Source organism: Agelaius tricolor, unplaced genomic scaffold, assembly GCF_023055355.1.
Source record: "Agelaius tricolor isolate 1412-34295 unplaced genomic scaffold, bAgeTri1.0.p SCAF_6, whole genome shotgun sequence".
NCBI classification, from domain to species: domain Eukaryota; kingdom Metazoa; phylum Chordata; class Aves; order Passeriformes; family Icteridae; genus Agelaius; species Agelaius tricolor.
Window position 1 is genome coordinate 12,870,376 of NW_027269266.1, and position 144,179 is coordinate 13,014,554.

At 40.5% G+C, this 144,179-nt stretch overlaps 1 protein-coding gene and 1 long non-coding RNA gene across 8 annotated transcripts; one reads left to right on the forward strand and one right to left on the reverse strand.

Moving 5' to 3' along the window:
• Positions 1–15,981: 15,981 nt before the first annotated feature.
• On the reverse strand, positions 15,982–117,854 carry SVIL (supervillin). Of its 7 annotated transcripts, XM_071428712.1 has the most exons (40): positions 117,423–117,854; positions 81,223–81,289; positions 76,083–76,174; positions 71,281–71,338; positions 71,005–71,156; positions 69,938–70,604; positions 64,816–64,899; positions 61,948–62,817; positions 61,454–61,618; positions 60,826–60,860; positions 59,682–59,743; positions 59,196–59,335; positions 58,341–58,436; positions 56,860–57,112; positions 53,856–54,327; positions 52,083–52,302; positions 46,623–46,752; positions 42,470–42,547; positions 41,825–41,893; positions 35,831–35,981; positions 33,052–33,135; positions 32,883–32,969; positions 31,234–31,411; positions 30,853–31,025; positions 29,461–29,616; positions 28,548–28,684; positions 27,884–28,031; positions 27,613–27,758; positions 26,614–26,789; positions 26,370–26,514; positions 25,632–25,908; positions 23,841–23,992; positions 22,561–22,666; positions 21,534–21,741; positions 20,587–20,720; positions 19,754–19,909; positions 19,205–19,348; positions 18,365–18,486; positions 17,392–17,547; positions 15,982–17,265 (listed from the first exon to the last, which is right to left on the reverse strand). In XM_071428712.1, the coding sequence occupies exons 1-40, from the start codon at positions 117,484–117,486 to the stop codon at positions 17,179–17,181; spliced, it is 6,897 nt and encodes a 2,298-aa protein (XP_071284813.1). In that variant the 5' UTR covers positions 117,487–117,854; the 3' UTR covers positions 15,982–17,178. The 7 variants fall into 7 exon arrangements, with proteins under 7 accessions (XP_071284813.1, XP_071284814.1, XP_071284815.1 ...); XM_071428713.1 differs by lacking the exon at positions 64,816–64,899 and having other exon boundaries at positions 117,423–117,852; XM_071428714.1 differs by lacking the exons at positions 61,948–62,817; positions 64,816–64,899 and having other exon boundaries at positions 117,423–117,839.
• On the forward strand, positions 36,762–82,267 carry LOC139590865 (uncharacterized). Its single transcript, XR_011679459.1, has 4 exons — positions 36,762–43,035; positions 80,316–80,526; positions 80,727–80,890; positions 81,243–82,267. It is a non-coding gene; the product is annotated as an uncharacterized lncRNA (long non-coding RNA).
• Positions 117,855–144,179: the final 26,325 nt, after the last annotated feature.

Below are 144,179 nucleotides of genomic sequence, written 5' to 3' on the forward strand. Positions count from 1 at the left end.
GAAGTCCGATTAAAAAAATTATAATAATATTGATGTTACTGGAGTGTATGTCATTTTTCATGTGTAACAGGAAACACAGCAGATCTTTCATGTCAACTTAGGCCAAATCCAGCAGACTGTGAAACTCTAGAGAAGAAAGGGTTTTAAAAATTACAGTTTTGTCTCCAGCCTCCTGTTTTCCTGCTGCTCTCAGATTTCCCCAGGTGTCTTCTCATTTTCATCAGCTTCCAGCCGCCAGGACCTTGACATCTAATATGTTTTTAGAGTGCATTGCATCCAAGTGACCAGCACTCAATGACCAAAACATGCCTGATCAAGACTGCCTTGCAGGGTCTTGTCTCTATGCCTGGTCCAATCCTGCAATATGTCCAGCACCCTCAGTTCCCCTCTCACTGGCACTCTGCTGCAGTGGCTGTAAGAATCACAGCACAGTTTGGGTTGGAAGGACCTTTGGAGATCAACTAGTCCAACCCTCCTGCCATGGGCAGGGACATCTTTCTCTAAACCAGGTTGCTCAAAGCCTCATCCAACCTGACCTTGTACACTCCCAGGGACAGGACATCCATAACTTCTGTGGACAACCTGTTCCACCCTCATCATAAAAAAATTTCATCTTGATGTCCAGCCTAAACCCTCCCTCACACTGTTCAAAACTGTTGTCCCTTGGGCTGTCCCTATAGGTCCCCCTTCTTTGTTTTTGGCTGCCACTCCACAATACTGGGAAAGGGAGCAGGATGGAACATAATGTCCAAAGGAGCATTAATTCCCTTCCCCTGGGCCTCTGGAGCACCCACCCATGAGGATGCACTCCTGCTCCCCCAATCAGTGATGCTCTGACAGACTGCTGGGGGAGAAGGTCTTTACAATTCCTACACCCATGGTTACACTTAACTCCTGGTGTCTCTAAAACCAGACTTGGTAGGGTGATGGGTTTGTTTGAATTTGTTTGGTTTCCTTGTGTTTTGGTTTTTTTCTTTAATGTGAGTCCTTTATGTCCCAGGTACAAATGTCTGCAGGGCAGCAGAAGCTGCAGGGCCACCATGCCTGTGTCTAGCTGATATCAGGTGAAGCAGATTCCTGCTTGCCCTCTGCTGCCTGCACAGGACACTGCTGCTTGGCCTTCAAGTAAAGGTGGCCCCAAAGAGAGAAATGAGTGGGTGTGTGCTGGGCCAGCTTCACACCAGGTGACAGCTAAGGGGCTGGAACTTAATCTGACTAGGGAGGCACTTTCCTTAGAATTTATTTTGTTAGGGTTTTGGGCCAATGGAACTGGAAGGGATTGTTACAGGAATAATGCCAGGAGAAGCTCTGGAAAGCACAGTCAGGTCCCATAGATTTAATGTCAACTTTCTCAAACTGTGTGAATTTGGCAAGTTGAGTTTCCAAGTTCATCTGGCTGGGATGCTGATGAATCAAAGAGAGAAATCTCCGTTTCACTTGGGTCCAGGTGGAGCAAGGGAACTTGTTCTGGCAGAATTCAGTGTCCCAGAAATCTGCAATGATGTATGCTGAAGTGTGTGCCCCCATCCTATGGGCAGAGTGCAGTATCTGCAATAAACTTGTATAGCCTAAACCATGCCCAGAACAAGACAGTGCTTTTCAGAAGAAGCTGGCAAGTTCTTACCATAGCCTTCAGCAGTTGCAGTTCAGCCAGCTGATTTAATATAGGTCTTCAATCTATGTTCTGCTTCCAAAAAACCAGATTTCCCTTTACTGTCCAAGAAGCAACAGTCAACTTAGGGGAATAAAAAAGTTTGCAAATATGAGTGTTTCCTTCAAACTGTGTGTTAGGCTGCTTTCCTGCTCAGCTGGCACTGCTTTGAAATGCACATGTGATTATTTAACATGCTAATTAAATGTCTTGTGTCACACATGCACTACCTCTTTTACCACTTACTTGACAGCTCTCTAAGGACTCTGTGCCCATGCCTGCACTGGAGCAGCACTGCTGCCCATGCCAGCCCCAACCTCAGATACGTCTGGTGCAGCAGAAAATGAGAAATGAAGTAGAAACATTACCACTTTGCTTTTCTTCTGGGAAAACACAGCTCCTCGGCAGTACCCTGGAAAAATAGTTCCTGTTTGGGATACAGAGAAATTCTGAGCAGCTCTTTCATACACAGTAAAATATTATAATGATTTATTACATGAAAAACCTTTTGGCTGTATTTCATGAGCCTCTTTTATATTGGCTTATTAGAAGAGAGACAGTCTCTATTATATTAAAATAATTTCCAGAATTAAACTAGAAACATTATTTGACATATTTGGGGCCATAAAAGCTTCATCTAGGGGCAAGGCATGTATTGTTTCAAATGTGAAAGAACAAAACTCCTTTTAAATGTGAGGAAGGTGACAGACCACAATAGTACAGTTTTCCAAATTGGGATTTAGCTCTTATCAAATCTTATTTTCAGGCTGTGCATTATTTCTGTGAGCAGTCTTACATATAAGAAAAATCTTAGATAAGGTTTGGAAGCATCTAGGTAAAAGACAACTGAGTTTGTAGTAGCTGCTTACTCAATTCTGCAGTCTGAAAATAAGGGAAGGAAGGATTTTATCCCGGAGAAACTGAGTGACAGCTTTGTTGTGCTTGGCTTTCAGATCACCTCAGGCTTCTCTCAGAACAATTTATTTTCCACTTTACAGTGTATTTATTAAATGGTTTGTGTGATGCATTATAAAACCTGGAAACACAGCAGCAAAATCCATTTTCCTCATGTTTTACCCATCATCAACAACACAAAAGCTTTGGCACAGCTCATCAGCAGAACACAGGTGAGCGTCAGACACGTTTTCTTCCCAAGTCACATAAGAAAACTTTCTGAAATGTTGTGTGCTTGTGTTAGACTGGACAGCCTGACAAGTCTGCTTAATGACACTAGAGGAGTTTAACATAATTTAAAGCTACTTTGATCACTAATCTCACCAAAAAGAAAGTTGTGGGCTTTTTCTACTTCCCCAACTCCCACCAATTTCATTGTCCATTGATGTCAATAGGAATGAGCATCCTGGGTGTGCAGTGGCAAGTCTGACATTTTAATGAGCCAAAATACAGGATCTGAACAGCACTGAATACCCTGGCCTCTATAGATTACGCAGTTTTAGAGGAAGAGAGAGACAGAGTGGGAAAAAAGGACCTTTTCTGCCTAGCTTTCTACTGACTGGAATGGAGAGAGCAATTGGCAGGTGATAGGATTGCATCCAAGTCCTGTTTTTTTTCCTTTAAAATGCCTGTACAAGCGAGAGCCTCCAAAGATTCTGAATAAACATGAGGTAAAAAATTATGCCTCGCTTCTACTTTGAAGAAAAATTAACTATAGAACAGGAGTGACCCTTCCCTGGTTTGATTTTCACTGCAATCCCAGGAAGTAATTACAGCTTGGCCACCAGATACCTGGCCAACAAACACTCCCAGTATGTTGTAGGTTAATTTCCACGAAGAATGTGGTGTGGGATGAAGTCACCTCAGCACTGCCAGTGTGCTGCCAGTGACATAGGTGATAGCTGAGTGCAGTTAACTATCCCTTTTTATGTCCTCTGGGCCATCCTCCACAAAACCCACACAAAGCAGGATGTCACACCTCCTTCGTTGTGCAAGCAAGGAAAGTTCCAGACTATGATGAGCAATGTTCTTCACCACTGCAGAAAAAGAGTCCTGATACCTGTTTTTGTACTCAGCTTGGTTCTGGTAGGGATTTTAAGCAATGTGATGAATATAAGTTTTTCTTTTCTACAGAACAACAAGCCTGACAACAAAAGAACCTGAAGGTAAAGGCTACCTTATCCACTTCTTCTTCGCTGAACTGTCCCAGCAGCATATGGCCTTGTTTCCTTTTCCTACCTAGAGCAGTTTTTGTACACCAATCAGAATTCTCCTTTGGGAAACCACCTTCTATTAATTTGTGCCTTTGTCCTTGCATAAAACACATTTAACCCTGCTCATACATTTATCCCACTACATCTAATCTTACCCCACATGAGCCTCGCTTGGTCTTTATAGCCTTCAAATACTTGCAGAGGGTTATTAGATCCTCCTCCTTTAGTCACTATTTAGAAAAGTTGTTTATGCCACATTCTTTCAGGCTTTCCTCATCCAGCTGTTCCTTCCCTCCCACCTTTCATCTGATGTGGTGCTCTCTGAAAGCCTTCAGCCTGTCTGCATCACCCCTGGTGTGGGGTGTACAGTAACGATGGCAGCATCCCTGCTGCAGCCCCAGCACACCCCACTCTACACCAAGATACCTCAGTGGGCAGCCCCAAATCACACAGACCATAGTGCAGCAGTGTCTGCTTATTGATCTTCCTGCCTTCCAGATTTCTGTCCTATTGAGCAGTAGAGTTTCAGACTATTTCCCCAAATATATCAGCCTTGGTTTTCCCAGGCACAGTCTAATTCGATTATTTCCTGCACATATTTCCAACATCTCCAGCTTCCCCCATATTATTGCTACATCCTCCCTCATTTGCTTTTCACTGCTTGGGCCAAATTACAGTGAAAGCAGATATGAGCCAGGATGTGTATCCAGGCTCTCTGCCAGCTATTTTGCAAAGAAATCACCCAGGCCACAAGTTCTCACCTCTCACAAGTCACAGTGACAAACCGTGAGTTAGCAAATAGCTTTGTTTTTTCCAGCTCACCTGCTTATGTGGGCAGCACCAGCAGCAGTCGCCAGCTGACCCATGCACTCACAGGGGCTTGAAGGTTTCCATCTCCTACAGTGACTTGCAAGGTGCCCTTAGGTCCTCAGGGGAGATCATCAGGTATTATTTCCAAGCAAGTATTTGCGGTTAGACACAAAAATGGATGTGTCCTGATTTTCAGATGCCAAGTGTTTATAGTTTCAATTAGGGGTTTTGGCCACTGTGCTACCTAAGGAATGAAGTTCTGGGCGTGATGTGACCAAGAGTGGAAAGGTTCACCACCTTTGAAATTGCTTTTGTGTTGGTGAATGAATCTTAGCAATTTGGGAACTGTTTGCATGTGTGAGTGCATGTGTATGTGTGTGTATTTTAGCTTTGGAAGCAGAGATCAGGCAGAGGAGCATTATTATTCCCAGAGAGCACTGGGCCTGAAAGAGTGGTGACAAGTCACTGAAAGTCTGTGGCCTTACTTGGGAGTGGGGTGGCCTGTGCTTTAGCCAGGAAGCTGTTGCATATTTTCCCTCTTCAGAAATAGCCTGAATCATCTCACACCTACATAAGCTGCTTTCCAGGAGGTGACCTGCTTTCCTGAATCCAACCATTTAATCAAATTGGGCTTTATTTCTGTTTTAGTTCTTTATGTAAAGTTACCCCTGGTTCATGAACACTTTCAGCAGCTGTTCACGGCCTTTTATCATTGCACTGCTCAAATTCCTTGGGACTTTTTCCCACTTCATGACTGAGGCATTGTGTCTGCTGGGGCAAAGTGAGTGTTCCTAACTTCACCACCCCAGCTTTTAGAAAAGGGGCTCTCTAGCAGGAAACTGCTTACATTTCACTAGATCACACATGACTCTGAAAATGAATATTTACTAAGTCAGACTCCATCCATGCAGCATTCCTGGTACCCAGCTGCCTGATACTGGGCAGGCAGGGTCAGCTCAATGGAGTGGCTGATGGCATGTGGCTCACAGACCCAGCACTGAAGTGCCTGGTAAGTGACAAAGGAGTCACCTGCCCAACTCCTCCTGCATGAGCCTGATTCCCTCCAGTGTCCCCCTGCACCAGCAGACTGACATCAAATGGTCAGGAAGATGACTGGAAGGTAACAACTCTGTAGCCTGTCAGTTCAGACATCACCCCCAAATCTCTCCTTAGCTGCAATAACAGTGTTAAAGGGCAAGGCTGCCTCCACCAGCCTAATCACAGCCAGGTCTGATGCTACTTGTGCTGAGGACATTAGTGGGGACCCCTGTGCCTTGGGGTCCCTCAGGGAGGGCAGGAAGACATCCTACACAGCTCTAGGCAGGAATCTGAGGAGTCCTGCTGCAATGGCAAGGGCTTAGGCTAGACATCCAGTGCAGAGCCCTGGGTTATTGAGAAAACTTAAACATCTGTGGATTCCAATGATGACATTCCTCTCTCCTCACTCTGAAGTGGAGCCATGGGCTCTTTTATTTAGTGGTGTAAGGGGAAAACCTTTTGGATACAATTCACCTGACAATATGCCTGCTGCCTTTTGGATGAGGTGACTCCAGCAGAGTTACTTCAGTAACTCTGAAACAAACAGAGTTAGTTCTGCTGACATTTCATGTGTGATCTGAGCAGAGGTGATTGATTTCCCAGACCTTCCCTTAGCTGCTGTGTGGAGCCATGAGATGGATCCAGGTGCAAGATGCCCTGCAAGTCTGATGGCTGAAAATGGATAAAAGGAAGAGTGGGCAGGCAGAGCACTGCAGTGGGCACAGTGACAAAGCCATTTATAGCTGCTCCCATGCCCTCCCTTAGCTTGCTCATTCCTGTCCATCTCCTCTTGAGATGGAGGCAGAAGCAAAAGCTGAAGAACAGCTGGGTCTTCAGCCTTAGTAAGTATTGCAAAAAGTAAGGAAGGGGGACTTTGAATGATGTAACTTTCTTGGCCCTTAAATTGTCTGTGCTTACCCAGCACCAGAATGAGGAAAAATAGCCCAGAGGCATCCCAGCTGGTGGGCTGGGAACCAGTGCAGGTCCCCTGATGTCAGTGCAGTGCTGTGCCCAAGCTAACAAACCCAAGGCTTATTAGCTCAGGTGCAATGCCAGGCAAATGTGTCAGTACTGCCATCAGACCCACTGCTAAGCCCGTGTGACACCACACTGCACCTTGTGTTGTTACCAACTCTCTGCACGTGGGCAGCCCTTGGCTGCTGCCTGGCTTGGGGTGTGCAGGGCTCATAACCACTACCTTGCTTCAGGCTAAATGTGCTGGACTCACCTCCCTCCCCAAGAAAAAGTCATAAAAGTGAAGGAGAGGAAAGTTCAAGCTTGTTTTGGTCATTCATTTGGATCTATGCTTTGGAAATGAGCAAGGAAATTGTCAACAATCATCTGTCACAAGTAGTTCACCCTTACTCCATTAGTTCCCATGCCTTGGCAAAATGTCCTTTTCTTCTCACTTGATATTAGAGACTGCCTGACTCCTCCTAGGTATCCAAACGTGTCTTACAGGTTGAAATTTTGTGGTCCCAAAATGCTTTCAAGAGACATGATGTATGCAGGTAACTACCACATGCTGTCACTGTGCAGTGGGGCAAGAAGTCTGCTCTTGGTTAGTCTGTTTAGCCCATCCTAACAGTGTTCCCATTGTAAGGTAAAAAACACTTGAGCATTCAGCACATAAAGTGAGTAAAAATAATAGGGTTTTTTTGTGACAGTGGTGGTGTGAGGATGGGAGAGGTGGTCCCTCTGCAAACTGCTGCACTGTGATCTGGCTGAATATTTCAGCAGCTGAAGAAAAGCCCCCCCTCCAACTCTTCTGCATCCAGGCACCCAAATAAGGGGTGTATGTATTCAGCACAAGCACAGCTCTAAACCCAAGCCCCAGACATGAGCAGGTGCTTTTGCCTCTCTTTTCATCATCTGAGCACAGCTGATGTCTCCTGCCAATTTCAAAGGCAAGTGAATACAATGGGGAAGGGCGTGAAGCAGCTGGGGGGTGGCAGGAAGGGGGCATGGGGGGGCTCTGCTTGGCAAGGTGAGTGGTGACTGCTGGGGTTGGTGGGCAGTCCTGCCAGCTCTCTTTGTGCAGCTCTGTGAGAAAAGGGGGGAAGGAAGAGGCGACAATAAGGGAGCAAGTTCAAAGTGAAGACACTGAGGCCAGCGAGTCATGGCTGATCTGTGCCAGCTGCAAGCTGCTGCTTCTCTAGTCTGTGCCAGCTATTTTGCTGGAGTAGGGAAGAACCACTAGGAGTGTGTGTGTTTGTGGTTGGTGGAGCTGGAGGAGGAGTGATGTGGATCTTCCTTATGGACACATAGCAATCAAAATTTCCCTAGCACCTGGGACTTGGGATGTGCCTCAGTGCACAGCCACAGCCTGGGTCCTCAGGGAGAAGGAAAGAGCAGCTATGTTTTTCACAATTACGCCAGAGCAAGGAATGCCACAAAACCCTGGGTGTGCCAGGAAGTCATTCCTGGAGCTGCCACATGAAACGGGACCTCAGCAATGGCTTGCTTAGACCAGCTACCAGATAATCAGCTGTCAGGAAAAATGCTTGTCCCTAAAACTGCCCCTGCTGAAGTGCTGGTGACAGCCAGGATTCAGGCCTCTTCCCTCTCCTTTGTGCCCTGTGCCGTGGTCCCCAAAGGGCCACTACAGTTCTCATGGCCAAAATACAGTTTTGCCTTTTCATGTACTTCTGGATGGAGCAACGTGGTTCATGCCAACCACAGCTCTCGTCCCCAGGCTGGGATACGCCTGCACAGGGAGAAGGTTTGGTCCGGGTAGGTCTGACACCCCGGGGGAATGTCAGAGGGACAAATGCGGCAGCTAAAGGCTTTTGGTGAGGGGCTCGTGCAGCCATTTCGCAGTGCAGTGCCAGGGTCACACGGCGGCCAAAGCCGGGCTGTGGCACTGCTCTGCCACCCCGCCGGCCTGGGGGCGAGCCAGGCACGGAGCCCAGGGCACGAAGCCGTGACCTGGTGCGGGAGAAGGACCCTTTGGGAAGGCAGGGGCAGCCGGCAGCCCCTGTTTGCGCCGCTCCCGCGAGCCCCTCCGCAGGGCAGAGCTGTGACCGGGGCTGTCACACCAAGCTCTGCCGGAGCCGTGTGGCGATGGCCGGGGCTGGTCACACCAAGCTCTGCCGGGGCCGTGTGGCGATGACCGGGGCTGGTCACACCAAGCTCTGCCGGAGCCGTGTGGCGATGGCCGGGACTGGTCACACCAAGCTCGGCCGGGGCCGTGTGGCGATGACCGGGGCTGGTCACACCAAGCTCGGCCGGAGCCGTGTGGCGATGGCCGGGACTGGTCACACCAAGCTCTGCCGGGGCCGTGTGGCGATGGCCGGCGCTGCCGGGCCCGCCGGGCCCCGCCGCGCACAGCGAGGGCAGCCCGGGCCCGCGGGTGGCGGCGCGGCGCCCCCTGCTGCCCGCGGGGCTACATGGCGGCGGCGCCCGGGAGGGAAGGAGGAAAGCGGGAGAAGGGGAGAGCCGCGGCCGGCGGGGCGGCCCGCGGGGCTTAACGCCGGCGCAGAAGTTGCTTCCAGGGCCTACAGGGCGGCATGAGGGGAAAGGGCAGCCGGTAGCGCCCAGCCCGAGCGATCGGCGCTGAGCCGTGCAACACGGACCCCTCGCTGCGGCGAGAGGCGCTCCGTCCGCCCGAGGGGCGGGCGGCTGCCCGCTCCCGTCCCAGCCTTGCACCGGCGCTTGGAAACCCTTGGCCAGATGGGGGGCAGCCGGTGCAGTGCCCCGCGGCAACACAACAACCTGCGTCCAGCTGAGGCTTGGCCGGAGAGGGGTGAGCCCCGCCGGGGATGATGCTCTCACGGCATCAGGCACCCGGCAGCCCCGACGGGCAGAGGTGGGAGCGGGGCAGAGCACAGCGCCCTGCCTGCCTCCCGCGTTACCTGTGCGGCACTGGAGGCACCGTGTGCGCGCTCGGGGCCGTGCAGCAGCCGCTCCTCCGCCCAGCCAGGCACCTGCTCTCGCAGGATGCCACGGCTGTGACTCATGTGATGATGCAGCATGAACACGGGTCAAGGGCAAGCTCCCATTAAATTCAAACAAGGCTGGCAGCCTTTAGCCACTTCGTAATATAAAATGAAACGACTTTTAATCACTCTGTTCTGGCACTTTTCCGATGGTTTTTCCTTGTCTCTTCCCTTCTAAGAAGGCTCAATCATTATCCCATCTACCAAGACAGTTTCCTCATTAGCATACATCCTCTTAGCAGCTTTTCCTGGACTCTGGCTGCTTTCCCACACATGGCTCAGTCCCTTCTTTGGAAAATGGTGCTTTAAAGGTTTTCTAACTCTTCTTGAAGAAGAATGAAAAAGATGAAGGCTTCAGAAAGAACAAACCTGTAAGAGATCCCTCCATGATGGAGTGGGAAGGCCACATGCACATGTGCTTCCAGAAGCTCCACTTCCACACTTGGTGGTGTTTGATGAGGACTATCTCATTCTAGAGACAGAACATGGAAACAAATCTGCTGCTACCAGGCTTTCACAGACCATTGCCTCTTCTGTGTCATCAGAAATGAGGTAGATGTGGTAAGGTCCTCTAAATACAAAACCACATATTCTTCTAGCACTTGCTCCTATGGTGAATGAACACTGACAAGTGAGGTGTGTTGGGACAGGTGGTATCTTGTTTGTCCAACCAGTATGGGCTGTTTATAAACCTCACCTTATGAAGTCTTTGCATATATTTTAAAGACAAACTGTAGATCTACAGTGACATCTGTCCAAACTGGTACCAGGACTGGCAGTGGTTCCAGAGGATCTCATCTTCACAGGTCATTCTTGAAGGGGTCCAGGTTGTCCCTCTATTGCTCAGACTCAGGATTTTCAAAGTTCATTCATGTTGCTGCCCTGTGTAATTTTAGTTGGATCTTCTACACTTCATGTCACTTCCAGCCTTCAGTCCTGCATCTGTTGCTGCAGAGACTGTCTTGGAAGTCTTTGCTCATCCAGCAACCGTGTCTTGGCAGAATGCATAGCTCTGTTGAAAACAAAAAGCATTGCAAAAGTTAAGTCTGTTTTGCTGGAAATTTTAGTAGTAAACCAGTGGCTTCTGGATGAAGTCAAAACTTCAAACTCTTTCTGGTAGTTTTCCTGTTGTGAAATGTTCAACCTTCCTTAGTATTTATTGCACTGGTGTGGTGCAGTATGGTTCTGCTTCTGGTTTGCAGGCAAATTTTGAAATCTTTTCTGAAATAGAGAATCATATTTCCGAGATCATTAATAAACCACTTGGAAAGAACTGGGGTGGTGGTGGTGGGATGGGGTGTAGGGGGAGATACACCCCCTACAACTATACAGCAACGTACCAGCAATCATATTCCTCAAACATGAAAGTTAGAATTGTTTAAAAAAACACCCACATATTTAAATTGTAAAACTTCAGTGAAATGAGGGTAACAGTCAGAGTTGGAAAAAGCAAGAGAACTAGCAGAGATTTTACTTGAAAATGACTTACATAAATGACTTGAGTTCAAAACCAGCTTTCAAAGTGGAATGATAAAATATTGCCTGGGCCCTGTAGATAAACCAAGCCAAGTCAATTACTTTTCTGTCTATAGGTCATGACCACTTTATGAAGTATAGAGTCAGCAAACAGAGGCACTAATAATAAAGTGTTACCATTTCAACAACATTATTATATACAGCATCTGATTTTGGGAGTAGGAAGCAGGTGCCTCTCTTCACAGGCAGTTGCCATGACCAAGGGTAGTGATTGTATTGAGGTTATATGTTTACTGGCTGCTTAAAGACAATTAATGGCCACATGTGCAAACAGTTAACAGTTTATAGAGCACATTTCTAAATTAAAGGAATTAAACATCAGTGTTCTGCTATGAAAAACAAGTGGCTCAGCACTTGCCACTGTAAAATGAATGTGCTGGTTAGCACAGCCTGGAACACACAGGCTGCAGAGGGAGATAGGGGAGTGTAAAATTGAAGGTGAGCAGGTATCAGTTAGTAAAATAGCAAATGGGGTCACTACAGATTGCTTCCTCCTGACTTCCCTTGCTCTTTCAGCAGTGCATGCATACACTCTAAGATTTTTCTCTGGTTCAGTAACTTGGCAATTCTGTGGGCAGGTACCTGCAGAGGAGAGAGCAGAACTTTGGGGTGGTTTAGGTAACATTTGCAGCTGTGGTGCAGGCAGCCCCTCAAGGCCTCATCCAGCTTGGCTGGCTTGGTAGAGCCAGAAGTGTAGAAATGCACAACTGCAAGGGTTTGCCAGCACAGGGCCTGGACTGTGAGTGCAGCAGATGGAGCAGAGCCAAGGACCTCAGGTGCACAATCACTACCTTTTACCATGAATCTCTACAACTGACTCTGTCTTCTGTTTGAATACATAAAGGAGAGTTTTATTCACATACTCCAGTTCCTTACTGCAATGAGAAAGCAGAAAATTAATGCTTCTTTTACATAAATATCGTATATTTTAGCAACAGAGTGTAAGAAATTTGCCCAGAGTCTGGTCCTTGCTGTGAAAATATATTCTGTGCTAGTCAAGAGGCTACACTGAGCAGGAGTGATTTACAAAGCTTTATAAAAGTGGCACTCTGTTGCCAAGAGGGAACTGTCAGTGACACAGGACTGCATGTGAACATGTTATGATAGTGGCCTGTAGAAACAGGATGGGGACATCTTTGCCCCTTGGGTTGTACATCCTTGTGAAGATCACAAGATTTGACATGAAAATGTGAAGATGCAGTCCCTGCTGCTGATCTCCTGTGCCTGCTGCCTGGGCACTTGGGCACACTGCACCAATTCTCCAAGGAATAAAGGACAGGGAGCACCCAAAGGCAAAGTACCAGCTGCAGAAAACATGGTGGTGTGTGGAGTGTATGGTACTCCCTCTTTTCCACCATTCCTCTGAAATATGCTGCACTTTAGGCAGAACACAAACAGAGATGATGATTTACTTAGCTTCAGCTCTAGAGCATGCAGCATTGTGGGCTGGTTGGGTTTGCTTTGTCAGTGACTTTCCAGCTCTTGGAATAGTCCCCACATGACTGGCTGCCAGCCCACACTGCTCTCAGTGACCCCAGAGCACAGAGCCACGTGGAAGAGGACTGTCCTACCCATGGGAAAGGGCTGCCAGGCGAATGGCTGGTGAAACCCTGCCATATAGCTGTGCATTTCCCACATCTACCCCTGAGTCTCACAAACTGGAAAATCCCACATGAAACATTCTTAATACAGAGCAGGGCTTGGGGCTGCTAAACAGAGTTTAACATGACCTGTGAGTCACAAAACAAGTGGCTGCATCCCTTTTCTGCTGGGATTGGTTGTACTTACCACTCTGTTATTTGGGGTGTGCCTTTGCCCATGGACAGATTTTGTGCTTGTTCACCTCCAAGATCAGAAATCAGTGCCCAGAAAAATATTGCTAGCAAGAGGCCAGTACAACATACACAGAGCTTAATGTGAAAGAAGAAATATTATTAAATATTTTATTATTATTATAGGACCAGTATCATTGAATTAAGATAGAGGAAAACTAACACTGTGACAGCACCATGCCACAGTCACAAGTTTCAAAAAAACTTCCCCACAGAGCCAGTATGAATGAAGAAACTGCACTGACTCTCTAGGCTGTTCTTTGGGCAGTTTTAGCTACTACCTCACTTTGATAGGAGCAGGAGTTACAATTAGCTGTTACTCTCAGATTAGCTGTTCTTCCAGGTTCTCCTCTTAGTCCACCAATCAACTTGCATGAAAACAACACAAATCAGCATTAATCTTACAGGGTATATACATATGAGAGCAGAGGAGAGAAAACAAACCTGGCATTCCAAGCACTGCACCCCAAATCCCTTCATCCCCATCAATTCACTAGTCCAATCTCAGGAAGAAAGCTAAAAGTGTTCATCTACCTGGGGCAGCATCTCAGGCTTGTGTGGTCAGTCCCATGCTGCTGCCCTGTGAGAAGGAAAATGTCCTCAGAGCCAGCACTGCCTGGCTGAGCACAGTCCTTCCTTACCCTGTGCCCAAAAGGGAATTCCCTGCAGCATCAGCTGTTGGCAACCAGCATCATACTGGGAGGGAACTGGAGCCTCAGTAGAAGGCAGGCACTTTGGAGAATATTATTGAGCTATTTCTCCTCATCTACTACTTGATCCAAAAGGGAAACATTGACTGGGAGTTAGAAGCAGAGACTGGTCAAACTGTTCTTCCCCACAGTGCAGCCAAGCAGGGTGGATGCTGAGAGGAGCCTGTCCCACCAGCCCAAACCTCTGTCCCGGCAGGGCTGTGCAAACAGTGGGACTCACAGCAGCAACCTGCCACTGCCCCTTTCCACAAAAGCACCACAGGCTTTCAGAGAAGCTCAGAATCAGTTTTCACCAGTTCTGCACATGGGTCCACAGCTCCTCCTGAGCTAAGTACCTGTTTGGGAAACTGGTGGGACAGTGGTAGGCAGAAGAAAGTTCTCCCAAATGACTGAAGATTAGTTTTGGTTTTTTCTTCTTTTACCTACCTCCCATTTTCTCTCCTCTTCTGGCTGCCACATACAGGTAGCAGATTTTTCAGACATAATGTTTTATTTGCTGTTTTGACATACTAACGTATTCACCTTTCCAGCCCATTTCACTGCTAACAAATCCTTATGTGAGCAGGAATAACTGTGTAATCAGAGAACAATACTTTTAAGAGCCAGGATGGGACAGTTTAAAACCATAGGAAATAAAATCATGACTCAATGCCTGAAAGCTATGGGATTGACAGAAAACACAGAATACCATGTTCAATGTATTACCTTTTTCATGTGCAGACTTCCTACACCAGAAACTTTGCCTAAACATGGAGTTCTTGGGTGTCTATTAGAAACAAGCAGAGAACACCAGGTAACTCAGGCAAGCAACCAAACTAACCCTGTCCCCCTAGCCATACAGGACATGTTTCAGCTCTATTTCCCATGCAGGGCTCTAAAACCACTTCAAGAATATTTTAGTGGCCCTTTGTAATTTCCAACCATAAATGGCATCCCTTATAGTGGAGAGGGAAGGTAGCAGAAACTTAAAGCATAATCTACACACCTGTCTAAGGCCTTACAGTGATTTGCTTTCTGTTGTCAGTTTCACATTTCAGAAAAGCATTTTGATAAGTAACAAGTATATAATGGATAATTAAGTATTTTCTGCAAAACCTTGAATTTTTCCTAAGCAATGTTATGAGCAAAGCACCCAGGTAGAAAGTTTGGTTCTGTGTCCTGGTTCATGGAACTGGGCCATTAGATACGAAATAGTGTAAAATTTACAGGAACTCTGAGATCTGACAACAGCAAATTGTTTCAGTACCTGCAGCCTCCTTGCTGGTTCTTCTTGTCTTTCAGCTGAGATTCTAAAGGCTTTAGAGGTGGGTGAATGTTGCCCTTCAGCAGCACTTGAAGGACTGACAATGTTTTCAAGAAACAAAAGCAAATGATACTACCCTGCCAGAGGGAAAAACAAGGTCAATCATGCTATGCAAATCAGCTCTCAGTTGGAGAGAAAAATCAAAACAGAGGAACCTGCTACCCTCATGGTACAGACTGAACATGAATAATCAAAACCTAATTCCTGCTTGATTTTATCACCAGGGAGGGTGAAAGAGGAAAATATATGGGTGCAGAAATGCTTAGATGAATACAGCAGTGACTTTAGAAACCTCTCAGTGCTTGAAAAATAAATTTGTCGCTGTAAAGCCCTGCATTTTCAAACTAACAGTGTATCACATGCAGCTGAGGACCTCTGAGGAACTGGCATCTAAACAGCTTTTTGCTGGCATGTATGTAAGAAGCATTCTGGCTCTGAATACTGCTCCTAACATTTTCTTGGGTTATTTCATTTCAGTTCTTGACAGAAACCCATACATGAACGGAAATACTCCACTGCTGAAAATTCACCTGTAATATCTCACATCAGGTGAATAGTACTTGCATATTTCTACATTTTTAATTCGTTTACTTAAAGGCTTGGTTACAACTCACCAGTCCATCTGTCAAAACAAGATTCACTTTAACAGTGAAGCAATTCTTATTGCAGATCTTGCAGAAATCCACACCTCACACATTCAGAAATCCCACTTCAAGTCTCTTGGCCTAGGAGAATGACAAGAGCAGCAACAGGCACCACCCCAAGAAAAGCTAAAACCTGAGATATCACCACGAGCAGCTCTAAATGGTTGCAGGGCAGAAGGAAAGCTATGCAGACAGTAATGAAAATGTGAACCCCACTAGGATACAGAGGAGAACCACACAGCTTATTATTGAAATGCCAATTCCTGAAAAACATTTCAAACCATAAGCAAATATTTACTCAAAGATTCTATTCAATGTCCTAATTAACTGAGTAAAGAATAGACACAACGCTCATTTTCAATTCAAATTTTACTCCCAATTGCACAAAGGTTGAAAAGATTTTTTCAAATTTTGAAAACCAGCATAATAATTTTGGTTTCATATATAAAACAGGAAAACCCAAAGAATACAGAATTGTGTGACTGACAGGTTCCAACATTCAGCATTAAAGTTTTGCCCAACTTTATCTCATACATTGATTATTTTCTACATTATCTGCTTCTCAAATTATAACTCTGTACAATACCCACAGACATCAAAGGTTAAAATATTTTGAGAAAATACTATGTTATGGGAGGTTCCAATGCTAGTACAGATTACAGTACAAATTAATGACAAGTCAGAGCATCGCTAAGAGTTTATTCAGAAGCTTTTACTTTCGGTTCTTATATCACAAAAGACATGTTTAATGTTTACAACAAGGATTAGAAATTGAGATGTTTTTATTTCTACTATTATAAAAGTAACATAGGAGACCATTCTAAGCCATCTTCAAAATGCAGACCAATCTTTTTTTTTTGTATATAAACTGTACACAAAAAACAAGGCACTATACATTTTTGGATAATAAAGTATAAAGGTTGATTCGCATAGTTTCTCAAGAAATCCATGCTATAAATACAAATGCTTTGTTCAGTTTAGCACCTGAAGCAGCACTGAGAACAATTCATTAACTATTGCAAAGAGAAACTTTTCAGAATGCAAAGGAGATACATATTGGTGGTATAGCTAATTCAGTACAAGCAACTGCCATCCAGCTACTTTTCTGGAGTTTTGACATGGAAGTCTTGAAAGTGAATACATATTGCATTGTTAAATACATACTTGTTCTATGTGTTTATATAAATATAAATTCTTTGTAATCCACAAACTAACAAAATAACACTTTACAAAGAGAACTTCTTTAAAAACAAAAATGGCAAGTATTGGATATAGCCAAAGGACACCTGCAGCAGTAGCTCAAGAAACTACTGTTTAAGTGCATAGGAGAACGGAGCTTAAAAACATTACCTTTAAGAGTCAAAATTGAATTCCATTTTCAAAGAGTTCTCTTGGCCTTTTATTATAATATTACACACCTCCAGATAGGTAGTCACTAATAACTTCAGATTATTTTTATTTGTTCTGTAAATGTAGGGTACAATTCTTCTAAAGGACATAGAAAGTGAGAGTGGACATCCCTTTAGTGCTCACTTCCATAAACCCAGCTCAGAAAAGTCCTTTTGCCTTCTTCAGGTTAACTTGCTTCCAAGATGGCAGTGCATTGTACTCCTCTCTTGTCATCTCTAATGCAACCTGCATTTAAAACGAAAGGATGTACTATTAGCAAAAACAACTGATGAGTAGCACAACCAGCAAATTACCTTCTTGCATGGTTAGGCATAGATGCACAGAGTAACAGTGCACCTATCCTCTCCTTACCTCAAAGTCCTTATCTGAAAGGTAAATTTCAAGCTTCAGTGGATCAACTCCCTCAGGCAGAGGCCTAGCTAAGAGATCTGCTAATGGATACACTGTTTTACACAGCTTGGCCAGCACGTCCTCTACGAGTATTATCTGATTAGAAACCTCAGCGTCCTGAAAGGAGAAAACAAAAAAACCAGGATCACAATGCTGAAAGCATCAGCTGTGCCCATGGCCATCTGCAGATAGCATGGGATAACCTGCCCTGCCTGAGCACAAAGCTGTATGTACAGGTGTGCACACAGGCCAACAGAGCTGCCCTACAAAAATTTCACAGCTAAAAACAGGTCTGCACTTAGCAGAAGGAAATCCTGTTCTCCCAGAATCTCAGTTTAAGGCTGAAATCTGTTTTTAGTCATGAAGCCAGCATTTTCTACTAAGGATGTCTGTAGAAAACTTACAAAACAGAAAATGTCATTTGTGTTGAGATGCCCTTTGACTGAAAGATTTAAAGCAGCCACATGTAATTTGGCTGTGACTCTGAATCCCAGGTGAGGAAGTTAGTAACAAAGCCTTTGGAGACAGCTGATCCTTTGAAAAGTGTTTTGTTCCTGTGCACTTCAAATCTGGGGAACAGACCAGAACTGCACATTGCTGCATGACTGAAGCAGCTATTCTGTTAAGCTCAAACTCCAGCACATCTCTTTCTAAGAGATGATTCAGGTAACACTTTCCTTCGGTTTTTAACAAAAAAAAACGAATATGAGAAGTTACATGAAAAATAAAAAAGCAATGCCTCTGATATACACATTCCCAGTCAGAATTTAGCTGTGGTGTTGGTTTTTTCTTTTCCTATGCAGACTCCTGAACTGTGCTTTCTAAGTTTCTCTTCTGGATCTTGGGGCTTGTGGGTGGAAGCAACCAATGTTACTGACAACACAAGGCACAATTACTAGCAATAGGAAACAGATTATGCAATGAAAATATTTACCATTTCTGTGATCTCTGCGATATCTTCCCTGTGCTCCCAACTTGGGAACATGTTAGTGAATGTCAGAGGCTCTAGGCCAGCATGAATTAAATAGGATTTGGGGGGCTTCTTCACATTTTTTCCTAAAGACAGTCAAAATACAAAAAAAAAAGGAGGGAGAAATTACAAGAGGTACAGTATTTTGCAATCTCACACACTATTCAGATTTACCTCCTAAGGGTATATAATTTTTCCTGAAAAGCTGAAGCAGCTTAAGGCAGAAAGAATAAATTTTCCAGAATTTCTTTTTAATTAATATGGGACCTTTTAACATGTTTTTCAGTATTTTTCACCTGTCTTTTACTGTATCTGACTGCAAAGATTAAAACATATATGCTGAAAATCCCAACAGCTACTTCTAACCAAATGCCTTTTTTATCTTACAAAAGCAGACTTAGAATAGAGTAAGCAGAGTGTGATGCTCTGAAATAAGCCAAATTCAGGTAAATGTAAATGTAACCTTCAGGTAAATGTAACCTTCTGGTATGCTCAGCAGAAGTGTCCTGCCAAGAACCAACTAAGCTTAAGCTTGGAGGCTTAAGTGAGAATGTTTAAACTGTTAACTTGTGATTCTGAGGTGTAACACAATAAATAAAGCCTTTCCACTGAGAGCAGAGTCAATAGAGTATCTTGGCAATTTGGGAACAATGCTGTTCCTAGACAAGTGGTTTGCTAAGAAAGAGTGGGGAATGTATCTTCAAAGAACTAGTGTTTATTGATAACATTGGGGGAGCACCTTTCAGCTCAGCACAGAAGGCATGGACAGGTGTGACACACAGAGCAGGCACAGCAGTCTGTTACCTTTGCAGTACCGCAGCACCGTCTCCATGGCGCATTTCCTGTCTGTAGCCCACCTGATTCGAGCTGATCCAGTGATTTTGTTCTCCACAGGCCACCAGCCTTGCCACAGGTACACTTCATGGTGATTGTCAACAAGGAAGAGTGCTACACAGTCAGAAAATAGCAAATCCATCATTAGCCACTTACTAGTTTTTGTAATCCCCTGAACAACCCCAGTCTTATGTGCTTGCCAGCATCACAACAGGATCATTTCACATCTTACCAATTCCTTTTTTTAATTATCCAGCTAAACTTCAGCTGGACTTTGATTTTCTGATATAAATAATGTATTTTTACAGCAAGCTTCTGGCATACATACATACACTTGATTATTTTTCAGCATCTTCATAATGGAAAAATTACTGTTGCTGCTTAGTACTGTATAAGCATCACATGCACACATTTTCCTGTGATATATCAAGTTAGAAGTGCTTACAATCACTAAGACACTGCCCAATGCAGGATACAGTCATCTGTTTTCTTGTTACCTAAGTATTTTAAAGCACATACCTGGCTGTGGGGCAGTGTAAAGATCCTCTTGCAAGAATGGCATGGAATTGATGACAGCAGGGTCTCTTGAAGGGTAAACATACTCAGTGGCTGAGAATTCTCCTGATGAACTACTGAGGCTGAACAGGCGGGGTGTGAAATTAAACTTTCCAGGATCTTTAAAGAACAAAAATTAAGAAGAGTCACAACAAAAAATGTTAAGACTTAATTATAAAAACTAACAATTCACTTTAAAAATGACTGTAAATTTCCTGGGTTTTGAATAATCAGGAAAGACAACCAGATGTCTTGAGGGACTAGCAACAGCTGTAAAGAAGTCGAGCTGAGGGGCTGGCTGCCATCAGTCTGAATCTGATCCTGGTTAGTTACTATCAGCCATTTCATAACCCGCTGTTCTGCAGCTTAAGTGAAGCAAGCCCATTGCAGAGTTAGCTGACAAATTTTCCACTTGGCAAATCAATTCCCCTGCTACCTTTGTTGGCAGTTTCAAAGCAAAGGCTGGACAGGAATGTGAGGAGAACTGCCTCTTAAATCCCTTCAGAAGAGAAGCAAAATATATTTGTAACAGTGTTAACTATTGCTCTGTGCTGCCTGAATACAGAGGGGCAGCAGAAGTGGGGGAGAACAAAATGGGGGGAGAACAAAATGAAACATTTGGTTTTTCCAGTACTTTCCTTCTAGAACAGTATTACTTAACTCAGTAAGATTTTTGGAAGCATTTCTCTGAAGAACTCAACTACTAAAAAATTCTTCAAAAACATTACATTATATCTGACAACACTGCAGACTAGTAGAGTAAAATATGAGTGCCAAATCCAGGAAGGCAGCTCTACCTTGCAACATGCAGTCATAGGCCTTCCGATCTCTCCTCCCCAAGGCGTCCCAGAATCCCAAGGGCTCTGACCCTTCATCACATTCATGAATCGTCACCTTGCTGCTGCTGTGCAGCCCTGCCTCCAGTGGACACCTATAAAACACAAAGAGAGAGTGGACTTATATTGCTCCTGCCCCAAACACAGCTAACACACAAACCTGCTGGCCACTTGCATTAGTGGACCCCAAAAGTACCTTACAGGCTTGTTGCACACTTCAGGCCAACACAAGCACTTTGAAAAAATTATCCAAAAACCAGACAGGGAGTTTCAACAGCTATTCTTGTAGCATTTGGATCCCATTCCCAGAGTGAAGGAGATGCTCACAGGACTTCTCAGTAGGGATTGTCACTGCCTGCTTTTGTAATGGCTGCTGTCCTCCTTGCATGCTTTCCCAAGTTAATTTCCCCATCCTTACTCACAAGGCTGGATTCTAATCCTCCTATTGAATGTGTTTTGATTTGCTTTTCAGTTGTTTAGCATCTCACTCCAAATGGAAAACGACTTTGTTTTAACTGTAATTAGTACAGTAGGAAGAATGTAGGTGCCCAATCCCTGGCAGGGTTCAAGGCCAGGTTGCATGGGGCTTTGAGCAATCTGGTCTAGTGGAAGGTATCTCTGCCCATGGCAGGGAGATTGGAGTTAGATGATCTTTAAGGTCCCTTCCAACCATTCTATGAGTTTATTAATAAATACATTTGACCTCCAGTGAAAGCAATTACAGGATATGAGTTTTCTCCACTCTACCAAACCAACCAGCCTTCACTCCTCCTCCTGACGAAGCATGCACATGCTGCATGTGTACTTAGAGGACAGCTTTATTTATTTCGAATTTTCTTTGAGTAAGACTGCTTCAAGTAAATCGGTAGTCAATATAATCATCTCCAAAATATAGATCAGACACTCACTGTTCTTTTATTTTATTGGCTGCTGTTCTTCCTACATCCTTGGTGTGAGCCTGTGCTTTGCAGCCATGCCACAGGTAGATGAGAGCTTTGTTGATATTGAGGACAATCATGGATGTCCTGGAACGCAGGCTGCTGCAGTGACATGCTACTTCAAGTAAGTTGCCTTCATTGGGAACTTCTCCTCGCACGCAATAAAGCCTCCAATCACCTGGAGCAGACAGGAACAGAGCAGCACTATTATAAAATCACATGGGACTGAAAATTACAAACCTCTGCTCTGGACCAGTTGTTCTCATACTGGATGAATTTCACCTACTGCATGCCTACATTGTGATAGAATGAACTAGCTAAGCACCGGGTTTGGCTAACGTTACTTCAGAAACCCTGTGCAGAAGAGATGCCTTCTAAAACCTTGCTACAAGAGCACAAATATTGAGAGCTGAAGAGCTTAACAGAGCAGAAGAGTCAAGTTCTGCTGTTTCATATGGTGAAGAAGGGAAACAAACACAGTATTCCTCCTATTCAGCTCCTTTTCCCCTCTGCACCTTAGGAACATAAGGTCACAGTCAAGTGAAAACTGGAGCATCTCCAAGCTACACTTCCATTGAAATTCTCCTACCTCAACTACTGCATTCAAGGAATATGTTACAAAAAGCAATGACTGGGTAATAAAAGCTTAGAGCTTTCTTTGGAGCAGAAGAACTGCTCATAAAAACACTCTTCTTCCCCAGACTGTGTAGGACATACTTCAAAGCAAATGGGCACTTGGCTTAAATAAAATCAAACTAAGAAAATTCTATGTCCATCAATACAATCAAGTCAACATGCTCTAGGGTGCCAAAATCCATTCTCTGCTCAAAGAAGAAAAAGGCTACCTTGAAACAAAGCATTGCAAAGCTGTCTCAAGAGTTTCATGGCATTAATTTTTCTTTTCTACAGAGTAGGGTAGTTGAGGCTGAATACAAAGCTCTCCACAACAGCTAAAAAAGGATTTTGGGGCAGAAACTCTTAACTAACAATAATTTACTTTGTGCATTTTCTTCTTCCTCTTCCCTTCTTCCAGCATGCACAATCATCCCTCCTTGGAAACACTGCAAGAAGCACGGTGGTTCTTTCCCTTGAAGGACTTGTACCTGGAAATTGAAAGCACCACTCTTCATTAAAAAAATAAAAGAAGTATACAGACTCAGGAAAACTGGTCTCTATGGATTATTAAAAATTATATAGTTATGGCCACCCACAAAGATGGCTTTCCTTCTACTTTACAACTGCTGACTATTGTTTAAATTACCATATATCAGCATGCAATGGGTTCCATATGTGGCCTGCATATTACAAGAAACTCTAGCTGGAATCCAACAATTGAGTTTCAGAGGATAATGGAATACCAAATGAACTTTAATTTAAATTGGTTTAAACTACGCATTTTTTGAATTTTATGAATATTTACAGAACCTGTACACCTTGACTGATGTTCACTGAAACCATTATGGAGATAACACAGGAATTGAAGTAGGTTCAAAATTTGCTATAAAACTGGTTTCTATGATAACATGCATGTTCTTTGCTCACTAAACATTGCATAAGGAGTATGAAACTGATATAGCCAATTCCTTAATCAGCTATGTTGCAGAGACTCTCACACTCTTGATCAAGGGCCCTTATATTTCTCCTCTATGAACTCCTGTCTTTCTGGTCATTTCTATGCTGCTGTTAAAAGTCTAATTAAAGCAGGACCAAGGCACAGAAAGTAACTTTAAACCATCCATCTTGTATGCTGGTAACACTGAAGCCACAGGAAAGCCCAAGTCTGCCTAAAGACAAAGCAAATTAGCCTGTCCTCTCAGCTTCACCTTCATTTCCTAAAATCTCTGCAAACAATTCAATTAATATGTAATTACAGAGTAAGCAAATTCAAAATTTCTAATGTATTTTTTTGCCTTGGCCTGCAAAAAGTGCTTCTCCTTAGCACTAGGAAGACAGTCCTGCTATCTGAACATGCACTTGAAAGGATGGCAACAATCTGTGCAACTGTGCTTCACCTATTCCCGCAGAGAAGGGAGAAAAGACCTTCTTCAGCCTTTTTCAGAAATATCCTTAGAAGCAGCATTTGGGAATGACAGTCCATAAAGGAGCTTACGTGTCTCTGGCAATTGGAATAATGTCAAAAGTAATTCTGAGGTCTGTATTTGTAATGGCAAGAACACGTTTACAGAAAGGGAGGAGGCAAAGAAGATAATTCCTGTTTACTGTTCCTGGCTATCCAGACAGGCAGATCTTACCAGGTCTGCCATCTAGGAAGCTCACCTGTGCTCCTCTCTCTTCATCAAGTTCCACTGTCATGAGAGCTGATGTTCCTTTCTCACTCACTGTGGAGTGCCTTCCTTGCCAAAAGAAATACACACATTTCTCTTTTCCAACAGCCCGTACTTGTTGCTCTCCTTTTTGTCTGCTTCCAACTGTGAAACAGAGAGCACATGCTGAAGAAAATATTCTGGCTATAGGTTTAAACAGCACATGGTTTCATCTCATTTGCCAGCTCAGCACTATCCCATCCAGAACAGGAAAGAAAAAAATGTGCAATTGGAGGAACATTAAGTCTCCAAGCCAGAGTGTCCCCATGCAGAGCTGGCATTGTCTCCTCAGGTGGATGTAAGCCCACAGGCAGAGATGCCTGTGTTGGCTGGAGAAAGAGATGTAGAAAGACCTGTTACTATCTGGAGAAAAATAACTGACAGCATTTGAGCCAATTTGCATGTGAAATGGCCTGTCCAGTAATGTTAGCAGAAGAGTGCATTATGGCTGATTTTCCACATTACACACTGTTCTTTGGCAGCAGGAGAGGAGCTGCTTTTTTTTTTCTCCTTAAGAGTCGGCATTTACTTGTTATGATAAGCAAATGATGTTTACAGCAAGAGAAATTCACAACACAACCACTTACAGAATATTGCAGTCTTTCCAGTGAATAGAGAATAAACAGTTAGAATGAAATCAAAGATTTTAAAAAACCCAAGAGTTTTAAAACAGATTTGAAAAAAAAATGTTAAAACATCTGCCTTGATTCCAGCAGTGCTGAGCAGCATCCAAGTGAAACACTTAAGAGAAAGCATCCTGTTTTTTTCAAGTTGAGAATACTCAAAACACTACTTACTTTAAAATTTATGGGTTTCATTCTTATCTGTACATTCAGCCCATAAAAGTACTGCCTCCTACATAAAAATTTATTCTGTTTTGGAGTGATGGAATATGTTTTCATCCATTTGGATTAGAAGTCTGTTTACAGTTCAGTACTAGTGTTACCCACTTCTCCCAAGACTTACAAGCTTTCGTATTTTTCTTGGATTTGCCAGTATCTGATCTCAATGACCCTGACTAAGACCTACCTACATTTTTTTGGCTAAAAGCCTGAAGCTGTATAACTGTTATGTGCTTTCAACTGACCTTAATAAACTCTATTTGGAACAATCAGTTTTAGACTATTTAACTTACCACAAAGACCACCTATTCTTAGTTTAGTGGGAGAGTTCCAGTGGGCTCATTGAACTGACTGGTTCTCAGGCTTTGCCTGCTGCTCTCAGGCTCTTTGTCAGAACACTGCTGAGCCTCAAATCCAGATCAAAGCATTTCCAGCAACAGCAGAAGGGATAGCAAGGGCAATGAGCTGGCAAGGGCTTTTCCTGTCATTGTTATTGATCTCCATAACCAGCAAAGGTTTTTCTTGTTGCTAAGCCTATCTCTTTTGTGAGACATTCAGACCACTGCCATTAGTCCAGCTGCCTAACTATTTTGGTGTTAAGCTGTGGGCTTAATGAACTGTCCTGTGAACATGTACACCACCAATGGTGGGTAAAAGCAGAGATGGAAGCATTACATCTGGTGTACCAAAAATAACTACAACTTCTTTATTATCTACTGTTTTCTTTTAAATAAAATACAAAACTTTACATTTTATCTACCTAGAAAGGTGAAATTAGCATCCCTAACCTTTCAAACTGTCTCACATCCATGGAAATCTAGGTCTGGATGTCACCACCACCAGCAGAGTTTTAGCTGCATTTCTGCATGTTTCAGCAGGATGAAATGGAATTGTTCACTAACCTGTAGTGCTCACCATGTACTTCCACTTCACCACGTATGTGTCTCCCTCATGGAACTGCCCTATGCTTTGCTTAGGCAGTCTACTATAATCGAATTCCAGGATATGCCAGACATCCACAGAGGCAGTGATAATTTCAAACTGCCTCCCATCTTCTCCTTCTACCAGTCCATAACCCCGGCCAATATTCATTCCATCCAAGACTGTGCCTACAGTTGTTTGAGGCACAGCTACCATTAGCATGACATCATATGGTTTAGAGTCAGATCTGGATTCTTCCTGTCAGAAAACACAGAGAAGGGATTTCTTTGAACACAGCATTTTTTTCTCCTTGCCCCACAGTTCCAGTCAAACATTTTGACTTCTGCGTATTTCAGTACTTTAGTATCTTGTCATCATTTGAAGCCCTGTTAGAGCCACCTCAGCAGTATTCATTGAGCTGCCTGGCTCATATATTAATATTAACATTAATATCAATATTAATATTAATAATAACAATAATAAATATATTATTATATATACTATATAAACAACACACAAGATATAGTTATATTGTAATCTATAAATAACAATAATATAAAACAACTCTGTGGGTTCACTGTAGGAGGTGATGTTCTGACCCCTAGGTCAAAGCCCACAAGACAAAAAATGTGCTCTTGATCCTTGAGCACAAGCTTCCCTGACTGCCATCCCAACTAAGTCATCTAGTTTGAAATACCTAGCATGCTTATTATATGCACCTTCTGGTGAAGGGATTCACTAGAATTCTTCTCATTGAGTTTCTTCAGTTCTGTCCAATCAAGAAATTTTTCTTTGAACAGTATCGTCTCGTTATGTTCTGTGAGTCTGCCAAACACAGCCCAGTCTGGGCGTCCTTGTCCCTTTCTGTGCAAGGGAAGAAAAGATATAGAATCAAATTAAACACTGTGAAAAGAGGGCAAGAAAACGATGTATCTGTAATGAGACTAATTTGAGTTACAATACCGGGGTATGAGGGGATTGCATTCTCCGGGGTCCAGAGGATTGATATCACAATTGGAGTAGTCAAAGGTGCCATTCCACAAGTGTTTTGCCAGCTGGAATGCCACTTTTCTTTGTGCTAAAGTAACTTCTTTTCCATGCCATACATATACTTCACTGCCAAAATCAAACACCAGCACCTAAAATCAAAACCAAACAACAAAAAAATCAACCTACTATTAGGTTAGGTGGTACCCTGATCCTACAGTTTCCTTGTGCTGAACAGAAACTCCTCCAAATATGAGTTTCTGCAGTGACAGTAACAAGGCGCCCTGCAATGCAAGTAAGGACAGGCCAGTGGTCTGCATTGTGATGTCCAGTTTTTGAGGATGACTGGAAGCAAGCAGGGGGAATGCTTTGAGGTGCTCTAGGTGGCTGAAGTCACTAGCAGATTAGAGAGCTCTTACTGCTAAAAATCTGGTTCTTTTGTATGACTGATAGCTGTCCAGTTTCAGCAGCTTTCTCTGACATTTAGACCTATGCCTTGTCCTACAGCCAGGGAAGGCTAACAGAACTTACAATATAGGCAAAAAGGCAGTGACTTCAATACTTTCAAGAAAATGCATCATGTCCTCATTTTAGAAACTTGCTCTCATTCTGACTTAGATGGGTGAAATGGTTGTTGGAAGAGGAAAAGTCAGCTAGGGATAGAAATAAAAGCAGGTTTTATTTTGTTTTGTTTTTCCAAAGTGCTACTTGTTTTGTGCTTCATGACTCTGGGATAAGCCACTGTTGACAAAAAAGATTTACACTTCCTAAAATGGTATTTTACTTTGAAGATAATATGAACTAATTTCTTGAGATCTTGCAGCACACTCTGGACAGCAAAGTGTGCAGAAGCCCTTCAGAAACACAGAGGATCCAGCTTTCAGTGATCCTCTCCATGGGCATTTGCAGTCACTACAAGTCATTACCAGTTGCATGTTCCTGCACTTACCACAGGAGCAGTTAGTGGCACAATACCTCTTTTGGTTGTAGCAGGGTACATTTTGGCACCTTTCCCCAGTAGTCATCCTCAGGAATGAGTTTATCCTCTACAAGGCGGTAAATGCAATTTGTTTCTATTATTGCGGCTTCGTACATTTCATCTTCTTCAGGACTTCCAGCGGCTTAAGGGAAAGATTGTCAAAAATAACAAAAAAAAAATTAACTCCAACTATCTTTACTAAAGAGAACCAACTCTACTATTTTATTGTGGTAGAGCATCAGATACTGTAACTATAACAATGCTTACACTGGTAATTTGTCTGTCCACCAAGGAGTTTCCAGAAGTCTTTGGCTGCGTGGGTATGGGTATTTATTCCTTCTTCTATAGTCTGTATATAAGAAGCTCTACAGCCAAGTTCCCTCTTTGTCTGAATTAAAGTTGCAAGTTCTGAAGCCTAAGAGATTAACAGTTATCTGAACAGGATTGCTTAAGTCTTTGGAATACTTGTGCAATATTCTTCCTCAGTGAGAAGGCAAATGAGATATAATACATCAAATAGCAGAAGAAATTGTTATTTATTGCACTAAATAAACAGACATTAGAAAAAATTTTACATAAATGCATTCATTCTTTCATTTGCCTTAAAGCAAGACTGATCTCAGTGGACATGGGAATGAAAAGGACATCCTGCAATTCAGACTAACTTTTTTTTTTAGTTTAGTCTGTATCCTGAGGATATCCTTTTTTCTCTTGCAGCTTCACAAACTACACACTAGTTCACAAATGCCAGCTTTCATTCAGTGCATGACCTAAAACATATTTTCAGGAATCCTGCATATCTCCCTGTCACAGACTATCAATTACATGCCACTTTTTGAGAGAATTGGCACTAAGGCTCAATTTTATCAGAGACATATACTGCAAATGTTCTAAAAATAAATAATAAATAAAACCTCACAACAGTACTGACCTTTGCTTTTTCTATGACATTTGCAAACTCTCCTACCCACAAGAAACATAAATGTGGAGTTAACAACAGGAAACAGTCTCCGCTGTTCAGTGATGAGGCTCTTGGTTCAACTAATCTTGTTTGAACATGTCTTCTTCCTAAAGAGAAAACAAAGCTAATTATATTCCTTCAACTACTACTATAAAATGCCACAATCTAATTTGTTTTGAATGAAACACAAACAATCCCAGCACGTTTAGCAAAATATGTGGAAACAGACTGTCTAAGAATAATGAAAAGACTACTACTGTGGAAAAAAAGTTTACTCACAGGAAACAAAATAAATGTTGTCTCCTATCAACTAATATTTCTATTATTTCCTGTTCTTGCTTTAACAACTCTGTGTCCTTCTGGAAAGAAATGAATTAAGTAAATGGCAGACAGCAGCAAAATTCCAGAACCTTTTACATTTGCTTAAGTGAAGTCATAGCACAATTTCTGTAGGCAGTTAGGCAGTAAAAAGTTTTAAGAATTTAGGATTTTAAGAATTTTTCTTTCCAAAACCTAGCTATTTGCAGAATCAGATATGTTACTATGCATTGTAAGGGGAAGTGGAGCAAGAACACTGTCACGTCATTTCCAAAGTATATTGAGCACTGGAAGAATAGGACAGTTAAAAATTTCCACAGGGGATAGCCAGAATTTATATTGAAATATTCTGAAATATTCTGTTTTTTCTTTGGGAAACACACACCAGTGGGCCAATGCAAACCTATTTGTAAGATTTAACTTTTTTTACACAATTACCAATTATTTTTTTCTGGTTTTGGGATCCTGAGGATTTAGAACAAGCTAAGCATCTAAATATGGTAGTGACTCCCACATGTTACATTCAGCCTATTATTTATGGAAAGTAAAAGCAGTTCCAGCATACCTTTAATTTGCAGGAGCATTAGCTTCTTGTATGGCACAGCACTGTTGTTAGAGTTTTGCTCTGTTAGATTAACACTCCGCAGGCTAATGTTGCTGAAGTTCTCTTTGCTTGCCAGGCCAGCAAGTGCTACTTCTGAGAAATTTGAATTTGTAGACACTTGTACATAAAAAGAAATTGGAGGAAAGACAGACAGATGAAAAATTAAAAAAAATATAATAAAAATTGGTTGTTGCATTAAGAAAATAATTTCTGCCCATTATTTCCAGTTTTTCTTCTTCTCCATAGCAACAGGAAAGGCAGATTAACCACTACCCCAAAAGATTTCTAGGTTTAGGATTATCTTAATTTCTAGATATGCAAGAGTACACTGTCAGTGTTGGAATTATGCTATTTGGCATGAATACCAGCTTTGCTAGAACCATCCTACTCAATGTTTTGTGAAGTACTGTGCAGATCTTCAATGCCTTTTAAGTAATTAATAATAAAAGACAGCACAGAGACAAGGTTAATTAACTGTAATTCCCTTAAAATTTGGCTGAGACTGTGTGATGCAACATCCATTTACATTTCAAAGTCTTAGCCACGTTTTACTGTAAACTTACAGTCCAGATTCTTGGCTACTTTTGTTTATTGCTCAACCAAAGACAAGACACTTTGAATTTATAACTCAGGGAAATCCTTCTCATGAGATAGCAACAAAGTATTACATATATAGTTAGTGTTTTCATCAATACAATCAATAGTTAAAGATGATCTTTCTTTACTCAAGTGCAGTAAGGAAAACTTGTACCCCAATATGTAAGAGTGGTTGGACAAATCTTTGAATAAATTTTACAATGATGTCTTTGCTGTCTGTCTGGTTGTCAGGAAAAAGCAAATTCACAAGTAAAACACCTTGTAAGCCCTGCCACGAAGCACTGATCCCTTATGGAAATTAATCAGAAGCAGTCAAGAAGACTAATTTCACTTTCTGAGAGAAAATTAGGACCCAAAATTGAGGCCAATGCCTCTGAACAAAAATTCATTTACTCTTGCCATCTCTCACCCCAGTACGATGAGGTTGGATCTGCTTTCCTTGATCTCCTGTCCTCACCCTGCACACCCTGCAGCCATTGTGGCTCTCTCTCTCTGCACAAGGTGATTGTGCTAAAAATAAATAATTAAATCTGTGTACAGGAGGTGGCTATAGGTAGCTTTCCGTGAGGGAATCACACATGCCCTTCTCTCCAGGTCTCCTATGCAGTCTACATTTCACCTTATACCTCAATCAATTTATTGCCACTCAGAGAATACATTCCATTCCTTCAGTTCCATTTTTTGCATTGAGATTTTTTTTCTTTTTTAATTACAAAAGCAAGATGGTGTCTTGTACAAATCATCCTGCTAGCTTACTTTTTTCTACTTTCATTCGTTTTGACTCCATAAAGGCAACATTCAGTCTTTGTTCAGTATATTCATGAAGGATATCTTGTCTTGCTGCAAGCATTTTCAGGGGGTTTCTTGAGGACTGGACTCTGCGTGTGGGCCTAACTGCACGTTTGTGCTCTGCTACAGAAGATGTCAACCTGAAAAACAAGTAGTGTTTATAATCATCAGGTAATTTTTCTAGTGAGAATCATCCAATGACAAGAAATCAGGATCAGTTCCTCAATTCAGGCAGGAGCATGATTTCAGAAGAAATGAACGTGCCCAACAAGGATGACTTAGAGCTGAACATTTTGAACACTGCCCTTGTGTCAGCATTCAAAACAATGGGGGAAAAGTAATTCTTACTTTGGTGCATAAGGATCAAAGATGGCATCGAAGTCCTCATCAAAGTCCAAAGGCACTGAGGAGGAAGGGAAATCCACATGGCGATAAAATTTGGAAAATGTTTCATCATCATCCAGCTTCATCACCTCTTTCACAGATCTTCCTGTAACTGTCAGCACTGTCTCTTGCATCCCAGCAACTGTAAGAAAAAACCACCTCACCCAGTAAATAACCATACTAGAGTTTCTAAGTCTAGAAAAGGTAAACATGGCTTGTTTGTTGTGACCGTGGTCACAGGGGTTCTTGGATGAGGGAAGAGATGAGAATGTTGACTCTATGTTCAGAAGGTTTGATTTATTATTTTATGATATATATATATATATATTACATTATAACTATACTAGAAAGAAAAAGAAGGGAAAAGTTTCTTCTGAAGCTAGCTAAGCTAAGAATAGAAAAGAAGAGAATGATGATATAGGCAGCTCTCTTGGACTCTGTCTGAAACAGCTCAGTCCTTGATTGGCCATTAATTATAAACATCCAAGATGGGCCAACCACAGGTGGAGCTGTTGCATTCCACAGCAGCAGATAACCATTGTTTACATTCTGTCTCTGAGGCCTCTTAGTTTCTCAGAAGGAAAAATCCTAAAGAAAGGATTTTTAGTGAAAAGATGTCTGTGACATTTGGTAGTTGCCTGGGTAATTTTTTTTTCAGTGTGGTGGTGGTATTTTGATTTTTTTGGGGGTTTTTGTGTGTTAGGTTCTTTAATTGATGGTAGAAAAGTGTGTTGATAAAGAATATTAAAACAGCAAACTGTAAGTCATATGCAATAACCATTATACAAAATGGTAGGGAAATAAGGCTAAATGAAAACTTGGACATTATAAATGAGTTGCTATAGTATGATGATGTAAGCATTTTAGGGTTTTGTATATTCCATCTTGCCTCCAACTGTGTAATTCCTGCCTTTGAAAAGATCTAGAATCACAAGGGGAAAAGTCACTACTTCAGACTAGTGAGTGTGGCACAGTCATTATTCTATGCTAGTGCCTCCTGTACTGAAATGTGAATACATTTGTTTATGGTATCTGTTACACTACAAATTACATAAAGATGTAATAAAGATTTTTGTCTTACAAATGGAGGACAGATGTATGAGATGGAAACACCAGACAACTCTAGAGAGCTTCATAAACAGCCAACAGGCTGTGCAGGGAAGCTGATGAGCTGCTACAGAGAGTCAATTTTCAAAAAAGCAGGAAAGTGAATGAATTGTGCTTGGGAGCAGCTTAGTATCCTATTTTGATTTTAATAGGACTCAACTACATTTAAAGATGTTTCACTGTATATGGCAATATGGTTCAGACTGGCTGTGTGCTCTTAGGAAATTCTGCCCTACAGGAGGATGTGTACATCCCTCTTTCCAGAGAATTAAGAAAGTTATTTAGGCATCTGTGATTTATTCTACTGCGCACTTGTAATACAATTGTGAAAGGCTTTTCTTAAAATTTAGCAAAGACTGAATCACAAAAATAAAATTTTCAGTAACTGCAGTCTGAGCAAAGAAATATTCAGTTTCTGCTACCAGATATTTTAACTAAGGGGCACTTTAATCAATTTACTAAAGTCAGAGAGTGGATATACTGCCACCCTTCGTAACTCTACCAACCTTTGTTATTCAGCCTTCCCAAGAATGACTCCAACTTGTCAAGCTTCATATCTGATTCCAACTGCATGTCAGGCCTGGCTTCAATTTCTAAGCAAACCAGAAAGTAAAACCTGTTAATTGACAGGAAGTAAATAAGCCTGAACATATTTCAGCCATTTTTATTCCTTACCTTCCAAGGGCTTTGTAACTGGAGTGGTAGACTTCTGCCGGAAAGGGGATGCTGCTGGTGTTAGTGCACTTGGAGAAGCCAGGCCTGCACAGGGACACAGAACAGAGGAAATGCAGCCATGAGTCAGCCTGTGCTTCCAACAGTGATGACAGAGAGGCTATTTGGGGAAAGCAGATGAGCCTGGCTGCTTCCTACAGGCCAGCACACTTCCCCAGCCATTGTATTAGAGATGGCAGAGGGCCCTGCCTGCTCCTTTAATCAACAGTAGCATCAGAAACCACCCCATTCACAAGAACAAAGCTTCATTTCTGAGTGTCTCTTAGCAAGCTAACACAAGATATAGGCTGTCTCTGGAATATATTAATTTTGCTCCTTTTCAAGGTAGCAGCAGTTTATTTGGTCTACATTTTGGGCTCCAGCTGTACCACAAGCTACATTTTAAAAATATGGAAGTGTTCTGAAAAAAAGGATAAGTTTAGCAGGGAAGTCACCATGATCTTGCTAGGCACCTTCACCTCTACCACCCTCTTACTCCCTTTTTTAAATTTAAGCACATCTCTATTAATACATGATTCATCTGACTTGTGAATGCTGTCCCTGGATTTCACAGTAATTCTTGGGCCCTGTTGGGTTTTTAAGTATACATGAAAATTGAATTAGAAATGGAAGTTAGAATCTCCACCATATCAAGCACTACCCTCTCCTTTTGTTGTACTCTCCTCCATCCTTTTCAGTAACTATCATAAAGCAATTCATTCTGGACCCAGTGGGTAAAATAAGGATGGATTTTTTAGTTTTAGTTTTCATGTGAATCTACACTACTCTAGTAAGAGAACTGCACTCTATAGGAGTTGTGGGTTTTATTAGGTAGAAAAGCATATTGAGGCAAACAATTGTACCTATTAACTTTTGCTCCCTAGACTTTCAGTAAATGGAGAAACAGACATTTACACTGTTCTCTATTATCTATTTTCCACTTAGCCATAGTTTACTAATTACTGAGCCATGTAAGCTTAAGCCTTTAGTTATTTTGATCAGATTAAACCAATATTGTGCTGGGAGAACATATACTAAACTTGTTTCCTCTATCTTTACGGCAAGTTGTAGTGCAATATAATTGTCATAATTGTTAAATTCAAGTTAAATTACTAGGTTATATTACTAGGTAGCTTTTCCAAAAGCAATTTTTTTTCTCTGTTACCTAAGAGACTCAACATTCCAGCAGGTTTTAAGTCAGTGGGTTAAGCCTTCCTCAAGACACACTCAAGAGGACATAGCTCTTAAGCAGCTCTACCAGTACATAATCCACAAGACCACACTGAGAACTGCTTAGGAAAGGATCACCTTCCAATTAGGACTGGATAATTTTCAGCCATAAGAAGCAATTAAAATACAGCATCTGTGCACATGCATATAACAAAGATGCTATTTTGCATTGCTTTCTCATAATCTCTTAAATTAAAAACTCATAATGATAATTTATTCTTTGAGGATATAAATCAGTACACATCTAACTAAAATCCCACTTGGGCTACTTTTATTGATTTCATTATCATTGCATTACCTTGCTTCTTCAAAAGAATCATCATAGCACCTAAAGAGATCCTTGCAAGATAATTTTTTTTTCTTATTAAGAAGAGCAAATGCTCTTCTTTCCCTTCTTTTCTTTTCCAAAGACCAATCTATTTGCAAAAAAACCCAAAAAAAAAACCAAAACCCAAAACGCAAAGAGCAGGTCTGTGGACAACTAAACAGATTTTTTTAGTGACCCTCCAAAAAGGTTTACTCTTTAAATAGTGACCAACTGTCATTTCTAGCAGCAAAACTATGTAAAATGTAAGCAGCAGCTAAAATATGTTACTATCAGAGGTAATTCCTGATACTGTTTGACTGTTTTTCTGCCAACAGATTGTGGCTTGGATTGCAAGCATTTACTCCTGTTGCAGTATTGCCCTTGCCCTACAGTGAACTTTATTCATGGTTGTAATTTAATTGAAGGTTCATTGTTGTTGTGTTTAATAACCAAGTCCTTGTAACAACCCAAAACCTAGTAGTCATTAAGCACAAAAGATCATTTTAGGTGCCTTCTTCCCAAAGCTATCATCTTCCCAGGCATGCTGTGTGAACAGCTGCATTCCTACCATGTACAGCCTTCAGAGACTCCTGTCCACTTCAGAAGAATGATTAGATCTGGAAACAGTGACTGAATTCAAGAGATCCCAAAAAAGTCAACATTGCTCCCTTGTCATTTCTACTCTGTGGTTTTATGCAGAACCAGGGAATCTTCAGCCAAACATAACACTTCAAGCTGTTGTCCAAGACAGCATCCATAAAGACAATACTTGTTTGCTAAATATTCCCAGTGATCCTAGGAGTGGGGAAATGCCAGCAACAGAAACAACTCGATTTCACAACTATTCTCAAGACAGTGCAGCTGGGTTTTCAAAGGAAGTAAAAAACAATAATCTAACTATGTCCTGTGGGTTGTATTAGAAGGAAAACCAAAACATATATCCCTGTTCAAGTGGTAGATTCCCACCAGCCAGACAGAACCCAGTGATAAGTGGATGGCAGTGCAACAGTGCAGAATAAAATGGATCAATACCACGCCCACAATGAACTAAAGTGAACAGCCTCATGACACAATTACTCAGTTGAAGATAAACAGTCTTCCTCTTGCTAAATACAGATGCTGTTTCTGCATTGCTTTAGTCTGACTTTATTTTGACTAGACAGATAAGAGGTGTCTTATTTATATTGGGATCATTTCATCACTGACCTTTTTTTACCATTCGGCCAGCCACAGTGAACTGTGTGGAGTCATTGGCTGCTCCTTTCCCCTTGGACTTCCAGGCTTCTTCTCGAGCTGTAATCAGGTGTTTCCTCTCCTCAATGGTCATCTGACTCTCCTGGTTATCTGCCATTCTTTGCTTTTTGAGGAAAAGAAAGAAAGAAGGAAAGAAGGAAAGAAGGAAAGAAGGAAAGAAGGAAAGAAGGAAAGAAGGAAAGAAAGAAAGAAAGAAAGAAAGAAAGAAAGAAAGAAAGAAAGAAAGAGAAAGAAAGAAAGAAAGAAAGAAAGAAAGAAAGAAAGAAAGAAAGAAAGAAAGAAAGAAAGAAAGAAAGAAAGAAAGAAAGAAAGAAAGAAAGAAAGAAAGAAAGAAAGAAAGAAAGGTAGGTTAAAAAAAACCTGCTAGAGACATAGCTAAAGACTGGTGGAACATTTCAGCTGCCAGATGCAGAGGAAGGGAGCAGGGAACAAGCTACTGCAGTGAAGTCACACGCACTTAGTGACCCTGCAGTGCTTCATTGTCTTGCTGCCCCATTACACTGTGAGTACAAGGTTTTGCTCTGTGCTCTTTGACCTCCTGAGACTACCAGCCAGGTCAGATGGCACTCCTCTACCCAAAGCCAAATATTCACTCTATGTAAGAAATAATTTTCCAGGCCTTGTTCTTTTGAACCATGACTTGCTACACAGGTGACATCACTACTGACTGTGAGCAGATGTTTCCAGGTGTGCAAATCTGCAGGTGGCACAGGGAAAAACAGAGAAGTGGTGTAACTTCAGTGGGTGATTCCTAATCAGTCTTTACAGTAACTCAGCTCCCCAGGCAGGATTAGCAGTGTCTCCAGAGGCTGCTCGTTTTAGTTCTTAAGTCAGCTTGCTCTACTAAATATTTTTCCAAGGACTGGTCATCTCTACCACTCCCTCTATTTTTTTTTTTTTCCCTAGGTCACCCTTAGCTTTCCTTTCCTGCTTTGGAGGTTTGCAGCCGACAGCTGGAGTGATTAGAAGCAGAAGGTGCCCTATCTCAGTGCTCTTCTCACACAGACAGATTGATGATGGTACTTCAGGTAGGGAAGAAACTGAATTTACATACTCTGCTGTAGCTAGGTCAGGCCAAAGGACTGTTACTTTAATATAGTTATCTTTAAAAACTATCAACATTTCAGGGATTACATTGCATAGAAGTCAAACATAGAAGTATTTTTAGTGCATGGGACTGTCAACTCTAGAATTACTTCCAAGTTGATACTATTCATCATTTTTCTTCACAACCTAGCTGCTAGAATTGAAAAAAACAAATTAAAATCTCAAGCTTTAATACCACTCTAGATCAGAGAACCACAGAAGGAAAATGCAAAAGTATGTACCAGCTTGTGAACATAAACATTCTTCTCCTTTCAAGATGCAAAGAAGATATTGTTATTTTTTATTTTCTTAAAAATCAATCAGACTAAATAAATAAGTCATTTTATATAAAAACTATTGTGACTGCAGGGGACACTCTAATATAGAGACTTTGTAGCTTTCAGCATTTACCAGGATCAGCAGACATCAGCCAGAAGAAAAAAGACAAGCCAAGAAAAATTTGTACAAGGACTAGGGCCATGAGAGCCCCCTACTACTTCCCTCTAGTTCCATCTATTTCTGCAGCCATCTGCAGTAACACTTCCTCTCCATTTATCAGGAAAAAGAGCTGGACAGCCAGACAACAGGACTGCAAGCCATGATAATCAAGATTAAATACTCTGATTTGTCCCTAGAACTCCAAAATAGTCAATAGAAATAACAACATACAAGTCTATTCAGTATCATTTCCTCATCTGTCAAAGCCTTTGAATGCTTTAAAGAAAAACACTGAAGAAGTTTCTTTCAGTTCTTCCAGTCTCTACCCATTGTCAGCACAGCCACCTCTGGGATGAAAAGTTGGTAGAAAATACCACAACAACATATTAAAGGAGACCTGGGCAGGAAATTAATAAATACCTAATGAAGCCACAAGTAAAATTTGATACACAAAACAAATATTACAAACTATATAAATTTGATACACAAAACAAATATATTACAAACTTAGTAAGGATGCTGACTTCCATTACAATGTGAGGGAAGTGAGGGAGGGGCAGAAAGAAATAAAGTAATGTGGATTTGGGTTTGGGTTTTTAGCCTTAGAGGAATCTTAATTTTGGATTTTGTCTCCAGCAAACACCTGGATCTTCAGAGTCTACAGAGCTACTGAAAATTCTGAAGATGCAGACCTAGAAAGTATGTGTGCTAATCACTACACACATGAATTGCCAGAAAGATTGTCAGTCATTCTGGAGCTGTGTCAAAGGATAAAAGAAAACAGCTGTCAGACAGGAAAAACAGACTTTTTTTCTTTCTTTCTTTTTTTTTTTTTTTTTTTTTTTTTAATGGAAGAATTCAAGCTGTTCCATTGGGCAAAACATCTTTAGAGTTCCTAACCAAAAAAAAAATAATATCAGACTGGGTACATATGTTACACAATTTGGAGAAATTCCATACTAGATCTCTTCCTAATGCATGAAGACTCCTACCTTAATCTATCAATGAACAAATGAACTTAAAAATATAAACTAAATAGACACCCAGAAATTCTCAATCAACTTAATTTGCCTTAAATGTTTGGCTGAAAACCAGAAGTATATGCCATAATTAAATGAATAATAATTTTATATAGCTAGAAAGCTAATATGAGCTTTGCAATATGCAACTGTCAAAGGAAATTTCAGAAAAACTCCACCTGCTAGTTGGGACAAGTTTAGAAAGCTTTCAGAATTGCCACATGGAGCATTTGTAGAGGAATTCACTGGTCAAAACTCATTCTAATTGGGAGAACATATGTTAAGAAAGCTAAAACTCAAGAAGCTTCTAAGTCCAAATTTTATTTCTAAGTTTAAAAACCCAAATTATGATATGAAAGAAGAACCTCAAATTTGCAACTGTAAAAAAGTAAAATCAAAAATTAGTATATCAAGAATAAATAAAAATAACATATAAAAACTTAGGAATAAAATAGCTCCAATGCAATTTTTTTTCATTAAAAAAGTGGTTACTTTCATGAAATATTCTAATTTATTGTGTAAAATAGATGGATGTGTTCATTGATACCTTAGACAAAAAAACTGGAAAAGGAGATGCCCCAAAACACAAGAACAAATTTAAAAAAAAAAAAGCCTTTGAAAATGGGAAAATAATTAGGATAAAAGCTCAGATATGGACAGTATTTAGAAGTAAAACTAAAGCATGTAGATCAGGTCACACAAGCTCTTGGTTCTTCCAGACACTCATGGAAAGGCTGCTGCAGAGACAATCAATGAAGAATCAAATCACCAGCATGTAATTAATGCCATTCCACATGGCATTATGGAAAACAGGTTTAATCAAAAGGGTAGGTTTGATGAGCTCAAGTGTGATTAAATGTATTAACACTGTTACCTCTGATTTCTTTAATATATTTGAGTTAATCACAGATGACATTCTGGGCCAGGTTTTTCTGAGCAATATAAAAATACCAGAGCAGCTTACAGGCTGTAAACTGTTAACTGACCAAACAGGGAAGAGCCATGCAGTAATCTGATTCATCCCAAATTTGATCAAAATGTTTTCATGAACATGGAAAACAAAGGATGCAGTCTCAACCCCTGAGAAGACCCTCATGATGATACCAACATAGAGAAGAATGATGAAGATAAAGAAGAGATAATCACATAGATGGTTGGAAAAAAAAGGATATTAGAAAAGTCTGGTAAACCGGGTTTTTAAGAGAAATGTTAATTAAAAAAAAAAAAAAAACAAACAAAAAACCCAACCCTGCCAATTAGGAAGACAGAAAAAGAAGAGAGACAGAAACTCTCATGGAAGTTTTTGTAACTCTTGCTGTGTTAAATGCAAGAATTTTTAACAATTTTCTCATGGAAAGTTTGGAACAGATAATCTGTACTGGAATAGCTCATCCATTTCCAGACTCCATGCTTCTACCCAGGGTGCTGACAATTTTGAAAGGTTTGAAATATTTTTTTGTAATTAACATTATATTATATCAGATAAGTATGTATTTTCACTGAAGAAAGGGTTAAGAGTTACATTTAACACAGCAAGAATAACAACATATGAAGAATTACTTATTATTGCCAAGAATTTTCTGTAGGCTGACAGTTTAGAATTAAGACTGCATGTTTTTCTAAAAGATCCTGTTTTTAGTCTGGGAAGGATTTACAGACTCAATGCAAGAACAGTTAGAAACAGGGATTACTTTCTCCCACAGCTTGGCTAGGTTGGATGATGATATTGGTCTTTTCTAGCACATTTCTTGAGGGTATGGCAGGCACTCCCTGTTTATGCTAAGGAAGGGGCCACATCTAGGCAATGCTACAATTTTGCAGTCCAAGCAAGGTCCCCTTTAGGTCACAAGAACTGAGAAAGAGTGGTCTGTTAGCATGCTGGTGTGCTGTTCAGTTTTGTTGTTTTTGTTGGTTGTTTTTTAATACAAGAAATAAGATAATTCATGTTTTTCTATGTAGAAGATCAAGACTGTCCCTACCTGGGGGAGTCCAGACCAAGAATGACCACAAAAAACCATCTGTTTTTCAAAAGGGGGTTCTATTAAAATAAATACTATAAAATACATAAAAGAAGGATTAGAAAAGTATCTATTTGTTTTTTAATACAAGTAACTTCTCTAGTGTAAGCTCCAAAGACAAAAAAGTATAAGGAGATTCCAACAGTTGTACAAGTATGGCAAAAAGTGTTGTTTTGCTCTGCAACTTTGTAAGGGCCTTCATGTAAGACAACATGGAGGGAAAACTCCAGTGCAAATTTATGCCTTTCTGTTCAGAACTCCTTTGAGGAAAACAGAACACACTCAACCCATGTTTGGTGCAAATAACAAAGTGATTAACTGTGCCAGAAAAAAAACCCCAAACAAATCTGCATGTACCTTGACACTGTGCTAGAATGAAGCAGCTTGCTGAGAGAGAAGGATGTAGCTCACCAGAGTCAATGGAAAGATGAACACTATTTTTGCTGTTTTCCTTTTAAGGCAGGTGGAATGAACAGCTCTTTAAAAGGCCTCCTGTCATTACTGGAGGGTTATTATTAAGTTAGAATATATTGTTCACTTCTAGATACATAAAGCTGGGGAACTCTGTCACAACCAAAGTAAATAAGCTATATTAAATCCACAGCTTATGGGAAGGAGGTAGCACTAACAAATTTCAAAATAGTCTAAAATTTAATGTTTAATTAAAAAAACTCACAGTAAAAGATCATATTCAAAACTGGCTATGAAACTGAATGTGGAAATGGTAAATATCAGTCGCCTAAATGTAATATATCCAGTAGCCTCTTCTGTATTCATCATCCCAGCCCAGCAGTAACTGCTCTTTAATTCACTGCCATAACCCATGCTGGTCAGAAAGCTCCCTGCATGCAGCACAGACTGTGGGAATGAAGAACCCAATGGATTCCTTGTAGCACAGGAACCACAAGCACAAGCTGGGAGCAAGGGAGAAGGAAGTCTAATATAGCAGAATATGATTTACACAGATCTATTGAGACCTTCCAGTGACCTCTCCTTTTTTTCTTGTGGTTTTTTGCAGCTTGTTTCTTTGCCCATTTCTGCTTTGCATTTTTTACCTCTGATCACATGAACCAGGTATATTTGCTCAGATCAAGGTCTAGTACTCTACTGCTCAAAGAGAACTTTGTTATGTTGCTCTGGGTGTAGGAAGTTTACATTTTCATTATCTATTAATTCTTCAAATTGTCTGTTATGGAATTGCAGAGATACAGACATGGTGTTGAAGAACACTTCACAAGGAAGCTTCTCTAATATTTACTGGAGGAGCAGCAGAACTCTGTTCCCAGGCAAACACAAATTAGGAATGTGCATCATCAATCCAAGTGTAATTTTCTGTCTCACTCCTCCCTCCAAAAATGAAACATAAATTTTATATAGCATTTCACCTTCCATCTCCAAGGGTGACGGTCATCAGAAATCAGAGAGCTTGATTCTTTCAAACTAGTACTACAGACCTTAAAGGAAGAAAGAGAGAGAAGCAGGAAGATGGGATAGTCAGAGAATAGAAGCAGGATGTGCCAAGACAAAAATCCTTTACACAGGGACTAGGGAAAAGCACTATGGGAAAGTCACCTCTCAACAAAACAGTTTTTTTACAGTCAGTAAGTTAGATGGTGTTATGTCTCACATTGGACATGCACATTACTTACAGGGAGATCAGGGTACACAGCAAAATTCTACAATAAATGCTGTGTAGTTCCATACTACTCCTTTTATACACCTTTTAGCAACTTACAAGTTTTCAGTATTATAATGAATGCAATAATGTTTTCTTCCTTTACTTTCTCACCAATACAGTCTTAAAACACATACAGAACTTTCAGAAAAGCAACCATAACAGAAATAGTAGCACAATGTATATTGGAGAAGAGTACACAGGATAGTGGCATAACATTATGTTCCTTTAAAGCTACATTTACTGAGCTGGTTAATCAGTTAAGAGGATTATTAATTTTGTATGTTAAAAAACACTGGTAAAATGTCCTTACTTGAAATTCTTGAGCATTTGAATTGTGCAGACTTTTGCTCACCTGATTAATAGGTAGAAAAGGATGAAATTTATGGAGAGCAGGTATAACAGGAGAGTAAGTAGAAGCATATACAGGTTCCTATGACAAGGACAGAAGCAGAGCAAAGGAATTAGAAAAGAACTGGACTACCAGAAATGGAAATGGGGGAGAAGTAATTCCTCTTTCCCTTATTTCTTACTAAGTTTTTGATCTAGAAATGTTTTCACTGTTGGAAAGCAGAGATCAAAAATGCTGTCATAATGCAACAGCATGCTTACCAAAGCCATTTCATGCAGGAATTATCCAAGTTAGTAACAATATCACTACAACCCAACACAGAACAAAACAGCACAGCTGGAAGACACACTTTTTGTATGCTGATAATTTTTATATGTCTCTGTTTTCATGCACCATTAAATTGATGAACCATGTCAACCACAATGTGAATAATTCTGCTGCAAGTTTAATCAGACCCTGCTAAACAGCAAATCATCTATTCTCTGGATGAAAGGAAAGCATTCTTGCTGAAACTGGGAGACTCAAAAGCCATCTGGAAGGATTTGCTAAGCCCAGGGTACTCAGTGAAGGTGAGTTCACCATTCCAAACACAGCCTACAAATAAACCCTGCCCCAGAGCTGGGCTTACCCAAAGCTGATTAGACATGGCTTTATCAGCTTTAATTCTTCTCCCTTTCTGTAGGTTAAAGCAAATGGGGAACATGGCACAGTGGATGGATAAATGCAGCTTATTAGAGTGGCTCAAAATGCAGCCCAATAATGAGTTTCAGCTTTGATGAGAATGTGATACAAGCACTTGGTGGATGCCATATATGAACTGGATAAAACTCTTACCACAGCAAAATACTAATATTTTAGTGTCTAAAAGTCACTTTTCAAGGGCTTACCCTCTCTAAGATTTTTACACACTTCATCTCTGAGTAATTTTGAAATGACTGCTCAGCCCTAGCCTTTAACACCAGTGCTGAGCTGCAATTTAAACATAATGTAAGAATTAAGTGTTTCAAATGTCAGTCACTGCTTAAATGCAACTGCAATGCAGCTGGTAATCAAATTAATCAGGGACTCTGTTAAAAATGGTTCACTATAAACCAGAAATTGTTATTCCAGTAAATCTTCCTATTTTGATATTATGGAAAGATTTTGAAATTAATTAATTTTTCTACTCATGAAGAAATCCAACAAACTGCAAGTGTTCCATCCAGCCTAAGATGATGAAAACAAAGATACTAAATCCAAAATATTTTTCCTAAATAAAAGAGATTTTTTTCCAGTAAGACATTCATCCAGCAAGACAGTTGTTTCCCTGATGTTAGAGCTATTCTTTGAATTGTCCAAATATGTTTTACCATATATGTAAATAATTTAAGAAGTCTCACAGCTTCCAAAAATTTTTCCTCCTGTGTGCAGCAATCAACAAAACAGATGCTGGACCTCCAAGTAAATCTCAGCTTCCCCCCTCATCTGTATCTGCTTGTGTCAATTCCTTAGTCTCTCTTTTTCTTTCCTGTTTAAGGTTGCTCTGTCAGCTTTTCCATGAATTTTATGGTGTTTTTCTACAGTTTAGTCTACGCACAAATGACTGTAACACATTTGGATAAATATTTCACCATGTAGACACCACAAAGAAGCATTCTGACTAGAAATGATTGAACAGCACTATTTAATGTAGCTATTTTGTTAAGAGTATGAATCTTTCCACTTTTGTTTGTATGAAATCTAAATGTACTCTAATAACTTCTAATTTCTGCAGCTATGCTTCAATAATCAAATCTCCAGAATAATTTAGGTAACCTTTTAAAAGAGAGACACACAAAAAACCCCCTAAAAAGGTGCCTGACTACATTAATAGGAGCACCATACTGCAACTGAAAACATCAGGCATTGTTTTGAAGCAGCAGGGCATGACAGAAGTTTACACACCCTTGCTGGTTATGCCATGGTGTTGATGACTGACATCTTGTTGATGACTGCCATGTGTGGAAATTGTCTAACTAGCTCAAAGTTCAGTTATCACTACAATTCCTGCATTTTTACTGTAATCCAGCAACAGAAAACACTTAAGATTCTCAAGTACAGCAGAGTCTCAAAATTCTACAAATAGACTTCAATAGCACAGTGCTTCATGGTCCTCAAAGGATAACAGCCACCACACTGATTGCTTATCAAAACCAGTACTTCTAGATTTAAGGGCAGCTGACATGGTGTCTTGTAAGTAGAGTACCCTCAGTAAGAGTTTACATATTTTTCATGTATCACATGAGAATCAGCATCCCAAACATCACTATAGTTCATGGAATTGTGTATCTTACACACCCAAGTTTTCATCCATAGGCAGACATGAAAATCCTTTGATTTAGGCTCTAAATAGCCAAGAGCTAACATGAACTATCAGAGTGGGTGACCCAGTGTCACAGAAACTTCCCCTGCTAGCACTATCACTTCAAAGCTTGTATCCCTCCAGCACTTCATGCTCCCTTACTTGCTTTAAAAGCCTGACTGTGCTTGCTGCACATGGTAACACAGCAGGGAGGGTATGGGTGCTGAGAGGTGAGGAGAGAGAACAAAGGGTTTGTCTCTGCCTAAATCTTGGCAGCTGTTTAAAGCTTTTTCTCAACCCCACTGTCTTTAGCTGGAGTACATTTGTTATCTGATCTCAACAGTTGTAATTTTGGAGACTAGCCTGTTAAAAATGTGACCACAATTTTGCTTTCCTCCCTGGAATTATTTTTGCTTTAGGACGTCTTTCAAACTAGCAGCTGGATTTTTGAACAAGTCCACAGGGCAAAACCAAAACAAACCCCATAAACCAAACTGCCAAAATCAGCTTTATTCTTTTCTGTCCAGTTAACATGACTGATGACTTACATGTTCAGGCACAGATTTATCCTCAATAATGATAAACTGTGTCCTTACTTGTAATGCACTGATGGAACAGGAGACTTTTTGTTACTGTTTGCTTATACTATTTAGTAGAAGTAAACAACTAAATAATTGGATCCAAAGATTACCATCCCCACTAGCAAATTTTGTAACACAAATTTTATTTTCACCTGTCCTCTGTGAAGTACTCCTACAGAAATTAAAGGCTTTTGAGACAGCCTATTTCATCTGACTGAGAAGGGAAACAAGTCTCCATTGGTCCTGTACTTTGAGCCAGGGGACAGTCCATTTTGAAGCAAATCTCCCAGTCATCCTCACTTTCTGCACTTTGGCTCACACTGCAGACTGCACCGACTTTTGCATGAAACCAAGCCCTGAAGTGCACTCCAAGATCCCCTTGTAGCACTACTGCTGCTAAAGACAGTCAGGACACATGTCCAACCTAAATTTAGTCTGAAACAAAATTTCACTGAACAAAAACAAGCAAGTATGGCACAGGTAGCACATCCTCAGAGGTAATTATTATTACCTCTGTATTGAGGTAATTTTATATATATATATATAGATATAAGATCTGCTCTTGCTAGGCAACCTAATTTACTCATGTATAGACATAATCAGAGTGTGCTAACAATATGGATCTCCCTTTCCTCCACACCTTTCTACCCATCTCCCTCTCCATTCACTACCTGTTGTAAGACAGATAAAATCTTGGTCCTGCCACTTCTGGCTATTCACAAAGATCATGCAAGATAACCAAAAGCCAAATGGCTCATGAATCTCTAGTACCTGCATTACCTCAGTAGCTCTAGGATCCAAAATTACCAGTTAAAAACCCAGTGTATGCACTGAGATAACACAGTGTTAAGAATGTGACATTTTTACAAACTCACTCATACATAAGAAAACATCAGAACTAAGTATTAAGGCAATTTCACTGTGGGGGCGTGGAAGGGGAGAGGGAAGAGGGGCAGGAGAAAGGGCTTAAATCATCATACCTGTACATGCTGCAGAAGCCTTACAGACCCACTTACTAGTTCATTGTCTTCTGATGTGAAGGCACTGTAAGCACTATTACACATCCCAGGACAGTGGAGACCTCCTCATCAAATAATCCCTCACACTGGGAGAATTGGTTTTTAAACAAGCCTGACAACAAGAGGAGCAGCAGGAGCTAGCAGCTAATATTAGGCATGCCTGTCTACTTGGATGCATCTTCAAAAAGCAGAAGCATTTCAAGCAAGATGTTTTTCCCAAATAGGGACAGAGTTACCTTCTTCAACAGCTGCTCAACCTCTTGCATCTGCGCACTGCGATCAGCGACGGCCACTTTTGCATACTCCTGCTTTTTGCTGAGCCTGCTCTTCCAATCTTCTTCACCACTCTTCTTCAGCAATGCCAACCTACAAGGAAAAGCATGCCAACAGGCAGCTTTAAACACTGTCCTTCCCATTATCCTCAAAAGATAACCTCATTGTTTCACTAATGCTGCAGTCAAGATAATCTGAAATTAGGTTTTCTAGTATTAACTAAGTTATTTACATTTTATACACATATACAAAGCTCACAAACAAACACCAAGCCTTATACTGTACATGTTGAATGGCAATCATCTGTCAAAACACAGACATCCAGACCTGACACAGAAACTCCAGTTAATTTATATCATCAGTGGAAATTGCCAATACAGTCCAGGGAGACCAAGGTACAACACAGATCCTCCTAAAGTAGGTGTATGAAAAGGTCAGATTAATAACTGCTATTTTCCCTCCACTCTGTCACTAAGGCACAGCAAGTGAGTAGCTTGGCTATGGATACTTATCCTGTAGATGTCCAAAGTTAAGAATACGTATCCTACCTTTGGTGTTCATTGTACTCATTAAAAAATACTCTTAAAATTATTTTCTTTAAACCCCAAGAAGAAAGAGGTCTGTTCAGCAGGCACACACCAATTAGGTCTCATCAGGTACATCAAAGGACAACTCTGCAGTTCCTGCTTTCACTCCAACTCCAGGGGCTGAGGTTACTTGTCAGACTCCCTGGGACCACTTTGTATTCCCTTGCTTAGCCCAGGCATTGCTGTGACACAAATCAGCAGCACCAATGCACTAATAACCTGGTGCTAACTACCCTGCAGCTGTGAAATCTATCAGCAACATTCAACTTGTTTAAAGGAGGTCTTATATTTAAAATGTGGATTACCATTGATCTCAGTAAGTGGGATCTTTTCACAGTGCTGTTTCCTAACCTTGAGCAAAATTCTGAATATAGTACAAAGTGCTGACTGGCTGCAGTGGGGACAACATGTAGATTAGTTTTGCTAGAATTCTATTTGTCCATACAAACCCTGAGGTTACTACTTTTGGGGACAGGGGAAGTCAGTAAGGAATATGAGGTCTATAGAGGCATGATGATCTTCAGTTTACCTTCCTCGGAAATCAACATTTATATGAGTCTTCTACCCTTCAGAAATCATTCTTAGTAATCCATAAAATGTGTATCTGCAGCACTTTTGCAAACAGTTGCATTGATCTACTAAATATTTTTTTAGTTTAATTAAGTCTTATGACATACTGCTCTCAAATCTACAGCATTTCAGTAAGAATTATACAAAAGCCTTAACCCTATTAATGTTTGAACAGGTTGAGTAGTTAAAACCTATTCTGACCACAAAGTATGAAAATTCTTTTTCAGAGATGTGATTACTGTTATCCTCACAGCAAATGTCTTCTGGAAACTCTGAGGAGAAGGAAAGGGTAGAACCAAAGAGGTCTAGAAGCCAGAAGTCAAGTTTCAGGCAGCTGCCTCCTGCAAAAATCCAGGGGGTTCAGCCATGCTACTGACCTATTTGGGGATGATCAATTGGGCCTAAGACAGTCACTTGAGAAAAACTAAGAATGCAGAAAACAGTAAATCTACGGAAAACAATGGCAGTAAGAATGTTAGTATTCAAGAAAGCAGTTATTTCCTCTCTTCCTGCCCAGGCAGGCAGTGCTGGCAGGCTTCACAGTGTCTGGTTGCTTCATACCTCACAGCACAGGATGAGTAGGGGTGAGAAGGACTCACAATAAGGAGCTGAGGTCATGGTCATGGTTTGCAGAAAGGACACAAGATTTCACTGCCCAGAACTAATCTTCTGGAGTGCATCCATGCATGTGTAAAACTGTGGAGGAGACCAAGATGGGACTGAATTGCCACCATGCAATGAGTTATCTTCAGTAGCTATGTTCTCTCAAGTCAGTTTTGCTTAGAAATGATCTGTGATAATTGAAGCTGGAAGGCATATTGGTCAGCTTTGGTCTAAGCTGGGTTTGTTTTTAAAAATGTTTTTAAAAATCTACTCAGCATAGCAGGCAGGGGAAAAAAAGTGGGTTTTTTTGTTTCTTGGTTTTTGGGCTTTTTTAAGCTAACATTATCACAGGGTATTTACTCTAGACCTTTGACCCAAGCAGCCTGCTTGATCAGGGAGAGAAAAAATCTGTAATTCTAAGAATACTTCTGTGTCTTCGGAGATTTTGTTTTCTTCTCTGCCATAAGGATGGTTTCATAGCAGCCCTCCATGCTTCAGTGGTATATGTAATGAAACAACTGACTCCTACAAGTGAGAACACACATTTGCCTGTTTTGAGCAATGAAATCACCACTTAGAAGAAACATGTATGCTCTGTATGCCAATAGAACCTTCACTGCTGTGTAAAACCTAAAGCCACGCATTTCTTTTGAACAATGGAAGTGGCAGTAAAGTCAGAGTGCCCTGACTCAGCAACAGCTGAATGGAGGACACCCTTTTGGATGAATAAAGATGCAAGAACTACTGAATTGGCTCCTAAAAGTAAGCCCACAAGCTCAGCAGTACAGAAAAGCTGATTCTTTGGAAAGTCTTAGAAAATAAAGCAAATATTAGGTCTAACCCTTAGATTTGTTTAAGGCCTGCTGCTTACTAGTTTCATTGAATACCTCTAGTTTTCCAGTTTTTATAAATAATGAATAATCATTAATTAGTCACTTTCACAGTGTAGACACACTACTTTTTCCTCCGAAAGTTCCTTTTCCAATATGAAGAAAATAAGTTCTACTCTTTTTTTGAAAGAAAAAGCTTTTAGTGTGTCTGCCCATCTTTGACAGCTTGCTCTGCATCCTTCTTTCACCTGCTACTGAGATAGACTGTGTGACATCAAGACAGAATGATCCTCATCCCAGAGGTGTCAGGGTGGCCTGAAGGCAAAAGCTTTCAGAGCTGAAGGCAAAATGCTGGATAGTGAATACTGAAGGAAAACAGAAATGAGATCTGAACAATGGTTTTGCCTAAACAAAGAGAGTTGCATGAAAGGCCTTGGCAAAAATCCTGGCAAAAAATGTCCAAAATGACACATCTTTCTTCTGTGGCAATATTTTAGTATCTTAGTTGCTAGTTGTCTCCTTGAGCTAGAATAAACTGGACATAGGCTTGGTTTTCACATCTTCTCCCTTGGCTGAACTTGACCAGCTCTTTTTGGATAAATCATAAATCCTGGAGAGCAATATGAGATATATAACTACAGAAAGGAAGTTGACTGTTAAAAGAGTGCATAAATTCAGTATAGTGGGAACCAGACTATGTAAGAAAGTATTGCTCAGGCTTCCATACATCAAAAAAGGTTGAAAACTAAGTTTAGGCTAGATTTTTCCTGAGAAAGTGAGAATGTTGGTAAGAGGTTCACCAGAAATTAATCAGATGTAGCTTTCTAAAATGGTGATCATGGCATGCAGCTGACTTCTAGAGTGGAGCTGACAGGATGGCCTTTAGTCTCAATAAATGCACAGAGACAGGAGAAGAGAGTATAGGTGTCTTTCCTCCTTAAAAAATAATGATTTTCATTCTTCTATATAATATAGGCAATTCTGAAAATGCCAGCCATACATTCACTCTAGGAGGATAGTATTAGTTTAGTGAAGCAAGTCTTTGTGGAAAATCACTTTCATCCAGACCAGCATTCATGCAGCCTGCCCAAATACTATTTCATGTGTGGAAAAGTTGTTCTTCCATAAGGTGAAAGAATGTCTGACACAGCCAGAAAAATACACTGGATGGGAAGATGAAGTTAGTGAATGTAAAAGGAAAAAGAAATCCAAGTGTAATAGTCAATCTTTAGCAGAAATGTTCTTTGATGTTTATGAATACTTGGCATGAACTGCAGCCAAGCAAAAGAAACTTAGTGGTTGTAGTCTTTTAATTCTGGGACAAGAAGTAGACTACTGTGGTATTTTGGAAGGCTGAAACATTTTGATAGGAGCTCAGTCATTTACAGATATTTGTGGAATCAGGGTATACAAACTCCTGACAAGACAGCAGGTATTTCCTTTTGGCAGCTCTGGGACCGAGTACACAGTCTTGGAGTCCTAACAAAAGTGGTTCCTGATTGTGTGACTGACAGGCTTCAGTTCCTCAAGAGATCAACTCAGCTGAGGCATTGAAGTTAGGACTGGAACAGCTACTAAAACTTGGATCTTCCCTCCAACCTCTTTCTCTCCACCAGGATCAGGGATGGTAGATCATTTACCACCTATAAACCAGAAGTTATTCATCTTAAACCTCATCTGCCAAGACAATTGACATATTTACACGAGGGGATAGGGAAGGGGGATGAAAGTTGCTTTAAACAAAACAACAGTAAACTGAAAATGTAAGTACAGCCTTCAGAAAGGGCACTAAGAGTGCACAGCTGCTATAGCTGCCTCTGCACCCCCTTGTGTAAAGGGGTTGACAGGGAGTGGGGATGCTTGTAAATGAAAATGACTCACATACCTCCTAGAAACACATGAATTTGAGAAACAAACTTTGGAATTACATTTAAAAGAAAAAAAAAAGGTTCAGAATGCCTAATATCACACTCCCCTCATTAAGTTGAGGGAATACTTTTACACAGTGAACGTTTAATCAGGCAGTTATTTTCATTAACTGGTTCTGCTTTCATGCAGAAAAACTGAGGCAAAGATAGGCTAAATAGTCATAATTCACTCACTGGGCTGCTACCAGTTTGTGACTGAGTTTATACTCCTAAAGTTTTAACTAAGTTAGGAAAACTTTTACAAGTACTACAGCAGCTATTGGCACTTCAATCCTGAACTCCCACTCTCTGCACAAGTGCTGGACTTCACATTTTGCTTCAGATCAGAATGAACTTGGGTTGGAAAAAGTATTTCTAGTACTCCTATAAACCTGTCCAACTTACTATCCTTTTAAAATCCCTACAGTAAGTTCCTAGAAGTCAAAATGGCTACCAGGTACTTCTGGAGTAGTGGGGCAATATCAGAGTCTATCTGTGATTCCCTCTAATCACCTTATTTAAGGGACTCCTGCAGACCAAGAAGAAATGGTTATTAAAATAAACCAGGATCACATTATACCTGTTGTATAACTGAAAGCAGAACCTGGAGAAGTATATTGAGTATATAAGTGTAATTAGAACATGTATATTTTACAAATTTAATTTTCTGAAATATTCATTGATTATTCAGGTGGCTCTTTCAAAATCAGGTTGTTATGTTCTCTTGAATGGTAATTCTCATTCACCATCATCTGCTTTATAAGCATGTCAGGCAGATTAGCTGCGTGTTTCTGCTGTTAGTAATAATAAAGCCTAGTAATCACTACTTAGCTTTTTTAGAAACAGTTTTAAAGCTTTCTATACCATCATCAATATAATAACTATATTTATAGGGATCATTAAAAAAGAAAGAGAAATTTAAGTACCTTTCCTTAATTGACATAGTTTTGCTGGCATTATCGAGGACATCCTCAGCTGTTTGTGCTTTGCTCTCTCCCATGGAAAACATCTCACAGGAATTCTTATAAAATTTGCCTTCCAATTGTTCAGAGAGCTCCTGCAGTCTACAGGATGCTGCAGCTGCTGTTTGTGAAACTGTCCTCATGGCTGATGTGCTGGTGAGTTCAGAAGAAGCTTCAGCGTGGTCTGCCCATTCAAAAGAGAAGAGCTGAATTAGTTCTATTTTTAAAGACACTTTACATTACTAACACTGAAGAAGCAAATCTGTATTTTAAACATTCACATCACATACTATTCTAACAGGGAGAAACTTCAGGCTGAGCCAGAGCACAAAGATTAATTGTGCAGCATTACTTGCTGCCATTTGTGACTGATGCTCACAAGAAGCCACAGAACATCCTGTGCAATACACAATTCTGAACTTCACATGGGTGAGGCACAAACTGCTGCTCCCCTCATCACACCAACAGGAAAAGGAACAGATGAAAGTGACAGGGAACAAAGAGCAGGGGAAGAGAAGCAGACAAAATTGAAACAAGAAAATTAACTATTTGGTAAAGCAGTTTAATGCTTGAGTAGCATACTAGGACATTTAATAGCTTAATAGAGGTATTATTTTCTAGGAGGGTGTTGGGGGCTCATTTGGGTCTGTTTTTTCAAGCAGCAATTAAACCATAGGAAAAAACTGCCTTGAAGAAAGATAAATGCACTATTACAGTTATCCTTAAAGAAATATAAGTGATCTTCATTTTTCTTTTTGAAATGTTACAAGCACAACACCCCTCTGATATATGGCTGCTCCTATTATATCCCAGCCTCCATCTCCCCTGCAGTCATCAAAGGCTAATTGGACAGAATGGATACTGCTTTAGAGGAATACAGGCAGAACTGTACCTTCCTCTCTATGCCTGTGTGAAGACCAGTAAATTCAAAATACATTAACTTCACAGGATGAACACAAAAATGCTTTTAGTGCTACAGGATAGTGTGATGCTGTCAACTATCACAATAAAACAGAAAAGGAACACAACATCCTTCTAAATTCAGCAGAATAGAAGGACTTATGAAATTACCAAATTCACAGTTTATTTCCTAAGTACTTTATTTAAAGATAGGCAAGTTTATTTTTTAAGTTTAAATTATGCTGTGCACATAAAAATGTAATTGCTCTGAGAATTTCCTGGTTTGTATTTCATCACCACATCAAAGAGAAAATAATACTAGTTTTGCAAAATTAATTATCTTAAAATTATCCACTCCTAGTTATGTATGCATTATGTAGGTAATTCATAACTCTATATGCACAATAAGGCAAAAATTAAGGGCAGATAATTAACTCAAAGCAGCAAGTTTAGTTTGTTCTGAATTTTGGAGGGCAGGAGAAAGTGCAAAACCAGAAAGAATCAATCTTAGCTTCAGCATATAATACCACTTCTTTCAAAGTAAATAAATCTGAATAAAACTGAGCCATCTTTAAAGACTGAAAAAAAGGAAAAAAAACCCAAAAACAAACCCCTCTATTTATAAAACTTAACACTTCACAGATATTTCTGTACTTCTAAGCAGTGTTAGAAAAGGAAACATAACCAGCCTTGATAAAGCTTGAAACACCATTTGCTGAATGAGACCACACCAACAGCAAGTAATTACCACACCTCTTTGCCAAGTCTTGCTTTTCATAACACTTTCCAAATCTACCTTTTCTTCAAAGGACTGGCCTTTTGTGTCTTCCCATTTACCTTGAATGCCAGTATCGATTTCCTTCTGTTCCAGAGGCTGAAAAAGTGCTTGTGAACCAAACAGTTCCAAGCTGCCCTTCCTCAGGAAGCTGTATGTTGTCTCTTTATGGTGGTCTCCTGTTTTTTCAGGAACAGGATGTGCGGTCTCATCCTCAAAGGAGCTGTACTTTTTAATTTCATTAGCTTCATGCGCTAGAAACCTCTTTCTTTCTTCTTCATGTTTCTTTGATGCTTTTCTGCTTTCTAGTGCTTCCATGGAGGGCTGCCACTGCTCTGACTTGTGTGTGTGCTTTCCTGATGAGTCCAAGTTTTCTGCTGCAGGGTGGAACCTGGTGGCAGCGCTCCCTCTGCCATCAGTGCCTGGCTTCCCAGGCAGGTCCCCAAACAAGGGAGCCAGGGCAGAGGCCATGGCTGAAATCGATGTTGCAACTGCAGATGACAGGGGAGCAATCTTTCCACTTTCACTCTGGACCTATGAAGGGAAAAAAAAAACAAACAAAAAAAATCCAAAAAAGCCAAATAGGACTTACAAGCTCTGAAATTATCAATTCCAAAAAGCAGCCTTATCACATCAGTTCATCCAAAGTATGTTTTCATGTAAATATTGTACTCTATCAGTACAGACTAGAACAGGTAAGGAAAGCAACAATGCCCCTGTAATTTGTCTGCAGATGGGTTATTCCACTCCAGGTGAAAACAACTTCATGTGAGCAGCAACATCTATAGTAACAAGGGGTGTGTGTGGAACATGCAACCTGACATTGTGTTGGGGCTCAGGACCTGCAGCAGTGCAGGAAGGAATTAGCTCAGGTTCCAGATGCCAGCTAACATGCCATGTGCCCAGGCTAATCACCTCTGCATCTCAGCAGGACTCATTAGCTTTGGCACAGCTCTGCTCTTACACAGCTCTGAAGCTCCCAGCTCTGGTGACCACTGAGTGCCAGGGAGGGACTGTTCCGTGCTGTCCTAACCCAGGGCAGACATTCCTGATGCTCCCTCCACATAAATCACCTTCATGCAGGACTTTTTCAAATATAAACATTGGCTGTCATGAGCAAAGTATTTGAGCCTAAGAAGCACATTAAAAACACTTCCAAACTTATTCTGCCAGCCCCCATGGTGGAACAACTATCTTTTCTACTCTTCTAACATAATAATTTTGTAAAATTTTCCTAGATGCAGTTAAGATGCATTTTTTTCCCCAACATGCAGAGCTTTATCTTCTCCAAAGGAGAAGCTATGAAAGCTATGAAAGAGAGTGACAAACATGCCTCATACACATCTGGAGGGGTTTTTTTTTGTTTTTTTCTTAAACTGCAGAGTTAGTGAATGGTATGCAAAAGGACAGACAAAATCACACCAGTAATAGAAATCAGCTCAGAACCTAAAAAGTGCATGCAGATTCCATAAAACACAGACAACAGTCATTCACTAAGAAAACTGGGAAGCAGAGCAAAGACTATGTTAGCTCAAAGATTCCAAAACAAGATTAAGAAAATAGTTACCAGTTTATTTTTTTTCCATTGCATCTATCAGAATTAGAAATTTAGAGGAGATCAGAAAATTGAATTCAGTATTAGTTACAAGACATTTACATTTTCAAATATGCACTTTGGGAATATAACCTCTAGTTATCTATTTTGAGAGCTCTCTTTTGCTTCTTCCTAGAAAAACCATACAGGCATCTCAAAACCCCCCAACACTCCAATGAACAGTTCACTGTAGAAAGTCTTTTTGAAAATACATTCCCATTGAGCTTGCTTCAGAGTCAACTCTGATTTCATTTGCTAGGTTCAGAAAGATGACACAACATGCTTCCTCTGATTTTCCTTGCTTGAAAAGCATGTTTGCTCTGTAAGGCTGACAAAGTGATGTGACTGTCACTTCTTCCCCATCTGCTTCAGCCCTGTTCCATTTACCACCGTCCTGGCCCCAAACAAGTTGGTGACACAACCATAAAAGAGGCCATGCTGTGACAGTAATTGGCATGTGGAGAGTGAATGGAAAAAGGACTATGTAAGGTATGGAAACCTTGCTTAAATAAATCTGTAAAGCATTTATTACTACTTCATGTGCAAGTGAAGTAGGCATAAAGTACAATTATAATCTGTACAGCCTTGCACCAATATGTTTAGAGAAATCCTGCTTTCTCACTATCCTGTTATTATAAAATATGGAAAATGTATCATCATGAATGAAGCATATAGAAAGAAAAGGGTAGGAACTTTCTAACACTCAGATTTATCCAAATACATAGAAATATGACAAGCACAGGAGTTGTGCTTGACTGTTAAAGTGATTTCTTTCAGAGCTGTAGTGCAAAGGGACTGCTGTTTCTGCTATTGTGAAGAGATCTAAGAGATCATTTCTGGGCCACCTTATGCTGAGGCTTTACTAAAAAGGCATTCCTTTGCAGTTCCAATTAGATGAAGTATTCCAGAACAGGAAGCCAAATTTCACTGCACATTAAATAATTTCTCTTTGACTTCCTGAATTTCAAAAGTATTCTGCTTTTAGGGAAAAAAATACAGATAAAAATCAATGCCTCCTCTCAGAGGAAAATGACAGACTATGTCCTTACTAATAACAGAAATATATTGTGCTTTCAGGAAAGAGCCTGAAAACTGCACATGACAAAGCTCCAAAATGCTCTGAAAATACAACTAAAGCAAAATGGTGTGTGTCTCAGTTTTTTACACCTTTGATCAAGAATTTACTTTTAGACAACATGTAATACTCTAGTGGAAGTGACACACACTGTGAAAGGTACAACTTGCACTAGGCAGGAAGTCGATATACTCTCAAATTACCTTAAAAAAGAAGAAAACCATACCAAAAAATTTGAACACTTCAGGGAATGTTCAATGTCAGAAGGCAGCTTCCTGACAAACTTTTTCCTCTGGGTGTAGTTCAGAGCAAAGGAAAGGCCAGCCTTTATGGTACCTTACACTGAAGCTGTTTTCTCCAATAAAAAGAAATGCAAAGGAGCTGTGATGGCACTTACCTGCTCAACCTCTCCCAGGGTGACTGGCTGAGTCTGGTAACGAGCATTCATCCTCCTGTGCCTCAGATCTCCCCGATTCCTTGTGGAGATGGCCCTGGATACTGGCTGAGACAGTTTGTTAAACAAAGCCATCTTTTCTGCCAAGCTTAAGGTGGAAGAATCTGGTTCTTCAGACTGATCTTGCCCCATCGCCTCTTTGGCTGCTCTTATCTCCTCTTTAGCTAAAATTTTTTGGTGTGCTGATGCCTGCAAGCTGAAGAAGCAGAACTGGAAATTAGTTTTGAAGAAGCCCTTGTGCAGCTTTAAAATCTCAACCTGATAGAAGCAGAAGATCTGCACGTGAAGCACAATAGCCAATGTAATGTAGCAGCCTAAGTGGGTATGCAGTGGTTCAACATTGGCATGATGAATTCTAATTCAACAGCTGAAGATTTTAAAAAAAGTTACATTTTCATTAATGAATTCATTTGATGAGGACACAACATTTTTTACGAGGGAACTCAAGATCGAAGGGAGATTTTCCAGACAATCTCTTTATACAGAGCACAGAGATATGGAGAGACATTTAAGATGCCTTGAAGGTCCTACAGTACAATTTATATAAAGTTCAATTTTATTGAAAGCAATTTGTGGACCATATATGATAAAAACATTTAAAAGACAGACTTAAACTCCAAGTTTGTGCTGCTTTTAAGTTAGAATAAATTGCAATGACTCTTCTAATCTGAAGTGCAACAGATTTCAGACTGTCTTTTGTTTTGAATTATCTGGGATAAATCAACAAGAAAAATTGGTTTTGAAACAGAGTCCTTTGATTTTGAAAATTGACCAATGCTGAAGGCAGACATATTGATTCATAAAAGCTGTAACTGCATTTGTCTCTACAATAATGTATTTTATTCATGTTTACTATAAAATATTTTATTGTTCAACTTCTTTCACATTTATGGAATTAGTAGTATTCTCTAACTATTTTTTTTCTGTCATGGTCTCTGCTAAAATTCTCTCATTCAGAACAGTATTCTGCAACTTTACCTATAGGTGGTGCAATTTCTTATATTTCCTTTAATTTTGCAAGCTAAAAAAATACATGTAGAGACAGACAAAGGACATGTACTGCCTGTGAAATCAAGCACTCAGCTGTGCTATTTTCATCTTAGGATGATATTACCATACAAAAAATTACAAAAGCAAAGAGGGTTCTGCTATGTTTGCTCACATGCAAATTAATTTCTTTCAGAAGAAGAATAAGCTTCTACAACAGGTTAAGTGTGGTTAGAAGGGTCCTGAAAACAGACGCTTGACAATAAAAAGCTGCATTGCTTTATCATGCAAACATAAATGGAGTTGACGAATGTTTTAAATATTCTTGAAACAAGTATTCACTTGACACATTGAAAAGGCATTCAAGACTTTAAAGATGCATCTGCTATTGAGGAATCTTGTGCTCCATGTAACATGCATGTTTACCCCCCCAGTACCTGGTAGGTTGTACAGTGCTCTTAACTACAGTGGGACTAGGTACTCTTGTCACTACTGTGTGGGTATTCACAGAACGTGAAGCAGGGGCAGTTTCACTTTAAAGAATTGCCAAGGAGGGAAAATTCACAGGGAGAGAGAAGAAAAAGCATTAAGAAAAGCAATACATTAAGTGTTAACTACAGAAAAGACCAAACCAAAACAAAACAGAAAAAAACCAAACAGCAATCATTTTTAATTAACTGAGTTATCTGCTGTGACATTTGCAAAGTAATTACAAGTATCTTGAAAGAACTAAAGACCTAGAGGAGCAAACAGGCTGTCTCTTGAAGTTATTCTTAACCCATGAAGTAAGTTAACATCTGACCATTAGGTGAACATCCATTCAATTCACCATTGTTTAATTTCCCCCCCAAAATGATTTTCCCTTTTTCAGGAAAATGTCATGATATACGAGTATAGTGCAAGAAAAGCATTTCCAAAAAGTACCTTTGAGATTTCAGGGTGTAAAAAGTTTTCCCCAATACATATACATTCCATAAGAAATTGTGCAGATTTCCCTCAGCACAAACTATCTTATTCATTTGGGTTATGAAACAATGCTATGATTAATCTCGTTTACCTAATCCACAGGTTCCTAAACTTCCTGCCAAATTACAGTTCATACAAGTTATGCTTTACTAGTCCCTCTACATTTAAAAAGGAATTTCAGTATAGTTTCCCCTGTGGCTCTCAAGACCCTTAGCAATATATCCATATAAATGTTTTCCTCGCTACAAAGTTATAAGCACCACAGATATGGAGCTTATTCCCAGGTTTGAAAGCAGGAGCTGGGGTAGAGCCAACAGCAGACTTACGTGGCTGCAATGACCACCTCCTCACTGGTGATGGGCTGGGTGTGAGACCTGTCCTGCAAGCGCCGCAGCCTCCGCTCCACTGCCGAGCTTCTGCTAGGTGGTTTGGGAATATTTTTCATTTCAAATGATTTTTCCATTTCCTAACAGGACGTATGTCATAATTAAAACCATGGAAGAAAAAGTTCTGAAACAATACTTTATCCTTAGGTTTCTTGCATGCACAGCAGTGAAGTTCCCAAATGCCCATCTCTGAATTAGAAGCAAGATGCAACCGCACAGTATGCACCATGGAGTTAAAACTAACTACACACTTCTCCCTAAATGACACTCTTAAAGCAGGCAACAGGTCTATGTAGGTAGGGAATGAAGTAAAAAACAAAAGTTATGTATCTTGAACTTGGTTAACTGCATTATACTTCATTCTAATGCACTTTGGGTTCCTTCAGCATCTTCTATTTGAAATGTTTAATTCAATGCAATACTCACTCTAAAAAGGAGTCTCTTTGCAGCTACACTTAATTTAGCTCGGTCATCCAATTTTTCTTCATCTACACAAAGAGAAAAAAAAGGAGGCTGAACATAATCAATCAATCTCATATTAAGAGCAATATTTTTAATATGAATAATTACAAACCAGCAAATAAGCTGGCTGTTTCTCACATTTAACAAAAAACTTATTGTGAACACAGCTGTGTAAACTTCACCTGTTTTTACATGTATTGCATCAAATGAGCAATACAGTCTGACATGTAGTCTAACATGATTTGCAAAAAAAAGACTTGTCTTCAGGACAGTTCAAGTCCTTTCAAACTATCTAAACAACATTTGATGAATAACCAAACTTATTGCATCAGCCTATGAAAACACATGGACAAAGAAAATAAAGACTGCCTTAAGGGTGAGTGAAGAGAACTGAACATCTATCTTCTACTAGCTGCCCATTCTGATTACCCCCTTGTGTCCACATTTCTCAGAGGCTAAATTGGTATCCTCAGGAGCTGAAATCAGCATCCTCCAGATCCAAGAGCCAGCATCTCAGAGCTGCAAGGAATATCAGCTTTCAAATAGCATAAGGCATTAAATCTAAATATAGCTACTCATGAGATTACCTACTTAATTTGTGCCAGACTTGCCAAGGGTGACAAGAGGGAAAGAGAGCAAGATGGCAGACTGAATTCTGTAATTTAATAACCTGCATTTTGCAACTTCCTTAGCCAAAAAACAAGTAAGCAACATAAGTTTCACAATATACTACAGGCTTTCTTTGAATTATAAGTCCTAGACCAGTAATTAAAACTGACCAATGATTAATTTTTTTTCCCAACTAGCTTATTTATTGTCTAAATTAGGATAAAATCCAACCCCAACTATATAGAAAAGTTTCAAGCCATTCTCTGCTTGACTTCCATTTGAAGTTTGGTATCCACAGACAGACTTTTGGACTGAAAATGAGATTGAAATCAAGTCTGTAGTAGATATGGCCCAAGGAAAAGGGGTATTTCAACTACATATCATAGGTAAAGATATTTTCTAGTGGATTTTGTTTTTATTATCAAACAGTTCTTTAGTTAAAACAAAGTAAAACACATCAAAGCCCATTTCTTCCTTGGAAAACAGTACAGCAACATACCGTCAGCAGTTGGTATTTCTGCATACAAAATTGACCTAGTGAAAAATTATCAAACAGAAAAAAGTTAGCTGGAAACAAGACATCAAAAATGAAATTCAAATTCAATCTGAAGTACCAGGAGAATTTATCTGTTTTTCAAGTTTCAGCAGTGTCCACTTGGGAACATCCTTTAATAAAGCATAAATGCAAGCAATTGCAGCCAAACGTAAATATAGTCAAGGAAAATTATTTCTAGTTCACCTTGCAGAAAATAAATGTCTATGATTTGCTATCAGCTTTTTAACATAAAAAGGTACCTTTGGTGGTTTACAAAGAGAGTAAATGATAGAGCAGAGTAGATGGAAAGGAAACCCTTTATGTGAAACCAAAAGCATTTAACATTCGAACCAAACACCTACTTTATGATGATTCACTGTTCACTATTTCAAATGGGAGGAATTTGCCACAAAATTGGTTTTGTTGGATGGAGGGGTTTAGATTTCATCTTGTAAGAAGCTACAATAAATTGTTTTTTAAAGACAAACAATAACCTTGAAAATGTTTATTCTAATACATGGACAAATCTTGTCCCAGCCTTGTTAATATCCACCTGCTCCAGAATGCTACACAGAGCTACGTACGTGCCTACCTATCTGTCTCCTTTCGTTCTGCTGATGTTATAGGTTGAGTTTTAAATCTCTCAGAAGTCTTTCTATTTTCACCAGGAGTAAAATAGCGCCTCGCCTTTCGTGGCCCACGGTCCCCATTGGCAGACACGGTACTACCTGCTGCCGACATCTCAAACCGAGACTCACTTTCAAATCGCACGACAGAGAGCGCATAGGAAAGAAAAGAGGAGAGAGAAGTAAAACATAGATGTAAGCATCTCAAAACTCCCCAGAGACCACTCTGCATGCTCCTCCGGGTCCATGCAGACGAACACATTCCAGCTACCCCATATCACAACTCGCACTAGCAAGCAGAAGCACAAAAGCAGGGTTCAAACCATCTCAGCCTCCAGTACACTCTGGTGAGAGCTAAGCTGTGTGCTTTAAGTGCTGAACAACAACTGCTGTTGAGTGGGTGTAATTTTGCCAAGGACGTGCAAGTTTCACACGAAAATACGAGTGAAATGTCACCTACAGTTCCGTTTTCTTGTTGGCATTAGCAGACTCCAGAAAGACATTACGGAGCTGGGCAACAGAGACTTTTGTGTCAACCATGCCAATCTCACCATTTGGTGGATTTGCTTCCATGCTCTCCTTACTTTTAAAAGGTTCTAGCTTAGTAGTCACAGTATAGTCAGACATGGAGCGAGTCAGGACCTTATGCTTTGTTGACACTTTCCAAACAGGAGCCTTTGCCTTGTCAGGCTGCAGTACAGATCCGCTCTGTATGTACATGACAGCTTCACTCCTTTCTACGTTCTCAGGGGTCTTATACTGCTGCTCTGGGGCCTGCCTCTTATTGCATTCCAACTCCCTCTGAACTTCTGAGTTAACTTTCGGCTTGCTTGCAAAGGAGGAGCTCCCTACAGGGGTCTCCAACTCTCCTCCGCCAAAGAGGCCTTCGTGGTTCTTCCCTTGCTTGCGAATCTCAGATGGCAGAATGGGTCTTCTGCCTTTGGAAGCCTGTTCCTCCTCCAAGGAATCTTCTCCAGCAGGTTTTGCTCCGTAACCGGGTGCTTCCTTCTTTTCGCTATCCGAGGCAGTGGCAGCTGAGGACTTTGTGTCTGAGGGGAGGAGGCTGCCAGCAGGGCTGTTTGCTGGTTCTTCTGCTGCCATCAGCTGAGCTGTGTGAGCAATGCCAGCAGGCTGGATATAGCCATGGATTGGCTGGCGGACGGAACTGACGGGCTGATTTTGAACCCTATCAAAGGCAGACGTTTCTGTCTGAAGAGGCATGTAGTGGGCTGGCACTGGATGGGATTTTCTCTGAGATACTGTGTCTGTGACAAGTTCAGGGCTTCCACGAGCACTTTCCTCTTTCACCAATTTCTCTCTAACTTTTACTCTTTAAGAAAGAAAAAGGATTAAAGCTGTGAACAGCAATACCCAATCTGGAAAGGAACACAGACACCTACTGTGGGTACAGACAGCAACATTGTAGTAAAATAAAAAACAATGCATTAAAATAAAGCAATCTTATGATGCAACCCCTTCCTTCCCCCAAGTCTTAGCAGTAATACTGCCCAAAAACAGTCAAGTGATTCAGGGGCCATGGCCATGCATGACTCCTGAGAAGGTAACTGTGCAAGCTCTGGGAACATACAGCATGTTCTCATGAGATCACAAGTGCATTTGCCAAACAGCACATACCCATAGTCTCAAACAAACAAGATGATCAAAACTGCTTTTTATATTATCAGTGTTGGGTTCAGCCTGAAATTGCAAATTCTACTGGCAGTTGTGTATGCAGTCAGATGTCTGAAGATGTCTAAACACTGGGAAGCTTGCATCACACCAAGACGTTGTTGCATTGGGGAAAGGGGTGAAAAAAACATGTTATCTCCACCTAGCCCTTCAGATATTTTGCCAGAGACTGGTTTACTTGTGTTTTTGTGTATCATTTAAGACATCTGAAAAATCACATGTAGTGTAACCTGTTTCAGTAAGTGAATAAAAACATTGAAAGGGCAAGTCCTAAACCCAAAAGCAAAACTATGGCATGGCTGTTGCTTTTCAGAGAGCTTGCAGGGAAAAAGGCATTTAAAAACTGAAACAGACATTCTGTTTTAAAATGTTTCATTACATTCTAACATGCAAAACTTGCAACAAAAACACTTGTTCCCAAAAGTTACCTTGCTTCAGTGTGTTTTCTAGAAACACCTCTGGACTTGTGCAACATCCATGCAAGCCAGAGTTTTATTTAACCTTTCTAAATGGAATACAGCAGCACAGTGGAAGGCAAGCACGTGCAGCCAGGGGCAGCCTTTGCTCTGGGGCTGCTGCTGCAGGTAAAGCTCTCCAGCACTTTCACAGCCTCACCAAGGCTCAGACACCTCACAGGGTGAGTGTCTGCAGATAAAACACGCAGTACGAAAAATGAAAGCCCTGTACTTCCTCCCCTCCCAAATGGGTATGAAAAAAATAATTTTAGTTTTCAGGAAAGAGAGAGAGTCAAGCTAGGAAACTACTGTTTGAAAGTAAGTAATCCAGCTCAAAGTAATGTGCAATTCCAGGCTTGCTACCAACAGACTTTTTGGAGTTTACATCATTAAGAAAAAAGAAAAAAGTAAGACTTAGGGGGGAAAAAAGGCAAATTATCTAAGAGAATAATTCAGGATATCCACATAAAGTTATTTGAAACACCACTCTTTCTAACATTTTGGTGCTTCTTACCTCTCAAGATTGATGCACTTGTCAGGGAAAGTTACTTAAGCACATAAAGTGTATTAAATCTGAAGAAGTATGCTTTGAACTACATGTACCAAGCATTCTCCAGAGCATCCACACCAATGTTAGTACTGGGTTATAGGTATTACTTTAACCAGGAACATAAAAACAGTCTTCCTGCAATGCTTTTCATGGTGGGCTTACTGTACATGTTACCAAACCAGGAGAAAGCAGCTGCCTGTAGCTTTGATCATGATTTTGTTTTACTTTTCCATGTAATTTTTTTCTTACTTCTCTTGTACCATCTCCTTTGGAATTTAAGGATTTACTTGTAGGGAATGCTAAGATGGAAGGGTGTACAGTAAAAAATATGCTGGTTTGCAGAGCACAAAATGAAATAAGAAGTTATAAAATCTAGTGGAAACCAGAATGATAGTAGCTGTGGAAGAAGCTTGGGGAATTTTTACTTCTTCACCAAAATACCAATTGGTTCTAAGTTAGAATAAAAGCAGATGCTTCAGAAAAGTTTCACAGGCTTTTTATTCACAAAAACCTCACTTTCTTACTTGCTGCTGTTAAAGGAAAATTAAGGGCAAGTGTTAAATGTAGATAGTAAAAGGAAAGAAGGGAGGGTTTGCAGTCTGATTGTTAGCCACACAGCTATGCTTTATGATACCTGGAGGGCCAGCTGATAAGTGAAGGTGTGTCCCCTTCCGAATCTTTCTGAAGAAACCATTCAGGTTTTGCTTTCCCTGCACTACTACAGAAAACAGAACTTCAGGTAATTTCTGAGATCTCAATACATGCTCCCATTATTTCTCCCCATCTCCCTTCCCCACTGCTTCTTAATTTTGATTATTCAGTTGCAGAGGACAGTTCTAGAAAACAAAAGCAATGCACACTAGTCCAATTCAAAGGTAATAAACTGGGAAAGAAATTATTATATAATCCCACAAACATATACAAAGTATGCTAAGTGGTAAAGATTCTGCAGAGGTAACTTTACCAAGTCCACATTGTCCAAAAATTGAGAAGTGAAAGCAACTACACAACCTTATATTTGCATTTGCCATTGTGGATCAGATTGTGTAAGGACATTTGTAAAAGCTGTTAAAACCATTCCTTTAATTTGTGATTTAAAGTGGTAAAGACTGCTGCAACCAAAACAAAGGAGCAATAGGAATTTAATGAAGTGAAAATTTCATAATGCTACATCATATTTCCTAAGAAATTCTCAGGAGTATCTGAAATCCCTCTGTCCTCTTGTAACCCTGTATCACAGAGCTTCAGAAATGCCCACCTGGTTAGCACAAGTCAAAGTCACTGTGCTACTGGGTGACTTGGCAAAGGAAAAACAAAGAAAAAAGTGACCCCTAATTTAATCTTGCCTTGACTTTACTCTGTTCACATTTTACAGTTGAAAGCATAAAAAGAAAGAAGAGCTTTTTAAAGCTCTGCAGCAGTGCAAGAAAGGCTGTTTGCAGGCTTCCTACATAAAGTTTCTCAAAAACTTTCCTAATGTTCACCTTCGCCTACAATCCCCCAGCAACAGTAGAACGCATCAAGTACTTTTAACCTTGCAAGCACAGCCTGTCCTGCCACATTAATGTTTACAAACTCACTCCCCAGAGGTGACAAGCATCCAGGATGCTTTCCACTACTTATGAAAGAACTTTTCCATTGGAGAAGAGCCATTTGGGATAACACCCCCAAATTAAGCTCCAGGTCATATACTTCAATTTTTCTTAACTACTCTTTTATGAAAAATAGTTGGAAAAGGTTAAATCAACAACTGTTCTGGAGATAACAGTGTATTTGATGCAAGTAAGTTTAAATTTGAGAACTCACCTACAGTTGTCATTGAATCCAAATCTATCTTAGAACAGCAAACACCAACTGTTGAAACACCTTCTGTTTTCCAATGTTTTTGAATCCCTAACGGAACTGACCAAAGAGGAGGGAAAACCTTTTCACAGAAGCTGACTAGAAGCAGCTAGCTGGAATTGTTTTGAAGCACAGGAACTTCCTTCTCTTTTAATGTGTACTTTGGCACAATTTTATAGTGGGCACGGCCCAAGCAGTAATTATTTGTACTTGATCATTCATCCTTTGAAGAGTGCAATCAGAAGAACGCAAGCCATATTTTGAATTTAATCAGCCATTTCAGGAGCCAAATGCAGACAATGTCAAATGATACCTTCTCATGATGGGTAACTGGATTAATTATTAAATCTTAGTACTGAAGGCACAAAAGCTTTCATATATATTCCAAAGTGAGCTGCATTTATTTTCCAATTTGAACTCAGGAAATTTAAATTTAACGAAACCGATTTTATAGCCTGTATATAACGTGGAACTGACTTCAGAACAGCAGTCACCTGAACAACTGGAGTGAGCCTTTTTTTCTGTTGTGCAAATAGCTTTATAGGGACCACCACAGAGTAACTTTAAATGGACTCCATGGACACAATGACTTTTTTACCACTCAGAATCAGGGACAAGAGTTTCAGAGAGGTTATTCTCACATCTCTGAATATCATACCAGGGAGTACACACTGGCACTGAAAGTGTCAGGGGTATTAAAGAATGGGCTCTTGGCAACATGGCCTTTAAAATACCAGCTACTGCCTACATGTGTATCCAAACAAGAGACCAAATCCCACATTTAAGCTCTTGGCTGCTTTAAGTACTACATCACATCTTGGTGGATGCAAATGGTTTCCTTCAAAGATAGACAGCAATTAGGGGAAATTTGTTTTATGCAAATACTACCCAAGCTTCATCCAGAAAAAAATCTGAAATTAGAGATAATGCAGTCAGCAATTTGTATTATATTATTACTCACAGAATAGTTTGAGTTGGATGGGACCTTTAAAGGTCATTTAGTCCAATCTCTCTGCAATGAGTAGGGACACTTCAACTAGACCAGGTTGCTCAGAGTCCCATTCAACATCACCCTGAATGCTTCCAGGGATGGGGCATCTACCTTCTCTCTGGACAACCTGTGCCAGTGTTTTACCATCCTTCTTGTAAAAAATGTCTTCCTTATATCTAGCATCAATCTACCCCTCTTTTAGTGCAAAACCATTGCTCCTTCTCCTATCAGAAAAGAGGAATGTCCATGTTAAAAAGTCTGTCCCAATCTTATAATCATCTCCTGCAGCACTGAAAGGCTGAAACCAGATCTCCCTGGAGCCTTTTCTTCTCCAAGCTAAACAACCCCAACTCCCTCAGCCTTTCCTCATAGGAAACGTACCCCATTGCTCTGATTATTTTTGTGGCTCTCTTCTGGACTTGGTCCAACACTCCATGTCTTTCCTGTGCTGAGGATTACAGATACAGTAATCCAGGTGAGATCTCAAGAGAGTGATGTGGGGGGGCAGAATCACCTCTCTCAACCTGCAGACCATGATCCTTTTGATGTGGCCCAGGACCCATGTAGCTTTCTGGGCTGCAGGTGCACATTGCCAGCTCGTGTGCAGCCCCTCACACACCAGTTCCCCGAAGTTCTTGGCAGAGCTGCTCTCAATCCCTTCAACCCCCAGCCTGTACTGGTACTACTGGGGCTTGCCCCAGCCCAGGTGCAGGACTTTGCACTTGGCCTTACCAAAGCCCTCAGGAGTCTCTGATGAGCCCACTTCTCAAGCTTGTCCATGTCCCTCTGGGTGATTGTCCCATCCTTCAGGAGTGTCAACCACACCACTTATCTTGGTGTCATCTGCAAAATTGCTGAGGGTGCACTCAACCCCCTTATATCATTGAGGAAGACATTAAATAACCCTGGTCCCCACTGAGACCCTTAAGGGACACCACTTGTCACTGATGTCCATCAGGACTCTGAATTGTTGAACACTACTCCCTGGATGCAGCTGTCCAACCAATTCCTCATCTACTGAACAATCCACAGCTCTTCAATTTAGAGAGAAGGATGCTGGCGGGGACTGTGTGCTCTTGCAGGAGCACAGACAGAGACATCTGTAGCCTTTCCCTTGTCCCCTAACGTAGTCACACAACCATAGAAGGCCACAAGATGGGTCAGGCAGGACTTGCCTTGAAGAAGCTGTGCTGGCTGTCTCAAATCACCTCCCTGTCCTCCATGTACCTTAGCATAGTTTCTGAGAGGATCTGTTCCATGATCTTCCCAGGCTCAGAGGTGAGGCTGACAGGGCAGCAGTTTCCAGTATCCTCCTTTCTACCCTTTTTAAAGATGCGTGCAATGTTTCCCTTTTTCCAGTCACTTGGGACTTCACCTGACTGCTCAGATATCATGGAGATATATCAGCCAATTCCCTCAAGACTCCAGGATAATTTAATTGGGTCCTGTAGCCTTATTATTGTTCAGTTTCCTCAGGCAGTCAGGAGCATGATTTTGTTCTTATAGTGGAAGAGACTTTGCTTCCCCAGTCACCACCCTGCTGTCCACCCACTCATGAGGTGTGGAAAGAGAGGTTCCTATTGAAGGCTGAGGCAAACAACTAGTTGAGCCTTCTCCTCATCATTGTTACCAGTTTTGCTTTCACCTTCCATATCCAGCTAACATACCTGTAGAAGTCCTTGCTATGCTTTGCATCCCTTGCCAAATTCAGTTCCAGCTTCACCTTGCCCCTCCTAACCTCATCTCTACACAACTGGGCAGTGCCCCTGTACTCTTCCCAAAACACCTGTCTCTGCCCACTACTGTGCATTCACTTCTTTAATCCATGTTGGTGTCTTTCCTTTTTTTTCCTGATTTCTCACAACTGGGAATGGAAAAGCTCTTGTGCTCTATGGAAAGCATAAATGGTTGAGCTACCTCAGTTTCTTAAAAATAGTCAACACTGTTCAGCATTATGCACATATGTATAAAGTTAAGTTCTCATTGACATCATTTTTAGTTGCAACATTTTAAGTTAAGGTTTTGCAGTTATTATTTTCTATCTATCCGCATACCAAGAAATTAAAGACTCACACTTAGAGAAAATCATACTTTAAAATAATTCTTAGTCACGCATTATTTTCAGTCAGCATAAGAATTTGACAGTATTTCTATACCATACTGAGAAACTGAAATGTAAAATTAGTGGAAACTAATTTTTTTTTCCTTCTGGAAGAATCTGGTTACCCTATTACCAGAGTAAATTTGTCAAGTCTAAAGCAATTCAGCATAGAATTTTAACTCTCCCCTCTGCCCCTTCATGCACATATAATGCCTGATATTATCTGAAAAATTGACTACCACAGTTCAAAAGTGTTTTTACACTTTCACATCAGGAAAACAAATCAACTATTATTTCAACTGACCCAAGACAACTCTTCAGCTTTTAAGTTTGCAAACTGTTTTATTTTGGCAGAAGTCATCATAAAGATAGTCAAATCTTCACTGAGAAGCAGCTTGCCTCTACTTGGAAGCTCCCAGCCAACAATTACAAGGTATAGAAGAAAGAAAGAAAGTTAAAGACTTGCTCTAACAGGTTATTAAAAAACCAAAAAGCAAAACCCAAGGGGATTTAGAACCATAACTCCTTCAATTTCTAGTTTATGTCCTCTCCACAAAGGGCCTAATTTTAGCAAAAATTCTATAAATATAAAGTGAAACCAAGGACACAGCTAATTAGAAAAATACATAGCCACTTCCTTGTATCAGACACACACTGTGATACAATAAACCCAACTAATCCAGCCTGAGACATCCAAAGCAAATAAATACATTCTTCAAGGGTAATAAATACATTCTCATTAATACTGTAGACACTGATGCAGAAGCTGATTAAGATAAAGGAATCTACAGAAAAAAAAACCAAAACAGAAATCATACCTACCTTTGTCTGCTGTTACTGTGCAAGGGCTGGTCATTCTGCAAGTGGGTGGGTGAGGCTGCCCGCTTGGGTGAGGAGAGGGACTCTCGGGGGCCTTGCTTTGGTGGCATTGGCACTTCATTATAGCAGGAAGAGTCTCGTCCAGAAAGGGAAAGGGAGACAGAGCTATCCAAGGTTGCTGAAGGCTCAGAAGCCTGTCTAATGGCACTGTCATCTGCTTTTCTAACACCCTTTTCATTTGAGAGGTCATCTTTATCTTCACGGCTGGAGTACTCTTTGGAATCAGAAATCACACTCTTTGATGACTTTGTCTCAGTCCTGGAAAAATAGAGGTTGCCATAGTCCTTGTTTTCATCATCTTGCCTTTCACTTTTCACTCCCTTTCTTTCCGCGCTGTCAGGATCTTTCCTTGCCCGTGTATATCTGGATGAGTAGTCAGAATCCAAATCAGACTCAAGGGCTAATCCATACTTTTCTGCCAGCTGGCGTCGCCTCTCTGCCTTGTACCTAGCTATTCTCTCTGCTTTTGACTCTAGTTCCTGGATATCCATGTTTGCTGTACTGTACAAGGGCTCTGTATTACCTCCCGTGGTTTCTGATCGGTATCTGGACGATCTGGGGTGTTTCTCTACTGAAGAATCTGAAGTTTCCTCCTCCTCATTTGATCTTCCTGTCAAAGTGCAACATATATGAGCAAGTCATTCCCAAAACTCCAGGTACCCTACCCACCAAACTGATTGAACTAAAAGCTTTCCATTTTCTTACAAATCAAAGTGACTGCACAGACACATTTTATTTTTGCACTTTTGTCTCCAAAAGGAGACACGAACAATTAAGAAATGTGTATTAGGAATAATTCTTTAATAAATAATAGTTCTCAATTCAAACAGTTATTTTAAAGCAATAAGAACAATCAACATTTTTCAAGTAAGACAACTGGAGATTTAAAAGGCAAATTAAAAACCCCAACCAACCTGACAGAGCTCTTCTGTAGAAGAGCTTCTAGGCTGATAGTGTAGCATACATGGAGTAATTCAGCATTGCAATATGGCCTGCCATGTGCTACTTACCTAGGTGGGGGCTGTATGGGTCAGTTGCTCGCATATATCTTGGTGTATCTTCCTCTAGCAAACGGTGTGTGACTGATCCTGGGCAGTTTTGTAGGAGCATAGGCTGTGTATCATTCTCAATTCCCTCTAAGCGCCTAGCTATTCTTTCTTTTCTGAAAAATATGTGAAAAATGTGAAAACAGGCATCTTGAAGATTCGAGGGCAGAGTTTCTACGAGGAGGTAACAAAACAAGCTGTGTGTTTTGTTTTATGGGCCAAACACTTTTTTTCCTTTACCTTTTCATTTCCAAAAAATCTTGGTTGTTTGGTTCAAAGAGTTTTCTTAATTCTGAAACTGAGACAACAAAACATTATGTAGCTTATAAAACAGTAAGTTTCAGAAACTTGCTAAAATGCTTTAGAATAAGAAGGAACAGTCAAAAAAAGTTCAGTGGTTTGAAATATCTTCTGTGAGGAAATGAGCATTTTCCACTTGTTTTCCTAGTTTATTAAGGTTGTGCTGTCAAAAGTGCATTAAGCACATAGGTGTGACCATCAAGTACTCCTCCCCTCCACATACTTCCAGGCTAATCCCAAATCTGCCATGCCCATCCCTGCAGGTTTCAAGATCTACTGGACAAGTTGTGTTTTGATTAGCTAAAGTCAAACTTATGTGTCCTAGTAACCCATTTCAAAACCAGGTATTATGGAAAGTCTGCTTACCCTGCCTATTCAAAGGTCAGGGACTGACCATATATAAAGAGAAACAGTAAGGACCTCTTCCTTACTTTCCTCCACACCCTTATATTGATCAAATCCCAAGAATCCCAGTGACTCATTGCTGAAGTGAAAATTACCATGCACCATCATGGTACTCTTGCATGGTTAATCACTTGCTACTTTGCTAACTTTCCCTTGTAGTTTTGACTGCACATACTTTCCTTCTCTTCCCCTGAACCCTTTGCTGGTGTTAAGTGCCAGCAGACAGCTGCCACAGTCCACAAAAGTGTAGTGAACCAAGGGGAGGCACGGTAGATGAAGTAATCCCTATATATACCCACATCTGTGCATGTGCAGACCACACTGCAGCAGTGAGTGCTACACAGATAAGTGCAGTGTGGCTTCTTACCACCAGGAAGAGAAACTGCCCAGGCTGTCCAGGGAAGCAGGGCACTGGGGTGGGGTGTGCCTAACACACAGCATGCACATCCACACATTGTGGCCTTGGCAAACATGGTGCTGAAAGCTGTGTGCACCTATTCTTGAGCCAATGCACATCTGGGGCTCTAACCCTGTTGACCCAGGGATCAAAAGTTAAAGCAAGTGAAAGTCTATGCCTGCTAAATTGGCAGAGATTGCCATCAGAAACACCTGATGAGTCAGGAGTGTCTAGATGACATTGTTCCACTGCAGAGGTAAAGCTATCAGCTTAATTTTCTTGCTACCAGATCTCATTGCTCTAGATACTTAGAAGATAAATATTACTGAAACACCTCCCTTTTAAAGGTCAGATGCACCTTTTCTGCCTTCCTGCTACTGCAAGAACTTAACATGCATGGCTTGGTCAGGGTTCCAGCTGAGCTGACTCATCCAGGAAGTTTGCTGTACTAAACATCAGTGCTCACACCTCACAGATACTGTTGACATTGACTGTCACATCAACCTTACATGCTGAAAAGCCTGAAAGTAGGACTACAGATAAAATGTGCAGGATCAGCAAGAATTAACACATTCTGTTCCTGAACCAACACTAAAGTAAAGATGAGCCCTTATGTTGTGTTTTCACAGACTTTTCAATGCATGAGCAGTTTCCACTGTTGCCCTGTCTACTCAAGCTGTGCTGGCAACAGAATCAGCCATTTGAAACCAGCCTTCATTTCAGATCCACACCAAAGGAAATGACTTCTCATAAAGACTTTACTCTCACCTCCCCAAATCTACTGTTTCATTATGTTCCACTAGTTATTAGAGTTTTTCTGTTCCATCTTTTCTGTTTCATCTGTTGGCTATATACACACAACATTGTCAAAGCAAAACCTGTAATTGTCTGTCTTCAGACAAGTCAAAGGCCACCAGAGCTCAGAGTTACTCAAATCACATTCCATCCAAATCCTGATCCTTTTTTTCCCCGAGTCACCAATTTGTGCAGTCACCAAAACCATCATCAGAGAACAGGTCTTTTACAAGCTTTACTAAATCTCTAAAGCACAGCTTCATTTATTAGTGAAAGTCTTCTCTCCCCCCACCCCCAGAAAAGGAAACTTGACTATAAGTTGTCCACATACAAGAAATGTGGAACATCCAAAGAACTCCTAAAGCATTAACTCAACACTCTCTTGCTACATGCTAGCTGAAGTTCCAGAGATTCTACTACCACTTTGCAGTCCTAAAAAGAGCACTGGTCTCATGAAAAATGTCTCCAAACACCTCCCCAAACAACACGGGGCAAAAATAGCATGGGACTACTCCATGCTGCCTTACACTTTTTCCAAGGCTGAGATTACAGAAGTAATTTCAGCTAGGTTGGACATAACATCTGCAGAATTTTTTCTGGGGAAAGCAGTTCCAGCAATATTCTTGTTTTGGTAAGGAGGGAAAAAGAAGCACAAAAAAAAGCAAAACCAAAAGAAGACAAAATGAAGAAAATCTTCTAGTCTAGTGGTTTCTTTTTGATGAATAAAATATTTTACTTCAAAACATAAAAACCAGTTGGAAACATTTCACTCCCAAGGACACTGGTTGGCCCTTGCAAATTTAGGTGACCAGGTTTCTCCTTTTTAGTTTACAATTTGAGTATGTTGGTGCCAACTCCCATCTCATCTGTCCATGGGATGTTTTCCCATGTGAGCATCACAAGCAACACCATGGGAGCGCTAAAGAACAGCAACAATTCTACCTAAAAAGTAGCACAAAAATCTGATTCAGCACACAAGAAAAGACTAAGAAGCTTGAAATAATTAATTTCACAGTAAAAGCTCCTTATCTAGATTACTTCATGGCAATACACTTTGTAAGCACCATTGGTTAGTTAAGGGCAAGAAGAAGAACAGCCACAGCTCAGAAACAGCTCTGAACTTGAGGCTTTATTTTAGGATGTTGAGCAGGATGCTGTGGTAGGACACCCTTTGAGGTAAACTGTCAAGAGGCATCTTAACTTTGGCAACTGTAATCCTTCAAAACAAAATTTACTTTGGAATATGTTTATTTAGGAAAAACAGTATTGTCCCATATGTTGACCCAGAATGAAAAACAAAAAGCACATTTGGAGGGCATCTTATATTTTAAAAACTCCTTAAATTAAGGTGGAATATTTCTTATAGTAATATATATTCACAGAAATCTTTCAGAAACCTGCTACAGAATATGAACATGTTTATGCTGAAAGCCCTTTTTGACAGCTGCAGAGGGGACATATGAATAAAGCTGCAGCCATGTGACAGCAGTCTTCTTTTTACAATAGAAGCTGTAAAAACTCAATTAAGCCTTCCAAAAGTTCATAGTAGAGGGGGAACATGTACACTTGTGAAGCCTGGGTAGACATGGATCAAAAGGTAACCTGTCAGAGGATTAATTTCTCAGAGATGGTAAATAACCATTGCAACACAGGTACCACACATTTTCATTTTGAGGAAAATTTAACAGAATAGAAAAGCCTACCAGCCTCACTCCTACTTCCTCCTCTCCACAACAGGAAAGGTGATGGTCTTAAAACTAGACTGGAAAAGCATTTATCTTCTGTTTATGCCAGCAAAGGTGTATTGACATGTTCAATGCCCAACTGCAGGCCTCAGTTCAGTCTGTATCAGTTAAAAAGTAAATATATCCCTTCCATTTCTCAGCATATGCAAACCTGGATCACAATTAGGCTCTAGAAAATAACCTGGATTTTCAAAAAGCCCTGGACTTTTAAGTAGTCCCCTCGGAATGCAACCAAAAGCTCCCAGCGCTGTTTCTTAAGCCTGGTACACACCAAATAGGATGCCTTCATTATGAGAATATTTTTTTGAAAAATAGAAACATCTTGGAAAAGAAATTAGTTCACTGTGAAGCAACTTACAGATAAGGTTTCTCAAGTGAAGGCTCAGTTAAGTTGCTGGCCATTTGATTGTAAGGCTAAGTGTAAGGAATAATGAGGGACTATGGATTATTATTGTCTGGTGCTGTCAGAAGTCTGTATTGCATAAATGCACCTCACTCTATTCCATCATTTTGCCAACAATGTTTCTATCTAAATATCTGAAATGATCATATTTAAAAGCAAGAATGTCACTTATATAGCACTTAAATATTATGCTGGAAGAATGCTCCTTTCCAGAGGAACTCTGCAGCAAATGACATTAAAAGAGCAAGCCAGTTCCTTTATGTTGGAATTAGTGCATTTAGCCTTGTCTGAAAAGAGTAAATACCACCAGAACATACACACACATAATTTTAATCCAAGTTCTGACGTCCATAACATCCTTGAATGAAAGGAACATCTTTGTGCCAGTTGCACATAGTTCTTCAGTTAAATATCACCCTTTGGCGGTCAATTCAAGAGAATTAATTCTTGCCTCTGCCTCAACTGTATCAAATGATAAAGATGGAACTGCTGTTTTCTTCAGAAATTACTCAGACTAAGATAGAAGTTTGGAAAATACAAAATATCCCCCAGACTAAACTCCATATGTACTGCAGGCCTTTTAGCACGCAAGACAGAAATTCAAGTGCAGTCAATTGGTCGTGCAAGCACAGTGAGTGCACTGACCACCAAAGGGGCCTGGAAAGAGCTGTGACTCTTAACAACTCAAGTTAATACTTTTGAACTCAGGATTAATCTATCTGTAAAAATAAACTCTGTGAGGTTTTGGATTGCAACTACTAACCTACTGAAACAGGTAAACAAAGCTGAACTTTATGCAGCAGGGATGCAGGAAGGTCTCGTAAAAGAGCATTGTGGTTCATCCCCTGTTTCACCCTTCATGCACACTTCACAGGGAAAACTCATTTACAAAACATCTGTGCCAAAGTGATTTTAACTGTGCCTTGTACTTGCATAGATGAAACTTCACATGCTGTTAAATTACCACTTGTGTTCACAGTATGTCTCCCTTACCTACCTTTGGGAAGTACTGCTAAGAGATTAGCATCAATATCCTTTGTGCTGTTCACAAGTTCTTCTTTATCTTCAAGGGAGAACTCCTTCTGAAAACTGAAAGCAACATCTGGTTTACAGAACTGTGGGTGTCTCTGCTGCAAATCAAATAAACCCAAGACATAACCAATTTACTGCTAGATAGTCTAACAGAGATACCAAAGAAAATATTTTCCCTAAGAATGAGCTAAGACATAACCCAAAGAAACTCAGAAAGCCAAACCTAACATAATTTGAAACTTGTTTGGAACTGACTGTGACACATTTTTGCATTAGATTACTGACTGCCTTCAAAATGCTCTACTAAGCAAGTACATTTAATATAATCTATATTGAATGGTTCTTCATAAGTATTAAAACATGCCACCAAAGGCAGTACTGCATGTACACTCCACCTAGAAACCTTCTGCACGACTACTCTGTTGTTGTTACTGCACTGTTCTCTGGATCTTACACAGTTATAATATGCTAATAGGAGTACCAGATCATTTAAATTTATACCACACCTTTTCAAAACAGGAAAACTGCCCATTTAGATGAAACAAAATATTTCTTTAAATATCTTAAATATGCAAATTTTATCTGTAAAATGTAGGTGTCATAATGGTCTAAAGTAGGTCCCAACTGTCTCCAGAGACTTTTTTGGAGGAAGTGTTCCTCCTTGTAAGCAAGATTTTTTTTTTTCTCCAATCAATAAAAATAGAGAACAAATTATTGCATTCAGCCATTGTGACTATGCCAGCTGGGCATAAGAAAACTTATAATGGTCTTAAAGCCTTTAGTAAACTGTGTAGACAGGTGTAACAGATATAAATCCTCACAGTGATCCCAGGTTCTTCATTTTGTCACAGCAGCAGTGTGCTGTATGATTTAATGTCATTCTGATAAGAAAAGCTGCACAATCTTACTGTTGGAAAATCCTTCCTGAGGACAGATTTTAAATGGCTGCTTTTTTTTTTCAAGGTTATGAATTCTGTTCTCACTATTTCCAAAGAATAATTTTAATTGAAAAGAATTTTAACATATATTGACTAATATGTTTCATAATTATTCCTGTTTATAAATATATTGTTTATAAATAACATCTCTTTTTAAGATATTGAGGGGAGAATAAAACCCTTGAAATGACAATGAAGAAACTGAGCTGTGTCACAACCAGGCACCATGCCACCTGCTGCAAATTGTCTCCAACAACTGCACTTAGAGAAATTATTCCAGGTACTGCCAAGAAAAGCAATGTTAGCCACTACAGAAAATAGCAAATAGAAGATGGAGAGCTGCAATAAGCTGTCCATTAGAGAGAACTGTGTGTCCTTACACAGCAAACACATGGTAATTGAACTAAACAAAAATCAAAACACAATGAAAAAATAGCAGCCACAAGCAGATGGATCCATGTGTCATCTGAGACTGGGCAGAGACTCAGACAGTTAACTGGATGTTTTTCTATGCCTGACCCCACACTGCCAACACTTGTAATTCTTACTAGTCTCACAATATATGCTTTCCTTACAGACACACTCCTGGAAAACGCTTGGAGAGATAGCCAGTTCCCATTTGAAAGCAGACTTTAGCTGAGGATGAGTTTGAAAAATGCAAATAATATTGGCCTAAGGCTATAAACCAACCCCAAATTTATTCAGCCAAATAAACTTAATTACTTAGACAAAAGTGCTGAAGGATCCAGCTCATTTGAATGAGCTTCAAAGTCATTCAGACTGGGCTTTATTTAGCAGTATCTCCACTTGCTTTCATCATGCCTATGACAATGCAGCACCTTAAGCTTCCCTAAACAAGGGGCTTTGTACAGAAAAGCATTCACTGAACAGCAAAATCCTTGTTTAAATGAACTGTGTGTGAACACTCACCACTATGCCTAATTCCCACGTGAATTTTCAAGGGTAAAATCATGGAATCAGGATTGGCACTAGCCTGATTGTTCCATAAACAACCATATTATTGGATTGTTTGTAAACTACTTACATTCCCCCTGCTCCTCCCCTCCAGGGAGCTCTAGCAACTTTGAAGGCAGAGCTCTTTTAAACCCTGTTTAAATGTCTGTCACTGGGTTTCCATCCATTTGTTCTTGTACCAGTGTTGTCCGGTACCTTGCTTATTTTTCTTAATAGAGATTATCTCCATGTACTCAGATTTCTCAGGACAGGCTCTCAGTCTCATTGATTATCTGTTACAATGTCCTCTACTTATTCCAGCCTTAAGTAATCTTTTTTTGTATATAGTGACCAGAATTGGGTAGTCTTGATTTCAGACTTGGGTCTCAGCAGTATCTTATGGAAATATGATTTTTTTAATAGTGAAAGCATTATTATATACCTAGATGAATGCTGAGATCTACAACACATTTGCTTTTTTACATATACACTGTATTGGTTCCTCAATCCTGCATGAGAAACTAATATTCAAAGGCTTTGCTTTCATCAGTTGCAAGTGACAGAAAAATTTATCAGCCCCCAATGCACAACTGTGCACTTAGTATTATTACATTACATCCTTTTTCTATTACTCCTCAAGGTCATCCAGTTCTTCCTGTATGGGAGCTCCCTCCTCCTTTATACAGAGGGTGGCTCGCAGCCTTTGCTCACTGGCAGATTTCATTAAAATTCCTTAAATAACCACAAACTTCCTAAGCTTAACCCTCGCTGCACTAGACAGCATCACAGGTTATCTGCTTTGTGAAAGTCCCAGTTTCCCTTATTCCCTCATTTTCCACTTCCTTCTGGACAGACTGTCAACCATTAATGTCTATTTTTTAAAGATTAACAATTATCAACATTTTTAACAAAATCATACACTATTTTGTCCACAATTTAGGAGTTTTATCTCTTCAGACACTTTCTTTTTTTTGCTCTCTCTTGCTAAGCTGCAGGTGGAACTGCTTGTTTTAAATGTTTGCACATGAGAAAACCCAAATGTTTTAATCCAATGCATAATTACATTGCTTTCCCATGCACAGAGGATTCAGAGACAGCACTACTCTGAAGATGACAGAGTCAAGCCAAACAATTGAGTATTTATAGACACATACATCAAATTAGTTCTAAAAATGAAAGTAGGCATATTTAGGACATGTCACAGTGTTCAATAAGAACATTCATTAGGAATCTAAATTGAGTTGGAATAATGTTAAGGCAATTCCAAATAGAAAAAAAAAATTAGAGGAGGCTACTCATCACCATTTATAAGTGTTTTAAAAAACAAACTCATAAGTAATTCCTTAAAAAGATTTCCCTTTTTTCTCAAAGAGATCTTTCCAGACCTCTCCCTGCTTTATTATTTTCTCTGCTGGAAGAGCAGTCACAGCATCAATTCAGCTTAAGCAGAGTCAGATAGTCAGACTTGGATTGCCAAATCTATTGTACCTTCAAACTCATCCAAAACCCTCTTATAGAAATACCACAAGTACATCTAGTCATGATGTAAATTTAGGTGCAGATTCTAAGCAGCAGCACTATGAATTTTTGCACTTAATAGCTAGGCTATGCACATTTATTATTAAAATAATTAGGGAATACATGGGTTTCTCTAAATAAAATGGAATTAACCAGACATTTGAAAGAATTCTATCTTGAAGTCCCTGATAAATCTGGATATTGAAAGAGGAACTTATTGTCCTTTCCTTGCTTGAAATACAGCTTTTGCTCATGATTGCATTCAGGAAATGCAATCAACATGAGGTTCCACCAGTTTGTTTCACACAGGATTTGTGTGTGGCTTGGCCTCAGGTCCCCAACAAACTCATTATACTCTCCATTGTTCAGGAATTCAGATGATTCCTGTTAAAACACAGGCAACAATATTTCACAATCTCAATAGTTTTTCTTTAAAAACAATGTGTAATGCAGGATTAGTAGAGTGCTTGACAGTCTCAGTAGTTGTACTGTTCTGGCACCTTCCAAAGTAAGTGTGAGCTGCATGCTGTACATCAGGGATTCCAGGCTGAAACCCTCATCTGCTGCTGCAGCAGCAGCATATGGTTTCTAAATAGCTGTCCCACTAACCTAGTTACATCCTCAAAAGCAACCAGAACTTTGATCCAAATGCCACTGGTAACACTGACCTGCCATCCCAATTAAAGCTATGGCATATATTGAGATTTTATGATTGAAGTACAAAACCCACTTGTACACCTGCCAGCCAGGTGCTGCTGTTCACTTTTCTTCTCTTTCTCTACTTCCAGGAGAACTTCCTTCCCTGGACTCTGATGTAAAAGGTCCATTTTACAGTCATGTCCTTCTCTCCTGCTTTCATAGCACAGTGTGTCTGGCACACCATTCCCTCCATCCCTCTGCAGGACCTTAGAAACAACATGGCAGGGAACCAGATGTGCTCCAGGTGTGTGCACTGACTGAAAAGAAGCTCACAAAGATGTGCCTGTGCACCTGTGGCAGGTGGGTTCCTGTGCAGCTGAGCCAATCAAACAGCTGGTTCCTGGGACAAGGGTCCATTCCCAACTCCTGACCTCCTCTCTGTGCCATTGTGGATGAGTCCAGAAACCACAAATGTGGACACCTAAGGCAGCTTGGATGGGAAGAGAGAGGGAATGTGACCTGCCTTCTTGCTTAACTGTTAATTGTATCCCCTTATTCAGCCTTGTGCAGGTGCCCTAAGAACACAGAGCACAGCCACAGCCCTGCATGGAAGCAACACCACCAGTCCACTCATCTGTGAGTGGACTTCTTCTCTCTCCCCCAGACTGCTCCCTGCAGGATGTATAATTAATTCACCCACTTCAGCCACCTGATTTACAGGCAGGTAAGTGTTCCAGGCTGGTTCACACTGGATGTCTGTACTCTGTCCATGCCATGCAAGGAAAAACAGGCATGGCATTAAAATGGGCATTGCAATGGCAGAAAGCTCAGTGCACAGTGGGACTTTCCCTTTAGCAATGTCAGCTAGAAAATTTAACATTACTTTAGAGGCAGTTGGTGTTTTCAATGCTTGATCAAAGCATCTGCTCTGTACAAAAGCTTGGTCCTGTGAGAGGACCATTAATCACTTTTCCTGACAAAGGATAAATGTAGATGCAAGCAATGAAAGTTACTGCAACCAGCCATCTTCACTGGGCTAGAAAAACTCAACCTTACCTTAATGCTCTCTTCCTTAGGAGTAGTCGTGAAGGCTTAAATCTGATTGAGTTTCCTTTGGCAAAATCTGTGAAATAGGAAAAAAAAATCACATCAATTTGAAGATTCTGCAATAAATGGGGAACTTCTGGTACACTGGGTTTCCAAGCATAACCTTTTTCCCCTGCAAAAGACTGTGCAGAGGCCTTCTCTCCAAGCAAAGGAGCACCAGCTGGCATGCCCAAGATGGTGAAAAACCAAAGCTTTGCAAAAATGAGTTCAGACAGTAGACACATCAAAAGCATCAACACTTCATGGAGCTGCCATGTTCTATTCCTAATAGTTGTGGTGTAGCAATACAGCCTGAGGTGGTCATTTAAACTCACTGTTTCCCAGCTTATAATGTGGGCAATGGACATGTTTATGAAGCACTCTGCACACCAGAAATGCTGCAAGCAGCAAGAGCCTTTTTGGCTGCAGTCTTGCAATACTATAAAAACTGCATATTCACTGAAGAAGCCAAGAGACATCCAGCTGAGCATCTGTTGCAACAGTATTACACCATCCATGACAGAAATGTTTCTGAAGATTGTCTACTGTTTGGAAGCTCCCTTTGTTTTTTTCTGAATAGCCTTACAACATGCATTTCACAGAAGAACTCACGTTTACACTGAGAGCAAAATTGCAGTCTTATGTTAAAGAGGCATGTAATACAAAGCCTCTGGGTTCCCAAAACTGTGTGAACCATAACAAGCAATGGGCAATCTCCCCACCCTCTCCTAGATTAAACTTTTTAATTTCTGCACTCAAGTGCATCACCAGAGGGTCTAAATGATGACCAGTGGCAAGAGGGAACAGCGCTCCAAGCACCCTCTCCCTCCATTCAGGGAGGATGCAACCAAGACACCCCAGAGCTCTGCCAGCCAGGGAGCAGGTCCTGGTCTGGGACTGCTGTGCAAAACCACATGGAGCTACTGACAACTTACTCCCAATGAAAAATTGCCTTCCATCCCCATCTGTATTAAATCTACTACCCAAGACCCTACATTAATAAACAGTTGGTCACTGACACAGCAATCATTTTATTTTTCAAAACCAGACCCAGACTTTAGAACACAGTCCAGACTTTAGAACAATTCAGTTGCAGCTACACTCCTATTACTCTATCTCAGAGCTGAGATTTAACTATTTCAAGGAAGACCTAACTGCAAAACCAAATTTTTTTGCTTATGCACAGTATTTTAAGTCTGGGTAGAATGTCTCTTATTTTTGCAGAAAGGGTTTAATGAAACTTATTATAGCTGACAATATGGGTCTTAATTTAGAGAAGGTACATTTTGTCTGAGCATTTCAAAACTTCTTATCCTCTTCCATTTCCTTCTGCCATCTCTACAGGTATAAAAATTGAAAAAACTTTTAAAAAGTAACAGAAGAAAAGATGATTTTAACAACTTGATAAAGAAGTTAAAAATGTGCAAAAAGGCATTTTCTAGGCATCTGCTACAAGTCAGTGCAGATTTCAAGCAGCTATGATAATAGCAGTCTTCAACTTTAATAGGCAACTTTTCCTGTTTTTGTTAACATTCATTTTCTCTTTCCATTAAGTGGAGAATAAAGCACATAAATTACAGAAAAACATCTTGTTAGATCAAAACAGAATATTGTAAGAAAAACAGTGTGAATGGTATATAAATCATTATATTTTACACTACAGAATTAAAAAGAATACTCTGAGCCATATGGATCCTCTAAAAAGGCGAGATTTACATTACTTTGAGAGGACTGTGCACTAACTTCCAAAGCCCAGCTCAGCATCAGCTTAGCTAATCAGAACCAGGCATATCTTAAATTTATGGCTGTTCTAACAGGATGCAAACCATCCTAGAATTATTGGCACTGGAACAGCTGTCCACCATGAAAACCACAAGCAGACCACAGAGAAATTCTGCCTAGCCCAGCCAAAACTGGGGAGGGAATATGAGAAGGGAAGAAAGGAGCCTGCATTGCTTCCCTGGGAGCAGAGAGGGAGAAGGGCTGCTAGGAGGGGCACATCAGCCAGTTTGGCTCTTGCACCCCTTAAACACATTCAGCAACATTCATACACACCACATCTTTAATGCCTCAAAATCATCTTAAAACTCTGCTGTGTTTCACAGGGGTGAGTCCCAATCTTCCCCCACATCCCAAACACAGAAAAACTTAGCAGACAATAAAATTCCATTACAGAGTTTTGATATTTTATGTATTTCCTCCTGTTCAAATTAAACACCATGTGGGGGGGATTAAAGTCCAATAAAACTTACTTACCACAATATGGAAGTCTTAAATACAAACACAGGAGGAAAAGTAAACAACTCTGAATCAAAAGACAATAAATATGCCCACAAAAGGAACATCAGTTTAGCAGAGTCTTATTCAATGGTTAATTTAAAGATTAAAAAAACCACCCTCACTGTACTCTATAGACAGAAAAAAAACATTTACAACAGCATTTTGTTCTGCTTTTTACTGAAGAATTCTAAACATGTTCATAATCATATTATAGCAATTTAAAATATTTTTATTCAAAAATAAGAGTATCTTTACTGAAGTGTAAATCAGACTTGCTCACAAGTTTAACCATTTGTTCAGTCGAGTTCCCTCTCTCTTAGGCACAAACTACCCGATAAAACCACTATCTATAATTTAATATGTAGGAAATTTAAAATGAACAAGCTAAAAAGAAAAAGTAGCTATAACCTTCCAGCATTACTCAGTATATTTAAAGGCCCTAAGTCGGTGGCATGCTAAGCTAATTAAAAGATCCATCTAATCGGATCTTTCAAAAGTGTCCTTTAGGAAATAACAAAATAGCCTGGGTGACTAACTGCATACTGATTGCTAAAGTACCTAATGCAGCTGCAGGAGAGCCAGTCAAACAACATTTACACATGCAGACATACATATGAGAGATTAAACACACACAAACTGCATTTTCTCTTATCTGCTTGGAAGTCTTACCTTGCTCCTCAGAGTATTTAACATTTCCCAAATAGCTGGAGATCCAAGGATTTCTGAACATGGTTGCACAAACAAAGGATTCGGCAAAGAGAAACTACAATAGCAGCTAATTCTGAAGCAGGCACAGCCCTTAGGCCTGTCTTAGCAATATCGTGTAGAGATTTTTCATAGCACAGGACTGGAGCTGTCAGGCTCTGCGTCCCAGGGAGTACAGTAAATGCATAGCAATAGGCTGCAAGCCGGAGCAGCTCAAGCCAGTAATCAGATTACGAACAGAAATTAGGCACATGAATGCTAAAACAGATTGGGCAGTGGTGATTGGGAGATTTATAATATTACCACTTCAAAGATCCAGCCAAATTGCACATTATATTCCTGCAAAACGAATGCAGAACCCCTGAATTCTCATATTAAGAAACCAACCAAACAAAAAAACCCCCAACAACAACAGAAAAAATGTCGAGAAGAGGAATAATTCCTTCATATCTCTAATCAGGATAAACTGCAGTGCTTATTTAAGAGAAACAGCACCCAGGCTGCCAAAAAATGGACTCTGATAATCACAGCATTATGCTTAAATGTTTTGCCTAACTATTAGTTGGAACATTTAAAATAGTCAAGATTTATGGATAACATATGAGCAAAATTACTGGTGGGGGTAGGGATTTAAGAACAGACACCACAGCTCCAAATATTTTAATTCGAGACAGAAGGTGAAAAATTGCACTAAAGTACTGTCTAGCTACCTTTTTTTTTTATTAAACAGATTTGATGGATTTTGGATTGAAGAGCTGGAATCCTTTTAGCTAATTTTGAGAGTCTGGAAATATTTGTTTGCAATGGTGCAATAACCCTGGCTTAGTCGCTCACACTGAACTACCTGATGGTCTAACACAGACACAAAGAAGCATTAAATGTGTGATTGAAACAGGTCCATGCACTTAACCCCATCCAAACAGATAGAGAAGTCTATCAGCTTCTCTCCAACAGACTTCTTCCCTTCCAAAAGATTTTAGCTACTATCAGTATCAGGCTAAGAGAGATGGGGTGGTCCAGCATGGAAGAGGTTCCAGAGAGACCTTAGCACACCTTCCAGTACTTAAAGGTGGCCACAAGAGAGCAGGAAAGGGACTTTACAAGGACCTGTAGATAGGACAAGGTGTAATGGCTTTAAGCTGAAGAGGGGTAAGTTTGGATATGAGGAAGAAATTCTTTATTGTGGGGGTGGTGAGGCCCCTGGAACAGGTTGTCCAGAGAAGCTGTGAATTGCCCCATCCCTGGAAGTGCTGAAGGCCATGCTGGATGGGGCTTTGAGCAACCTGATCTGGTGAAAAGTGCCCCTGGCAGGGGGGTTGGAATGAGATGATCTTAAAGGTCCCTTCCATTCCAAACCATTCTATGATTCTATGTGTAGAAAACTCTCCACAGGATTGGGGTTGTCAGGACCATGAAAAGGCAGACTAGAAACACAAGTTTTTGACTATTGAAGTTCTTGACTATTCTTACCTGTTTTTTTGATGCCTGGTACAACAGAACCCTGATCTATGCTGGGAAAGGTACAGACAAGATATGAACAATGATGCTGTGAAAGACTGCAAAGCCACAAGTGAAAAACACACTCTATCAAAAACCTATTAATGGCTGTTGGCTCATCATGAAGTTGTATTTAGCCTATCTAGGTCATCAAAACACTGCTCTTCATGCTAACAAGTTACTGCAATGGATAGAAGAACATGCATTCCATCTTGTCTAATGCACCTGATATTTGTTTTAATATATTTATTTTTAAAAACATAAATCATGTTGGAGTCAATCTAACCAAAGCACCTTTTCTTAGCTGATCTTTCAACAGTCCAGAGCTCCCTGGAACAACAGTCACCCAACACAAGGAATATGGCCTTGAAGCCTCTGACTCATCAAGTAACCTTCTCTGTTCAGAAATATTTGATGGTACATCCCATGTTTCTTTTCTTTGCCTGTAACCTTGCCACCTCTCATGTTTAATTCTAACCACTCCCAGCACTACCAACAGAATACAAACCAACACTGCTGTGCACTCCTGACCAGCTGTGAAGTCCTCCATGTACTTGAGTCTAATATATACAAAAAATGTAATCTGTTGGCACTAGTCCAAACTTGCAATTAACATGAAAATCTGGTGCTTTATGGCCTAGCATAAGTGCAGGTGTGCTTAAAACACAAAAATAAGGTGAGGCAGAACTTACTAAGGAGCTGCTGGTAATAGTTCATGGGGAAATTCTGGACCAGGATATGCGTTGGTATAGCAACAAGACACACCCTGCCCCCCAAAAAATAACCTTATTTCTCAACCTTGCCTGTCTGAAGACTGTTTACCTGATCTTGTGAATAGAGGAATTATTACATGGAGCATTTTTAACCACCTGTAACTCATCTGGTCCACAGTAAGGGAAATTTCTGATAAAGCTCAGGTAAACACCACTTGTTTGATAAATATTGCGTCTGCAATCTTTAGCAAGGTTGAAGGAGAAGTTAAACTTGACAGCTGAGCTGATGCAATAGCTCAAGGCTGCCAATAAAGACAGCCCAAGCCATCGTTCCTCCTGCTGCAGCACCTCTGCTAGCTCCTGCTCCCCTAGTGACCCAGCCTGACAGCTACAGTGGTGATAAATATTCCCCTTCATTTTTGCTGGGCGTGCTTTTCAGGAGGTGCCAGAACAAAGAAAAAGGCACAAGATCTTATGATCAGTAAAAGGGATCAACTCTTCTGGCTAACAAAGGAGGTGAGCTCAGCTCAAATGTCACCCCCCTGTTTGGCAATGTCCCCTACAACAAAAGGAGGGGTACAGTTGTTTTTGTGGAGGGCAGGGTCAGGCTCCCCCATTGCTCTGCTATACATCATCCTCAACATTTTGTCCTGGTGAATGAGGTGCAGAAGGGAAAGCACAGAGAGCTGCAGAAAGACAGGAAAACTCTGGAATGCCTTTCACAATTGTGTAATTTTTTAAACAGGCTCTTGCTTGTGCTGTTCAGATCTGCCTGCAACACACAGTAAGAAGCTAGTCTCTCCAAGTGGTCTGGCTACCACCTGGGAAGAAATATCTGTGATAGGCCTTGGTGCAAATAGCACTTCTTTTCCTACTGTATACAGCTGGCAGGTCAAGAATCCAGGGAATTCATGGGTCCAAAGAAAGGTATTATAGGGGAAAGTAAAATATTCAATGAGAAAAAGAATCTCTATCAAGCTCTTCACAAAAGTACCTAGAGTTTGGCTTCAAGATCTCTTCATGTTTGGTTGGAAGGTGATCATCAGCCATTGCTCCATGCACAGGACCTATGATGTAACTTTCCTGGCACTGCTGTTGATACTGAAACTGTGCTGCTGTGCAGAATCTGCAGTCCAAGAGTTCATTCAGTGTTGATTGAAGATGAGGGGTATGTGTCAACACTGCTTCCAATATTAAAACTCTTGAGATGTTGGAGTCTTTGGGTATTACAACAATGCTATGCACTTCACACAGATCATTTGGAATATTGAACTGTAGGTAAGTGACCACTTCTGTCCCTCTTTCCCACCAAAAAGGGATCACCTGTCACAAGAGGAGTCTCTGTGCTGGCCCTTAACCAGCTTTGGAAGTGGAGAAAAACAGGGTGCAAAACCAGTAAGTCAGTAGAGTCAACCAAGAGTATCAAGAAGTCTTGGATTTAGCATTTTGCTGCTTGTTTGAAAACATCAGGTTTAAGAGCAAATCTTTCCCAGAGGAAAAGAAGTTAATCTCCAAATACTCAATGAAGAAAGGGGGAAGAGCAGTTTGTCCTTCAAAAATGACCCAGTCTCCAGGACCTACAAGTGTGCTCAGCCAAACTGTGTTATCAAGGCTGTGCTACAAATCGGTAGTAATGTTCTTGTCCCCCTCTGCCATCATTAATTCTTCAGCATTAGCAGCTTCCAACATAAGCAAACACAGAGAGAACAACAGTCCAGCCTTCAGAAAGGGGGGCAGCCCAGCGGGAAGCTAAGTTTGCAGTCATCTGGGCTTAGAGCTCGAGGTTAAGCATGTATACATTTCAAATCTGAGACTGCTCATGAAAGACCAGCTGGCAGTTAAATATTGTTCTGAAGCTTCCCACAGGAAGAGAAGGAAAATATCTTCCTTTTGTCTGGCAAAACTAATAGCTCTAATCAAAGCTGGAGTTTAAACGACTTGAAAAACACTTCTCAACTTCCAGGCCTGCCAGCCCCAAAGCACTGAGGAGTTATGAACCAGGTCCCACCAGATCAGGCCTTTTTTCCTCTCAAATTTTGATCACTTATGAATTTATATTTAGAAGTGTTTAGAAGTGATAAAGAGAGGTAGATACTTTGTTGTGACTTGCAGTTATCATAAAAGCAAAAATCAAAGAAGCCCATGACAGTTGTTTGAAGAGAAGCTAAAAATAATATAAAATTTTAAAGAAATCAACAACGCAGAGGAAAGAAAACCCACAGTGACTGCATGAAACTTTCTGCAAATATGCTAGTTAGGGAAACAGGAATCTGAGCCACACAGAAAACTGAGATGTATAAACGATGATCTTGTATAAATGTAATGATGAGGTCATGTTTTCATCCACTCTTCAAGGGTAGAGATCTAAAGGAGCTCATGAATTTTATTCAACTGCTCTTCTGGCCAAGGTGAGCATCCTTGGATTAGCTAGTCAAAATGAGCTGTGCCAAGATCTGAGATGCTGTGGATGATTGCAGGAATGAAGGTCAGAACACTGGGCTAAATCAGACCACTCTTTTCCATCAGTCCACCTGGCCTCCCCTCCCAGGCTCCAGGCTTCTTGCCCACCCCACGCCACCCTGTTGATTTTTGGTATTCAAGCATATCTTTCCAAAGGAATATGGCAAGGTACTCCCTTTTCTTATTTCCCCTTCCTCCAAGCCTCCAGAAATCTCTGCCAAGTTGTTCAAGAAGTCAGCCCAAAGCTGAAGGACAGGTCAAAAATCTCCCAGAAGATAATTTCAGTAGTACAATCACTTAAAAGCTCAAGTCATATCCCAGCAGCCCACCTTGCAACCACAGTACATATTCTGGGTTGGCAATGCCAGTCAGGTTTGTCTTCTCCATGCAAACCCCATGTATGTGGGGAAGTAGTATCTTCTCATTTCTTAAATTGAGGCCATTTTTATTAACTTTAAAAATAGGATAAAGTTTCCTGACATGGTGTCATCACTCCAGCAGAAAGCAAATATAATCCTCTCCAAATAATCATCCTGGGAAAATTATTTCTGTTTGGCCAGTGATTGTGTTTTAGACAAGTCTTCAGTTTAACTTCAGCACTGCATTCCTTGTGTAGTGTACTTCAAAACAGGTCATATGCAAAGAGATGAAAAAAGCTGATTAGAAAGATTTATAAAGGGGACTGAGGTTTGCAGTACAAAATGTGTTGAAAGAACATGAATGGTCTTTTTGTACTGGCTATTTAGTAATGTGCTCTGGGAAAAGGAAGAACAACAGGTATTTTTGTACCTGCACTAGAAATTCCCATCTGCAGGTTACTATTTCAGATTTCTCTCCACTCATTAATACTGGCAATTAATTACCCCTAAAAGGAGATTTTGGTATCTTTCAGTTTTGGAGCACATTTCAGAATAAGGAACATCCCTACCTCTCATATCACTGTTCACAAAACTGCATGACAAGACTGTAGCATAATTAAAAGCTGTCCAAGTTTTTCCTCTTCAGGGGTAGGATCAGACTAGAGGAGCTCCTTCAAGGAAGTTCAAAGGCCAGATGCCCTTTTCTCATGTGGCAATCAGATATATCAGTGGGGCACATTATCTGAATTCAGTCACACCTATCTGTCTCTGGGCCCAAAGCAGAAGATGTCAGGTGTGAACACAACCATTTCTGCACTGAACAAATGGCTGGAAAGGAGGATAAGGCAGGAACTCCTCTCCCAGCAATACAGACAATCTCAATTTTAACAGCTCAAGGACTTTGAGGAGACATGGCATTTTACCCAGCAAAAGAACACTGGAGAGCATTGCACAGCACAGCTGTCTGTGGAGCAGCTGCAGCTCAGACTCTGAAGGCACAGGGTTAGTCACAGCTCGTGGACATCCTTCAGTGGAATTACGAAGCCTCAGCCTCTTCTTTGCTGTTGCAGTGAACAAGAGCTTTGCTGCTGAGATGGCCCCAGGCTTAAACTGCTGCTGGGAGATTGTTAAACTTGTGTCCCTCAAAAACAAGCAGCCAAGGTTTCTAGGACAGGTTTCCCCATCTTCTGACACTTCCAGTGTCTGCAACCAGTAAGAGGTTGTCTCCTTGCCTGGAGAAGCAAGTGGCCCCATGCAGTTAGGTGCCACAAAAAGCCCTGCCACACTACTGAGTTTTCTCCTGGCTGCACTTGAACACCTCTGCACGTGTGTAAAAGCCCTATAAGGGAGCAGAGAGAGGCATGCATACCCTAAGTTATAACAAAGTTCTTTGGCTCTTTGTGATAGTCATCTAAGGAAAACACCAATTATGTTTACCACTGTGATGTGACATTTCACAGGCCACATCCTATCCCTGCATACTTACCCTGAAATATAATTTTTCAAGCCTCAGGCAGACAGCATCCTATCCTTGCAGACAAGAAATACATGACCCCAGCTCCCATCCTGTTTATGGCATGTTGCAATACTTTCTCAGAAAATTAAATATTTATTAATAGAAATAAAGAAAAATGTATGCTTTATTCAAGAGCTGATGGTCAAGGTAGGACAGCTCAACTGCCAGTACTGTCACTGCACTATGAAAAAAGCACATGTACCAGGCTTAATTTGCAACCGGCATGGCTAAGCAAAAATTAAAGAGGAAAAATAGCTAACCCAGTGATGCTGCAGTTCTGGAGTCTGTTCTCTAGAGAGCAGGTTCCAATTCATGGCAGCTATGGCGTTTTTCTCTTTTTTGCCCTCATTCACTCCCAAGGCCCCTGCAAAAATCACCAACATTCCTGGTGCTCAGGGGGGGTACCAAGAAGTTAATCACAAGTCAGATCTGAAGGGCCTTCCGAGAGCTGCCTGGGAAAGTTTGCACAGCATCTGCTTGTCTAAATCTATGGAGATTGCACTAAAGGAAAAATGTAAATACTTTTTTAAAGGCTTCTTCCATGTGAAAGTCAGATTTTATGAGGTGGGTATGAAGCAGCCTAGCTTAGTCCTGGTCTGTACACAGACAGTGGGTGCCAATATACCCTTTCTTCTGGGAGCAAGATAATTGTTTTAGCCAGTAAAAATCAGTTTTCCAATAAAGGGCATAAAACTGCATAATAAGAGAGGAGAAACAAGTCCCAAAGTCATTAAAAAAATAAATAAATAGTTCCTCTTAGTCCAGTACTCCTCTGAAAGCAGGCAGTGCCAGGAATGAAGACACCCTTCCCAGCAAAGGCCGACAAGGTGTTTCAGTATATGGAATGGCAGCATGAACTGCCTTACTAAGGTTATAAAAACGTGCTAGGAACAGAACTACAGCCACTACCATTTGCACAAAAGGATTTCACTTTTGAAAGCCGCCTCTGGCACTGCTGTTGCCGCTTGCAGGCAGGGAGCAGCGGCAGTGGCAGGCTCAGGCACAGCACTCGCTGCCAGCGCCGCGCTTCTGGGCCGCATCTCCCGGGGTCTGCGCCGGATCCGTTCTGGGCTGCGCGGCTCACCCAGCCTGCTCCGTCCCCAGACGGGCTCTGCAGCTTGCCTAATAAGGCCAGGCGTGAGTTGACTGGCTGCCTTAGAGGTCACCCAGTGTTTACCTTGCGAGCCAGCGGCAGCTGGAGCCTCGCAGGCCTCCTCTGCTCCATCCCCGCGCTGGCAGGGCCGCGGCAGCCGGGGCACATCGGCACTGCCGCTGCAGCTGAGGGGGGCACGCTGTGGATTCACCACACAGCATCGAACCGCAGGGAGTGCAGGCACAGTTTCCACCACAGCACGCTGCAGGACCACTAGACTGAAAAAATAATCAGGTTTCTCACTGCATGAATTGCTCGAAAGTAGGGCAGCGGTGTAGGTATGAAGAGCCACCTTCACAGCTCCAAGGCAGCAGACAGGTACTTGTCAAACACCAGAACCAAGGGAACTAGATGAAAGCAAGGCAGAGATACTCATTTGAGCACTGCTATTTAATTATGTATTACTCTTGATCAGTTATGGTGAGACTCACTGCAATTCAGACAGATGGCTTCAAAAGTAATAATTTACCCTCCACAAAAATAGCTATCCAGCCAAATAAAAAAATCTCTTCTTCTGCTGCTTCCCTTGGGATTCAGTCTCTTTTCTCCTTTACACCACTTCTAAGGCAACATCAAGATGCCACATTTGGGCACTGTCCCACCCTCTTTCCCAGCACAGTGTGGGAAAGCCAGGAGACAGCTCTGTGGTTAGGGCTGGCAGGCAGAGGAGAGCAGCACAGGTCACCTCCTACCACGGCACTGCCACGAGACCCCTGCGAGGGGACACACACAGGGGCTTCTCCCTTCAGGTCAGTACAGACAATGCATTTCCATCCTTCATCAAAACCACCTTGTAAGGTTCAAATACCTATGCAGTACTATCAGACAGAATGATGTATTTATCATGTGACTCAGCTAGAAAATTGTCTTGAGCACAGGGAGCAAAACCAAGCTATGATTATCACCCTACTGAAGTAACCAAACTATCACAGTTATGTCCTGCTCCTCCTATGAACCTGAGGTTCACACTATTATAATTAAAAGACATAAAATATATGGCCCATTCACTCTTAAAACAGTAATTTAAAAAAAAAAAACAACTGATAGTTTGTAAGCTTAGTCATTATCATTTTGGGCTGAGGCTGTGCCCAGGTGCACACACAGATCTTGGCTCAGAATTGCTGACTTTCGCCTCAGTCTGTTCTCACCCAAAATATGCTTCAGTTATACAAAGAAATGGGGCACACACATTCAAAAAGGGGCCAGTCAGACATGATTACACAAAGGTAAGTCCTAAAATAAGCCAACTCACTTTGTGTCCAATTTGCTTAGATCAGCAGCACAATATGCTCTTATGAATATCAATAATGAATGCTGGAGGAAACTAAACAACACACAAGGAATGAGAAGAACTGCTGTGTGAGCATTAGACCTGTTAAGAGTTTTAGGAAGAAGTCAAGATAGCTCTGAACTATGAAAATCAGTCACATTTCACAGACTTTCAGGCTGGGATGAGAGAAAAGCTAGAGGAAACTGCTTTGCTAGAGGAAATGGGTTCACCTATTCATTTCAAGTCTCTCTGAATAGACACGGACAAATGCAAAGTACCAGGGGAGCACTACTTCTGCTCTTGGTTAAAAAGGAGAATCTCAATAAACTTAGGCACATCTGGAAGGGAACACTCTGACACCCTCACAGGTGATTGCTTATTTGTCACCAGTTAATTTAGTTTGTGTAACTGCGCATGAGCAAAGGCTTTCCAATGCTTTTATGCTTTCACTGTTTTAATTTTAAATTGGAGATAATGTTACACGTGACTTTTCTCCATTTTAACACTCCCATTTTTCATCTTCGTTCACAGACAATATGATTTGCAAGGCAGGCTTCAGGAAGGAATTCTGGAAATGCAGCATTAGCTCCTCCCTTGTGCTAGAGATGGGGGAAAAGGTAGAATTAACATTTTTTAAAATCTGTATTCTGAATATTTTAAATGCAAAAGGTGGTAGGGAAGTGGTAGGGAAGTCACCCACATGAAGAAACCTGGCTTTTTCACTGCTCAGCACAATGCACAGTTACTGCAGCCAGTTAAACCTGACTGGTTCAGAGCTGGAGAGTAAAATTCTCATTGAACTTTTCAAGAACAGGCTAGAAAAAGCAATTTCAGCAAAATCTGTACATGCATAGCAAAGGTGATGCTGAAAGAGCAGAATAATGGCTCACATAAGACCTCTGCTTAAATCAAGGCTGAAGAATACTTTCCACACTCAGTCCCCCAAAAAGGCCACCTCCTCCAGTGACCTTACAAGAATCAGCTGCCACCCCAGCCCTCGGTCACAGGAGAGGAAACACATCCACCATGTAATCACCAGCTATGTGCTGCAGGCACACTTCACTGAGAAGACAGATGGGGTTTCAGTGAGGTAATGGGGCAGTGTTCTTCCCCTGCTCTACAGATGGTCACTTCAAGCTCCAAAGTAAAACATGACGACTTTGTTGAAATGACAAGTGAGCAGAGAGAACAGCCTACAAATGAAAGAACAAGGGCAGTTCCTTGGGGAGCCAAGAGGTTTGTTACAGTCCAGGTTCTCATGAGGAGACAGGGAACAGCCCCCAGGGCTGGTGCAATATTGATGCCTGTGTGATGGCTGAAGAGAATGCTCAGTCCCACCCCAGCTTTTACTGACACGTGGAGGAGCTCAGCTGCATTTGCTCCAAATTTCCTCTTCCCAAGACTAGAGCCACCATTCCCAGCTCTACTCCTTTTAGTCTCCCAGCTCTCATCTTTGTCAATCCCTCACTTCTTATTTTATTTCTCCTGCCTTCTGTATACTTCCACCTTCTTCCTGTAACCCATTCTATGGGTAATTCCCCTGCATTTCATTCTTCAGTGTTTCCAAATGTACTTCCACTTCTCCCCTGGCTCTTCTGCTCTCACTGCAGATTCTCCCATTAGAGACCCAGTCTCCTCAGTGGCCCTCTTAACCCACTTCATTTCATCTTCTGCATAAACCCAGCCATCTTTTTGAGAAGGGTTTTGTTTTCCTTCTCCAGGAGATTTCAGTAAAGGTCTGTCCAACCTAGCACACTTTATTAGGAGAGAACTGATCACAGGAAGCTAAGGAGCTGTTTTAGTGAGAGCTGAACCAACTGCACTGCACAAAGCTTAACTTCAGCAGCACACTGTGGAGCAGCCAGTAACCAAAAGGTCACAGTGTAAACATGCTGATACTCTTGGACATTTTTTTCTTGCAGGTAGATTCCCTTCATCAGTCAACTTGTTTGTCCCATGAATAGCATCAAAGGAATGCTGCACTGTTTCAAGAGAGGCACTAAGCATGTGTAATGGAAAGAGACATCCCTTAAAAAAGAGAAAAGACAGGCAGCTTGAACAAATTAAGAGCTGGAAAGAAAGGACTCCCTTGATGTCTTAATGGCCATTGGTTGTTACAGTAATACACCAACAACCAGTTACAGAAAGGGTGCTGGACTAGAGCCTTGTGAGACAAAGAAAAAATACCTTGCCTTGCAAGGTATTTGTCTAAAAGTGAGGCAAAATCCCTGCTGAGCAACAGTGTATAATCATCAAAATCACAGACAAGCAGAGTACAATGTCTCCTAGCACAGTGGGACACAGCCCTGTGCCAGGGTATGCTAAAGAATGCTCAGCCCCTAGGACCTCAGCAGGGGCTGCAAACCCCAGCAGGGAAATGGGGTCTCTTCTGCAGTAAGACTTCTCTCTGTCACACCACACTGTCTCCAAACCCAGGACATTGCAGCTCTCAGGGGAAATGAGACATTGCAATGTCTCATTTGGGGAATTTTGGGTACAGGGACCCTAGAAAGCTCCATTGTTAAATGCCCCATCATCCTCACATGCACCATAAAGGGCCCAGAGTTCGTGATTCAAGCAAGGAAAGGCAGCTGTTCATGAGCCTCAGTACCTTGACAGAGCTTGTACTGGACAGACACACATGAAATTCATGCACTGAGTTTATTGTCAGCACAGAGTTCTGCCCACAGAGTCTACAGAAAGGCATTCTTATGGCATGAAGACAGTCCTTCCTACACCAGGGAGCCTCTGGGAGCCATTTGGGAACTTCACTTCAGCCCACCAGCACTACTGGCATATTCAATATGAAGTTCTATATCTACATTCCATACAAAGGATGTTGAAGTCCAAGCAAGATGCTCGTTTTCCTCACTGCCTTTCTATACCTGGCCTGACTTGTAAGTGCTAATGGAAAAACTGAATAAAATACAGCAGTAGAAGAGTTAAGTAATCCAGCAGCTTCTGTAAATGATTTAACAATTTGTTGTGCAGTTGAGCATACACATAGACTGCTTTGACTTAAAAAAATCATGTTCATAAATAGTCAAGTAAACAATAAAAAAAAAAAGGCTCAGTGAAGGCTACATTTTAGGACATTCAGACTATCTTGTAAAGATACTCTTTGCCAGTGGCTGTAAGTCAAACAGCAGCAGTATTTCAGACTGCCATGGAAAGTATGCCTGCATTAAAACCCAGCACAAGAAACTTTAAATCCCTGACAGCATGTGGCCATGCATGAGATCACTGTGAAAAGCTGCAACATTTTCTTGAGCTCTTTATTTTTGTTTCCTGAGAAGCCATAATCAGCAGTTTATATCCAAAGTCTAGATGTAAAGTCAGCACAGGCTGGACTAAGTCCAGGAGTTGCATTAGTTCACAATATACAGGAAAAGAACAAAATCCTATCCAAGGAGACCCAGAGCACTAGAATGCTATTTAATGAAGGCTGAACAAAACTAGAGCACTGCTCTAGTGAGGGCACTATATAGGGATTTCACTGGGATACCATAATTTCATTTTTATAGTCAAATACTCACTTTCTGCCCTCAAGGGTATGTGTGCATATGTGTGAAAGTATCTTATTAAACAATTTGGCTATATGTAAGTTCTCAACTGGTTCCTTTTTTGGGAGCTTTTTTTTTGGCTAAGTAGTAGTAGCATTATTACTTGCAAGTCATTATGAAGAACAGTGTGTGAGCATCCAGTTTCTAGTATTTCAAGGGTCTGTGGGTGCATAAAACACACCTGCATAGAAACTGGGTTTTATAGGAAGAAATGTTTTGTTGGTTGGGCTTTTTTAGATTTTTTTTTTCATCTATTGACTATTAGAACATTTTATGTGAGAATAAACATGCAACTTACCTATCCTGCCATTATGTCTTGCAATCAGAATGCAAAGAACAGCAGAAGTCAGGTAACTTGGTAAATAATCTCAAAAAATTACTTCCGAAAACAGAAGGGCAGGGAGGAGAAAAAGCTGAGGGATGCCAAGGTGAATGAGCTCCAGGAATGCCAGAAATCTACATTTAGTGTGGACTGCTCTCATGTTTTGTTTCAAAAGTTGTTTCTCTCTGGAAGTCATACTGTTAGTTATGTTTCTTTTTCGAATCAGTGAAGCAAACAACTGAATGTGTTCCAGGATCACTACTTTGTGGAAAATTCCTTAATGGTAACATCCAACAGCAAACATTGTTAAATATTGTAACAAATTTATCCCTTGCTACAAAAATGTAAAACTAACATGGTATTTCTATTTTCTTATCTACAGGGCTTAAGTGCTTCTGTTCATTAACTTTTTTTTCCTCTTTAATATCCTCTATAATGGGAAAAACAAACAAACGTGGGCTCTGTACAGAATTTTTCAGTTTTTAAAATTGGAGACTGCAGCAGTCTCCAATTGGAGACTTTTGCTTCCTTTCAGTTATCCTCATAAAGAGATAGGAGTTGGAAAAATATCTCAGAACAGATTTGGGCTCCAATTGAGTTGGAAGAATCTACAGCTAACCCATTTCTATTGACTGAAATTGCTTTAATTTACTTTTTTCCCCTTCCCATTTTTAATCCCATCAAGTGTTATGCCAGCTAAATCTCTCTCTTTCCAAGCACAAGTATTATTAATTTATCAGGATGGAGTCCTATAAATACTCATATTTCAACTTCATAGAGCATTCTGGCTACTTCTGCCATAAATAAAAGCTACTTACACAACATGCAGCCAATATACAAAGCCCCTATCCGTTAGAACTGAGCCATCACACTCCATTAAGCTGCAGTCAGTTTACAGCTTTTCTGTAACTTGTTCCACACCACATATCAGTCTAATACTGCTACTCCTTTTTGTCCAGTATTAACACAATATATTCATTTTAGCTTCTAATATTTCCTTCCCTATGTACTTGCTACAGAGAGGCCATACTCAGTACCACCAGTCCTGGAGTCTAAGGGTGATCTGCTGTCCAGTGTGGGTGTTCAGGTCATTTCCTGAGACTCATAAGACAGGTTACTAAAGCACTGGCAATGCTGCTGAAGTGGTAGTGGTGGAGGCCATTCACAGCTAATTACAAGTAAATTCTTGACAAATTTGAGAGCAAACCACAAAAACCTTAGCTCCAATGCTAGCCATGTGATCAAAGAGTTCTGTGACTCCAGTACCCCATGGAAGGGATATTTTAACATACTTTGATCTTTTAAAGTTTCCATAAAACTACCTTCAAGTAAGCCAAGGCACAGCCATGCCATATCCTACAACATCAAGGATCATGGAAGATGCTGCAGTCTCTCCCACTTGCTGTGTAACTGCTCCCAATACCTGACAACATTTTTCAAATTGTTGGTTCAGCAGGTTGGAGGAAGCTGCTGGCAGAGAAAGACAAATGCTATTACAGCTATACCCTTTCCTGGCAAGTAATTTATCTGGATTAGATTAAGCTTTTCTGACCTCCTCCACCTACCCAGGGCTTGGGTTAAATTCCAGGGTTACCTATCCAGCCCTGCTGTACAAATGGGACCCAGCTGAGTAAACAGCTCTGCCCTCCTAACACACAGCAGTGGGACCCAGAAAAATGAACAGCCGGGTTCCTGGGACTCCTGACACCACTACAACACCATCAATCGTTTTGACCATCATAACTGATACTGAAAGTCAGTCTGGCATGATAAAGGCAGATACTGTAACTTTAAAATGCACACAGAGGTTAATTTAGGGAGCATTTGTACAGACAGCCCATTAAACATAACTAAGGAGTCAGATGAGCAAGAGAGAAGATTGTGACTTCTACTTTAACATATTTAATCTGTCATTGCTTTAAATATAATATTTATCAATTTAGGATGCAGCACTACAGAAAAATATTGAAAAGCTTTTTTAAAAGTAGTTCTCCTCTGCTCTCCACAGTGTACAGTCCAATACATACTGACAGTGAGTGCATCATCAGATCTGTACTGAAACCACATTAATAACACAACCTAGTTCAAATCTTAGAAACAGCACATTGCCAACTCTGATAGCAGCACAAATAAAGCATCTGATATTCTACAAAGCCTTGAAACCTATTTTTTAAACATTTCAACTCTGAATTTGGCTTCTGCTTGAGTAAAAGAAAAGGTTTTTAAAAAGCCCACTAGCATTCAGGACTTTTTGTTAGAATAGATTAGATCAGATTTTAGAAGCAAATACTTTGTGCTTAAAAAAACCCAATAAACAATAGAGGTTTAGTTGTTGGGTTTTTTTCTTTAAGCTCTTACCTCTACAAATATGAACTTGGTGTTAAGTAACTTCTTAAGTCAGCAGTGTAGGCTAAGGATGGCAACCAATTGACAAAGAACTCCTGAAACTAATTTTGTCTTATAAAGTTCCTTTAGGTAAAACCAACTATTTGTCTACAAATGACTGATGTGGCAATCATGATTCTCAAAAATCCCACAAAACCAAAACCTTACAAAGAGAGGTCAAAGAACTAAAATTTCTTATCCCCAAGATACTAAGAACAGTCATGAGCTCATCAGGTACTGGTTTTATAGCCTCCCCCTGTTTAACAGGCTGTGAAGTCCTTATCTCTTTCTACAGTATAACAATCATCTTCCCACCCTCCCTCCTCCCCTGAAGGAATATCATACCAGCCAGCTCCTCTTTGGCAGTTCAATGCATGTCTGATTAAACAGGGCAGTTTTTCATAACTTCTGTTTAACCTTGAAATCTGCTGCTTCTATTTCAGACCTGATGAAGTGCTCGTGTGCCTGCAAGCTTGGCTCATTTTTTCCCCCTATACCAGCTGGTCTAATAAATTACCTCTTCCTAACAACCTCATGTTGGCTATGTCCTTAGATCATACACAGCTAAACACTATTATGCCACTCCAAACTTGTGTTAAACCATGATAAAAAGTACTGCTGGCTTAAGAAATAATAAAAAAACCAAAATCACTCAAACTACTGCCTTGCATTACAGGTAGCCATTCACCTTGCCCACTCCTCACACAGATGAGGAAAGGATCACTTTTAAATTGTTGCCAGGAACATGAGCATTTTCTGTTTAAGCTGCTCTAAATATATAACAAAATATATAGACTGGACATTTTAGTAAGCTCGAGGTGACTCCAGGTCTGATGGTTCCCTAACTGTCTGCCAGAGAGAATGAGTTTAAAACATGCTGTTTGCATGATTTGAATTTTAAAGCAACTTTTTTACCGAATTTGAGAAAGGGAAGGGGGTGAGGAAGGAGCATTTTGTTGCAGAAAAATCACCTCTTTTCAATCTATGGGTAAAAAGTCCTTTCTTTAAGGTCGGGCAGTTGGAGGCTTAACTCTTGTTTCAGACATGCCTTTATTTGGAAACAATGCAGGAGCAGGCAAGGCAGGGCTTTTGCAGAGATGCTGCCTGGCCACAGGCAGGCTAACAACAACTTGGCAAAGTGACAGGCAGCTCTGCACAATCAATACAGCCATGTGCTCCTTGAACAAAAAAAACAAAACAAGCTTGGAGTTTACGGTTTGAAAAAGCAAGCAAACAAAAAACCCCCTTTGTAATTGCTTATTAATCATTAAAGGAGAGAGGCCATGCCAGAGCTCCATAGAAATCCCACAAGGATGAGGCTCACCCAGCTGCACTCTAGGGACACTGGAGCACAGGGCTGCCTCCAGGAGTGCAGGGTACCTGCTCTGGGGCACAAGCAGCAGCTCCACAGCAGCTCCACAGCCCTGCAAGGCACAGCCAGAGCTGGCCAGGAAGTGCTGACAAAGGACTCGATGTAAAATTCCAACTGTAAAACATCATCAGTGTACCAAAATGCAGGAATTCAGGACAGCTCCCACACTGGTGTTGGCACTTGGCTGCTCCCAGCAATACCTGCAAGATGGCTCCTTGAGATCACATCCCCCTTCTTCCCACACACAGAGAAGAGACTATTTTTACACAGCCGCTGACCACTTAGACAAAAATAAATGGAAGGAAAACTTGAAGCCAGTCATCTTCTTGATACTCCTCTCTCCCAGGGATCTCAGGAACATTAGAGGCAGAGGAGACCAAGGGAGAAAAGAAGACCCCAAGAATTTGAAGAAATAACCTGGCCTCAAGTGAAAGATCACAATCTGCATTTTCTTTCTCAACCCTGCTTTCTCTCACACCAAGAAAAAATTCAGCTAGAAAAGCTGACATATATTCAGAAATTTTTCTTTTTTCTTTTGGAAAAAGAGACTCCATCAAGCTCCATTCAGGTTTTCTTCACTACCTTCTTCCTCCCCAGTGTTGCCAAGGTCAGATACAGGAGCCATACAAAAAGGTATGAAAGCAAAACAGAAAGAGGAGGTATCTATTTAAAGGTACTTTCATCCTCTTCAGAAAAAAACCTTTTTATTCCAGAAGTTAAAGTTCACACTCTGCACAATGTTTAGCTTGTGGTTTTCCCTACACTCCTGAAGCATTGGCTCAGTGCTGTTGAACTGAGGAAAAAATATCCACTTCACTGCTGATCCCAGCACTGGGCCTGGGTGGACCACCACCACCACCACCACCACCACCACCACTCAGCCAGCCTCTCACTTCCAGCCTCTCTAGACCACAGAGACATCTGGCTTCTATGACAAGAACCACTCAGATCCATCCTCTGATGCATGGTCATGAGAAAGAAGGGGAAATACTTATTGAAATATTATTTTGCTAAGGAAAAGCCCAGCTTTCCAACTAACATGGTTTTTCTTTGAAGTGAACAGATTTGTGATAAGGATTCGGCATCTGTTCAGTTCTTCCTCTGTGACAAGCAACTTTCCTGTCTCCTGCATGGATGCACTCAGCACAGCTTTGGCTGCCAGCATGTGACATCCAAAAGCCTTTCATGCACAACAGTCTTGAACTTTGTTTTCCATCATGAAATACATCTTGCAGATGTTTGTTTTCTTTCCACCTGATCTCATGTGTAGAGGCCACATTGTTAAAGCATCCTTAGTAAGCAGGAAGAAGGTGAGCAGGACCCAGTTTCTGTAGCACAAATCCCTCTTGAAGGAAAGGGACTCAAGACTGAGCAGTGTGGAAGACCTCATGCTTACTTAATCATGCAAACTGCAGGATCAGGCAAGTGATAAATATGCTTTCCTCTCAGAGCACTCTGAGGGCTCTGTCAAAAAGGCAGCCTGTGTTTCACATCCAAAAGCAGACACTGCCTCTTTAGTCACCCTACAACAAGGGCTGCTGAAAGCTGAGGTTAAGAAATTATTTACCTTCTCTCAAGATTGCATCACATCTCACTAGACATTACCAATTTCCTGTTGCACTCCCAGAACTGATGAGAGTTCTTAGAACTATTATTTCTGATAAAATGCATTTCAAAATGCAAGACTTTATTCATATTCGTGGTCACAAAGCATCTCTATTAGACTTACTGACTGCTGAGTAGAAGAAAGATTTCAATTTCAAAGCAAGTTGGAATGATTTTCTAAATTAGCCTACACTTTCAGAATCAATTTAACCTGTTTTGAGGTTCACAGTTGCTTTCAGGCCTTTTGCTTGGATTTAAGGACTGCTTCATCAATGTTTACAGTGTTTTTTTCAGGTGTTTCTGCAGCAAACCAAATTAACGAGTTTGGTTTAGATTTTAATTTTATACAACATCTAAAAAAAAAAATAATTCCAAGAATTATTTTCTTCCTCTTCCTTCTATGGCTTGTGCTATTAAAAGTGTCCTGTGGTATAAATTTTGAGTTGAGAAACACAGTAATGTGTTCTTCCTTTTCACCCTTTCTATTTAAGAATGGAAATATTATTAGAAATGGAATGGTAACATTAATTTCAGTAAGATCTCACAATTTAGAGCTTTAACCTCCTGATTCCAGGGTAGCTATAATTATGTTCAGTAGTTTTGCCCATTGCACTACGACAAAGCCCAAATAAATGGAAAAGCCACAGAATATTCTGAGTTGCAAACAATGCACAAGGATCATTGAGTCCAACTCTGAATGGCCCACATGGGGTATGAATCCACAACCATGGCTATTAGCTCTAACCAAGTGAGATAAGAAATATGAGGGATTGGCATTTTTCCTAGAGTTTTAATCAATGCTGTCAAAAAATGCAGTAGCAACTGATTGCTGCCTTGAGTAAGTAAAGGTGGTGAAGTATTAGTATTCCCTGTAATAAGGCTCATGAACACTAAAGATTGCATATAAGAATTGGCAATTTTCAAGAGAGCCACCACAGCAGAGCAGCCCAACCCTGCAGGGCAATTTATGACAAGTGAATGAGCCAGAAACTAAAATCAATTCAGTGACAAAAGTAAGTTCAACAGACAAACAGCAACTCAACCACTAGAAACTGATTTATTTCCACAGTAGCTGGATGTAAATACTTTCTCTTCCCTGCACTGCTAGACTTTCAGTTCAAGGAATATTTTAAGAGATTGAGAACCTACATCCAACACTGTGGCTCCCTCTGATTGTTGTATTGTGTTAAAACTATTGTGAGAGTATGTTCAGCCTAGTTAGCCAAGAACTTTACCACCTCTGTAATTAACTCTGGAATCTGACATCATCATCCCCTCAGGGTTCTCTTAAAATTTTAATAGCCTGGTTTATCAATATTCATTTGCCAGCATCACACTTCCAGGGATTTATGAAAACCCAATGGCATGTCAGTGCTCAAAGAGGTTCTATTCCTTCTGCTTCTTCCTTAGCACATTTATTACAAGTCAGAAAGTGCATCAAGGCTGCAGTTGATCCAAGCATCTGGGTCAATTCATAGACATTAAGTGGCACAGCAGACACCTAGTGCTGCTGCTCAGGGTCCCATAAACCCCTCCAGTGGACATGATGCTTCTTCACAGGCCTCATCAGTTCTAGGCTATGAAAACTGTTTCTCCCTTATCTCCTCCTGTTTCTCTCCTCCTACATGCCACTGCAATTACAAGCCAAGCCCACAACAGCCAGCCCTTCAAAGGCTGCTCCTATGTAAGAGAACAGTTGTCCAAACCACAGAGTTTATCAGATGTGTACAGGGAATTACTCCCCATAGTCAGCTTGTTTCAGCGAGTGCTACAGCACAGATGGGACTGGCACACTGCAACAGCTAAATAAAGTTTGTGACACTTTGCTCCATTACCAAGAGGCATTAAACATCTCTTCTGTATCACAGGCTGTAATTTGTTTGACAGTTTTTTGTGTTTTCCAAACTGTGACAGTGCTGAAGTTTTAGGCCACTGGCCTGGACATTACTGTATGTCACAGACATGGGAACCAACCATCCCCAGATGTGAAGCATCTCCAGTTCTAAGAGGAGAGCTCAATAAAACTTCACAATGAAGGTAGATCAAAAGCTCTTATGAATCTAAATAGCACAACAAATATTTAGAGCATAGCTTGTAAGGAATGTGAGATTCAAGGCTACATTTAATGCATTGAGCCAGGTGTTTATTAAGCCCTAGGCTTCCTCCTAATAGTTATGCAAATTGTAAAGCATAACTAGAAAGCCAAATAGTGTCATTTCTCCTACATATTCCTTAGCTATATTTCTCCTTTGTCAGCAAAGAGGCAGCTCAACAAAGCTCAGAACTACTTTTGTCATTTCCTGACAAAACAAATTTAGTTAGAACTTTCTGAAGTTATTGTCAAGCCTTACCTTACAACAATTTATGCAATTATGTGATTTTCCCCTCAGCATTACTGCTTCAGAACAAACAAGGTAAGAGGTTTGATCTGTCATAAATGAACATTCCAAGCTTCTGATTTCTGCTTCTGCTCGAAATATTTACAGAACAATGAAAAGCTCTAAATTTGGAAGAGTAACTTCCAACAGCACCATTTGGCAAATGCAATATTTAAAGGCACCTCCAAAGAGAACCTCTAGACTATTCAGCAGGAAAAAAAGAGAAGAGAAATATGAATAAAGAATAACAAGTAATAAAAAGAATATAACCTCTGAAGGGAAAGGAAGGAGAAATTAGAGATCAGCAACTGAAACAGTGAAAAAAAAAAGGTCAGAAGTCCTGAAGGATGTAATCATGATCCTATTTTAAAAAGGGAAAGGCTAAAATTGTGACTGATACAATGGCCTATGGGGCAATCCAGAAAGCCTGAAGTACCATAAATAAAATGGCTTTGTAGAACATCATCACTTGATGCTTCCTGTAGCTCCCAGGTCACAGCTCTGGCCAGAGGCTGGTGTTTGGGAAGGCTACTGAGAATTCCCACCAGAGCCTGGGGGAAAGCTCTGCACTGCAGGCAGCCCTGGACACTGGGCAGGCACAGCAAGCACACATCACTGTGGCTGGATTACACCATTTCTGCTTGGCTTCTGGAGAGAAACCAGCTTATTTGGACTTGTTTTTCAGCTTCCTAGCCTTCTTTGGGGAGAGAATAATTTATGCTATGTCTTCAGAACACAAAGACCAATTGACCAAGTCACAAGATGCCTGCTTGCCCTAACCAGGAGAGATTCTTTGTGGTGCAGGGGGAAGGGCAACCTTTCACTTTTATGGGATCTCCCTTAGAAGCAGAATGGGGTTTTTTTAAATATTATGATTATTTTAAAAAGCAACAGAAGTTTAAAATCATTTACTTCAAGAATCTGACCCAAAAGCTTGATTGTTGCTTTGCTAAGAGCTCCAAAAGTAGGTGAAAAAAATCCAAACTGAGTCCAGCCTGCAAAACTCTTACAGCACCATCAAGCCCCTTTATTTATTTATTTTCAGTAGCTTGCCAGTTAAATCTCAAGCCTGCAATCAAATCAGGTTTGGGTAGCTGTCAACCCTGAAAGCTGAACAGCTACAACACTTTGCAGGTGGTTTTAAGAAAGACTTTTGGCTATAAAGAAAAACATGATGGGCTAGATAAAGCTGAATGCCCAATTTTTTTGGCACTCAATACTCTTGTAGGATAGACAGCCATGTTGGCCAGCTTCAGGGTCCTGAATTGTGTACATATTTCCAAACATTTTGAGCCTGTCTGCCTTGCTGGACCACCCACAGGGAGTACAGCTTGATGGCCATGGGAACAGTACCACCAACTACATTGCTTTTTACTGAACTCTACTGAATACACTTAACCTCCAGTGAGCTGACAAAGTTACTCCTCTGTGGAGGAAGATCCACACATGTCTGCACAGCAGGAGATGCAGTGAGGCATCCTGTTGCAGGCAGAAGGGCACATCTCAGCTCCATAGGCTTTCATGGCTCGGTTTTGCCCACCAGGTTAGCAACATGCAAGGGACACACTTGTGCTTTGCTCCCCAGGTAACAGTGAAAGTGCTTGACACAAAAATCTGTGCTTGTGGAAGCAACATAGACACCAGAAAACATCATGGTAATTCAACTAATTGTTACATGTCACAAGAGAGAAGCAATTCAGAATTGTTAATCAGCCTAAAGCTCATTTGAACTCAAACCATTCTTTAGACTCTGCAGTTGAGCAGCAGGTTGTGTTTCACAGACTGAGTCAAAGATATGAATAAGGAGTAAACACCCCCAGGCACCTGATGAGGCATTGCCAGAGTCCAGGTCATGTAAGTGAAGCCATGTTGAGAACCAGTCATTTACACCTCCTGGGGTGTAATCCCATGGTGCAATATTTAGATTAAATCTCAGGCCATTATCCCAGCATATCAACCCTGTCTGCTCCCAGCAGAGGTGCCTGAAGATCCTGTTTAAACTAGCTCATTTATCCAATCAAGACAGGAGAAACAAAAACATGAGAGAGCTCCTCTTGTGCCTCCTGGGGATGGTGCTGGGCAGGGCCAGGAGCTGGACTCGATGATCCTTGTAGGACCCTTCTAACTCAGCCTATTCTGATTCTTTAAGTGCTTCCCTTGAAGACACCTCTACCTTTCCATCTCAGTGCCTGGTCCCTAATCCTTGATCTCTCTCAACTCCTGCTTCTCTCCTCTCTGCCTTGCTGAAGTCTTGCTCAGGGAGCAAGTGGCCTGCTGTGGAAGGCCACCATGACACCAGGAAGTACAAGAGAGTTAGCCAAACAATTATTGATTTATCTGAAGCATTTGCTGAGAGGATTATGTGTGGAGTCACTTCTTTCCTGACCATTGACTTCCATGGAGCTGTGCTGTCATGACATTTCATTGTCTGCATTCAGTCCCTCACAGGCACTTGAAGTCACTTATAAAATTCTACTCAATTACTGGGCCCTAGGTTTCAATCAAAAATATTTGAACATTTAATATTTCACTACAAATGTGCTACTTCTGTGCTGGCTTCAATTAAGCTTTAAAGTACTTGTGATATCAAATATAATTCTTTCATAGTTGCAATTCAAAATTATGCCCCAATTTTACTTATACCTATTTTTACCTAAGTCCAAACAAGCCAGCACAGGCAGTATATGAGCTTTGGTCATTCAAGAAAAGAGTTTACATATATCTCAAATCAAAGGTGCAGAACTAAGTAATTTCAAGTAGAAGACTGTTCAAACTTATGTCCTCATGACACTCCTTCCAGAAGCACTACACAGAGGCAAGTAGATTGTGGGCAGTTTTAATATTGGGCTAGAAGACACAGCAGTAGACTTGGTCCAAGAATCAATACAGTGCCTTAAAATAAAGCAGAAGTTCTCCAACATTTGCTTAAGTCTCTCTAAATCAAGCAAACAGGCTGTCATGAGCACAGTATGACAGACCTCACACCACAAACATTTAAATCCCACCTGATGAGGTGAAAGCAAAGCACTGAGGAACCTCACAGAGCTCATAGGCACTCCAGCTTTTATCTCATCTCTTGCCATCTAACCCAAGCCAACACAGTGCTCCCCCCTCACCTGTCCTACACACTCACTCCCACACTGAGCACCTCTTTCCAAAGCCTGATCTTCCTCTGCTGCTAATTCAGCACCCACATTGACTCAGCCATGGTGAGCAGGTCTGAGCAACCCAGAGGACCTGAGAGAAGTGGAAAAAACTTCTGACAGAGCAGCTCCCTGATCTGTGTGGCCATGTATTCAACTGATACTACTGGAGAGAGTGGTTCCAGAGCAAACTGGGAATGGAAAGGCAAGTGGGAAGGATTCCTAAATTGGTATTTTAAAGCAAGATTGCCATTTCCACTATTCCTATCTGCCAATCCAAATCATCAGCTGCCTAAAGTAGTCAGAAGAACAAAATTGGTAACCCTGGCCTTAAACAAAAATTGAGGAGATCTCATTTTGAAACTTACCCACCTGAAGCCTCAATCCACTTCAAGACAGCCCTAAGCACCAGTCTACAAGCAAATAAATAGCAAGGCCACTCCTGGCCTCTCTGGCTTAAAGCAGGGCAGCTACAAAGAACACAAAGTCTCATGGATGATTTTATGCTTTCTTTCCTGCAATTAGTAATTGCTATGAATCCTAACTAACAGGTCTGGAACACATTACTTCCTCAGAGAACAAAATGTTGGACAGAACTGTTGATGCTATGTTTTCTCCTTTGACTTAACACTTACAAATCCTTATAGCCAGCAAATATACACAGTCCAAATAGCCAGAAACACAATTAACACCAGAAAATCTAGGCCTCTATGACTCAGTCTGAGTAAGTGCCAGGATGGATCATTTTCCTTTGCCCACCTAAACATAGCTCTTACATATAAAGGGTTGTGACTTCATCTAATGGTTGAACAGCAAAGGCTGCCAGCCTCTGATCGGAAGAGAAATGCCAAACATTTGCATATACAGGAGCTTTTTTTTAACTTCACAGCTCTTTCAGTTCCTTTCAGAGTTCTCTGATCCAAACATTTATCTCTTATCTGGCACACTATCTTGTAAATGAGCATGCAATCATCAAACCTGTGCTTTTGAGCTGTGATGTACTTCAAGACAACCATTTCTTGGCTACTTTTTAAAACAACTTAACCTAGCCAGGTTTTCTACATCTTAAACATGCCATTCCCACCACTGCAAGATCTCCATCTGGACAGGTCACTCTTCAGATTCACACAACAATCAGGAGCCCTTATGAAGGCTTGGTATAGATTCCTGCACTCCAACCCTGCTGGCACCAGCTCTGCCTGGCCTCCACTGCTGCTCAGGGCAGCAACATGTTTGTGTCTGTTTGCCCTTTACAGATGTGTACACGCACCTATCTACCTGCCTGATCCCACCCCTCCAAAATCCCTGGCAGATGTCAAGGGTAGATTCACATGTTATTTCATAAAATTCATTTTGTCAGCATATGTGGTCAGTTCAGTTAGCTCCAAATAGGCCAAAAGACCCTTATCCTTTCTAGGAATGTCAACAAGAGGGGAAAGAAAAAATAAAAGTTGTCCACACATCAAATACAAACAATTTTTGCCAACAGATGTTTCTTCCACAAGTGTTTGGGTACAAAACGACTGTAGTCAGTTGAAACACAATTCTAGATGATTGCTACGTAAGCAGAATTGACCACAAGAAAACTTCTAATGGTTTTGTTCATTCTCAGAACAGTTGGTTGACTGAAAATGCAATGTTGATTTTTTTTGCAGAGGTACAGTTTCCAATAATTCCAATATAAAGTCACAATGCATTTTGACAATGTCAAAACTGTCACAGTTACATTTGCAGCATACCTTTACATATCTGTGTACTGATAAGCAGAGTATTTTAGTATGCAGAGCTCTATAACCAAAACATATCCTGTGCTATTTTTCAAAGTTTGGTTTAAGGAATGGAATTTAAAGAAATATGGGAAAACTTCACGCTGAGAATTTGGTTTTTAAATCTGAAATGCAGCCTTTAAAGACCTGAGTTAATTTTACAGGTATGAAATGAAGTTTCCCATACTAAAACTCAACCTTCATCTATAAATGTGAAGTTTCCTTACATGCCAAGCCAATCCTTACAATCCAATCAGAATGAAAGGATGGGGGCTGAGCTGTGTTTTCAGTGTACAACTGTGTACAACTCACACAGCAACTCAGGGAGCTAGCACATCTCTTTTGTTTGAAACAGGTTAGTGAAAACTAACTCTAGGGCATGCAGTAAGCTTCATTTGCTTCAGCTTCAAGTTGCTTAGAATTACCAACACTAAAGCCTTGAGCCTGCTTTTCAGATGAATTATATGCTCTGGATGTTTGACTACAATAAGAAATATATCATTCAAGGTTAGCTTTACTCACCACAAAAAAAAAATAGCTGCTTCTCTTCACGATGAAGAGGTGAAAAAGTGAAGTCCAGTGCTGCTGGAGCAACAACTGTGCTGGTTGTTCAGCTCCAGTTGCCTGTGCTGGAACATCTGGCAGGGCTTTTTTATTGGAACTGAAGGCAGGCAGGTGTTACAATTACTGACACCAAAGCCAAGTGAGCCCAGGTCTCAACTCCCAGACCTAACTTGTGGCTGCAGGGTGAGCCTTACCCAACCCTAGACACTGCTGGAATGCCAACAGCTGCCTGAAATGCTGCTTTCAGTAGGATTTCCCCTCAATTTCAGGGCCAGTTGCCACTTAATGGAAAATGACATAGACATACTGTCCATTTTTCACTGTAATATAAACAGATGGGGCAATTATTTTCTAAGAGTTAAAGAGTTATTCTAGCTGTCTCAGAGGCTTAACTGGGCTTCTTGTCAGAAAGGGCAAGATTGAAAAAGTCACATGTGAAGCACATATGACTTGCATATTCTCTAGATCATTTGGTGCAATTGTTTTTAAACAGTGATCCACAGTCCTTCATCCTTCCACAGAGAGCTGATGGGAGACAGTGCTACCTTTGTTTCATTTTAGGGAATAGACAGTAATTTTGTCTAAATCTAAGGCTGATATAACAGAGCAAGAATGAAATCCTGCACATCTTTGCTGCCTGCCAAGAGTTTTACAGGTATAAGCCCCAGGAGCACATTTGGCAGTCATTAACTCCACAGAAATATCATCTACTTCTCACAGCACTTTGGCACACAATCTCTGGACTAACACCTGAATGCAGTCCCTTTGTAACAGACACTGGTAACAGCATGGCATTTTTTGGTGTCAAACAGCTCAGTTCTGTCAGGAAATTGCACACTTCCTTCAGAATGGTCTGATGGAGGCTCAAGTTGCTTTAGAAACGTATATGGCCCTAAATATTATGACACATGTCCAAGTTCCTTGTGATGATTTTTTTTGTGTACACGAAGAGAGACATGGAAAGCCAAATAATTTTAATGTGGGTCTTCGAAAACTGACTTCACTTTTTTTTTTAAACTCTGAAACCTGGCATCATTAGAGCAAAGAGAGACCCTTTCATCAACTAAATCCAAATAAATCATCAAAGAGTTAATGCATAATTGCTGTACCCTCTGTACTGAAAGACTCCCTTCAACACACCCCCACGTGAATCAGTGACATCAGAAGCATTTTTACCACCAGTTACCCAATGCATTCTTATCTGCTTAAGGCAGACTCCAAGTAGGACATGTTTTGCTCATTAAAAATCACGACCTTCCAATGTGTCCATTAACTCTCATGTGTCCAGTTGGGACTAGAGCAAAAGCAGGGAATTAACAAGGTGAGACCATGGTGCACACTAATTCCTTTGCAAGCTCACTGTTCCCCTGCAGTACCCAAATGGAGGCTTCTCCATGCAGAAACAGAAGACAGAAGCTTTTGCTTTCAGCAAGAAAAACACTCTGCAGACTGCAAGGCCTCTGCATAGTCAATAATCTCAGCCATCCTGTTCCTGCAGACTATTCCACAGCTTTTGCCTCCTGAAAATTACAGTGAAATTTCCATCCAATACAGCCAACACATTGGGAAGCAAACATCAACTCAAACAATGGCAATTTAAACTAAATAAGCTTGTGCAATTTTCTCCTCTGTTCATTATATTAAAGGTTTCACAGACACCTGACCTTGTGAACATGTTCTAAGAAAATAAAAATGACAATATTACATTTAAAAACCCCAAAACCACAAACCACAAATTCCACGCATTCTTAGTCACCTTTTGCATAAACAAATGTACTAAACTACATACAGCTTTCAAACCACTTCATCAACATAGAGACAAGAGAAACCTCAGCTCATACTGTGTTGTATTGTGTAAGACAGACACTTTCCAAACAGAAAACTGGCAAAAGATTCCAGTGACCTGCCTGAATGCCTTGGTCACAAATGGCCCACCTCCACCACCTCTGAGCCTACCTGGACTCACTGGGAAGGAGCAATGTGCACTACCCTTTTCATTTTCCTCTACTAGACACTTCTGGGGAGTTCCAAGTACAGTTACAGTGCAATCTTTCTTCTCTGCATAAAAAGGTAAACATGGCATAGTTAGAGACAGATTAAAACTGCTTCATGCCCCCCTACCTTCATCCCATAAAAAGTATCAAATACAAAGAATTTAGTGAAGAAATGTTAAGTGCACAGCTAGAGTCCTGCTGAATAAAGCTCAGAGAAAATCTGAAATCCTCCTTCCTACTGGAAATTTTTGCCAGAAATGTCATTTAGCAATGCAATCAAGACAAAACAACATAGGAGAGGCAGAATTAACCTTTAAATTGAGATAGGGAAGAAAATTTACCTGTTTTAACAAGTTTAAACCTTTGCTGCACAAAGAGAAGCTGATATTGTTACTTTCCATCAATCAAACTCTTTCCTTCATTTCACCCTTAGTGCACTCAAGACTTAAATTCAAGTTAAGAGCTACTGCACACTCTGTGGTGTCTAACTTCCATATCTGAAGTCTCTGTGGTCTGTTTTAAGACTTTAAGGCATTGACACCTTCTAGCAGGTTTACAGGAACACAGTGGGTGTTTTAAAATGGTGGAGCAATTTACAGCAACTTGCTTTTTAAAATATAATTAGGAAAGGAAAAGAAAATCAGATCATACAAAAAAGGATGCTTATCAAAAATACTCATTTTAGTGGAAGCAATGTAAAAACACTTGAAACTCAGTACCAGACTGAAGCACAAATCTGTTATACAATACAAAGATTAAGAAGATGTCTGAAGGAGTATTTTTATCAGGCAGTTTCTTCCTAACCCTCACTGCTTCTGCAGGTAGAAGGAGTCAATCTCCTATAAAATATGTAGACACAGGTGATTATTTAAATATATATCTAACAAAGTTTGTGGGAGAAAGAGTCACTATATGGGGGAGTTTATTCCAATACAATATTCCTATCACTAAACTCAAAGTGGTTTTAAAATAGTAATGCTCCAGACATGTTCTGTCTTCTGGTATTCTCCAGGCTAAAACAAAGGTTTATATAATTCAGAATAAAAATTCTAGATCCATTTGAGAGAAATACAGATTTATAATCCTAATAAAATGGAAGGTGGCCTTAAATTGCTAGTTCCTGAAAGGCAAATTGAGAAGCAGAATTTTTTTTTTTTTTTGGTCAAGGACATTATTCTTGTGTTTCTGGTGATTAAAATACAACACCTGGAATATCCCTGAAGCAAGGAAACTCACCTTTCAACCCCCCTGTCTTTTATGCTCCCCCCATTTAAGCAGGCTGGAATAAACCCACTCACATTTCAACCTGACAATGCTGCAAATTTTCTGAAACAAATGAACTGTGAGCAAAGATATTCCTGCTGGGGAAGAAGGTAAAACAGTGCCAGTAACTTCTACCTCTTCTACCTGCAGTGTTCTGGTAATGTTTAAAATTAAGAGAATGGAAAGTTGGAGCAAGTCTTCCTCAGAATGCTCCGAGTCTCAAAATAGAGCACAGTCATCCAATGCAACAGTACTCCCATGTATTTATAGAACTTCTTAAACACAAGAGAAAAATACCACTGAAAGTTTTGTTATTATAGAAGTGTTCTTATAGCCATTTGCAGTACTATGGCTAAGGTTAACATAATAAAACCTAAAAAAAAAAGAGAAACACATCACACAAACCAACCAGCAACAGGACTTTCCATTCATAGCAGAATGAACTCATCTTCTAAGCAAAACCACGAGAATAAAAAGACAAAATGCCTTAAGGAAGGCTGAAGGACTGGCATGCACAGGCTGGAATAAACCCACTTGCATTTGAACCTGACAGTGCTGTGAATATTCACAAACAACTGGCTGGAGCAACGGGGTGCAAGCTGCCCGAGTGAGGTGCTACTTACTTCAGAATCCTGTAAAAAATCCACTTGTCTGTCTTTACACAAAGAGGACAGAAAGAAGGTACAGATGCAGCAAAAGGGGTCAAAGTCTTCTCAAAATAGTTACTGATAACGCCTGTAGGTCTCTCTGGCCAAGTACTTCATTATTCTTGTTTTAAAGAAGTTTCTCGCGTCAGCTAAGATTCTTTTCCCAAGAACCTAACACTCACCCACTTAGAAAACAGAAAAGTGACTTCACAAAAGTTACCAAATATCAACATGCATGGCTGGCAAGTACATGTGCAGTCAAGATGATTCAGATAAGTCAGATAAATTTAGAACAGCGCTTTCCTAAAAGCATGCGTTCACCAAATGCAGTAAATATGCAGGAGCTATATCCAAGTGCTGATTCCAAACATCAGAGCAAAAAATTTATTAGTGAAAATCTCCTTTTAAGAGTTCGCTGCCATCTGAAGTCCTCAACAGTGTTATTCCTTGATCTGCCTTTAGTATTTCCATCCATCACTGGATTTATCCACATAAAAAGCTATAGGCTCTCCAACCTCTGAGGACTAAGCCAAATGCAGTGTGGCAACTTCACACAGGACCAGCCTTTTATGGTTGGAACAGTAGAGCTTTGATACAGCTAATCTACCATAAATAGCTCTTGAAACTCAGAAGGATCAAATCAGCTGTTGCAACAGTCCCAGCCTGTAGCTGCTTCAAATCCAATTATACTGTCAACCCTGTCTTGCAGCTCTCCCTTTTATTCCCCCCGTCCAAAACATTTTCAGTCCTCCTCCTGGCAGAAATTAGAAGCTGCTAAGGCAAACACAGCAGAATCAAACCCTGAATTAAACAGATTCTGAAACAGATACACAAGTATTCTTACAACTACCTTAAGGAAGAAAGTTCTGTTCTCTTAAAAAACAGCTTAAGTATTTGATGCTCATAAAAAATAAGTTATCAGCCCTGACTTATAAAGCAAACTCATAATTCGAAATAAGCAAACAGTTCCAAGAGCAGCAAGCACAGCTTTAAAAGGTGGATGAAACTAAGCAGATAAACTTCATGGAGCACTATCCATGTCCCAGATTAAGGCATAAGGCACTGAATTGCTTGCATATTTTTTCTGTAACCTAAATACACTTGAGAAGTACTAGGATACCCTGTTATAAATCCTTGAATTACAATGTTTCCTTTCAGGTAGTTAGAACCATTTCCCCACAAAGAAGTTGAGAACTATAATTTAAAAATTCTCGCAGCATTAAAAGCTTCCAAAATATATATTTACTAACCATATAAGTTGGTATAACTGAAAATTACCACCAGGACTAGAAGAGCATAGTAATTACTGAGAAACCAGTGCAGTGACATTGTTCTGAGAAAAAAAAGCAGGTTTGGATCCAACAAAACATAGGTGAGCAGTATTATGTTCATGGTTCACCTCACAGTGCAAAGAAACAGTGCACAATGCAAGCATGTAGGTATATGCAAATAAAAGGTATTTTTTCAAACATCTATTATTAACATCCCACCAGTCTTTCCAAAACATTACATCCCAAAACATTACATCCCAAAACATCAATTACTCCACTGCAGTACGGGAACTCTGGTACTTCAAAGGGCAAGAAGTGTCTTGTGGGCAAAGTCTGTATCTCTACCTCCCACAAGCACGTAAATTCTGAACATTGCCAGGGCATCCTCCCAAAATACTGGGCAGGACATCTACATCTAGGCATCCACCCTTCTTATTCAAGCAAGGGTAGAAGAGGATTGCCAATTCCTGCTTTGCAAACTGCTTTAAGGGCCTCTAAAAACTGCTCTAATGGAAGGGCTAAAATAAAAATCATCAGCTTGCACTTAATGGAAAATTGTCAGCCATACACCATCTTATTCATCTTCACACTTGTGTTAAATTTTATCATCTCTGTTAAAGGGCCTGTGTTTTAACTGATTTGCAAAGCATGTAACATACCTTGAACACAAAAAGAATCACTAGTTGCCTACAAAGACAATAACAAAACAACTTCAATTAAGTGTGGGTGGGTGAAATGCACTGGTTTGCTGTCTCCTTTAAATTGTGCATGAATAACCCAGCTGGGTCACCTTCTGGAAGTCTCAGTAAAGTCAAAGAGCTATACAAAGGCACAGCCATTTTTCTCTTTAGGACCCAGAAAATGCCCAACTGAATCAATTCAGATACATGAGCATTTCATTAGCATGGAGTAAACTCAGCATGTTACAAGTAGATAAAACAGACCAGCAAGATCTGCCTAAGTTTATAATTTTGAATAGAGCTTGTAGAATATTACAGTAGTCACATTATACTTCTGCATTGTGGTGAAAAAAAAAGTAGCTGAACCAACTGCTGACAAAAGTTCAACAGAGCTCTTAAAAATGCAGCAGGCATGCTTGCAGCTGGTATGGAGAAAGAGCAGCCGAGAGCATGCTGCCACAGCACAATCACTGCTGCTTTATGCCCTATCCATAGCCATTAAAATCCAAGGTCTTTTATTACTGTGGAATTTGAAGGATGCAAGTTATGACATGGAAACACACCCCCCTCTCTAGAAGCAAGACAGGGATTGCTTGTTTCTTTTATAGAAACCACTCTACATTCATTCTCCATATCACACAAGAAACTATGTTGAAGATTTAGTGTTTGTACCTAATTTAAAAAAATAAATAAAAATCCTGCATGTGCTTTTTCATAGAAAATAGGCTTCCTTCACTACAAGCACATAAAACAGAGCTGCCTACCACAGAAATACAGCAGTTTCTGCCTCTTCCTCCCCAATACAAAATTTCTGTAAACACAGAGCAGAGGAAGCCACAGACAATACATTAGTTAATCACTGTCCCTTTACAACAAGCCTAACATCTAGAATGTATCTTCCAGACACTATCAGCTCTATCATCAAAGAGAGGATGGGAGACATCAAGCACTTCTCAGGCCACAGGTTCTGTCCCAGTGCAGACAGAAGTAAAAATTAACAGACACACTTTTGATTCTGAGGTCAGGCTTTGCAGGAGAGGATATGTGCTTCAGTGAGTAAGAGCCAAGAAATAACACCAAGAAATAACAGACACTGAAGTGCACACAGCGTGCAAAGTCTGGGTTCAGCATTCCCTTATTTAACAATTCAGCTTCCCAGTTTACAGATAGCTTCTTTTCAGCTGGTGTGGGGGGGAGCAGGGGAGGGGAAGGAGAGACTTCCCAGGAAAAAAAACCCAGACAAATTTAATAAAAAGCGACTTACCAGCATCCATTGTTAGAATCATGACCCCACTTGTGTGTCCCAGGAAGCAGGAAGCCTTACCCATCCAGTGTATGAGAATGACTCAGAAGGACAGCATGGCTTTGTTTCAGCTTATATCTTCTGGCTCATTCACCCCTCCTCCCTTTAGTGGGATAAAAGTGTTGCCTGTGCCTGGCCATCCCCATTGGCTCAGCTAGGGGAACCTACCCATTTAGCACATTCAAGTTTCTGTGAGAGCCTAAAATGACTCACAGAGGAGTTTTTATTTATCTTAAAAAAAAAAAAACCACCAAACACCAACAACGTTAAAAAAAACAAAACCAAACCCAACACAAACACTTTCTTTCTGGGAGAATAAATCCTTTATTCTTTCACTATCTGACACAAATTACAGTGATGTTATTGCCATGGGGAGGAACAATTCCCTGCACTCTGAATTGAGGAGAAGGTGGCAACTTAGGGAGGACAGTCCCACAGTCTTCAGTAATCCCCAGTTCTGCTGCATTGTCTGTCCATGGGAATAAAGCCACACATTTTGTGTCAAAGCTTGTGCCCCCTAACCCAGCTTATCTTCAATGCAAACTGTATATAATCCCAAAATTGAATACCTCCTGGTTTGCCAGGGAGGATTTGCTCTTCCATTTTATTTTTAAGTAGGTAGAACAGTAAAAGATTATTATCTTACTGAAGACACACACCCAGACTCCCAGACTCTACAGGTTTAACTCTGCAGTGAGGAAAATTAGGTGATATTTTCTTAATCTCCAGGATTCTCTAGGTGTAATAATAGGTACAATCTAGGCTCTGCCTGAAGAATTTGGAAAGCTGTTACAATCTGTTTGTGAGCATCCTCTCTAGTGAGATAATAGTGTTTAAATAAGAAAAATCTATCTGATCAAGAGATATCATAGCCCATTGTTAACTCTGATCAAACCACAGCAAAGCTTAAAAAGTGCATTTGGGTGAGCAGCTGGAGGGGGAAAGGAATTTGTTTCTTTCTATACTGCAAAATCCTTAAGAACTTGCAGTCAGACCCCGAGAGGGAAGTGCTGTGTCTTGGCACCATAAACTGTCAGCAGATTTGATATTTGTCCTCAGGGGTTCAGCAAGCACAGAGAGGGGAACACGGGTGCTCCTTGCCTCTGGTAAGAGCCACCTTTTCTAAATAAAGCATGGACACATTGGGCTCCTGTCTCACCACATTACTCACCACCAGATAACCTAAGATTCATAACTCTGCGATACAACCACAAGTGTATTTTGGAAGTGTTGCTTGTGGTTGTTGAAATAAACAGAGTACTCTGTCTCTCCTGCCTCCTTCTGTTTTTAGAAAAGGTATCAGTTGCAAGTCACAAACACCGAGGTTTGTAGACGCTACTGATGAAGTCAGAATCCACAATTCAAAGAAATCAGCAAAAGCAGCACAACTGAATCATCCCTTCTCAGATTTCCTGACCCTCTCTCGCTTTGCAGTGTGGCTTCACAGCAACACACCTGAGTCATTACACTTTCGGGGGGAAACACATTCCTAAGGCTGACAATTTCTGCAATAAAAGCTTTGGGAAGATGTATGAGTAATCCAAATCCCAGAAACAAATAAGAAATCTTTCAGTGAATGGAAATCAGGGACAAATGACCCAGATGGACAGGCTGCTCCTCAAAAGCCATACTACAGAAAGAAGTGAACTGAACTGAATGGCTTCATCCAAAGTTTACAATTCTCAAATAGTCAGGACACTGTCTTGTCCATAAAAAATAGCTAAGGACATTTGGCAACAGCCATGCAGAGGCCATGTGCAGAGATACATGTTAACTTTTGGGACTGGTATCAGGCATAGCTTCTTTTTTACCAATAATTATTAGCCTGAAGAAAAATGCAGCAGTAAGGCACTTTTGCACTCTTCCTATTCCACTCTTTTTCACCTGACATCTTCATTAAAAATTTCCAATGATCTAAATAAAATTCATGACAACAAAAATCAGTTTTGAGGATGCTTTCAAGAAATGCAATCCCAAAGACTGGGAGGAACTTATGGAGAAAAGAGTGTAACACTTATCCTTACCAACAAGGTAGAAGGGGAAGAGCTTTAAGGACAATTAAAGATAACTGCCAGAGAATACCAGGCACTACAGATCTTATGCCAAACAAATACATTTTAAGAGAAGCATTATCATATGCTGTGTAAGAACAAACCACTTTTGACAGGATGACATTTCCTGTAAGCTCAGCTTTTGCAAGAAGTCCAGCACCATTGTCCTGGAACAGTAAAATGCAGAAGTTCAAGTAAACTGTTCCCAAAACAGCCAAAAAAAAAAATCCCCAACTGCTGGGTCAGCAATGGATTATGAGGTACTGCATGCACTATTTTTAAAAATGGTGCAAGCATTAATAATTCAGCTTACAAAGCATTTGGAAAATGAAAACCATGAAAACTGAAACCATAATAGAGAGGAACAATCTTACTGATATCCTAGAAAAAAGGGAAATACATCTATTTGCCTTAATTTTCAGAAGGGAGAGGATGAAGTTTCCAGTCAGGCCAGCAAGAACATTAACCTGAAAGGGACTGCTGCACGACACAGGATTTACAAAAGCTGGGCATCTCCAATGTTCCAGTTCTATTCTAGAAGGCAGAAATAAACCCACTCACTGTTTTTCAAACTATCTTAGCCAGCAAAGGTTGGCTGTAATTTATGTAATTAAAAATACACCAGTATTAGAAGGAGCACTGTATGTTTTTTCACATATAAGCAAGGCTGCTAAAGTGTCCAGCAAGACAGCACATGAACTTGCACATGAAGCCTTGGCTTTGTTGACATTGTGGAAGCTATGAAATACAGACGGCACATGATAAATGGTAGCAAAGTTAGCATACTATAAATTAAAACAACAACATACCTGTCCATAAACTGTTTCTATGGTAATGTTATGAAAAGAGGGTATAAGTGATTCATGTGACTGTGCACACTTCCCTAAAGCCTCTAAAGTCAACTGGCCAGTCCTATATGCAGCTCCAGCAATGCAGCAGAAAGTTGGTCATGACCTCCAGAAATCACCAATTTTTTCCCATAATTTTTCAGTCAGATAATCTGAAGTCCATGTAATTGCTTAATGAAAATATATTATAAGGCAGTAACAGGTGCAGTAAATACTGCACAGAATTCCAAGATGCTGTGGAAAAAACATGAACACATTCATCTGAAGACTATATCCAAACAGCCCATGGCTTAGTTATCTGACATGGTCCAGCCATGTCACATCAAAGGTGTCAATTGCATACTGTTAACAAACTCTAGTTCTGTAAATTCTCTACTAAAATAAACCTTTTTTTGTTGCTGTTTTTTTAAAAAATACAGCAGAATAGTCATTCACACGTCTAATAGCATCATCTTCTGAAGCTTACAACCATTTTATGATGGTATATACTAATATATTAGTATATTAGTATAATATAATAATATAATATACCATACTAATATACTAATATACCATCAATATTGACTTGAATCTTTGTTGAAAGAAGTCCATATTACCCTTAAAAACTAAATTCCCATGACTGTTCACATAATTTGAAGTACCTGCATTAGTCTTGCAAGAGCACCCTACTTCTGCTCACTTTCATTAAATTATTCTCTGCATAGAAAGCATGCAGCTAATAACTGTGGTTGCTCTAACATTTTTGGAGGAAGCTTTATTAATATGCTTTAATCCTGAATTGTCAAGATTCGGTTCATGTTTTCCATGATCATGCTCCAAGCTCAAATCTTCAGCAATCAAGGTTAGGTTTTGCTTTTCTGCTGCAAGGCCTTACAACTTTTCAGGCTTTCTAGCACATGCAAGAGTAATCACTGTTCCCAGTCCCTCACTTGCCTTCTTTTTAAGTAAGATGTTAAAACCAGCAGAAGATTATTTCATTCAAGCTTCCACTCTTTCCACAGTGTTTTCCCAGACTTCAGAAGCTATGACAAGTTGCAAGGAAAACAGCTCTTGCATAATTCTGGAGCAACAGCTGAAATGGTGAAAACGTAGGCTACATATGGGAAAAGAACTAACAGCATGACAGCTCTTGCCTGGCAGTATAACCTGAATTAGACATCAATTCTCTTTATGGAATGTTAAAAGATAGATCATCTACATACTAATTTTGCTGATTCAAAACCACTGAGACATTCCTGATCACATCCAAGAAATCACATCTCTCCAGTAACCAAAATTACACAATTCTCCAAAAGCAAGATTAATCCCACACTTTGCAGAAATTTTGCAAGCTCTGCCATAGTGGGACCAACAGAACTTGCTATGCACTTCCACACACAAAAAGGTCCCTTTTGTTCTGGGTTTGTGTTCACATAGGGAAATGCTTTTCCATAGCTAAGAGCTGGAAAAAATCCTGAACCAAATATAAACTGCAAATATTTAATCAAAAGTCTGCAACATGAGGAGTGGGAAACATGAAAGTACAGATGTGTAATTAATTAAAATACTACATTTGAAGGATTGTACATGATCTAGAAAGGTTGAAGCTACTCTGCTATACAATATTTGGAAGAAGGAATAATAGAAAGGCTGGAACAGGAGGTCCATCTTAGCTGCCTGCTGCCTCCCAGTGAATTCTCAGAAGTTTCAGAAACTCTTATTGCTACTTCCTCATTCAATAACATTTCTTCCCACAGCAGCATGAGCATCTCCTAGGTTTTTAAATACCAATCAGCTTTTCTGAAGGTCCTATGGGCTACTCTGGAATCTTAACTATAATATCACTGCATTTCATACATATGCACTTGAAGGCACACACAGATTCTTCCTGAAATGTTTGATACTAACACCTCCAAAAAAAAAAAAAAAAAGGAAAAAAGAAAAACCAACCAAACAACAACCCATAGTTCTTGGAGTTCTTGGTTCAAATCAGTAAGTATTTTTCAGCAAAGGTTTACCTTAAATCCCAGCCATCCAGGCCTGACCCTGTAGGTACAAGTGCATCACCTTGTCCAGGTGTCTCACAGTCCAAGGCAGTCCTCCTACAAGAAACAAACACAACAAAGCATGGGTAAGAACCACAATGCACCCCAGGCTATGGCAAACCTTTCAGAAGCAGCAGGCAGATGCACAAAGGGGATGAACTGATTGACTGCAAGGGCTGAGGCAGCTTGGAGCATACTGCTACCTTGTCCATTCACACAGACAAGAACTGAACTTCCCCTTAGCCTTTATTATTATATATTAGGCCTTTATTATTATATGTTCACAGGTAGCCTTTATTATTATATATTCAGTCTTTCTATAAGGTCCAGCAGCACTGGAGATAATAACAATACCAGAAGCATCCACGAAAATACTATTACCCTCAAATCCTATACTTTAAACATCACTGGATGCAACTGAAATAGGCAATGCTCTTTGTAGAACAACAGCAATCAGGAGACAGACCCAAGACTTCTCCTAGTGCAGAGCACTTGACCTATCAAGCAGTTCTGCAAACAACACTGCCACAAGGCCTGATTTCTGATCCCCACACCTTGAACCACAACTGGTTTTATTTTATTCTTTGGCAAATACAAAACACCTCTGGCTGTTCCTGTAATATTATTTGCTGGGTGATTCAGCCCATGTGGATACTCATGTTAATTAAGGGTTCAAGTTAGATTGTTTCAAACTAGCTGAATTATCCCAGCACCACACTGTCCTTAAAGATGCCAATCCCCTGAACATATAAGAACTTAAAATATCCACCTGCTCTGGGCTTCTTGCTCTATTCTGTACCATCTGCAGTTGCTTCTTTCCACAGAGAGTGAAGAGTTCTCCAGTGCAGACCTGAACCACCTGAAGCAGTCTGTGCTGTTGCACTTATTGTCTCCCTCCTCTTTCAGCAGCTAAGTAAAATAATATTTTCACTCTTGCTCAGCTCAGGCTCAGCTCACCTGCATATGTTTAGGTGCCAAATATACTGTTTTCACTTTCACAAGTGCTATTCAACTTTTTTTTTTTTTTTTTTAATCTATTAGGAGGTACAAAATGAAGTCATGCTATCCTATGTGACTGGAGCAACAGCTTTCAAGAGCAGTCAGGTCACTGCTCTGCTTCCTGCAGCTGCTGAACATGTCAGACTCTAATAACAGCATCTAGAGAAGAGGTCAAAACAAAAATAATTCATTGAAAAGACAGATAAGACAGAAATTTTGCCTGAGTTGGGAAAAAATTCTGATTTTGGAAGACAAGCAGACCCCCCCAAACACAGACTACCTTAGAATGCATAGGGACAGGTAAGGCAGCAAATCAGTCTTGTCCCTAATGTTATGTAACTGCTCATAACAAGTGAACTAAGATAGTTTTTAAGATCTATTCACATTTATCTCTGTATTTCAGGGAGGAAACTCACTTAAAATTCCAAGAATATGGTAAACCACATGATATTGTTTTTGCATTTCCAGCCTCCAATTCTTTCAAATGAGCACTCCTGCACTTTAGAAGGGTAAATGAGGGGGCACTTCAGTGTGGTAGGAAAGGTGAAGAAAATGATGGTTAACAATGGATAGCTGGAAGAAAGATAAACTAAAGTTTTTCCACCATCACATAATTCTTGGTTCCAAATTCCTTCTTGCTACTTAACCGTAGGGTTGCCTGATTATTTCTGCTATTCCTTCTGCTGCTTCCTCTTTAAGTATCAGTATTTAAAAAAAAAAAGAAAAAAAGAAAAAAAAAAAGAAACATAAAATAAAGGATTTGAAATCCAGCTATCATTTTGGTCAACTATTTCAGAGACTTCCTGGAAGCAACTGTGAGGTGGGAAGAGGGAACATTTATAATGCATAGCACACATTAAACCTGGTGCACACTGCCACTGCCCCACTACTATGTTTTATTAATTCCTCCCTTTTTTTTTGGGAGATTCCTCATTTTTTTGGCAAATGCTACATTTGTATATTGGAACAAGAGAGAAGACCAGGGTGCTGCAGTTTTGAAGGCCTGCAGCTTTGAAGTCCTTTTAAAGGAACCTTGAATAACTGGTGGGAGTGGAAATACCTTGACAGAGTGGTTTGGGGTTTTTTATATATTCATATATTTGCCTATGCCACTATGTGCTACAGATCTTTGATAGTGCCAGGAGTCTTATGAGAAGTTTTGGCAGGACCACAATACAAACAGAAGACCTAACAAATACAGAGCACCTATCAGGAAACATTTGAGATTGAAATCAAAATGTGAGGACTGGCAATTGAATTCTAATCTTTTCAAGACTGACCTTGGCTGCAACTTTTTGTGCTCTCTCTGCAGTTCATCTGAGAGATTCCTGGCAAGCCACTTGAGCTGTACATCTGATAACCCCTGCAGTTTGAGAGTTTAGAACAAAAGCAGGAAAAGACACTCCAAATACTAATTCTTGCCATTTTCACGGACTCTTTATTACACAACAGACAGATTCCAGAGTTAGTCAGTACATCATGAAGGAAAGAGACATGAAAATATCATCTGGATACTTCCTATTATCAACTAGAAAGAGGGGCTAGTGGGTAATCATCTCTGTTTAGCCACAGAGATCCATAATTTTTTGATCCAAGAGAATAATCAAACTTACATTTCTTCTAGACAAATTTTCTTCTAGGTACAGAGAGCATCAACACTTGGACTGATTTAACACCTGACAGCTGAACCAAGAATGTCACCATGTGCAACAGACAGATAGCTGCTCTGCAAGAATCTGCAGTGATCCATCAGGTTCTTCACTGGGTTGGCTACAGGACACCTACACCTTCTTTTCTTCAAGATCAGCCTCCTAGCTCCTGAGCTCCTACATGCAGAACAGACTCTGCATGAGTCTGTGAGTTTCAGTTCCACTGAAACAAATTAAGGCATTGCATGCCTCCAAGCAGAAAAGGATAGGAAAAGGAAAGCAATTTTTAGGATGCTTTACTTCTTGCTTGGTGACATATATCATATCAGTTTTTCAAAGTCACCACCTTTTCAGGCTCTTGCCCAACTAAATGAAGCCTAACACCACAGAGATGTTTTGATAAAGCCACATTTTGCAAAACCTTGGTACATTTTCATTTCTCACAGGAAGGAAAAATGCAGCCTGGAAAAACTTAGGAAAGAGGTAGAAGAGTGCAATATCTTTCCTTTGAAGCCAAGAATCCTCACAGAGAGTTCAATTAAAGCAGAGTCCAGCAGCTCCCTCAGGTGTTATCCTTCTTCACGCTCCAGAGGCATGTAACACTACATACTGGGCAGCAGCCAGGTGCAAAGCAGATTTTCAGACTGCTGGTTTTCCTTTTCTTATGTCTCCTTCCACTCCCACCTCACCAAAAAGAAAGGCCACAAAGATGTTCATCAGTCCAAGTCTCTTGAACACTCAGAATATCACTTAAAACCAGCAAAATTCAGCTCTGTGCCTGCACTTACACTCTACACTGGTGCAAGCCTGTAAACTCTTAACATCCCATGTTATTTTATTTTTCTAATGCATTTTGGAAGAACTCTACACAAGAGCAACAGGATACAGACACTTCTGTCTGTAGTCAGTTCTCACAGAAAACATCCAAGAGCTCAAATCCACCCTAGTGGGGTATTTCCACCACCTTTCTTCAATTGTCATTTGTGATGCAGCCTGCCCCAGGCAGCAGGGCTCTCCTTCAGTGCATTTCCCTCCCATTTCACATCACACAGCACTGCTGGAGTTCTGCTCTGCTGCCCCTGCCCAATGCTGTCTGCAGGAACAAACTGCTTTTGCACATTCCAGATGTTTAAAGAAATTACTTATCCGGAGAACTGAAGAAGAGCTGCTGAGGAAAGAATCTCTGCAAGCACCATGACAGAATCACACTTGACTGTGCTTCCCTCAACCCCCAAAAGTGAAGCCACCCACCTGGAAGTGACCAGCTCAGTGTTCAGGAGGCTGACACCTACTCTAACAATAATAGATGCATGTGCAATTCTCCTGCCGTGCCCTTCAGAGGTACAGTGCACAAAGTAAGGATGATTCCTGTAAATACCCTGGCATACAGAATTATGCACCAAAAAGTCATGGCATTGCAGTGAAAGATGAATGTTTGAGGTGCACACTGGAGCCACTGACTGTGCACATTCCTGCTGATACCACATCAAAGTACTCTTACTGCTATTTGCCTTATATTTGCTAGGCAAGGAAAGTTAAAAGTAGGAAGCTCAAAAAAGTCCTTTAGCCAAGAAAGTCACAAGACACTTCAATGTGAAGTTTTTTCCATAGTAACAGGCTACAGTTTCTCTTAGAATCTGGTTTCAAAGTTGATGAAATAGGATTCTGCAAGAAACTCTATACCACAGCACAGAAGCTCCCATCATACACTGACCTCTAGTGTAATAAAGACTCAAAACATCAGAAGTCTCTTTGAAGACTTAGAAAAATTATCATTTTTTTTCCCAGCACTCAGAAGAATATTTTCATGCAATAAAACAGATTGAAGTCAGAAGGGCCTCCCTGGAATACTCTCAATTGTTTAAGAAAACTGGAGCATGGGTTAAAGAAGCTACAGAACTTAAATTGTTCAACGGATGTAAAGATCCTGCTGTGTTTACATAAAGTAATTTACATCAAAGCTGCATTTAACTTCTTTGAACCCAGCTGAATTTAACACCTACGCATTCTAAATGTGCAGAATTGTTTCCTAACTACATTTTTACAAAGCTAAATTAAAAAACATTTAAAGTTGAAACACTCAGCTTGGGCAAGTCCTCTATCAGCCAGATCACAATTAGACCACCCCAGATTCTGAACAACTCTCCAAGTGCCTCTGGACAGGGTGGCTGACTCAGATGTGCTTCCTGTAGCCAGCACTGAATTCATGGAGGCTGCTGGAAATGCAACATAGGAATCTGCATGAGTCCTCACTCCCTGAAGACACAGGGCTCACAGAGCTATGTGGACATGGCCCTAAGCCCAGGCAGTCTGGGGTGAGAGAGGAGATGCTTGGTTTGGGTTAGCAGTTTTTAAGAAGGTAAAAACACAACCTACCAACACAAACAAAAAAATTAAGTTAGTTTCAAAAACTGTTTCAAACAAAAATGTTTTCCCCACAATTTTTAAGATTAAAGAATCAGCATTTTTTTATGAGCTAAATAGTTTTATGACATGAACTACCTAATTAGAGCATAGCCAATGCTAAGAGAGCAGAACAATTGAAATGGACACCCAAACTATTCAGGCATGTATGCCACTTCTCCCACTCCCTATGCACCTGCCTCTGGACAACAAATCCCAGAGATGCTTCCTTTATTTCAGACCATTTCTCAAACCTCCTCAAAAAACAAGGAATCATCCAGAGGCTGTTTGTGATAGTGAAGTGATATTTTCAACATGAGCAAGCTTTCCCAAGTCTGGCATATGCATCTCTGTTGGAACAAGAGCTCTCACCTGCACTCCAGAGAAGGAGCTCTAATAAACCATCTTTTGAACAAGATTTTAAAAGCCTCAGAAATATTAAATTCAGAAAGAGTTAAGCACAGCATGAAAGCAGCCATCATAATGTACGAATGAAGTATTCTCAGAAGTCATCTCAGAGGCAAGTGTTTGAAGCTAAATTCAGATCAACCAGAGGAGGTCCTTTACATTTGCAGTCCCAGACTTGAGTCTGTGAAGATAAACTAGGAAGTGAGGACCAAATTGTTAATATTGGTTTCTAGCTGTGAGTATCAGAACTCAATAAACCCTTATCTGTAATAAAAATACCTAAAATATAGCTTTAAATGACTCAAAACCCCACTACTTAATGATGTGTTCAAACCTACAGTTTCAGACCACTTCTGAGATACCTGCAAGTCACTAGGAAGACAACAATTAATATCTGCCACTTGTCTTCTGCACAGCAGTGAGCTTTCTGCCACACCAACACTTGAGATCTTCCTCAGCTTCAGCTGTCACCTGGGTCCTGACTTGGATTTTTGGATATACTCTATCCTGCACTCTGGCAGCCCCTCTGTCAGAGCAAGGTGACAGCACCAAAGTACAGAGGCTTTAATGAAGCACAGCACCCTTCCTGCAATTTGGTAATCACTCTAGGAGAACAAGGACTTCCTTCTAGCTTCTGGCCCACAATGCTCCAGGTCAAATCTTACCCACAAGAATTGCTTTTGTTCTCTTTATCACATTTATTTTATAAGCAAGAACTCTCACTGCAGCTCTATCATGGAGACAAACAGAAGCATTTAGGATTCACAGGGATATTGGTCACCAAATTAGATCACTTCAGGCAGAGTTATGGATAAGATTCATGTTTTAATATGAGAGCTCCTGCTTTGAGCACACTTTATTTGGCCACACTTGGCCACACTTTGTTTGCAATACAAGGAAGCCAACTCAGCCACCTACTTACCTCACATGCAGCCCAAACATCCCTCAAACAAGAAACTACATTGAGAAGTCCCTTTAGTTCATTAGAAATCCCTTTAGAGTTTAGCCTTATGCTCAACTCTAATTTCTATCCAGAAAACCACCAACTAGGAAAGCACAATTCCCCTCTCCCAGCTCCAAGGAAGGGAGAGCTGAGGCACAGAGCACACCAGAGCCCTGAATTAGGGACTGGAGAACTGTGTGAGTGAGCTCCAACAGCTTCACAACAGATCCTTCCCATTGTATTTGACAGAATGTGTCCTTCCAACTATTTTTTCTCTAAATTCTTGTGTTTAATTCAATGCATGTGGTGAGGGGAATGACTTTCAAAACAGCGATGTGCAGCAGTACACAGATGTTCCACATTTGTCATGTCACATGAACCTTGTGGCTAACACCCAACCTTTAAAAGTCTAAAAAGCCTCCTACATAAAAATCCATATGATGCATTTGTTCCTAGAAGAACACCAGACAACAGATTAGATTGCTGGGGATAGGGTTTCTCCAGTACTATCCTTCTGAAAAAACAAAACCAAACCAAACCAAAAAACCCACCTGCAACAAGCTTTCTTTGATCCCAAGAAGTTAAAAAAACCTCAAATAAATAAAACAAAAAACCATAACCAGACATAGAAATTAAGACAAGTGGTAGGTTGACAAGATTTGTCACATCTAGAAGAAAGCCCTACAAATTGAATTAACTGTAGTGTATTGTGCAAAGAAAATGCACATATGTTACACACAAACACATCCAGAATATTTTTTGGCTAGTCCTCTTTCTAAAGAAACTTTAAAAAGACAGAAGCGACACAGACAGATTTATAACCAGCACAGAGCTCCAAAATCTTCACTCAGAAAAGTTTCTTCATTTCTTTCCTCCCAAATGAATTCTAAGGAAAATAGAGCATAGAAATCCATGCCAGAATACATGACCTAAGCCCTCATACCCCTACTTTCAGCATTGCTTTCATAATGTACATAGCTCAAAATGCTGTACATTCAGCAATTTGTGTGCATCCAGCAATTTGTGTGCACAGAATTGGTGAAATGCTCCATTCTAAATTCTAAATAAAGTATTAGGCCACTGATAAAGTATCAGCTGCAGATTGTGTGAGTTATCAGGAAAATGTGACCAACTGATTTTGTTACCAAAATGGCAATATAATACCATGCAATGATTTGTTTCAGGCTCTAACTCTTGAGCTATCTTTACTAAAGGGCAGTAGTCCTTATATAGAAATGTGCTGTAGTTGACAGATCACTACCTGTAACAAAAATCACATTTCTAAGGGAAAGCTAGCTCAAGTTAATTACGAATTCCTTGTGGAATGCACCCAGCATACACCTGAAAATCTACAGTTATGACTAGCTCAGTATGTTTGGATTTTGGCATATGCTAGAAAGCAACTATTAATTCATACATCAGTATTTGCAAACAAACAATAAATTCAAGTAGAATAAATCCAAAGCCACTTCCTGCCAGTTCCTGCATTTGACAGACCCGTGGTCAGCACCCTGTATAACACAGAGAGGTTTCAATTTCCTGCTGACAGAAGCTTGTGTGACCTTGGCAAAGTCACCAGGGTTGGTCTGTGGCTCATGGCAATCTCAGCCAGCTGCTGCTGCCTGCCAGATTCCCACTCCTCTCCCTTCCCTGCTCCACAACATTTGACCCTGCACTGACTCATTTCAGACCAGCAACCATAAAAATAATTCAACTGCTCTCATAGGTATCAAACACAGATGAGTCAGTGCGGGGTCAGGAGAGCAGAGCAGGGCAAGGGGGAGCTGGCACATGGGGCTGAGAACGTGGCAGGCAGCCCCAGAACCCAGCCCCCAGTCCATCATTCAAGATAAAGGGAGCTGTTCAATTTCACAGGGGTCTGGTGAGCATAAACAAAAGGTTAAAAAAGCACTGAGATTCATATTAACTCACTGGAGCAATTTTTTAGATTATTTGTCTAAGGAATGGATTTTTTTTCTACAGAACACCCATTTTAGTGTAAGTCTTTGGCTCCCATCACTCAAATTTCTAAGTTCTGTAGGGACTTTGAGTCAGAGACTTAGTGAAGTAAAATAAAGCTTACAGAGGGATCCATGCTGATGCAGAGACTCCAGGACAGGTCTGTTTTGCAGGAAGCTCCAGTAAAAGGGATGTAAAAGGGAAAAGGCACAGAAGGAGCCTTCCCATACAAGATCACCATTTCCTGCTGTTTCTTTGTGTGATGCCTTCTGTATCTGGGTATGGAGCATTACACAGATTTATCTGAACAAGTACAAATTCCTGTATCAGAAGTATAAATTCCTGTATCAGAAGTGTGCATAGTGCTTTATCTCAACTGGACAAACACCTAGCACAAACAAACAAACAAACAAAAAGAAGATAAGAGAGTCTTGAGGATGTTCCCTAGATAAGGTGTCCCCAAAAGATGGAACTTGTTTCTCCCCTCTCAGAAAATGGAGGAGGTACAATCCACTCTTAAAGCACCCCAGAAGGAAGCTACAATTTCCTGTGATCTCCAGAGTGCTGGCTGTTTCTCTGTGGCTCTTTGGGGCTGGCTGTCTCAAAGACCAGGCAGGACAAGCCATTAGGATGAAGACCATCAACTCCATGGCAGAGCACCTCAGCTGTCTCTCTCCTCCAACACCCATGTTCTGGGGAGCATTTTTTTCTAGTTGTATTCTTCCTAGTGCTTCTGTTGGCACAGCTGGCTTAGGGGAAGAATTAAATGGGATAAATGGGATCAGAACAGAAATGTGTTAATAGTACCAAAGAAGAACAAAAAAAGTCATAGCAAAGCTCACTTTATTACCACAATTAGAATACAGCAGAGAAAAAGTATTTAGCAATATATGTTATCTAGCAGAACAAGTAGCAAAAAGCTCACTGAACATTTAAAGGCTATTTTGAATGGATTACTAAAGTGACCTGATGGAAACACAGCTATATGGGTAAAGAAATTCAGCACATATCTAACAATAAGTTTATTTCTTAAGGCATACTTTGTACAACTTTGCCATGTATCACCTCACACATACTTTAAACAATCAAGCATTAACATTTACCCCTCTGCAAAACCTTAAGTAGCCTCTGAAGCCTTTAGTCTCCTTGTTTATTTTATGAAATCACATCACAAATAATCCAATCTTATTCATGAGCAAAGCTCTGGAATTTTTCTCACTTAGTAGTCTACATAATTATAGTAAAGATTATCTTGGCCTGGGGGTTTGCATAGTTTCTTGCTAACTGTGCTGTTCAAAAGTTTACATTGCTTAACAGTTTATTTATGGACTTGGGTTCTTTTGGTTTAAGATAACTGTCTCAAATTCTAACCAAAGCCTTAGATCAGAGCAGTTCTGTGGTGCACTTCATTGTAGCCAAGAGCAGTCTGGTTAGTCAGTAATAGAGCTGTGAACACTGTATGTAGAATACAATAGCTGGGATTCACTGGAAGCAATGACATTACCATTCAATTTGCCAGTTTTGCATAAACCTGTTCAGAAGATACCTGTGCTGTTGGCAGGGGAGTGAATAAACAGTGGGGACAAAAAGCAAGCATGATGTGCAGATCTTGTAAAGGAAAGTTATGTATGTTTATTACAGCACAAGAAGCACTTATGGTAAGGTTTTACATTTTCAGAGTGAAATAGTCTGTGCTGACAAATTCAGTTTTGAAAACAGAACCATAAGTACCATAAGTCAGAACACCAGGAAGGCTGGAGGAGCCACAGCTTGATTTGCATATTTAGCTGTTAGCAGCAGGAAGCTTCCAGCAGAACAAGTGACAGAAGAACATCTTTGCCTCATGTAACTCCTGGGAAAGCTGATTCTCTCAGCATGTTTGCTGTGATCCCCACCTGGAGCCTTATCACTGCTGGCAAGCTCAGCCAGCACTCCTCTCTCTCCTCCACCACACAGCTGGGAAGGCATCCCAGCAAGCACAGCCCTCCCTGAGAAACTGCAGAGCAAGGACACCAGCACAGGGACATCAGCACACCCTGCCCTACAGGGATGCAATCTTGCTTTCCCCCAGCCCCATGGAAATTCCTAACCTGGCTGTCTAGGGCAGGTGTTCAGTCAGCCAGCAGCAGGCAAGTGCTTTCTCTGAAACATACATAACAGATACATTTTATTTATTTTTTTTAAATTGAGTTTTAGACAACCATGTTTCACTTTAAATGAAGAGTGAGATGTTTTTTAAAGCTAGTAATGAGCCACTGAAGGGCTAAACACAGTGTTAAAAGGCTGTCAGACAGGTAAGTTGCTGCTCTAATGCAAAAATTAACTATTTGCATCACCGTTGAAATCAATCTAAATTTAAATGAATTTCCCTACTTAGAAGTGAAAAAAGAGCAGGAAAAAAAAATTCCTAAAAAAACTAACCCTCACAGCACAGTACAAACAAACAGATTAAAATTTCAGGGTTTACAGCACATCTAGCAATCAATTCATGTCTTCAGTATCCTCCTTGCAGTTTAGAGAGTATGTGCTGTGAAACACCCACTCCATGTGTCAGCCAGCTGGCAGCCCCAAGTGGGCTGTGTTTGTGTTATCTCAGGACTTCCAAGCTGCACTTGCACAGCTCTGCTCAGCCAGGCCTTGGTCAGAAGCTGGGGCTGTGCTATTTGCACTCCCTCTGAGAGAGCAACCTCTGACAGGGGCCAGTGTGCAAGCACCAGCATGGGAACCTCCTGACAGAAACAGTGCCCAGAAACACAGACTAGAGCTGGAGCTTCAGTCATGAGTTCAGAGGGCAAATTGCATTGCTTGAGCCCTCACAGGCACACTCACTCCTTAATCTGCAGCTTGAATTCCTTCTACATATCAATTAGATACACCAGAATTAAAGCCAAGCACTAGCTGCATGAACTAGCTCATCCCACAAATCCAGTTTTTAACAAGGGCTGCAATTCCTACATGTTCTAGGCAGTATGAGAGTAGTATCCCAGTGATAAACAGATCAGGTTTCACCCAGATCCCTGCACACACCTGACTGTACACTGAAATAACTTCAGCAAAGTTGACTAAGATAGAAGAGAAGATTCCTTTTATACCTGTAAAGCAGATGCCATTCATTCAAGTCACAGTCATCCATCCTAACACATCCTGAATGTCTAATGAGACTTGCAGTCAGTTGCCTGCCCAGTTGTTTATTTGAGCAAGCAGACTGCAAGCAACAATTGCAACTTTCAAAATTTTCCTATAAACCCCCTAAAAATGGAGCACAACTGTAATTAAATAAATGCCAATTTTAGCCAAAATGAAATATGATCTTAGGTTTAAAGGTTTCATTATTTAATAGCTCCTTAACAACTAAAATGTGACATCAGAGATGGTTCCATTACAATGCCTCTCTTAGCTCCTTTGGCAGGGGCATCAATTATGTAGGACATCTGAAAGGGCTGCAAAACCAAATTAAAATGTTCTCAGTCTTGTTGAGTAGCAATACTCATGAAAGCAATATTTTATTATCATGTAAACCAACGTCTCCTGCTAACCTAATAGCAGTATGGAACAGATTTCCACACACAAACTTATTAGATTGTCTTCCAAGTCCTCAAAATGAATTTTTGAAACATTTCTTCAGACTCAGAGACATTTGCATGTTCTGACTTCATAACAAGAGCAGTTTTTTCCTTCAGAACAAACATTCCATTATGCAGATTACAGTTCTTAACCACCTCTTCAAAAAAAAAAAAAAAAAACATACATTCAATAATTCATTATTACAAGGTAAATTTGATTTGGTTTTCTTAGACTACCTCCTTTCTCTGACTCATTTTTCTGCCATCTCCTCATCTGTTGTCTCCTTATTGTAATTTAAGTCTATGGCATTCCAAGTACATAAGCTTCAGCATTAATACCAAGCACTGAGGTCTAGAGAGGCATTCCTTCAAGCCAGTCTGTTCTCCTTCTCCAAAACAAATCAATTTCACATCAATTTTGACACTTTACTGTCTCCCTGAAATACATGAGAAATACTGAAAATCAGATGCATCAATTACATTTTAGAATGTTTACAAACATGATCTGGAGCACATTTTAAGTAAGGAACTGCTCAGTTTCCACTTAAATTAGTTACTCCAAAGCCATTAGCAGCATGAAGTATTCATTGCTTTAAAGATGCTGAACTTTTACATGCCAGGAAGTGGAGTGATCACAACTGCTTTTTGCAGGACCACAGAGGAACAGAGTTGCTGCATTCAAGGACAGAGACAAGAGCTGACAGCAGAGTCACCCCTGAAACTCCATCACAAAAACCACTTACAGTTTTGAACCTGCCAGCATTAATCCAGAGACAGGTGTCCATTTCTGCAGTTCAAGAATTAAGGGGAAAAAATATTTTTAAAAGACAGTTCTACATATAATAATTGTACAGTTTTGAACATCAAGTGCTTCAGATTAGTCTGCTCTCAAAAACAAATTAGTCTGCTTTCAAAACTCTCAAAAAGAGTTTTGCTGAAGGCTTTTTTAACCCTCATTGGGTCTTTACCTACACAAACAAGATTTGGTGAAACAATATAATTCACATAACTCATGCCCTCCTTCCAAACACACACTACTTCCCCACTGGCAAAATGAATGAGTGGTGCAAAAAAAGAGGCATATTACAATGTGCATGCCTCTCTTTTTTTGGCCAGAAAATAAAGATACTGCCAATATGGCTAAAGGAGAAGATTTGATGAGATCAGGCAAAGGTTGAAGTGCTAAATGAGAATGTAAACTGTGCAGACTCATAATAAAAAAGTAGTCCCTTAAAATATACCTGCCTTCCAGCAGCCCTTTCCCTAAAGCTGGTGAGAGGTCACATAATTAGGAATCCTGTTTTCCTCTTCTTTTTTGCACAGACATCTCTCCTGGTCAGGTTATTATGCATCATCCTAAAATGCACAAGCACATCATCCAACAGAAAATAAGTTACCTCAGCTATTGGGACAATTTGGATCAACTGGATGTGGCTGGTGTCTGGCAGTGAAGTCTCTGGAGCAAGTTTAGGAGGAACACCCATCAAAGAAACTTCCCAAATACCCAAGAATCAACCAATGATAGAAAGGAGAGCATAAAATCCAAAATAGAAACAGCTGAATTTCCCACCAAAGGCAACAGTCACTGCTAACCACAGTCTCTAGGAGGATTCAGAAATGGAAGGAACATTAAACATTTGGTTTCACCAGACAAGTCAGAAAGACATGACTCATAATGCATGATCTTTAACCAGTAGGCCCTGCACTTGTCCATTCTGATCACCTCTTCACAATGTGTTCAAGACAGGACATCCCCCCATGTTTAGATTTACCTCCTGGACTTAAGCATCTTGTGAAAACATGACTGAAAACAACACCCTTATTCATGGAACTAATTTCACTACAAATAAATTCAATCAGTATTCCTAAAGTTTAAAAAAAATATATTTTTCAAGCAAAATAACAAAATGAGGGACATGTTGGATTCACATCACCCACTGCACTTCTGTTCACCAATGTGAATTTTCAAAAATGCTCTGTTAGTGACCACACTGAAAAACAGAGGAACTCTTACAGAACTGCAATGGTCTTCTGACCTGCAACACCTCAAAGCATCTCAAGCTTCCTTGACAACTGAGATTTCTTCACTGAGCAATTATAGAACAAGACAGAAGACTTGCCTATACATGAGAGAGAGAGCTGTATTTCCAAGGTCTTGCAAATGGGTAGTGCCACACAAGAAAGAAACAGAAATTGAGCAAAGGCAGTAGGGAAGATGAAGCAAGATTCTGTAGACATGTGAAACATAACAGTGAATCTTGTCCAGCAGGTGCACAGACAAATAAATCCTTGTTCTAAACAACAGCACTGAATACAGAAGATATTAAGAGGATTAAAAAAAACCAAAATCCAAACAAAAAACCAAACATAAAAGACAATACTCAGGTTGCCATGAACAACCAAATAAAATCAGCTGTTGTGCTCAAAGATCAAAGTATATTAATTAAATAGAATGAATCAAATTGATGGTGCAATTAACCCTGGAGAAAATATAAAGTAGGATTTTTGAGCATGATCTGAACAGTCCCAACTAAGTTCCAGAAGCCCATTTCAGGATAAGGCTCCTCCATGTCACATCAATCACGTTACACATGTTGGTGCTGTGGGACATCAAAAAAAGCACTTGAACAACAGAGTGCTGCAAGCAGTGCTCAGCTAACAAACCCTGCTCTCAGCTGAGCAGCGAGAGCACCTTTGTTAACAATTAACACAGCAACATCTCTGAACAACATGGACTTTGCTATGGAGATATATTAACTTTGAATCTAAATCTCAGATCCAAATTGTGCAGTATTTCGGATGATAAGCTCACCAGAAAACAATGTAAAAACAAAAATAAAAAAATCTAATGAGAATCTTTTCAGGACACTCCTCAGCCTGTGAAGAGGTTTGTTTGTACAAGTGAAGTTCAAAGCACTCAAGCAGTTGCACTCTGCTCACTGCCAGATGGCTCTGATTTTTTTTTTTAATTTCATCTACCTGTAATGCAGAACACCCTGTCACATCTGGAGCTTAACACAGTCATAAGTCTCCCCCTTCACACACTGCATGTGCATCTCCTGCCAGAAGGAAAATTTTGAGAAATCAAATTGTTTTGGTTTGGTGGTTTGTTGTTTGGGTTTTTTTTCCTTTACCTCAAATAGTTCAATTCAACCATCTATAATGAGAAAAAGGTTTCTTATGGTGTAAAAGAAGATAGTGCCTTCTTCTGTTTTTGTCAAAAATGTATATATGAATTAGCCTGGAGGATATACTGATAGTACAGCACAGCTCCTCTAAAACACTGGAGCAATTCAACACCTGCAGCAGGCAACAGAGCCAGCTCAGGTGTCCCTTCCAAAGGAAGCCCAGCAATAATCTAGAGATCTTGGTCTGGGAGATGCTGTCCTCAGTCACAAGACTCTTGTACTGTGAGGAAGGTGTGCAGGGCCAGTGGCTGGCAGTGAGTTTGCCAAGCTGCACCTGGGATGCCATGCAGGCAGCAGCAATGGTTCTGATAACCTCAGCTGGCACTGCCTGGGAAGCCAGGGCACCTGGAACTGACCATCCACCAAGCTGCTCTGTTAAATCTGATTATTTTGCTTCAAGCCAGTGTTTATAAATGACCAGCTTGTACCCTATATTAAAGTGGTTTTGAGATATTAAAAAATCCGGGAGTTTATGCAAGTTGTCATAACTTATTTTGTGGCCAAATATGCATTGGTGGCACTACTGAGCATTTACAGAAAGGGATAGGAATCAGCTCATTGCTGGAAATGTTTTCAACCAGACACTTGTATAATGCTAACTCAAATAAGAAACTTATCTTCCTTGTGCCAATGTAAATTCCCAGTTGCAAAACTAGGTGAAAAAGCAGGTCTTCACTGGTGATCACAAGCCAAAGCCATCAGATTCAATAGCATGTATTACTATGCAGTAAACCTTTAAGTACTCAGCCCAAGTTTAAGAAAGCTTCCCAAAACTTCCTGTGTTGTTTGCATTGAGCCATGTATAGTTAGTTCAATTCTCCTTACTATTTATTCCCCACTCTCTTTAATTTTCTCCACCAGTACAAAGAGACATGCTGTCACCATGACCATTCTAACTCCAAAATGCCATAACTCAGTGTAATTTTAAAAGATGCCGGATGGTCTCATAGCATTTTTACAATCTGACAAACAGCAAAGCATTTACAATTTTAGGTTAGTAAGAGTCATACACAGTTACAAACCAACAGAGCCAAGCAACTGCAATCATTTCAGGCCTTTCCCAGCTGCAATTTTCCCTGGGAAGTGTAAAGCTTCCTTTAAACAAACAACATGTTAAAACAGTGTGGTATAGGAGCTACAAAGACAAAGAAAAATAATACAATTCCAACATTTTAAGCTTCAAATAAACACTATTTCGGGGTTCTATTTGAAAGCTTTTAGTTTGTCAAATCAGAACTGAGAGGTGCCATCAGAAAACTCATATTCATCTACAGACCCATGCTAGGCACACTGAACTGTGCAGAGAACGTATTTTTTGTCCAGTCTGACACTGTCCCCACTGCAGCAGCTCCCACATACCTTGGAGGTCTGAGACCTTCCTTGGTTCACTAACAGCAGACACTGATCCAGCAACCAAACCCTGAGATAAAGCAGCTTACAGAGCTGAAGGAGTGGACTAGAACCACCCCAGAATAATCAGCACATGCATACAGCTGGGAGCAGGAAGGAAAGAGGGAAATGGGAGGAGAGCTGTTAGAGTAATAAAATTTCAGCCTCAAAAATGGCATTATTGAAAGGCCACAAACATAAAGGGGCTGTTTTGAAAATTGTGACACAGGTTTCAGAGCTCATTAAAACTGTCCCTAGAACAAAGTTTTCAGAGTAGGGTTACAGTGGGAGAAGGGGAATCATTTCTCTAGATTAAAAGAGTCTGCTCCTCTACAGAACAGTTCTGAGGCTCCACAGAGTTGCCTCATTATCCTGTGCACAGAATACTTGATAACACTGTAATAATACTGTACAAAGTATTTACAATAAAAGCCTGCAAAGTGAACAGCTGTTGGGACATAAACCAGAGTTGAGAGAGAGATAACACTGAGGCTACTGGAAAGGAAAATTCCCAAATCCCAAGGAAGTCCATGTGCAAGCCATGACTCCCAGAAGCAAGGGAGGAAGCTGAGGGCAGGACACCAGGAGGATGCTGCTAGGGCAGGGTCCCAGAAACCTCAGTGTGAGCACAAGGCAGTGTGAACACTGTTTGTGAGAAACAGGGATAGCATGAGGCAGTGTTAACACTGTTTGTGGGCATTTATTTTGTGCACATCCTTGTGTACAGAAAGCTACACCTGACCAGAAAAAAAAGTTAATTTGGCCTATTTTAGCAAATTATTGAAACTCTGCCAAAGCATTGTGCAGATGACACAAGACATAGCTACTGGCAAGTTGCTGCTCTCAGAAATTACAGGCTTCCAACGGGTTGTTTAACTTCTGTGTTATTTTTAGGTTGCAGAAAGAGCAAGGGCTACATAGGTAGAGCATAAAGGCAAGAATTGTTCAGGCTTGGGGAAATCAGACTCTAGACACATCATGACAGATGTCCTGCCTTAAATAGCAGCAGTAGCGTTCCAGTACTTGAGAACCCGGCTAACACTCCAAAATAGTAGAAACTATAAAACATTGATGAAGATATGATAAAGCTGTTTCAAACAAGTAGCCTGCACTGCAAAAAAAAAAAAAAAACCCAAAAAAACCAACAAACACTTTTATCACTGCTAGCTTATGTGATTTGCTATATCCCCACCCATTATCTTTTCTTCTGTCATTAAAAAAAATAAAAAGAATGTGCCAGTGTAATTTGAGTTCTACTCTTGATAGTGTATTTGAAAGGTACAAAAACTAAGTAAAACTTAGTTAAGAAAGGGTTTTATGTGCAGTTTGATTATAGCTTGCATACCAAATCCAGAATAGGTATTTGAAAAAAAAAATTAAGATGAAAAGACTGAAAAAGACTAGCATAAAGAAAAAGAGGGATGCTCAGTGAAGTCACAGAAGTCATTTTTCCATTCACCTGAAACTGAAGCTCCCAGCCTGTAGCACACACCACATCCTAGAGGTGTTCAAGTCAGGCTGACCTTGCACACAAGTGTTCCAAGGAGTGCACACAAGCACAGGGTGTGTCTGTGTGTCTGTGGGTGTGCACTGAGGGACTGCTCCAGGAGCTGCCCCACCACCACAGGCAATTTCAACTGCACCAGAAACCCCAACAAAGCAACTCATCAAACACATTGCTGTATTTAATACAGAGATCATGTTCACTTGCTGCAACTGTCAGACTTCAGGGGGTAAAAATAATTGAGCAATAAAGATGGTCTTGGGCTTGTAGGCATTTGAGAAGTATCCAAGCCCCAGCAGCATGCACAGGGACTGCAAGTGACTGGAAACATCTGAGCAAGGGATCTTCTGTTTATCAAAAGAGAAGCATTTCTTAGAGCAGCTCTCCAGAGGCCACACAAAAAAAAACCCAAAAACCTAGAACATTCTGCACATTTAAGGCACAAAACTAATGACTGTTTTACAAGAGTTACAAGTTTTCCGCAGTAAGAATTTGTGGTTTCCTGTGCAAGGAAGAATGCCAATTCATACCAACATGTTCATGGAAAAAGTTTTTTCAGGGCTTCCTCAAGAAACAAACCTCTGTAACACCAAGATTGCTTGCTTTGTTTCAGAGGTGATTGGCATGATTATAAGTTCTCATATTGGTCTTTGCATAAGAAACATTCAATGAAGTAATATCTGTTTTATTGGAAGGGCACTTTCTTCATTTGTATGTTACTCTAGGAGTCTCACAAGTCATCATAACTTTTGAAGGCAGTAATAAAGGTGCCCCATTTCTTTATTGCATTTGGAAACATCTTTCAGCTGAAGTTCAGCACAAAACCAGTCTCATTCCCAGTTTCCTTACTTCACACACATATATGGGCCTTTTGGGCTTTTGCTTTTGATGTCAGCAGCTCCTTGCTGGCAAACACCTCTTGGGAGTCCAGAAAAAGCATGTTCAACCAAATATTGCTTTCAAGATTTTTTTAAAGGCTACTAGGTCCTCTAACAGTAGGTCAGATGAAACAAAATCACTGGTAACTTCTTTTTCACAGCTCTTTATCTCTAACTGTAAGGCAGGTTAAGTTCCCAAACCTAAAACTTTATATCTCACCTAGAATGTTTAATCTGCCTTCTCCCTGGCCACACAAATCCCTTCAAGCTATCTGTGGCTGTACTATCCCAGCAGGGTACACCACACAGTGCACTTCAGACATGAAGTTTATTACAGACGTAAAAGCTGAGCATTCCCCTCTTAAACCACAAATTTTAAGAACCTGAAATGCATCCCTAGCAGTAGTTAGCTATGCTATAGTTTGCTTTTATTAATGTAAGCCCTCGAAAATTGTTTAACTGGGCTCAGTGCAGCTTAAACTCAAAGTTAATTTTACTCAACACAATTTATTTTCAAGCTAAAAGAATTAAGCTTGCATTCCAATCCAGGAATCCATATAAACAACTCACTTCCATACACCAGGCTTTTGCTTGCAGTAGGAAGCCACAATTACTTTGTTGCCAACCCACAAAAACAGTACAAAAATAGGCATTTGCATGCAAGTTGTCGAGTCAGGCATGCAACAAATATTATGGAGAGAAGACAAACAAGTGTATTTCAGGAAAAACAAATTCTTTGCCTGTCAACCATTGGCATTCAGCAGGAAGGAAGAGGACGGGCCCAGGGGGAGCATCCAGAAGAGGTTTGGTGCAATCCCATGGGCAGGGTGTTTATAAGTTCTGGAGAGTCTTTACTCTCTGAGCTTTGCAAGGGTCAAGTTTTGAACAAACTCCTTTGAAGTAATATTTGTCACAGCATATACTTCAAACCACAAATGACAGAAGACTCTGACTAAAGTAGTTTCAGCCTAAAGCCAAGAGCGTGACCTAAACAGGAATACCTCAGCTGAGTTTTGTGGAGTGAGGTGGGAGAAGAAGCAGCAGAACTGGGACTTTTCAGCAGTTTACAGCTAAATGCTGATTACAGATGAGAGCACAGCCTCACAGGCAGCACACAAACGAGGCAAAGCATCCAGAACTCGAGTAGCTGTAACAGGCAACCCTAACAACAGAGCCCAAATAAGCCAGATCCTTACTGACACACATTACCTAAGGAAATATATTGTTTTCTTTTCGTAATTCTGCTCATTATTGCAACTCTTGCCTAAGCAGCCTTCTTTCAAAGCCTTGAATCTTTTCAGTGATAGAGACAATTTTGTGTGATCTCTAGGGAGCTGATAAGCTACAATAGGGCAGAGACTTGAGCCACACAACCTGTGAGATAACAGGCACCCAAACTCATCAGTGGGCAGGACAACCCACACTAAGAGCTGCAATGACCACCCTGGAGAGAAATAACTTTAAGTGCCAAAGTTAAAGATCATAACTCTCAAAGCTTGCAGCTTAGTGAAGAAGCTCTATTAGAGCCACTGCTCTATTTCTGTCTTTAAATTGACATATACTATAATTTTTAGTCCCAGAGAGCAGTGGAAGAATCAGTGGAGTGAGGCAGGTACAACAGCACTTAGCACAGGAAATCATTAACAACAGCAAAAGGAAAACAAAGGTGGAAGGGATTAATTCAAGCTACATTTTCAGAACAGCAGTTTTTCTGAGCTAGAAATGCTGCTCTCCTGTGCCATCAACAAGGTCTCCTCCTTCATAAAGCCTTAGAGTTTTCAGCTTTCCTGGATTTAAAAGGTATTACATAGACAGACATGTCTTTTAATTGGCTAGGAAGCCAATTTAAGTTTAGAGGAAACTTTAAAATAAATATTTTCCCCTGTAGAGGATGGAGCAAATTTAAGCCAAGTTAAAAACACTGGCAGAACCTTTCATTTAAAGAAAGAAAGAAAAACACCTAACAAAAAGTTTCCTCAAATGCTTTATGCCTTCCCAAAACATTCACCAACTTCATTAAAAACAGTCTCAGGAGGTGGGTGAGACTGTAATCCCTTCCTTTTCCCCCTCTATTATTTTAAACATGCTTAGCCAATTTAAGCCCATTTAAAAACTTTTCCCTTCACTTCCCACCATGTTCTGAAAGAAATATTTATTTCTCCTAAAGCCTTCAATAATTGAACACTAATCACTAACCAAATACTGTCTTCCTCCTCTGTTCAACTGAGGACAAACCAACACTTCCTTACTTTCTTATTTCTCAAAATCCACTTGTCCCAATCTCCTCCATGTCCATTCTCTAAACTCATTCCAAAGGGGTTTATGAATTAATCTGCAGCAGTTAAAAAAATTAAAATGTTAAGATGCTCTCCCTAACTTCCTGTGTGACAGAAGCTCCTTCTCCATTCCCTACCCCTCTCTCCCTACCCTCAGTATCACACTCGGTTTCTTCCTTTATTTTTAAAGTGTTTTTTTTCAATCTGCTGTTCTGAAACAGAAACCCTGTTACCTGTTTTCTAAAGAACTGTTCATACATGCAATTATTAAATCCAGAACTCATGTTCATTTCTACATTTTCTGTGTTAGCTAGACATTTTAATCTAGTACTTATCCCTTTGCTCAGCTAACATAACTATTTATCTAGTATGATCACTTCAAACTATAAACCTGTATTTCTACTATGATTTCAGACAAATAATCATTTAGTGCTCCAACACTGACTTTGAAAAATTAACTTTCCAGAAGACAAGTGAAGCATCTAGCCAAATAGTGTTCCAACTTCTTTTAAGACCCTTCCATTAGAATGGAAAAGTTCAAACCCTGAGCTATTTGGAGATACGAAAAACAGATCCTGAAACATGCCACCTTAAATCAAGAGACTTTTTTTATGGTTTTGCTTTTGTTTTTACAGG

Excerpts from the sequence above, each read along its gene's own strand:
- SVIL (XM_071428712.1), bottom strand. The coding sequence starts at position 117,486 with ATGGGTAAGGCTTCCTGCTTCCTGGGACACACAAGTGGGGTCATGATT. Across the intron at positions 31,026-31,233 it reads TTTGATCCTTATGCACCAAA|GTTGACATCTTCTGTAGCAG; the intron begins GTAAGAATTACT and ends CTTGTTTTTCAG. Across the intron at positions 27,759-27,883 it reads TGGACAGACAAATTACCAGT|CCGCTGGAAGTCCTGAAGAA; the intron begins GTAAGCATTGTT and ends CTTTCCCTTAAG.